General features: G+C 39.0%; 1 protein-coding gene across 1 annotated transcript; it reads left to right on the top strand.

The window, feature by feature from the left end:
• Nucleotides 1-33,630: 33,630 nt before the first annotated feature.
• Nucleotides 33,631-128,447, top strand: ltb4r2b (leukotriene B4 receptor 2b). The gene is made up of 3 exons (XM_028793591.2): nt 33,631-33,812; nt 111,835-112,609; nt 125,710-128,447. The coding sequence occupies exons 2-3, from the start codon at nt 111,854-111,856 to the stop codon at nt 126,028-126,030; spliced, it is 1,077 nt and encodes a 358-aa protein (XP_028649424.1). The 5' UTR covers nt 33,631-33,812; nt 111,835-111,853; the 3' UTR covers nt 126,031-128,447.
• The last annotated feature ends 15,732 nt before the right edge of the window (nt 128,448-144,179 follow it).

The raw sequence follows: 144,179 nt of genomic DNA, 5'->3' as shown, positions 1-144,179 counted from the left end.
GGCAACTAACCCTGCCCCTTCTGGCCAGAGAGCTATAAGAATCCAATGCCCCCGAATATCGGCGTCTCATTTGAACCCAGACAGTATTGGGAATGGAGCTCCAACACCATAACCTGCTAATAAAAGCTACTTTAAACAACACCAAAAGGCTATTAATGTTATATATCTGTGCCCACAGGCACCTGTTTCGTTCATTGCTTGCCACTCCAATTAAAAGGGGTAACCCTTTTTTTTGTGTATATGTAATGTGCTGTAAAAGATTTCATAATATTTTTCTTTAAAAGTATTAGCAATCATTTAGTAATGTGTACACTATACTGTATATCTGACTAGCAGTAATGCTAAACAAAGTTAAACATACACATGGTCCTGTAGATTCTCAAAAAACAGGTGAACGCCATCTTTATTTCTTATGTTTTCTTGAGTTACTTATTTGAAAGTTTCTAACACATTCTGAGGTAAGTGCTTTTGTAAAACAATGTTGGAATAAGCAGGCCAGACTGGCCTATTAACGTACTTTTCTTGATTGCATAACATAAAACTAGTTTAGTTACTCATTGTTACACTTGCAACATCCTAGATATTATCAAATAGTTGTGTAATAAAAACTGATAAAACAACTAATTCAGAGTGTTCTGTCACGGAATGGTGGGCCACAATTGTTCTGCCAGTGGATACAGAAATGTCAGGTCAGGAGACCAGAAGGGTGAATTAGAAAAGAAATCAGAGAAAAGCCAAGCAAAATGACACCTTTTATTGGCTAACTAAAAAGATTACAATATGCAAGCTTTCGAGGCAAACGTTGATTACATCTTGCCTGAAGAAAGGGCCTGAGTTGCCTCGAAACTTGCATATTGTAATCTTTTTAGTTAGCCAATTAAAGGTGTCATTTTGCTTGGCTTTTCTCTACATTCATAATGGCTAACACGGTACAACACCCTAGTACAAAGGAAATCAGGAATTAACCAAAAGTTGAGAAGCCAAGCCAAAAGTTGTAACCAATTAGCAAAGAAAACGTAATGTCTAACCCAAATGAAATTCAAAACCAACAATGCTGTTTGCATGTATTAGCCACATACCAAGTTTAGAGTCGCAACAATAAAACTTGCACTAGTCCTTTTAATCACACTTTCTTTTTTAGCTTGTAAAAACAATATTGGAGTCTTTCAAAGAACAAACAACAAAAACAATTTATTTTTTGCACAGCCCAAACTCACACAAGGAGTGCCTCAGTGGGCTTTTGTTTTTTGACATCCCCCCCAGCCCTGACTCCCTAAGAAGGCAAGAAAAAAACTCTTCAAAAAAAAATGAAGAAATCTTGGGAAGGGCAATTCAGAGAGAGACCCCCTTCCAGGTAGGTTGGGCGTGCAATGGGTGTCAAAAAATGTGGTAAATACAATATGATACACAGAACAGAACACAAGTAAAACAGTAAAACAACAAACATAATAAATTTCAAGACATGTTTGACTCCAGTACTCCTACTAAAATTAAAAAAGCCTAACGCAGGCAGTGTGGCATAATAGTTTAGGCTTTGGACTTCAATCCCTGCAGTTGTGGGTTCAAATCCCCCCAGTGACACTGTGTGACCCTGAACAAGTCACTTCACCTGCGTGTGCTCCAACTGGAAGAAGAAATGTAACCAATTGTATCTTAAATGTGGTAAGTCACCTTGGATAAAGGTGTCATCCAAATAAGTAAATGTAAATCTTCAGTGTTATTGATGTCATTTTTAAGTGCCTCACACCAGCATTTTAGAATCTTTACAAGTGGATAATGGGCAGTGGCGTAGCTAGGGGCGGGCGGAGGGGGAAGTCCACCCTGGGCGGCACATTGTTGGGGGTGGTATTATTGGCCAAAATGCTCAGAACACTTCACGTGTAAGCAGCAGGGTTCGGAAAAATATCACTCATTAATGAATTCTCTGATTTTCATCCACAAATGCTTCAAAAATCATTTTCAGACGGTCCTTCTGTGACGGCATCAAACACGGCAGTTGAAATTTATGAGGCAATAACATAACAGAAACATTAGATAGATAGATAGATAGATAGATAGATAGATAGATAGATAGATAGATAGATAGATAGATAGATAGATAGATAGATAGATAGATAGATAGATAGATAGATAGATAGATAGATAGATACTTTATTAATCCCAAGGGGAAATTCACAAATTCATAACACCGATAATAATTTCTAGGAAGATAAACAACTAATTCACAATGTATAATTTCGTTTTGTTAACAATCCAAATGTGTTCTTGCTCATCCCCACCTATCACTTGTACACCACACTGGTTCTGGTTTTTGCAGCATAATTATATTAAACTAATAGTCAGAACATGGCTTATCAGTGCGTCCATACTATATTCTTGTCTAGTTGATGCTTATAAATAATTATATGTGAAAAAAATATTGCTGTTTCTCTATATATAAATAAATCTATGCAAAATGTATCTTAAGTTTTCTGTATACGTCATTTTAATTTGCTATTTAAATAGGTTAACATATTCAGATACGTTGGAGGGTGGCAAATTTAAGCCCCGCCCAGAGTGGCGTGAACTCGAGCTACGACCACTGATATTGGGTTGCTATCAGGTCTTGCCTGGGTGCTAGGGACCTCCTCCAAAAGGGATATGGCAAAAGGGTCGAGAGCCAAATGTAACGAAACAACAAATCAAAACCAAGAGACCAAACTAATACAACAAGAAGCAACACAAACTTCTTTGAAGATCCCTAATGTTCTATGTGCAAGCCTGGTGAGGCAAATATGAACGGGAAGGCTTTGAATGTAACACAGTCAGTAACATCCTGTGTCTTTGTTTCCCTTGAATGGAGAAGAAAAGACCCCAGACACAGGAGGTCACTTCCACTCAGTTATTGGAAGCCCCAGCCCTTTCTGTCCAACTCTTATATAAGAACATGGATAGCTGAAAGTCACCATTCATTCTGGACCCTCCTTCCAATGAGAGAAGTTCTCCCACATAAACAACCTTAATTTGCAGAGGAACTCTTTTGGCAAAATAGTCTTGAATTCACAATCCTGATTTCTTTTGTTCTGTTATTTTTGTTAGTTCTACCCCAGCACGTTGACATGAGGTCCCTCTGCTGTTTCCACATTGTATACTCAGATTTGGAACTGGAACTGTGTGATGGTGACCTTTATCCCATTACTGCATTGTCACTTCTGATTGTTAAGCTTTGTAACATCTTAGTAACTGTAAAACAAAAATGGTGCCATTTTTATAAAAGCAAGGTTGCATCAAAAAATTAAAAAAGAAATGTTCATATAAACAAACAAGCCACTGAATTCCCTGATCTTAGAAACTCTCAAAAGGATAAAGTAACAATATTTTTGAGACCAAGAATTAGATAGATAGATAGATAGATAGATAGATAGATAGATAGATAGATAGATAGATAGATAGATAGATAGATAGATAGATAGATAGTAAAGGCACTATATAATAGATAGATAGATAGATAGATAGATAGATAGATAGATAGATAGATAGATAGATAGATAGATAGATAGATAGATAGATAGATAGATAGATAGATAGATAGATAGATAGATAGATAGTGTGGTGTGTGGCCGGCTAAATATTCCGGCCCTCACCCCCAGACCGCTAGGTGGAGCTCTCTCAACAGTGTGGACGTTCCCCGAATTCCAGCAGGGCCTCATGGACTATGTAGTTTATATGCACAGCCGTGCTGGATACCTTGGGGACCACCAGGAGTCGCTGTGGGGAGGCTGCCGGACTCTTACTTGCCCTATAACCCAGAGGTGCGTCATGTTCACATGACAAGAGGCAACGACGTGCTTCCGGGTTGAAGAAAGGAGCTTTTTAACCGACCTGGAAGTGTTCATGATCACATGGACAGAAGGGAGAAACACTTCCGGGTCAGGGACTATATAAAGGACTCTGGGAAACCAGTACGCTGAGCTGAGCTGGGAGGAAGGGTGGCTAAGTGTCTGGGAGTGTGGAGGATTGATTATTGTATTGTTTATTGATTAGTTATATGAGTATTGTGGAGTGGAGGGTGCTTTGTGCACTGTACATTGTCCAAATAAATATTACTATTGGACTTTTACCTGGTGTCTGGAGTGGTCGAAGGGTTCAAGAGGACGACAGTGACCTTAATCTGCGACAATAGATAGAACTTTTTTTGTGCCCATGGGGAAATTTGGCTGTTTAGAGAAACAAATACATACATATGCATATATACATACTATAGTTTGAACACACACATACACACACACATTTTGGTTTGTCAATCAGTGAGGTATTATGAAGGTGTATTTCTGTTTATATAAAGGACCCCCGTAGCATTTCTTGACACACTTCTGCCGAATGCTTTGTTGGCTTAAAGTCCTCCCTGTTGGTGTGTCAGAGAGAGGATGCGCAGCATTGTTCATAACGGCACTCAGATTTGTTTTGACTCTCTCCATTGCTACGACCTCCAGGGTGTCCAGAGTGCATCCCATAACTGAGCTTGCCCTTTTGATTAGCTTGTTAATTAGATGGGCTTTTCTTGAAGTGATGCTACCAGACCAGCACACCACAGTGTAGAAACTTACACTGACCATCAGAGAGTTGTAGAGGATGTCAATTCCCATATTAAAGGAAGGCAGTCTCCTAAGGAGAAAGAGCCTGCTCTGTGTTCCGAGACCAGTCCAACCTGTCTTTGATGTTGATCCACAAGTAATTGTAGGAGTGGACCACCTCTACATCCACTCCCTGAATAGTGACTGTACATAGTGTAGAGGCTTTTTGGTGCTGTGAAAGTCAGTAACCTGTTCTTTGGTTTTGCTGATATTAAGATGCAGACAATTCTCTTTGCACCAAGAAACAAAGTTCTCCACCTGACTCCTATACTCTGCCTCATCCCCTTTATCAATATACCCCATATGTATAGAATCATATGAGAATTTCTAAAAGTGACATTACCTCCTGTTGCAGCATATTTTTATTCTGAGGTGTACACAGTAAAGAGAAAAGGGGACATGACTGTCCCTTTAGGTGCTCCAATGTTGCTCACATCCATATCAGAAACACAGTCCTTGAGTCTCAAAAATTGCAATCTGCATGACAGGAAATCAATTGTTCAGGACACCATAGACTCATCCACCTGCATACCTCTGAGTTTATACCTTAATGGGGATGGCTGGATGGTACTGAAAGTGCTGGAAAAATCAAAAAACATAATTAGAGTGCTTCCAATTGTGTCCAGGTGAGAATAAGCCTTGTGGAGCAAACAGATAATTGCATCCTCCACCCCAATCTTTGTGGAGGCAAACTGCAGTGGGTCCAGGTAGATGCATATAGTCCAGGATTAGTCTCTCAAAGGTTTTCATGATGTGTGACATAAGTGCCACTGGTCTGTAGTCATTAGATGAAGAGGTGCCTGCCTTCTTTAGAGGACCATGCAGGATGTATTCCACAGCAGTGACACTTTCTGAAGCCTTAGGGACAAACTAAACAGGTGACAGAGGACAACACACAGTTGATCAGCACAGGCATTAAGAACTGACTGAACTGACTCTATCCTGTTCTGCGGCTTTTCCTTTGTGTAGCTTCCTCAGTCGTCTTCTTACTTGGTCTTCAGTTATGGACAGTCCATGCTGAGGTGGACTCATCACTGGCCATTCCAGCTGTTTTACCCACAAAAAATTAAAATCGAGTCAAATCCTGACATCAATGACCTGAGTAAGAACAAGCAGTAGCTTCATGTCTTTGTTAGGTGTTGTGTAAGAGTATGTGCTCCACCTGGCCTTGTTTTATAGTCTGCATTTGGATTTACAGTAATTAACAGGTTTAGTTTCTTTCTTGTGTTTCTAATTATGCAATGAATACCAGCAGAATGTGAAAAAATGTTTTGTATGTGTCATATGATGTGTGCTTTAACTTTTTATCTTTTGAATCACTTTTACAAATCTTTACATGTTTTTACAATTATCCATATTTAAATATTTTTTATAGTTTTATATCTTTTGTTTTTTTGCACTGATAGGTTGTCATTCAGTTTTGTTGTATACGTTTAATGACAATATAGATATTCATTCATTCATTCATTCATTTACAATTAGATGGTGATTAGGCTATGGCACTTTGAATTTCTATTACAAAGTAGTTAGAGTTTTTATTGAGCATTTCTTACATTGGAATTATTTTTCTTGTTTTAGTTTAGTTATTCTATTTTGTATTAATAAGTTATTCTTATGTAATTCTTGCTTATTGATTATCTACTTGTCTTAATTTTTGAATTTTGATTTTTCTTTTGACTAATACATCATACAATTCAGTTAATAATTATTGTTTTGTTTGATTGTTGGGAATGTTAAAGTGTGGTCTGCCATTATTTTGTCAGGTAGTTCTAGTATTTTTGGGTGGCCTATAAGAGGAAATTTTGACATACATGTCCAGCTCTCCTGCCAACTCCAACTTCAATGGCCTTCAATGCCTGAGAGTTCATTTCAAGCCCTAGCTTGTAAGTCACTTCCAATTCCTGCAGAAACACTTCTGGGATTTAGAAAGAGTAAAGACCCCTTCACTTTGAAGGCTTTATTGTGTTATAGATTTAATTTTATATGTATATATTTCCCCATCAATCTACACTTCACAACGTATAATGACTTAATGACATAATCAAAACAGGAAACCTGTTTTTGAAAGGCTTGCAAATTCATCTAAAATCAAATATTGAAATCTCTCATTCACATCAGTAATCAGATCCTTAATGTGGTTCTTTGTGGTAGCTCCTTTGGCAGCAGTTCCAGCTGCAAGTGTCCATGGGTTTGTCATTATAAGTTTTGCACACCTGGATTTGGGGAGTTTATCCTGTTCCTCCTGGCATATCCTTGTAAGCTTCGTTAGATTGGATGGGAAGAGTCCGTAAACTGCCATCTTCAGATCTCTCCACAGATGTTCTATGTGGTTTAAGTCTGAACTTTTCCTGAGCCATACAAGGACAGTCTAAGACTTATCTCAAAGTCACTCCCAACATTGTCATGCTGAAAAGTGAATTGTCACCCCATTATGAGATCACCTGACACGCTAGAGGAAGTCTTCTTCAAGGACCTCTCTGTATTTGGCTGCATTCATCCTTCCCACAATTCTGAGCACTCTCCCTACACTTGATCACAAGAAAGATGCCCATAGCATGATGCTGCCCCACCTTGTTTCCCAATGGGGATGGAATTATGGAGGTGATAAGCAGTTCCTGGTTTTCACCAAACAGAGTACATGAAGTTCTGCCCAAACAGTTCAATTTTTATCTCATCAGACCAGAGAATCTTTTTCCTCATGTCCTCAGAGTCCTTGCATCTGCCATATGCCTTTCACCCAAATATAGGTGTCCTCTTTGTCCAAAATGCTACAGCAAGAGTTATTACAACAAGAAGAAAGTACAAACACATAACTCTGGTTCTCAAGTTCTCATACTGGATCGCAGTTAAGTTTAGGACTGATTTCAAAATCCTCCTTTTAACTTATCATTACTTACAAACCAGAGCGGTCATTGACATCTCAAGATGCCGGCCTATGTATGATTCCAAGGATTCATAAAATAACAGTGGGAGGTCGAGCTTTTACTGACAGGGTCCCTAAACTGTGGAATGGTCTGCCTGCTACTACCGTATAAGAGGTGCCCCTTCAGTCTAATCTTTCAAATCCAGGCCTAAGACTCACAACTTTTAACATACCCTGAAAAAAGCTGCTGATTAGATGTGCCATACTGCATCTCTGCCTTTTTTGTTATTTGTACAGACATACAACCCCAATTCCAATGAAGTTGGGACGTTGTGTAAAACGTAAATAAAAACAGAATACAATGATTTGCAAATTCTTTTCAACCTATATTCAATTGAATACACTACAAAGACAAGATATTGAATGTTCAAACTGATAAACTTTATTGTTGTTTTGCAAATCTTCACTCATTTTGAATTTGATGCCTGCAACACGTTCCAAAAAAGCTGGGACAGAGGCATGTTTACCACTGTGTTATATCACCTTTCCTTTTAACAACACTCAATAAGCGTTTGGGAACTGAGGACACTAATTGTTGAAGCTGTGTAGGTGGAATTCATTCCCATTCTTGCTTGATGTACAACTTCAGTTGCTCAACAGTCCGGGGTCTCCGTTGTCGTATTTTGCGCTTCATAATGAGCCACACATTTTCAATGGGAGACAGGTCTGGACTGCAGGCAGGCCAGTCTAGTACCCGCACTCTTTTACTACGAAACCACGCTGTTGTAACACATGCAGAATGTGGCTTCGCATTGTCCTGCTGAAATAAGCATGGACGTCCCTGAAAAAGACGTCGCTTGGATGGCAGCATATGTTGCTCCAAAACCTGTATGTACTTTTCAGCATTAATGGTGCCTTCACAGATGTGCAAGTTACCCATGCCATGGGCACTAACACACCCCCATACCATCACAGATGCTGGCTTTTGAACATTGCGCTGATAACAATCCGGATGGTCCTTTTCCTCTTTGGCACGGAGGACACGACGTCCATGATTTCCAAAAACAATTTGAAATGTGGACTCGTCAGACCACAGCACATTTTTCTACTTTGCGTCAGTCCATCTCAGATGAGCTCGGGCCCAGAGAAGCCGGCGGCGTTTCTGGGTGTTGTTGATATATGGCTTTCGCTTTGCATGGTAGAGTTTTAACTTGCACTAAGTAGATGTAGCGACAAACTGTGTTAACTGACAATGGTTTTCTGAAGTATTCCTGAGCCCACGTGGTAATATCCTTTACAGAGTGATGTCGGTTTTTAATGCAGTGCCACCTGAGGGATCGAAGGTCACGGGCATCCAGTGTTGGTATTCGGCCTTGCCGCTTACATGCAGAGATTTCTCCAGATTCTCTGAATCTTTTGATGATATTATGGACAGTAGATGATGAAATCCCTAGATTCCTTGCAATTGTACGTTGAGAAACGTTGTTCTTAAACTGCTGGACTATTTGCCCACGCAGTTGTTCACAAAGTGGTGAACCTCGTCCCATCCTTGCTTGTGAAGGACTGAGCCTTTTGGGGATGCTCCTTTTATACCCAATCATGACAAACACCTCTTTCCAATTAACCTGTTCACCTGTGGAATGTTCAAAACAGGTGTTTTTTGAACATTCCTCAACTTTCCCAGTCTTTTGCTGCCCCTGTCCCAGCTTTTTTGGAACGTGTTGCAGGCATCAAATTTAAAATGAGTGAAGATTTGCAAAATAACAATAAAGTTTATCAGTTTGAACATTCGATATCTTGTCTTTGTAGTGTATTCAATTGAATATAGGCTGAAAAGGATTTGCAAATCATTGTATTCTGTTTTTATTTACCTTTTACACAACGTCCCAACTTTGTATATACTACTTATACTATTATATAAGTAATACAATATTTTTAAACCATTACTAACCCTCCTCTATTCTGTAATGTGGCACTTAGTGTCACTGCTCTACTACCAGGCTGCTCTCCTACATATGGAAAAGTCAGTAGAACACTAGAATCATTGGATGGAAAGATTCTCTCATTATATTTTTTTCTTTCACTTTCCTACTTTATTTCTTTCTCATTTACAGTTTTAATCAACTGCCCGTAGTTTATCAATTAATTGATGGTGTGATATTTGCCCGGACACCATCAGACCGAGACCACATCTTTATCAAAGATATGCTTTTATTTTCTTATCCACACAACACAAACTCCCTTTTCCTGAGCCTTCTCTCTCACTTGTCCCTGGGCCATCTGTCTCCTCTCTCCAGGAGCTTTGTCCTGCTCCTGCTCCCGACTCCAGCTCAATGACATGAGGGAGGCGGCCCCATTTATCCTCACCTGGATGAGCTCCAGGTGCTCTACCTGACGTCACGTCCTGGTGTGGCAGAAGCATCATGAGAGCACCCGGAAGCACTCCGGGTGTCCCTGGAAGGATCGTCCTCCATGGTTGTGGCGGAAGTAAATAAGTACCGGGCTCCATGAGGCTCAGGGCGCCCCCTGGTGGTGACCAGAGGCCCCAACGGTCTTGAGCCTCCGTGCTCCCCTTCCGTGGGCCTCTTCTACTCCAGGGCGGTTGCCCCCTCGTGGCCCGGAGGACAAATATGCCACAACCTAGTCCTTCCAGGCGTCCCGGCCGGGTCTGATCCCCAGCCGTGTACCACAATGGACAGATAATTGTTGATTTCAATTTGTGTTTAACCAGTCTCCACCTTGTTCTTTGTATGTTTTAACAAGTCTACACATTTTTTTTTGCTCTTTATTTTGCCTTATACAATTTCTTGTAGATTATTATTATTATTATCCATTCATCCATCCATTTTCCAACCCGCTGAATCCGAACACAGGGTCACGGGGGTCTGCTGGAGCCAATCCCAGCCAACACAGGGCACAAGGCAGGAACCAATCCTGGGCAGGGTGCCAACCCACCGCAGTAGTATTATTATTGTATTAGGAATTTGTTAGTTTTTGCATACCCCTTGGGGACAGAGCGCAGGGTCAGCCATTGTACAGTGCCCCTGGAGCAATTACAGGTTAAGGGTCTTGCTCAAGGGCCCAGCAGAGTAGGATCTCTTTTGGCAGTGACGGGGATTCGAACTGGCAACCTTCTGGATACCAGCACAGATCCTTAGCCTCAGAGCCACCACTCTGCCCGTTACATTTATAGGTATACCAGTTTTGTATTTAGTAACTAGTATAATACATACTTGTATTTTAACTGAGGACACTCACAGCACTCTGTGCCTGCACTCAGTGAAGAGTGCTATACGAAAATAAGTTGTATTGTAAGATGTCTAACCACTCTACCATAAACACCTGCTGAATGGAGTGCTTTTGAAAAAGCTGTCCTTCTGACGGTTTCTCTCGTCTCAGACTTTTGAAGCTCTGTTAGAGTGACCATAGGTTTCTTGGTTACATCCCTAATCGAGACCCTTCTTGGTCAGTTACTAAGTTTGGCCAGACTGATGACGCTAGGAAGAGTCCTGGTGGTTCCATACTTCTTCCATTTCATAATTATTGAGCCCAATGTGCTTCTAGGAACATTCAAAACTTTAGAAGTGCTTTAATCCCCTTACCCCGAACTATACTTTACCACAATTCGATCATGGTGGTTTACTTGGACTTCATGACTTGGTTTTGTCCTAATATGCAGTGTGAATTGTAAGACCTTATGTACACAGCTGTGTCCCTTTATAAATGATGTGCAGTCAATTGCGTTTGGCACAACTGGACTCCAATCAAGTTCTATACACATTTCTAGGAGCCATAGCAAGGGTCTGAATACTTCTGTTAATGACAGATTTCAGGTTTTGATTTTTAATAAATTTGCAAACCTTCCCGAAAATATGTTTTCACTTTGTCAGTATGAGCTATTGAGTGTAGACCGATGGATAAAATTAGCAAATGTATCCATTTAGAAATAAATCTACAACACAGTGAAGTGTGCAGAAAGTAAACGGGTCTGAATACTTTTTGAACAGACTCCATCTGTAAAACCTTTGCAAGCATAATGCATAACACGCTGAAGTTTTTAGTGATTGATTGTACTGACTATACATTCTGTTCACTACATTGCCCTCACCCCTGGCAGACTCTGGCCACCTGGGCACACCCTCACAATTGTATTCTGTAGGTTACTTGTTCTCTGTTCAGACAGAATCATTCTGTAGCACAATGTTCCTTTTTGGGTGCTTTCCGTTGCCAAATAAGGCAAAGCAAGTCAGAAGAATAAGAGAAAATCCTTTTAACTTTATAAAGGGCTTAACATACAAGGAATCTCAGAGTTCACACATCAGTCTGTTATGGCGCCATCTCCTCACCACACAAAACTTTGGCATGTTTCTTCAAAGCCAGCTAGAGATTTTTATATAGCTATGTACTTTGCTATTTTTGGATTCTGGATGAAATTTTTGTTAGCCTTCTTGATTATTTTAATGGTGTGTGAATTTTCAGTATAATTACAAACTACATCCCACTGCTTTTTACTGGAAAAGTAAGTTAGAAAATTTACAGATGAAGAGCAAACTACAGGAGAGGCAACTGAGAGACATGAATCTTTTTTTTTTTAAAAAAAGTATATATTTAACTGAGTGTCATAGTAATGCATTTTACTTTCTCTGTCTGTTTTTCTATCATAACAACACTGGTTGTGGCAGTCTTGGAAAAAACGTTTAAAAAAGGACAGTTTTAATTGTGAATGTCAGTGTCTGGGTGAGTGGATTTTATGATGAACTGTTGCCCTACCCATACTTTTCTCCTTCCATACATCCAATGCTGCCAGGATAGGGTGCCTCTTGCAATCCTGAACTGGATTAAGTGGGGCTGAATATATTCTTCTTCTTCTTCTTTCAGCTGCTACTGTTAGGGGTTGCCACAGCGGATCATCTTCTTCCATATCTTTCTGTCCTCTGCATCTTGTTCTGTTATGGGGCTGAATATATTAGATTGTATTATTATGCCCAAAATCTACTGGTAAATTATAATAAAAAAATAAATAAAAACATCACTCACTGGTTAAAAGTCTTTATAATTCTGTTGATTACCCTGAAAAAGGAAGCTAACTACACTTACTGTTCGTCCATTCCTGTGACGTTCTAAATCTGGCCTGTCCTAAACTCCCCACCTCCCATTTCCTAGTTTAAACAGTCCTCGACTAGCTTCCACAAAACATTGGTGCCCCTCCATTTCAAATGTAACCCATCTGTTCCAAAAGGAGTCCCAATCTACTATCAATAAAACATTCGAGTCTGTGTGTCCAGTTTCTCTGAGCCATTTGATTGTTCAGTTTGGCTTAGGTGTGATTGGTCAGTTTGGCTTTGGTGATGCAACAAAATAGGAATTGCAAATGCAAAGTAGTAAAAGCACATGAACCACACTGAGAAAAATGGGGAGTGTAAAACCAGACAGGAGATGAGAAAGCTGCCTCGAAAATAATGATGGAGTCTGAGAAGCAGGCTTTACACGAATGTGCTCAAGAGATGGAGAGCCATTGAAGAACACACACATGAATGCAGAGAACAGGCACTGAAGGTACATGTAAGGCAAGATATAGCAAACATTCTTTAATTATTCTGCCTCCTGTATTCGACAGGCATCATGACTAGTGTTCCATAAATCTATACCCCTTCTATCCTACATCAGGATTTGAGCCATCTGATTTCCTTGATCTTACATGGACTGACACGTGGCATAAGTAGAACTTCAGAGAAGACTACATTGTCAGTTCTACCCATCAGATTGGCACTTACAGTAACTATTTAAATTTCGACTGAAGAACTGACAGCCTACTCTTATGTAAGTCATTTTTCCAAACATGAATAATGACAAATAAATTGACCCCCACTCTGGTCAAGGGCCTATCCACCTTTCCAGGGGGGTCTCCCACCTGGAAATCAACACACTGTATGAAACTCTCTGTGTCTGGGGCAAATGTGCATTTAAATTCCATCTAATGTTTGAGTCCCCCAATATTACAATCCTTCTCCTTCTGGGGACTAGTTTTGCGGTGGCCTGTTGTGGCCATCCGACTCCGACCAACCTATTTCTCTGGTCTTGAGTCTCCTTCTGGGCCAGCTTAGGGGTATACACCATCTCAATAAAGGACACCCAGGTTAGGTCTGTCGTAATACAGCTTTGGACACAGGCCAATTTGCTGATGTTGATGCTACCTCAGATTTTTTTTTAATTTCCAGAATGTATCATGTCATAAGCTTTTGATTAAGATGAAGATCAAGGTTCTAGCCCAGTAGTTTGCAAGTAGTCAAATGATAGATGGACAGACCTTAGCATTTTATATATTACAAAGCTAGGGTTGCACAAGAGTCAGGAAGATGAGCTCAGGTTTCCAAAGAACAATAACTTTATTGCTGAGCAGGCAGGAACAGAATCAAGACATTATTCAAGATAGGTGTTTGTCTTCAGCACACAAGCACACAGGTTATAAGCAGCTACGCAAACAATCGTCCTGCTCTACTGTAGTTCCCTTCTTCAGATTAAAAGAATACAAAGTCTTCTTCCTTGAGCAGGTTCAGTGGCTTGGAAGCAGCAGCTGGGGCAGACGCAGAGGAGAGAAGAAATAAGATTGAACAACTGGGCTCGTTGCGGCTCTCTGTCTTTTAAATTTTCTAGACATCGCGTGACAAGCATGTTATGCGGTAAATCTGCAAACCTGCAGCTGATCCTGCAGAGAGTTAAGAGTGTTCTTGTTTCCCATTGAAATGCTGTTTAAGAGGGAGTTTTTTGAAGGGCAGATGCGCTTCTTTGCCATCGGTTTACTGTTTAACAGAGAGTCAGCGTGCAGCTAACAGAATTTCAGTGCGGGGCTACTAACTTACTCAGTAGAAATTTTCAGCAGACCAGCTATCAAGCCATGTTTTGCACCACTGCTGCCACCGTCAGAGACAGCGAATTGGCGGTGTCATGTGGAACTAGCGTTGCTACCCATCTAAGACAGGTTTCTGTTGAAGTAACCAATGTAGACCTCAATGTTAATGCTTTCAGTGCACCATCTATTGGAATGTATTTTGTAATTTATATAGTAATAAAATGCATTGCATTTGTCATTCCAACAGATGGTGCATCTGTTATATGCCATTTGGTATAGGAAATGTAAAAGCAATGGTAATGTTTGTGTTGGATAACAGAGACATGGCAACTAGACAGACTTGTACTTTTATTGAAGTGGATGACAAATTAAGTAATAATGCTGCGCTTTAAATGACAAAATGCAAATAACTAATTTGAACTAAATCACACCACAGAATGTTGACCTTATGCTTTGGAATTTTACAGTGTTTGAAAATTTTACAATACACTTAAGAAATTGAAAAAAGCATAATGGTGACACGTCTTGTCTCTGCTAAGGAATTGATCAGAGTGTCGTTTCCACACCCAGCAGCTACAGTCTCTGAGATGGCCTGCATATGACATTGAAAAATACAAACAAGGTTGTACTGCTCACCTAAACAGCCAGATGACAATCTACAGTAGCTGTTTTGCTCTGATGGAGCTTATCACACTGCATGCACAGCCAATTACGTTACATGACATGTGCCAATGAAAGCACAAAATGATTGAAAATGGTGGCACAGTATGTGTAGCTGCATTTGACAAAGGCTTCCTAATGGTTCAAAACAGTTCAAATGCAGCTATCAGATAGACATTCCTGCACTAGTATGCCCCATTGTGCAAAAAATACTTCACAGTCCAAGTGTCTTTGCTTTTAAAGAATTTAGTGAAATTCAAAGCAAGCAGTTAACACAAAAAATAAAAGGAAAAAGCGGAACTTAAGATATCCTGCTTAAATATCCAGGTTACATTTCTTAAGGTTTCTATATACTGTATTGTTCTATGTAGCAGATGGTCAGAAAACTGTATGCCTTTAATATCTATATGAACATTCATATTTCTTCCTAGCTGTTGTCACACACGCGTGTTTAGGAGACAGCTAAAGGGCTTGAATACATGTAATTCCACGCTGGACCAGGAGTGCAAAGTGCACTAATTTGCCCTCTTGATCTTTTGGAGACCATTCTAGGGAAATCCCACCCGACTCTAGGGCAGCCAACAACGTCACTCCTGATGACATCACTTCCCCTACTGGCCTTTAAAGCTGACATCTTGTGGATAATAAGATAGTTCTGTTTTGGACTCGATTGTGTGAACATGTAAATGTATTTGCAACAGTTTTGCAGCCGGGAAAAATTATGCGGGTGGCTGCCCCAAACCTTCGCAATGTCTGAGGGTCATTCTTCTTACACTGTCTAAATTCAAACTATGGGCTAATCTACTGTCACACAGAGTTAAGATTATTTATAAAATAATAATTTTCCATTTTCTATAACTTATAGGAGGGATAAAGTGAATTTTCCAAAATCTATGTTAATAGATAGATAGATAGATAGATAGATAGATAGATAGATAGATAGATAGATAGATAGATAGATAGATAGATAGATACTGAAAGTAACTTTATAATAGATAGATAGATAGATAGATAGATAGATAGATAGATAGATAGATAGATAGATAGATAGATAGATAGATAGATAGATAGATAGATAGATAGATAGATAGATAGATAGATAGATAGATAGATAGATACTTGATTAATCCCAAGGGGAAATTCACATACTCCAGCAGCAGCATACTAATAAAAAACAATATTAAATTAAAGAGTGATAACAATGCAGGTATACAGACAGACAATAACTTTATATAATGTTAATGTCACCCCCCCCCCACCCCCCCGGGTGGAATTGGAGAGTCGCATAGTGTGGGGGAGCAACGATCTCCTCAGTCTGTCAGTGGAGCAGGACGGTGACAGCAGTCTGTCGCTGAAGCTGCTCCTCTGTCTGGAGATGATCCTGTTCAGTGGATGCAGTGGATTCTCCATTATTGACAGGATTATTTATTAAAATGTATTATTATTGTCAAATTCAAGATAAAGCAGACTAAAGAAATTTTACCACTAACATTAACTTAAAAGATTTTGTTCTTACAGTATTTACTGTACTATATTGCGTATTAGTGTTAGTATCACCTGCTATGTATTCATGTGTCAAAACTGGTGTGCTTAATGTGTAAGTAAAAAATTCAAGTTAGTGGACGAAAATGAGGTGAAATTAAGTAGAAAAGAATATTTTTTGTTTTTTATGTGCTTGCTTATAACCCTGGAGGAGGTGTTGGTGAGATCATCAGGGGGTGCTTACCCTGTGGTCCATGTGTAGATCCCAATTCCCCAGTGCAGTGAAGGGGACAGTGTGGTGTAAAAATGCATTGGATCAGATGTAAAGTTGAGGTCCTGAGTCTCTGCTGTCATAAAGGATCTCTGGGTATCTTTTGAAAAGAATAGGGTGTACCCCAATGTCTTAGCTAAACTGCCCACCATGGCCTGGTCTTTCTGGCAACCAAATCATCCCCTGTCTCTAACTGGCTAACTACCTCTCTCACTCCTTCACTTCCTAATACATAATTTGTGGTACCTCTACATGTGTAAGAATGGCAGCCATCACTCCATCCAACAGCGTAATCATTTTTTTCAAAAGCACATTTTCATACAAAAGATGTAGCTTAATGTGCTTTTCAAGATGTCAAAGAAGTAATTATATACAAAGAAAAGCAAATTAAAATTAGATAAGAAAAATAATTCATATATAGTACACAAAAGATGCATATGTACATAAGACAGATACTGTATATAATTATGAGCAATAGAGTCCATAAATATAGAATTGTATTTTTTTGTTAAGTCTCTAAATGGCAGATGATAAGGTCATTTGGCTAGGGCAGACAGTGTCACGCAGGTGTGCATGGGAGGCAGCTGAAAGATCCAAAAGAAGGTAATCCCACACCAAACCAGGGAGTGGCGGGGTGCAGTAAACCTCTCTCTTTTATTCCTGCAGACCAAACACGGGAAAGTCTGCCTGGACCCGGTGGTGTTGGTTCCAGCCTCGATGACGTCACTACCTGTTCCAGCCTTGATTATGTCATTTCAGGTTTCCAGCCATAATGACATCACTTCCTGTTCTGGCATTGATTACATCACTCCCAGTTCTGGCCACGATGACATCACTTCCTGTTCTGGCCCCTCTGACATCACTTCCGCCAACCTGTCAACTTCTGCTTGTGAACTCAGCTCTGTTTTGGACTCAGCCTGTCCATAACTGTACTATCAATTTTCATTTCTTTGCAGCCTTATTCAAGTATACGGGTAGCTGCTTCAAAGATTTATCCAGTGTCAAGGCGTTTCCTTTCACAACAGAAAAAGAATCTGCAGGTTTTCCAAGCCTAAAGACCACAGTCAACACTGGGCATTCTGCCAAACATACAGTAAATGTTTTTGTCACTCTTTACTGCTTTTGTTTTTGTTAAATCTTCATCTGAGAGGATTTGACACAGTGGGTCTCATGACAAGCTGGGGCATTTGGTTGCATTCAAACATTCAACCATCACAGGTAGCTGAACATGACTGATCATATATAGAACCCTAATGTAGAAGAGTTAGAAAATCAAACAGAGAAATGTAAAGTTTAACAAGGATTGCAGATTCATAAAAAACATGATAATTCAATGCATTATCTAGTTTATTAAGGGTAAAACTAAATTGTAGTTATGAGAAAGCCAAATTTAAAAAAAGGGTTTTTAGAAGTGTTAGCCTGCCACCTCACCACTTCTCTTCTGCTTGGCTCATGGAGTAATAAGCAGACAGCTATTAGAAGATCTAAGGTTGAGTTTTGGAGTGTAGGGGGATAGGCATTCTAAAACATAATAAAAACATAATAAAGAGCTATATATACCATCAGTAGTATTTTAAAAAGCTAAACTTCTAAAAGACGTGGCCAACCAATGTAATGATGTACTGATGCTAAAACTTCACGTGTTCTTTTTCTGGCTAGGATTTTTGCAAGTGCATTCTGAACTTACTGCCACTGATGTCTTTCTTCTGTATATCAGTTAGGAGTGCATTACAGTAATCTAGCTGACTAAAAACAAAAGAGTGAATTAATTTCTCAGCATCTTGCAATGTTATAAAAGGTTTAACTTTTGCAATGTTCCTATAAATGGAAAATTACAGTTTTAGTAATATAGTTAATATGTGATTTAAAGTCTAAGTCCATGATTACACCTAAATTCTTTACTTCCACTGACTTTTAATTGCAAGTTTATTTCTAATACATTCATTATTTCCATTTTTATTAAAGACTAAGATTTTTTTATGGTTATTCAGAAATACAAGGTGTTATTGCTGGGTCAGAGAGTGTTAGGATCATTGGGTACTAAAGATAAGTAAAGCTGCAGGTCATCTGCATAGCTGTGATAATTTTGAAATAATCATGGGAGCATGTGGAGTGAAAATAACAGTGGGCCCAGAACTGATCCTTGTGAAATGCAGTATGCAATTTCACGGATCCCTGAACTACAATCACCACAACTAACAAAGAATTTTATGTCTGTTATATAAGACTGAAACAAGTTTAGGACACTACCCCAGAGGCCACCCATTAACTAAGATGATTTATAAGAATAGTCAGGTCAGGTTTAGTAGAACATTAGTAGGTCTGTCTGAGTTAACCCGTAAATTATTTACTTCTATATTTTTACCCAGGTGGAGACTATATATTGGTGGTGGTTGAAGTGACTGTCCACTGTCTATGTAAAATGCTTTAAGTAGGTTAGAAAAATGCCAAAAAAATGCAATTAATCAATTAGTTATTAATAGACATGTCTGTACTTAAATGAGAAATTCAAAGAGTCAAATTTGGACTCTAAATCTAAACTCCAAAATACAGTGGAACCTCGGTTTGTAGGCATAATTTGTTCCGGAAACGTGCTCGCAGTCCAAAGCACTCGTGTATCAAAGCGAATTTCCCCATAAGAAATAATGGAAACTCAGATGATTCGTTCCACAATCCAAAACTATTCATATAAAAATGATTAATACAAAATATAAAGTAAAAATACATAAAACAAATTAACCTGCACTTTACCTTTAAAAAGAATCATGGCTGGTGTGAATGAGTTTCTAAACTCTTGTGGGATTGCACCCAATGGGACGACACGCGGAAGAGCATCCCGAATCAATCGCAGTCTCCCAGTGCTGTAGCAGTTTGCCATAAAAGTGAATCCGAAAAGATTGCGGACATGCTATAAGCACCTGCCGTTGATGGGTGATACAAGGAACAAGGAACATTAAAAATGCGCAGGGCATCGTATTATTTGGCCACGACCCTGCCTGACTGCTGTGTCTGTGTATAGGAGAGTGGCAGATCCTGCTACAATAAATAACTGAGCTATTGCTAAAGTACTGAGACTAAGCTTCGTGTTTTGGGGTGCAAGACGGGGACTCGCAAATCACAGCGCAAACACACACAGACACAATGCTGTAGTAAACAGTATACGCTCGTACAGATGTTGACTACATGACTGAGGCAGGCCAACTAAGATGGAGAATAGGAGACAATTGCCCACAATCCCGCAGCGAGAGAGAGAGAGAAGAACCATCAGCTCAGTTGTGATCACATGACGCTCAGCAGACAAAGCGTATACATACTACTCGTATTGCAAGACCTCGCTCGTTTATCAAGTCAAACTTTATTAAAAATTTTAGCTCGTCTTGCAAAACACTCGTAAACCAAGTTACTCACAAACCGAAGTTCCACTGTATTGTAATAATTCAAGATTGGAACCTACAACATCACAAGACATACGACAAGGCTATAAATATAAAACTAAAATCAAGACCAGGGATTCAAACTTGAAACCTAGAAACTACAGACTTGAGTAGAATCAAGAGAAGGGCGACTGGCAAGCTAGAACACACACAATGTTTATTGAGGTTTGAGCTAGTCCTTTTAGTAGGCCTCAGTTGGCTGCCATAAACAACAGCAATATTTTTTTTTTTTTGTTCTTTATTTCGCCTTATACAATTTCTTGTATTAGGAATTTGGTAGTTTTCACATACCCCTTGGGGTCAGAGCGCAGGGTCAGCCATTGTACAGCACCCCTGGAGCAATTACAAGTTAAGGGCCTTGCTCAAGGGCCCAGCAGAGCAGTGACCTTTTTTTGGCAGTGACGGGGATTTGAACCGGCAACCTTCGGGATGCCAACGCAGATCCTTAGCCTCAGAGCCACCACTCCGCCCAATATCAGAGTAATTAAGCATAATGGGAGCCCCTTTAGGCTTTTGAAGGGGGGAGCAATTGCCCTTATAAAAAAACTAAAGGGAAAAAAACAAAAAATAAAAGAAGGGCCTGAGAAAACGAGTCAGGGAAAGAGGTTCGGTGTTAGTTCCATTCCATTGTGCTACTATGAAAACATCTGGCTTCGAGAAAGAAAACCATACAATGTCTGAGAATGGCAGCTGCTGCCGATGTGGGGTAAAGCTACTTTTTTTATTTCTGATGAAATTACTCAAGCATAATATACAGTAGTTCTTTGGCTTTTCCAGCTGCTATCTTCATTTTCTGTAACCTAACATTAGAGCATGTATTAATGCCAAGATATAAAAAGCTACAAACAGAATGTAGTCTCTTCCCATGCTTTCCTTGCAATTCTGTGGAAATCAAAAGTGTGGATTCCATGTGAAGGAAGGTCACTCCTGTCACCAACAAATATTAATATTAGAACTTCTCCTACTCCAAAGACTTTGCATTAGAAAAGGGTAAATAAAACAGACAATAAACAAATTATACACAACACTATAAAATATCAATATATACAATAACAATATTAATGTGCATTATATTAATAAAATATAACTAAATATTATGTATGACTCTAAGATATATACAGTTTGTACAAGTGTACAAATTAGCAAGCAGTGTGTACCTGTACAGTATTCACAAGTACATATATATATACCATATAATAAATAATACACTGAATAATAGGAAGAGTAATGTATATGTAAATGTAAGAGCCCTTCACGCATTCTACATGACATTACAGGTGGTAATCAGAGAAAGTGATCTTATTACAAAAGTAAAAATGTGTAAACATGTGACGACAAAATTCAGTCATTGTAACTCTCTTAGCGTCAGTGTACTAAGTTTTATCCTTGACCAAATGGCAACATGTAGTCCTAAACACTGTCCTCAATCAAGATGTGAATGGGCTGCGGACAGAGGCTCCTCGCCAGTCTCTCTGAACTGGATCTTAGGCAGTGGTAACATTTTCTTGACCACAGCACAGAGAAGAGGCCATTATTGGGATGGCTGGTATCTCTGACAATTTCATTTGTCCTGGCCCAAAATCGCTTGGTGCCGATGTCCTGGAAGTTAGGGAGAGAGCACACCCAGTGATGTATTAAAACTGACCGCACCACTCTCTGCATGCCTTCTGCATGCTGTTTCCAAAGCAGGTGGTAATACTTCCTGTTAGGATGCTTTTGATGGTGTAAGTGTAAAATTTCTTTAATATCTCAGGGGTAGCCTAACATCCCTAAAGTGCCTGAGTTGGTAAAGGTGTTGCTGTGCCTTCTTCACCAAGGTTTCAATGCTTGGACCAGGTCAGGTTCTCCTCTGTGATGTGGACACCGAGGTATCTGAAACTATCCACTCTCTTCACCTGTGTGATGTTAAAACTGAGGGGGTGAAGGCACCTCTACTGTGTCCTCCCAAAGTCCACAGTCATCTCCTTTGTCTTCCTGACATTCACCAGTAGACTCTTGCCATGACACCAGTGTGACAGACACTCCACTTCATCCAGAGGAGCCTGTTCATTGTTACTACAGATCAGGCCTACCACAGCTGTGTCATCAGCATGTTGACTATGAAGTTACAGAGGGAGTTATAACTGAACACAGCTCTGTGGACCCCGGTGTTGAGGATGAGTGATTATGAGGTGTAGCCACCCACTCAAACCACCTGGGGTTTGCCTGGCAAGATGTTAAAATCCCAGCTGCACAGTGAAGTGTTCAGATGCAGGTCCCTGAGCTTGGTGATGAGCTAAGAGTGGTTTATTGTGTTAAATGCTGAACTACAGTCTATAAACAGCATTCACATATAATTCCCTTACCTGTTGTCAAGGTGGGCCAGTACTGTATTTAGGATAAAACTGAAGCTATCATATGTGGATCTACTGGAGCGATATGCAAACTGTAATAGGCAGTGAAGAGCGTATGTAATTCTTGACTGGCCTTTCAAAACACTTCACTGCTATAGAGCAATAATCATTCAGAAAGGTTAAATGTGGTTTCTTAAGTACAGGCACAACAGTGTTCTTTTAAAGAATATAAGTACAATGACAGGGTTAAAGAGTAATAAAATATTAACATGAAAATTAGTTGAAGTTGGTGCAACAGATTCTAAAAGTACATGCAGGACTGCCGTCTGAACCTGCTGCCTTCCTGAAGGATCTCCTTGTGCCATGTTCCGACAGACTGAGCACTGTTTTCTCCATGGGTGGTGCTCCCACTGCCAATGTGTTGTACCTCTGGCTGGCATTAGCGCTCATTACGCTCATCTACAAGAGGTGCTGGCACCCACCGTGGTGGCAGTTGTCACTTTATAGTCTGTTGTAGTTCATAAACCCTGCCACCTACTCCTGGAATTGAACTGTTCAAATTCTGTTTTCACTTTTATTTTTAGTGAAATCTATATTCAAGTTATTAAGACAAGGAGTTTCTGTTACAGAACTTCAGAACCCAACATGATGCCATAGTGAGATTAAAGTATAAACAAAAGTGTTTTATTCAGAAAAGCAACATAAGACAAGGGATATGCAAAAAGAGTTTTGAAAACCCAACCAGAACTAAATGAAAATCTTACAGTCACTCTGGGACCTGCTGAAATGGGTCTAACAATTATGAGAGAAGTGGAGTGGTGGGTTCTCATCCACCCCAACAACAACACAAACACTCATCCCATCTCATTTGCTTAATTGTTTTTCTGGTGAGGGTCACAGTGCCCGTAGTCATTTCCAGGGCAATTTCTATGAGTGCATAGAGGACCAATATGATACTCAGAAAACCCAGAGAACTGCCGTCCCATAGATTCTCTTAGGTTTATGGATGTCCAGTAAAAATGAGTCCCAAATGCCATTTAAAAAAAACAGGTAATGCCCAGACAGCCCACCCCCTCAATACAGAGCAGGGATTCACACCTCTGTTTTAATTAATCAAAATTTTAAACTATTTTTAAATTAAATTAATATTTGTTCTCTGTGGCCATTCTTTGGGAATTTTCATCTGGAATAGCAACTACCAGGTTACTTTAAATGCTCTACCACAACTTGTTAATATTCCACCCTTGGCTTTTGCAAACTAATGGCATTTCATATTGCATTTCTTTAATTTTTCAGGATCTCATTAGGTGTAGTGTGCCAGTCCCTTTGCCCCAAATTTCCAAATTTAACCAGAAACCTCTCTGCACATTAAATCAAAGTTGTTAGTTGTGATAACAAAATTTGGACCTAAGGGCATCATAAATTATTCATTTAGTTCAGTAGAGAATTCATAGATATTTAGTACTCATCATGATTCCAGTTATCTGGTATGGTGACTTCAATATTTTAAACAAGTTAGGAATTACCAGGCCATATAATTCAGTATCCAAGTTTCAACACTGCTTTATCTATGACAAAGAAAGGAGACAGATTTTTTGTGAAGCCCTATTGCATGTGCGTGCATGGATGAGTGTGAGATAACAGAATCATTGTGACTATTACAGCATACATGCTATGCCTGACATAAACCAATGTTCTGATTACTCATGTTTCCAGATCACCCTGCATAATTCCAAAGGTGGCACCTTCTTATTAAGCAGAGCATCAGCTACCACTTTTAAATGACACTCAGACTGCTCTGTGATGTACGAGCCCTACTCCCTCCAGAGCACAAACTTTGTCTACGTTGAAAGCAGTGGCTTTCATAGCTCTGAACTCATCGGTGTACCAGGGACAGGAGCGGGAGGCTGGAACCTGCCTAGTCCTTAAGGGAGCAAAGTTATCTAACAGTTGGGAAACACAGCTGTTATAAAGGGAAACCATGTTTTCAGGAGAGGGAAAACTATGCAATTCAGAAAGAGATGAAGACAGAAGAGAAGCAGGAAACAAATCAGAATTAACAGATCTTATGTTGCGATAGGAGACAGACTTTTTCTTGACAGATGTAGTGGTAATAATGCTAAAGTTACATTCAATAATCTTATGATCAGAAATACCAGAGTGTGAACCTGAGACAGAGACATTATTCAAGCCATTTGAACAAAGCAAGTGAAGAATATGACCCCAAGTATGAGTGGGGAAATCCACATGCTGTGTCAAGTCAAAACAATCCAAAGTTGAGATAAATTCAGCTGTAAGAGAGCAGTTGATATCAACATGAATATTAAAATTACCAAGTAAAATTACAGCAGGGCAAAGAGATGAGATTACAGTGAGAAGTTCATTAAATTCAGACGGAAAGTTCACCACAGATTTGGGAGGGTGATAAACTAACAACAGCAGCACAGGAAGGGTGGAAACCATTTTAACAGCAATATATTCAAAAGATGTGACTTCAAAAAAGGAGAGTTCCTTCATTGTCAAGGTAGATCTATAAACCACAGCCAGGCCACCCCGTTTTCCTGTTAACCTGGGTTTAGATATGTGGCTATAGCCTGGGGAGACAGCAAGTTTAAATTTAAATAGTCACCAGGTTGTTGCCAAGTTTCTGAAAGAAGAAACATGTCCACTTCCTTCTGGGAGATGAGATCATTAATCAGCGAGGTCTTGTTAATGATGGAGCGAGCATTCAATAGGGTGAGCCTAAAGTTGGAACAGCTGGGAGAGTAGGTCGCAGACACTTCCTGAAGAGGACAAAGATGGCCCATGTTTATTCCTCGGACAGCCCTAGCGTTACGCCAGTGAACACAGTGAGATGTCAATATACTTGGAATCAACGCGTCCGAGCCATAGATCCACGAGGGGCCTCTTTTAGACTGGTGAATATAGCGAGGACGCTGAGTAATTCAAGTGACTGGCAAAAACTATAAGTCAGGGAGACCAATCGTGGATGACATTCAAGATTTTTAAGTTCATATGGAGAATATGAGCTGCATTGCCAAAAAAGTAGAAATGACAACACACAGCACAACTCCAAAGCAGATACAGAACAGGATAAGAATATCCAGACACCAGTGGACACCGCCAAGAGCAAACACAACACCATGCTAACTCCAGCTACACATGTTAGCCAACCCAAATCTCACTGCATAACCAGCTAGAAAAGGAAAAGCACAGCGGGCAGGCTGCACATTCGCAGTTCAGACTGGCGACTGCAAACAAAGCAAGAGTAGATTCATACTCACCGCCAAGGCAGTAACAAGAGAGAAGGAAGAGAGCTCGCGCAGGACTGTAGCAGGTGATGATATAGGTAATTGCCAGTGGCATTCGTAAATAAAATTCGAAAAGAGCAGGCAAGTCCGACGGGACAAAACAAAACAAATGCAACGACACTGGTGAGAAGCGGCAGCCAAATGCGCACAGCGTACTCTCAACCGTAAAATGTGAGTGTATGCGTGTTCAGTGTATGTGTGTTCAATGCATGTGTGTGTGTGTTAGAATCAGGGTCCTTTGCTACAATTAAATGTGAACTAGATATCTACTGATTTTCAGCATATCACTGTACCCCTGCTCAGCAAGGCACAGCACTTTCTCGCAAGCCTACTGAATCGTTTAGATATTCACTGGCAAACTTACGACGGCCCTGCACATGCGCCTTCTTGAGACCTTGCGGGTGCTGCAAGATTTCAATCCATTATGGTGTAGTGTGTTACCAATGGTCTTCTTGGTGACTGTGGTCCCAACTGCATTCAGATCATTAACAGCTTCCACCCATGTAGTTTTGGGATGATCCCTCACCTTTCTCATGATCATCCTCACCTCATGAGGCAAGATCTTACATGGAGCTCCAGACCGAGGGCGATTGATGGTTATTTTATATTTCTTCCATTTTCCGAATAATCACACCAACAGTTGCCACCTTCTCACTGAGCTTCAATGGTCTTGCAGCTCATTCCAGCCTTGTCCCTGACGTCCTTTGACAGCTCTTTGGTTTTGCCCATCATGGTGGAGAGATTGGAATTTGAAGAAATTGATTTAGTGGACAGGTGTGCTTTATACACATAACTAGTTGAGATCAGGATTATCTGTAATTGATTGATTGATTGATTGATTGTAATCTGTGTGCCACTTGAGCACATAGCCAATGTGTGGGAGCCAGAATTCTAGCTGGGTTGTAGGGGATCAAATAGGTATTTCTCTCAATGACATGCAAATCAATTTATAACTTTTATGTAATGTGTTTTTTTTCTGGATTTTTGGTTGATATTCTGTCTCTCTCCATTAAAATGAAACTACCATAAAAATTAGAGACTGTTCATTTCTTTGTAAGTGAGCAAACTTAAAAAATTAGCAGGGGATCAAATAATTATTTCCCCCACTGTAGCTGATGTCTTAACAGCCCTACTAGCAGACCAGGTTTCTCTCTTTGAACTTAAAAAAAAGAAAATTATTATTTCTATCATTAGTTTAGCAGATGCCAATGTATCCAAGGTGGCTTACAAAGCAAGTTAAGTACATAGAAGAATGAAAGTGCAAGCATCAAAAGTAACACAGAGCAAGATAAAAAGTGAACCTAAAGAAATAAGAACAACCACATAACTATACCTGTAGCTAACATGTCACAAAAATCAGCACCATAAACTGTTTGTCAGTGTAACAGCAGCTAACTTGTAAGAGAGAATGTAAGCAGTTACAAAATATTTAATAAAAATATGTGTTTTCAAAAGATGCCTAAACACAAGTAAATTGGGAGACATTTGAATATTAGAAATCTGGAAAACTCTACATGGGAACAAGTCATTCACAAAGCTCACCAGTCCTATCCATTTAATTCTTGTAAATTAACATCAAGTCGAGTTTTGGAATTCCCTAAAGTCCTACTGTCTACCACACCACTTGGTAGCTTATTCCATGCATCTTTAGTTCAATATGTCAAGAAAAATGTCTCAATGTTTGTGTGAAATTTATTCTTAACACATTCCCAACTGTGTCCCTGTGTTCGTGATGAACTCATTTTAAAATAATAGATAAACATAAAGGAAAATCATTCCACAGCTTTTAAGCAAAAATAGGGGAGCATTTTGGGCACATCTTGCAAGAAGAGGGATGGTCAGCAGATAGGCAGAGGCAGAACAGAAACTTCTTGATGGGATGTAAGGAGAGACCAAGGATTGGAGATATTGAACAGCAGAACCATTCAGAGATATGGAGAACAAGACAAGAGTTTTGATCTGGAACCTCTCCAGTAACAAGAAGCCAGTGGAGTGACTAAAGGAGAGGAGCAGTAGGAGTGAAGCGAGGAGCACAGAATACCAGTCATGCAACTACATTCTGGTGGAGCTGGACAGGTCTGATTGTAGCAAAAGGAAGTCCAGCCAGGGGAGAGTTGTAATGATCCTCACAGGTGGTGCAGTGGTAGTGCTGCTGCTTTGCAGTAAGGAGACTGTGGAAGATTGTGGGTTCGCTTCCCAGTTCCTCCCTGTGTGGATAGCACTGTGAGTACTGAGAAAAGCGCTATATATGTGTAATGAATTATTATTATCCAGCCAAGAGAGAACCAGTGCCTGAACAAGGTGTTGCATGGCACGATTAGGCCTCTGAATATTATGGTGAAAGAAACAACAGGACTGGGTCATTGAAGTTATATGTATGATGCATGAAAGAGAGGAGTCCAGAGTTATGCCTAGATTCCTGACCAAGACTGATGGTGAAAAATCATGTTGAACTGAATAACCTCACCAGACATAAGGTCAGACTCTATTAATTGTGAAAGAATGTGCATCTAAAATATCCTGGACCTTAAATAGACAGGCAATGTTGGCTAGTGGCTAACAATCTGATTTGTAAACCACTATGCTCCTGATTCAATCTCAATTGTATGACCCTTAGTGAGTCATGTATTGCACTAGGGCTTGCTTGCCTTGTAAAACGACTGAAACAACAATAAGTTAAACTGTGGGTTGTCAGTCAAACCTGTAAATATAAATGAAAAAGAATGACAGTGTTGTGATCCATTGCGGAGCATTTTGAAAGTGGCGATAGGAACAGCGTTGATGCCATGGATGATTGTTTTTGACTTTTTATTTAAATGAAAGCTAGGATCGATAATGCAACAGTTCCAATGAACATCTTTTTATTACAACAGATCTGAGGGAGCATAGCATACAAACACCCATACTGAACAAATCTGGGGGAGTTTTAGCTTATAAAACCTAAGATAATTCATTTACCATAGCTTTAAAACAAATATTTTATTTACATCCCTCAAAATAAGAAAAACAACATAGCCTATCTAAAATGCTGTTTTTTGCATAGATAGAAAGGTACCAAAATACCTAGAAAGATCAGAAATCATTCGAAAAACAGCTTATTATTAAATAGGAACTTCATGTATACTAATATTACAGTTAATGATCTCATCGTCTCCATAGTAAATGTGCTGGTAAAGACGGGCACATTAAGTCTTGGTTACGCATTAATGGACACAGAAAATTGCCCTTACAGTGATACAGGCAGTTGATTAGAACACTTCACCTGCATCTTCTACAGTGAGGAGTAAAGTTTATTGTTGAACTTGTATTGCTGCACTGTTGAAATCCTCCTAAAAGAATGCACCATAGTATCAGTTGGCAATCTATATGTCAAGAATGTAAATCTTTTTCTGGGTGCAGTAAAAATGGTATCACAAAAGAATCTGTGCTGACCTTCCACAGATTCAGATCATCCACTCCACCTAATGTCAAAGGAAGGCTTAGTCAGTCGGCTCACGCCTTCTTCACGTCCGACCTTCTGGCAAATGCTATCAGAGTATCACTTCCTGCAACACACATTTAAGAGATTTTTCTCCCCAGGCTATTAACTACAGTAGGTGATACATGCATATATCAGACACATTTTATTGCCTACATCTTCTCCTCCATTGCACTGTATATAATGAGAATGTTTTCCATAGCCAGATGTTGAATTTACTTTATTTTATAATACACATTATAACACTGTTTGTTTTGTATCACCACTACCTCTTCCAGCCCTCATGCTTGTTACATGTTTATGTACAGTACAGGCTGCTTACACCATATCATATGTATTTTATATACTCTTTCCTCTTCTATAGCCACATGTACATCTGTATGTAGTGTCATCCATGTTATCATTAGATGTGTTTCACAGGCTCTTCTGAAGAGAAACAGGAGGGCAAATTTAGTCGCTAACTACATGTCCATTTCCAACCTTAGAGTGGAGAAGTAGCTGCTAGAAGATGTCTGATGTCACTTCAGTGCCCTTGTGATAACAGTTTTTAAACCAAGAACGTACCAGAAGCTGATGTTCACTACTGGACCAGCCAGTCAAGCTTTACTTTACATGAGGTACGAGCAAATCCAAAGACGCTTACAATCCCGCACATACCTGAGTGCAGAAACGCCTTACCACTATCAGCCTTTGGACCTGAAGCTGTGCCGGAGGAGAAGATACAATGGTTAAAGTTGTGTAATTTTGGGTGAGTAGATTTCTCGTTTTTTTTTTGTGTAAATATTTTTGAGGATCCTTTTACTTTTTCTTGATTTTTGGGTGAGAAGTGAAGAAGGAAAATTTAGATTTTTGTACATATTTGTTTCTGTTGTCTGTTTAGGGGTGTCATTGGAACTGAGTTTTTTGATTTATGTTATTTTTGACACTCTAATTTGGTCTGTGTCTCTACCAGTGGTCCCCAATCATGAAGTATTAGATGTCTAGGGTTCAAAGTCATGCCCAGGATTGTATTGGCATGGGGCATCACAGACCCTCTCACTTCCCCAACTTTCCTATGTCACTTAGTATGTTTATTATATATGAGCATGCAGTTTACAAAATCACTATTTTCCCTATATTCATATAAGAATAAAAACCTGAACCTGTATTTGACTGGGGTATATTGCCCTGTGGCACAGGAAATCCATAAAACTATAGTCATTTCTCAATACAAGTTTGCAGGTCCTGAAACAGAGGTTAGAAATTAACTAATCAAAATATTGTTCTGCTCTGGCCCTGTGACACTCTATTGGTGTTATAATTTCTATAATAATAATAATAATAATAATAATAATAATACATTTTATTTCTATAAATTGTACATTATCCAATGTACCCAATATAGTGTGTCAAGTGAAATCAAAACAGCATAAATGTGTGAGGCCTCTAAAAGACCCACAAAACCAGTCCAGAGTCTTCATTAACGATAGGCCTCATCCTAGGCAGTTTATCCCCAAACTTTCCTAGCAGGCTTCAGCCCATCCAGGCCCCCAGAACGAACAACATGCATTTTTTTTTTTTAAATACTCTAAATATCCCAATATATCCAAAAATCTCTCTAATGAACATAGGAAAACGGTAAAACCTTTGGCTTGAGAAACAAATCTACTTAGGATCTTTAAAAAAATTACTTATTTAAATTTAATCAAAAGAAAAAAAAATAGCACAAAGGCAAAAAAGTAATGAAGCAAAAAGGTGCACCTAACAAGGCAACACAAAGCAATAAATCCTGATCCAAAACTTAAAAGTCAAAGAGAGAAGAAAAAAATTTGCAAACTTCTGTATAATACTGATGGGAAGGCTCTCTTTAGGAGACAAACAACCACTGAAGGACTCCGACAAAAAAAAAAAAATGAGGGTGGTCCTTCAGCGGTGATGTCAGGGTAGCCCAGCCTCTTGGAGTTTCATCCACAAAACTTATGAGAACACATCAAACATTGGAAATAATAAAACAAAACTAACAAACAATATTAAGAAAATGTACAGATTCAACAAAAATGCATAAGAAAAAATACACCAGAAAACACAAAGATGACAAAAGAAATAAAAATAAACACAAGCCAGGAAACATACTCTGGCTGTAACTGTATCTGGCCAACTCGAAAACTTTTTCTTAACTCCACATTTCAATCTGGACGAAGGTTAGCTGTCATTATTAGTCCAGATTAGCAGTGTTATTTTCCAGTTACTTAATTAAAGAATTCCACTCAATTCTGCTTATTTTATTTAGGGCTATAGAGTAATAATTTATATAGTGTTGGTTTAACTGCTCTCATTTACCTGTCTCTCTGTCTGTCTCTTTCTTGTTTCATTCAACACATCACATTGTTTGAATATGCTAACGAGGGCACAATTTACTAATAATCAGAGCGATCATTACATTGTACATGCAATATCTGAAATAAACCTTTGTTCTGATTACACTTGACAATACATTTTTTCAGAAATTTTGCGTTATAAAAAATTGTTGGTAGTTATAACAGAGAGCTTCAAGATGAACACAAATATTATATGTATTATATTATCGTTTCAGGTTGACTGTATCATGTAGGAATATTGAAGATAATTTTTATTGAAATTAGGGGTGTTTATTCACTTAATGATTCTGAAACATTGCATTAGTTCATTTGAGCAAAAATATTTCGCTACTTATTTCTGCTCATCATCTGATTTTTCTCGTTTCAGTTTCCAACAATAATTATCCAGCATTGATGGATTATACTTGCGCTTTTCTATTGCTGCAATGTCGTAATGAAACTATTCACTATGTTCATCACTGACTGCATCAAAATTAGCAGAGAAGTCCAAGTGAGAATGCAGAAATGAATCTTTAGCGACAAGTTGAACTTAATGGTTTTGTACGCTTGAAGCATGTTGTCAATTAGCTGGCTGTAGTTTGGTATTCTGTAGTGGCCAACAAAACTGTCAACAACATCCTTGAATGCCTCACATGTGGTTTCCTCAGACTGCACTTGCAGATTTTCAAACCATACGTCATTTGATGCCATATCTAATTTGTGGACCAACCAAAATGCCTTCCTTAATCTTGACTTCAGGCATTTATGGAAATGTCTCAAATATTGAAATCCTTCATCCTCCTTGTTTATTGCTTTCAGTAAATTTTTTCAGTCCAAGTTTTATGTGAAAAGGAGGCAAAAATATCTTTGTCAGGTCGACAAGTGTTTCTTTGGGCCACGCATTTCTGCCCTGAAACCAAATGCTTATACAGGTTCCAGTTCTTTTCCTAATGTAATGAGACTCTTCGACACAGAAAAAGGACAACAGTATTTGGCCTATCCGAGCTGCATTCCTAATAGCGGTAGATCACCACAGATAGGAGATTGCAGTAACAAAGTGAAAGGACAATGCAAAAGTGGTTTTTGTCATCAGCAATCCAGACAATACACCCTAAAGTCTCCAGGAAGCAAAATCTTTGCTGTGCAGTGTTACTAATGTTTCCAGATTACTGTTCATAATTCTAAAGATAGAAGCTTCCTAATAAACATGCATCACTTATCCCTTTTTAAAGACATGTAGAAAGCCCTGTGACGTATCCCTACTCCCTCCAGGGCGCATACCTTTTCTAACATTGGAAACACCCTTAATAATTAGTTTGTGAGAATGCCTTTCCTTAAAGATTTTATTAGCCCTTTCTAATGGCAGTCTAGTGTCACTAAAAACACCACGAGAGTTGTCATTTGCAATGCACTATTTAATACTATTGCATAACATCACATGTTCTGTATGGCATTTTGCTGACTGTGGCCTCAGTCACTTCCCAGTCCCCCATCATACAATATAAAACTCCTCATTTCAAATTTTGAATTTGAAAGTCCCAAAGTGTGTTTGAAAGACTTAAAATGTCAGTTTGAATTATTCACATGGCTCTGGCTGATAGGAGAGTCCTGAAACTGGCATGTTAATTCACATTGTGATGAGATCCATAATCAGATTTGGCCACAGATACGGTGATAAGTGCACCTTTAGCATGTGCTGCTGTATGGTCGCCCAGTTAATGGTATGATGTAGTACCTGCAGAAAATCTGAATTCTCATCATACCTTCACCATGTTAATGTGGTGCCTGTGGGTCCTTTTTCCAGGAGCTTCAGAGTTAATTATTGACGCCTTCCATCACCTTATCACTTTTTCCACCTGGCAGCCCCTCCCTTCCTTCCATATGATTTTGCTTCTGAATAATTTAAATTCCAAGCCCCCCTGCAGAAAGGTGTGGCCTTGAGGTGAATCAACATGTCCCAGCTTGGCAAGTGTGTGGTAAAAACATAAGTAGGTGATTAAAAGCACACCCATGTGCTTGAGGAGAGACACCGGCGCAGTACTAGTTGTCCGCTGTCTGCAGTTATTACAACACAGCCATAGTGGATGAAAGTAAAAGCAAACATTCTGTTGAAAGAAAGGAGCACGACGAAGATGAAGCTGGATGATAATTTTTTGGAAGAACACACATTTTAATCTTGAGGTAGGCCGGGAATATTTATTATATTAATCTAAACTTTTGTGCTGATAATGTCACTGATATTTCCTACTCTCCTGAATAATCAAAACATTGTAAAAAAACATGGATCGGTGTACAGAGATTAATATAATTATTAGAAGCAGATATTTATCACATTCTCACTTGGTTTTCTAGATACAGTATGCCATGCTGCAAGCCTGTCTCTCAATCAAATTCCTCTGCCTTGTTGTTAAATAAATAGTCAGGAACCAGAAGTCAAATAAAGATAAAATGAGATAATCTCTTTAAGTGATATGTTTTTAAGTCCATGCGCCTTTACCTGTATATATTTGTTTTGGTGGGAAAACTGAGGAAGGGAAAGAGGGCTGTGATGTGGCTGGAGGGATGAGCAATGAAGGAATGATAAAACAGTGTTGGATCTGACCTACAAAGGGTTTTACTTGTCACCCTAACTCAGTGTGGCAAAGAAGTGCAGTGGTTACACCTATTGCTTTAGAGATCCAGGTTCTTGAGTTTGAACCCTGTGTGCTTGGCCATTATCAGTGTGGAGTTGGAATGTTTTTACTGCATCTGTGTGGGTTTTCTTTCCTCATTTGCAAAGATGTGCAGGTTAGGTTAATTGCTGTTTGTAAAATGTGGGAGAGTAGGCACTGTGATATAACTGGGGTACTGTCCAGGTCTGTTTCCTGGCATGCATCGGCTGCTGCTATGATAGGCACTTGCCCAAAACCCAACCATGACACTAACTTGGGTTAAGCAGGTTTGGGAATGTTATTTTATAAATCCTGTCAGCACTAATATATGTGTTATAACATTCACAAAGCTTTATATGGTGCTCTAGTAGAACTTTCTCTCTTGACTGTGTAACCACTCCTCTGTAGCTGACTTGATCCGTTCACAACTGATATACCACATTTCATAAAGGTAGTTCCTCAGACTGGGGGAAATGTAGAGGTCAGATGGGACAAAGTCTAGAGATCAAGGTGGGTGAGACATCTCTTCAAGCTAACAGGCTTGCAGATCAGCTTTAGCAACCTGTGCAGAGTCATTAAGTAGAAGAGGGATGGTCGACAGGTTTCCTTGCTGCTTGTTCTTGAGCAACTATTGCAAACACCAAAGCAAATCGGTGTAATCGATACGAACTACACACTTACCATCGTAAGAAACTGTGCTCATTTACTTGTCGATAGGAGCTTGGATCCAGAACTTCACTGGTACCATAAGCTAAGCTTCCATTGTTAGGACTTTCGGTCACAGTGATGTATCGAGGTGTTATCCGCAGTCATGAAACTTATCTTAAAATTTCTTTTTTGAACTACTAATGCTTCATATCAAGTGTAAACATTCTGGTTTCCCAACATCTAACCATTCATAAAAAATAGATCCACTTGTCTCATTAATCACCCATATAGTATGTACTGTCTTAAACACAATCACTCTTTGATTCTTCTTTACAAATTAATGAACTTGGGAAACAATTTCTTTTGTTGATGATATTGAAAGCCAAAATTCCTCAAATAGTCTTTATTTTAGCATATGGAGGTGAGTGGTCTTAGTGCACATTGATTAGCCGAGAATGACTCCTCCTTTTGTTCTCTGAAATTCAATTATATCTTGACACTTGATTCCGCATTGACTTAGTCTTGAACCGAGAATCCCACACTATAAAAAATAAAAGCTAGAAATGTGTATAGTAGTTCATGTTTTACCACACAGGGGATAATCTTTAGTGACTTACAAAATCAGTACCTTAGAATAGTCCTTCCAGGTTCAGGCTCAAACATTTAGATCTCCACTCTAAATTGCTCACCCCACATGGCAGAGACCTACAGAGGTAGATGTGTTCCTGACTGTGCTTGAGTTTGCTCTCTCAAACATCCCCCATTGGTGTTTTGTGTCACAAAACACAAAAATAAATGATGTTTCACAATGAGTGACATTCATGACATTACTACATACGTTTTCATCTCACCTTCAGCCTTTTATCTTCTTGTTCAAAAACACAGCACAATTGATTCTGGTGTAGAACGTGGAAAGGGGGCAAAGATAGAGAGCAGGTACCTGCAAGCACTGTGGAGATGCTTCTTCTCTGTTTAAATCCACTGGCCTAGGTGTGTGACCACTGGCAAATCTTCAGAAGCAAACTGGCTTAAATAAGCTTATCGAGTCGAGGAAAGTAAAAGCAAATTGTGTTCCCTTTGACCCAAGTGTGAATGTGCAGTCAGGCTGTGCACAAGGCAGACAAGAATATGTGTCAACTCAAAGTAGAAGCCCAGGAGGACTGGGGTAGTGGTAACAGCATTGCAGGATGACTGAGGAAGACAGAAGTTTTGGCTGTGGAATATCCCCTCGCTTCCCACCACAAACATCAAAAACCTAATTTTAGTGAGTTTCACAAAATCTCATGCCAAATGAACTTTAGATGCAACTTTGTGTATCTGTATGTGAAACAAAACTCCACTGTTTTACTCATCACTAGTGTCGATAGTCGACATTCACTAAAGCATTTTTGCAGTGAATCTGCTGTGTCTGCTAGTGACCTTGTTTGTCAAGTATTTTTCTGGAAATTTACTTTTTTCCCCAGATAATACCTTATGATACTTTGTGAGGTCAGTGTGACATTACAGAGCTGTAGCAGCCAATGTTGGATGGGAAAGCTCCCCGATTATATAACACTGAACCTAATACAAATTAGCAGAAAACGTGTGAATACTTTTAAACGCCAAATGTACAAACAGAATGAAACTGAAAATATGTATTCTTGTCTTAAAAGTAATGTCTTCTTGTATGGACTTGTATTTGACCTGTGTGCTATACATGAGCCTTACCCAGTGTGCAGTGCGGTTGATTCAAGCAGGAAGAAATGAAGAATCCACATGCTTTAGTGTTGCATTTATTTGGTAGCAGTGGCAGCGAAAAAGCAAAAGCATCAGGGAAAAACACAACTGTACTTTTCGTTTCCAGAGAGGCAAGTATTTGCTATCGAATATGTGTGTGGCAAGAAGACTTAGTGAATTCATGCTTTCTGTCTGTCACTGTCTTCAAGAAATTATACCGTTTTGATATTTAAATCTATTCATCTTATCTCAGAGAGGTGCAGTAGCACAGTGGTTAGCATTGTTGCCTCACAGCTCAGGTCACATTTATGGCCACAATAATTGATCCAGGATAGTTGGTAGACTATTCTGGACCATTTCCCTAGCTGTCAGGGATGCTTAAAAGAACATCACACCATGATAATCCATTCAAATCTAGTTCAGTTTGTTCTTCACTCTTGGCTTCAACGCATTTCACTGAGTTTAGAGAAGTTCCGAACATATTTGTGATTTCAACAAACTTAAGGTGGAGAAAATTCAGTGAGGTTCATCACTAGTGCAATGTGGCAATGCAGTGTAGAGGCTAATGCTTTGTACCTTAAACCATAAGGTTGCCTCTTCAATTCCTGCTATAGACTTTTATTGTCCGACTTTAAACAAGTCAACTAACCTTCCTGTGTACGTGTTACAAAAATGGACGTGAATAACATAATGTCAACTGATATTGTAGTAAAGGTGTTGGCCAAATATGCAGTAATAATAATGGTAATGATAATGAGGAGCAGCAACGAGAGAGAAATATTAAGTACCTTTGAGTTTTAATCTTGTGACTGTTGCATTATTTTCTATTGGTATTTCTATATTTTTTGAAAATTACCTCTGGGTTACTTGATGTCAGATTTAACAGTTTAACTGAGTTTCTTTTCTTTTAATTTAATTTTTTTTTTGTTCATGATGTTTTGTTTCTGATGATCTCTCATTATGTCATAGTATTTAGAATAGCGATGTTATCTTAATGTCACATGATGAGTATAATCATATTGTTCAATGGAGATGGCTGATGGTATCGATGTCTGTTGTCACGGTGGCCATTTTCCATTTAAAATGAGGACTGCTTTTGTTAGTAAGGAGCATTGTTATACTTTGATATACTTTTATGATTTATTTCAGTCAGTTCTTGTTCGTATATTTTGCACTTTCATTCTTTTATTGTTTTTTGCACTTTGTTTTCACTCTCATTCCACTTTTGCACCCTTGAGTAGCTAGTTAGTTTAGGCAGGCACTTAACTTTGGTTACATGGAGCCAGTTTGAGAGAAGAAATCCCTAACAAGCTTCCAGGATTGTGCAAATAATTTCCATTTTTGTTTTGAATTTATTGATAATTTTCCCATTACTTTGCTAACACATTTTCATTATCATTTAGTAAGATAATTTTTTTCATGGGAGTTGACACTCAACACATTTGTTTGTATGAATGCCACAATTTAGTATTTCTTGTTTTAATTGGTGCCACCATTTTGTGTCTCTCGTCACTATGATACAACATAGTTGCCTGGCACGTGATGCACTTGCCATATGGCCCGTGATATCATTGCAACCATGCTATAAATGATAGCCATATGTATTAAACAGTCCCTGCAAAAAAGTAAGAACTTTTTGAGAAAATTTAATTTGTTCATGTTAGCATTTTCTGATTACGAATTGAGTTTTTGTTACAATTTTGAATATTGCCAGCTAGCTAAACTTTGATGCACAAACTATTGACTTTTAGTGTTACTGATTCCGTGAACTTCCTAAGTTCCTGCCACTCCATTAATCATTTCAGTCTACCTAGACATTGTGGAGAGCTACCAGCAGTCAAGACATAGGCATGAAGGTAACACCTTCATTTTAGCTGCATTCCCTGGGCACATATTGAGTTCCCGTTGAATTGTCTTGGACTTCAACTACTTTAGTCTCCTTGTTACGTTAAGTTTCTTGTTGACTCAGAGGGATATTACTGTTCAAGCGGCATTGCTCTGATTTATTTTAGTTGTCTCGTTTATTAACATTTCCCACCCTTATTTGCTTATTTTAGTTTTAAACATTCACTGTTGTAATTGTTCCTTAACAGTAATAAGATGCAAAAAACAAAGGAACCAGCAGTCCTCCATCTAACATATTCCCATTTATACCTGTGTGTATTCATCATGAGCTATCTGGTTTAATAAAATATTTGGAAGAGACAAAAGTGAAGAACTGAGAATTACTCATTCATTTTAGACTTCAAGTCATTTGGATGATATCCTTGGAAAGAAAAAGTCTAGGATGAAAGACTGACTTACATTGCAGAGTTAAAACACTAAAAAGCCATTGATCTGTTATTGGCAAGGATTGGTTTCTAATTAAGCAACTGGGTTGGAACAAAAACCTGCAGCCACTGTGGCCCTCGAGGACTGATGTTGTTCACTCCAGATCTAACCAAAAAAGATCAATCGATTGTATGCTCTCCTCTCATTTAACCAACGTATGGTATTCGGAGGAAGGTTTCATGCATTCCAAATGATTAAATATTTTACTTTTTCCTGCTGGCTGGGTTACACATAATAGATCCATTTTGTCTAAACATAAGTTATGCTCAATTCTATCTGCCTTGTAATAATGCCATAAGTACTGTACTATTACATAAAGTCCTCCAGACTCAGACAACCTGAGGACTAATGTTAAATAAATGTGGGTGTGTAAGCGGGTTGACCGACAGCTTAACAGAAAGGTTTCAAAAGTCTGGTTAATTCAGAACACCTTCCTCAGAAAAGTATGTAGTGATTTGTATGCAATAAGGTGCAGATACAGAATATTGTACACAGTAGATGCTAGGAGGTCATCAGGAAGATATTTACTGTGCCCGTTCTACTCTGACCTTTTGAAGTGGACTCTTACAGAACAGTTAGGGTGTAGAGGTTATACATGTCTGACTGTTTGCTTAGTATCAGAGTCCTTTGGAGGACAGATACTGTTCTTTCCTGATTCTCAACAGGTAGAAGGTGGTCACATTACTGATTATTATTTTATTTTCAGAGATGTATTATTTTGTATGACTGTGTGCAGTATTGTGTTACTGACTGAACGCAGGGTAGAGGGAAACAGAACATAAAAATCTGAGAAACGAGAGCAGCTCATTTGTATGATGACTGTTCATTTTCCTGTAAACTTTAAAATAATTTAACAATGTCTAACTGTTGCTCAAAGTTCCCTATGTATTTGTTTATGAAAAGCTCAGTGAACCTTGCAACTAACAGGATGAGCAGACACAGAAAATTGGTCTGAGAGGTCTATGATTCTTCTCGCATAGATTCACAATGACAATAGGGAATAAGGGATGAGAAGTGTGAGCCAAGAAAGACAATCCAGTCTTTTTGAAATGTAGCTAAAGGGAATTGGTATATGGTACAAGCATATACAGTATGCATCACAAGGAATGTGGGGGCTTCCACATTGTCAACTCCTGAAATGTTCTAAGTAATGAACTTCATTCATTCTTGTAGCTGGACAGGGAATCATTTTCTCTGTGCCTTCTGCACTGCACTGAACCTCCCACCTGTAAATTGAAAGTCATTTTATTCCAAGATTGAAAGATAATGTTAATGTGACAATATTGTGGTTTATTTATTTTTTAACAGGTAGTGTTGAAAGGAATTACTCCTAGTCATACTGAACACCATTTACTCATCTTTCAAATAAAATAACGTTAAATCTAATTTCATTTCCAAGTAAGATTCTTTTTTTTTTTAATAACGCTACTACTATTACTACTACTAATTATAATAATAAAAAAGAAGGAATATAGCTGGTCAGACCAAGCCATCCTATCCTAAATAACTTGACCAGCTCCTCCTAAGGAATTCTCAGATGCACATAGGGCTGGTTGACAGGACTAGATCTCCGTCATGTCCTGGGACTGCTTTTGGGACTTTTGCTCCAGGGTCATGTCTTGAACACCCTCCATAGGAAGCACCCGGGGGGGGGGGCAACCTAACTTCATGCTCATACCATCTCAACTGGCTTGTGTTGGTCCGAAGAGACAGCATTTATACTTAGAGGCCATTCTGTGTTGCTGAGCTTCTCACCACTGATTGCCCTGCAGCCCTATGCAGGAGCCTCATTTTGTCTGTTTGTACCTGTTGTTATTATACTTTCTTGTGTTCTGCAGCTAGGATTTTATTTTTCAAAAATTTGTATGTGCAAGTTTTTGTGTTTTCAGTTATCGAATTTTAAGTTACTACTGCTGGTCAGGTGTTAGGCATCACCAGTGTGTCATATGAAGTGCTGCTGTTGAAACATTGTGGTCTGAATGGTTTGCTGCCCTAGTTTTAACTGAAAAAGACAAAAAAAGACATATTTGTATTTTCAGAGAAAGAGTTAAGAATCCTTACCTAGTGTTTTGACTCCTGTTTTGTTGCTTTGACTTCAAATCCTCCTTTGCATACGGGGATTTGTTAATGATTTTTTTCCTTAGCTTTTCTATGTACAGTGGAACCTCGGTTCACGACCATAATTTGTTCCAAAACTCTGGTCGTAATAAACCGATTTGGTCATGAACCGAAGCAATTTCCCCCATAGGATTGTATATAAATATAATTAATCCATTCCAGACCATACGAACTGTATGTAAATATATATTTTTTTTACGTTTTTAAGCACAAATATAGTTAATTAAACCATAGAATGCACAGCGTAATAGTAAACTAAATGTAAAAACATTGAATAACACTGAGAAAACCTTGAACAAAAGAAAAAACTAACACTGCAATAGTTCGCGCTATAGCGCTACCAACCACTGGCTAAAAACACTTTTTTTTAATGAGTTTTAAGCACAGGGTAAAAAATGAACATTTGAAAAAATCCATAATTTTAATAAACCACCAAGAAAAGTAACATTGCAACAATGCACGCTACAGAAGTGAAAACAAAATCAAGCCCAGTGCATTCTTTAACTGCCTTCCTACCTTATGCGTCCAGCTCTTTCTCTGGCGATGCCTGTGTGTGTGCGACTGTCTCTCTCTCTCACGCTGCCTGTGTGTGTGTGTGTGTGTTTGTCACGCTCTCTCTCTTTTTGTCACTGCACAGGAAATGCACAGGGAGAGACTGAACATGTACAAACCGAAAGGAAAACTGACTTGTTCGTATACCGAGTGTGTGGTCGTGAACCGAGGCAAAAGTTTGGCAAACTTTTTGGTTGTAAACCAATTTGTACGTGTACCGAGACGTTCGTGAACCGAGGTTCCACTGTACTGATCCTCTCCCGGTCCCTTAAGTACCCCTCTGAACATTATTCATCTCCTGGTAGTATTTTTAGAACAAAGAAGCTTCAATGGAAACATCTCTACAGGTATGTCCTTTGCTCAGTCACTACCCAGAATGTGTGACCATAGGTGAGGATTGAGCTCTGAGCAGACAGTGAAACTGAGGGCTCCACTTGGGGATTGGCTGCTTCACCAAATCCAACATGCGCACAACATTTACTGCTCTACCAATTCATCTGCAATTCATTAACCTCACTTGGTAGCAAGACACCAAGGAAGCTGAACTTCTCAACTTAGGGAAAATAATTATCACTACCTGCAGGAAACAAATCACTTTAATTACTATTATTATTATAGGTGGATCTCAGATAACAGCAGTCTTAACTTAAGCAACTTCCGCAAATATGATAAACATAAAACTCAAAAATGTTCCTTGCAATTAATTGTCATCAAGCAATTTCCATTTTACTTACTAACAAACAAAACTTAGTGGTTTTGATCCAGATGAATACATGGCAGTTGCTACTAACACTGAAAAATAGTACAGTACTGTATTTACACCATTTTCAATTATTTTATTCTTTTGTCAATGTTAATTTGTTTATAGAGCACTTTTAAAACAATATCAGTAATGCTGTAGCCAAAGTGTTTTACATTAAAACATACAACAAATATAAATAAAATAAATAGAATAAAATACAGTAAAACACAATACAACCAGCAGTAAACTGAAAACAAACAAATGACTAAGAGGAGGAAACCATCAATATCACTGAAGATCATAGAAAGCTGGAGAATAGAAATGTGTCTTTAGTCGAGTTTTAAACAATTCAATTGAAGGTGTGTGTGCTTATGTCATCGACCATGTCGGCGACTTCACCACAGGTAACTAGATTGGCAGAAGCCACAGCTTAAAACTCCTCCTGTTCTAAGTATGCCTTGCAATCAAGTCGTCACAGCAAACACAGATACTAGAAGAAGGAGGTAACACTCTCACAGCCGTGCTGCTAAAAGATCAATCGTCAGTTACTGCTGGATTTTCATACCATCATTATGGCTTTTACAGCTCTTTCAGGTACTGTATCATCAGACAAAGTCTATGCTGAGGTGCATTATTACAGACTATCAGGAGGAGCTGAGTGAGAAGTCAAGCAGTATGACACCTTTTATTGGCTAACTAAAAAGATTACAATATGCAAGCTTTCGAGGCAACTCAGGCCCCTTCTTCAGGCAAGATGTAATCAGGAAAGAATAGTCATGGAATTCATTCACGTTACAGGATACATTCCAGTCCAATATATGCCAAGAACATGACAGTTCAACTTAAAATATTACTTTTTCACATACATTTTTTCTAAAATTGCTTGAAATATCCTTAAGGCAAGATCCAACCTGTGAGTGATGTCATGAAGTGCCTACATGGCTAGGTCACATGTTTTGGGAATGTTCTAAACCACAACCATTTTGCTGAAATGGAACAATCTCAGTCCATCTTTTATAACACATTTGTAAGGCAATGCGCTATATAATCTTAAATTGAAAAAAAAATCAAACTACACAAACTTGTGGTAATAAGTTAAAGAAACTAATTACTGGTGCATTTTCCAAAATAAGGATCTTATACTGGGTATCAAGTAAGAAGCTTGAAAATTCAGGAAGACCCCAGAGTGGAGCCATTACTGGTCTTTATTAATAGAAGCTCATGTAGGTGGCTTCCATCCTGGGTGCATCCCTTGGTAGGTGAAACATATCTGCTCCATAGGAGCAGACTGATGAGACAATGGTGGGATTACATCACTCATCTGTACAGGGAAGACCCTGCAGTTACAAAGGAGGAGATGCACACTTTTTCTGAACAAATAAGCAGACCACTGATACACCTAAACAGAAAACGGAGACACAGAAAAGAAGATCAGATTACATCTCAACATATTGCTACCCTGGCTTCCTTTCCAGTAGAACATGAACCTACAGAATATTTTATAAAAGTTCAAATAGACAATTTATTATTCGTGCTTTCTGGCACTTTAAGTCTGGAGAAGCAATTTTAGACAAATAAAGTTGTTTGTTATTTTTAAAGAATTTCATGGAAGAATTACAGTAGCCTCATGGCAAGATCCTTAAATACTGTATTTAACTTCTAGCTATCCAAAAACAAAATGCAGCAGCTTTTAAACCCAATGGGACAATTAAAAAGCCCAGAAGGCTGTAAGTCCACTTGGCAGGCCACACTTGATGGCAGTGCTTTGAATTTAATAAAATAGTGTTTTTACTGCAAACCCTTTCAATGTCTGTGTTTAATCATCCAACCCACAGAGGTCTGCTGGAGCCAATCCGAGCCAACACAGGGAACAAACCCCGGGCAGAGCACCAGCCCACACACACACGGGCCAATTTAGAATCGCCAATGCACCTAACCTGCATGTCTTTGGACTGTGGGGGGAAACCAGAGCACCCAGAGGAAGCCTACACAGACACGGGGAGAACATGCAAACTCCACGCAGGGAGGACCCGGGAAGCGAACCCGGGTCTCCGAACTGCAAGGCAGCAATGCTACCCACTGCCCCACCGTGCCGCCCGTGTTTAATCATAGAACTGGAAATCTACCCATAATGTAACTCAATGGCTGATCCTTAATCAGCATACACCACACAGCCACAATTTTATGAAAATATTCTGTATGATTATGACAATAATTGAAACATTAAACATATCCAGATGAGTCTAATGGACTGAATGGCCTCCTGTGGCTTGTCATACTTCTTACACTCTTAAATTCAAAAATGGGGCTTAGAGAGGTTGAAGTCATTTCAGAAATCAGAAAAAAATCTCAGGATGTAATCATGGATTGATTAAAATAACATGGTGCATGTTTTATCACTTTTTTCATATATAATATTAAAACAAAGCGTATTTTGAAAGCCATTTTGTATTCAGCAGGAACATTTGCTCCCAGGGAAAGTGTCTTTTTACAGCTGCAGCTCATACTTTGAACTTGTACATGTCCCTTCCCAGTAAACACAGCAGAGATTTTAAAACAAGAGAAATATGATACAAAAGAAAGGAAATTTTTGACTTGCTTTAAAGTGCAGCTTTCACTCTGTGATGCCGGATGGCCTGAAGCCTTGACATCTTCTTCATTGATGGTCATGACCAGGATAGTCTAGTGCAATGAGGACACATAACAAAAAGATGTGTAAATTGTATAATGCAGTTTTATTCCCAAAATAACATCCAAATAAATAAGTATAGTGCAAGTACTTTTATAAATAAACTAGACAAAGAGCCCGTTTCGACAACGTAAGATGAAACGGGCACGAGTTTGTGTCAGCAGTGTATGAAGAACAAATGATAAGTAACGAAGAAGTTGTTTTGTAATGATTGTAGTCTGCTTTACTCATTACCGTACAGGCTTGTACTGTTAGTTGATGAATTTTCCAGGCCTATAGTATAATATTGAATGATGAATGTTCCAGTACAATATGGAATAGTAATAAGTATAAGCACCACAAACCTGATATAGGTGTATTGAATGAATGCGTAATTGAATCAGAATGCGTAATTAGGCCTCGAGCTGTAGTCAAAATCACCTTTCAGGCCTCTAGAGCTTTAATCAAAGTCGCCTTTCTCCTTGAATTTTTGCAGCCGTAAATCTGCCACCTGTTGGGGTTGGATGTCGGTCCTGTAAGGTTTTTCGGGCAGCTTCGGACATGCGCAGAAGGCGACTGCGCATTCGGCTTTGGACGGACATGAGTGAGTGAGTGAGTGAGGAGGCAGACGAATTATGTATTAAGATAAATAAATAAATAAATAAATTGTATTAAGATAAATAAATAAATAAATAAATAAATAGGCCATACAATCACTGCTCATTTGTGGAAATTGAAATCAATCAACCAATAAATAAATAAATCCATAGCAGGATTAAAGTCAAGTCTAAAATCTTGGAGTTAAAATCATGTCCCCCTCTTCTGTTTCATTTCCGAGCTCACTGCTTCTCTCTTCCTCGCTTCTCCCACTCACCCATTGGGTCTCCACAGCAGGGCCAAGACACCAGCATGCATGGTCATCCATTAAATGGCTTGCACCCCAGCCCCTTCAGCCTGTCACCACTAGGGACGTCCAAAGCCTGGCTCTGTTGTCTCTTCACCTTCCAATAGGACAACCCTCAAAGCCCTTTGGACACTCCAGGTCCCTGGATGCTCAGCAGGAGTGACCCACCCATGGAGTGCCATTCCTCTCACTCCCTGCAGGACCTCTTCTCGAACACCTTACCTTTAGTCCTCCACACTGGCTCACTGTTTATTTATGTTAATATATATTTTTTTATTTTATTATGTACTATGCCTTGGTTATATTCCATGTATTGTGTGGTTGGTCTCCAAGATGCAGGGCCACCTATCAATCACTGCCAAAAACTGGCTTATGCCCATGAATTCTGGAGAGTTCTTCCATAGCTCCTGGTGGTTCATTGTGAATTTACTCTTGGAATTTTGGCGAGTTCTTGAGCTTTTTCTATGCTTAGGTATTTATTGGAATGTTGAGCTTCTTGCTCTGTGTTTGACTATGGTCCTGGATCACCAGATTGGGGCTTTGTGTGCATTCCATTGCCTTAGTATTTTTGGCCATTTCATTTGATTCTTGGGCTCCACAGAGCTTCATTATATTAAAGAGTATTTTGTGAAAAATAAATCTTTTATTTTATAAAGATTCTTCAAGGCTTGTTTGTATCTAGCTAGGGATTTTGATAGAGTGTCCCCGTCCCCCGTCCCCCCCCTACACACAAACAAATGGGCATTACTGGAAGTGCTTTTGAAACTTTTGGGCCTTATGTGCTAAGTTCACAACAGAATCAATCTTCAGGAAACCTTAGCTGTTGCCTTTCATGTTTTCTACTGTCAAATACCAAATTTTTCTTCATGAGATTGGAATTTTTCTCAATATCAATAAAAGAACTGAACAGGATATTTGATGATGATTTGGAATAGAGCAGAATGGGAACTTTTAGAGACTCTGCAAATGGTACTGTAATATTATAGCTTCACTCAACCGGAGTAAGTAACATCAGTCCTGAAGCATCAAAGTGATTGCAGGTTTTCTTTGATCCTAAATTTCTTAATCCCTGGCTAACAAACCCCTTGCTTGATTAACTTACTCCTCAAGCCATTTCTGTATTCAAATGACAGCATTCAAAATCTGGAGCATGTCCCTAATTTCACTGAATAAAACCTACACTAAAACTTTATTGTCTGTGATATGTTTATTTCAAAATGCTATAACTCTAAATTATTTTTTTCTGAAGTGATATTGTATATTAGAAAATAGATCTTGAGAAAAAATAAAATGAAATATGTTGTTTACAAAAAATGTTATATATTTGCAGCAATAGCAGCTTTACGTCTTTTGGGGGTTATATAGAGCATATCTCAGCCTTTCATACTGTTAGCGGGTGATTTTAACCCATTCTACAAAGCAGATATCTTCCAGCTTGCTTTGGTTAACCAGATGACACATTTGCACTGTTGATTTAAAATAACACCAGATATTCTTTGATCAGATTGAGTTTAGGGATTTCACTGGTCCATTGTAGGATATTCACCTTTTTGTCTTTAAGCAATTCAAGCTTCAGCTTTGTATCAGACTGAAACAGGTTCTCTTGCAAAATTTGCTTGTATTTCTCACCATCCATTACTCTTTCTCTTTTTATTGGATGCCCAGACCATGCTGATTAAAAGCAGTTACACAGTATAATGCTACCACCACCATTCTTCACTGTAGGTGTGGTGCTTGTTTTCTGAAGTGTCGACAGTGTTACATTTGCTCCACGCAGATCTTTGAACTTCATCCTAAAATCTTTATCTTGGTCTCATCTGACCTCAAAACCTTTTTCCATATCTCAACTGTGTCACTCTCACACTTTCAGTTAAACTCCAAATCTTCTTTCATGTCCTTCTTTTTGAGTAATTACTTCTTTTTTCTGCCTTTCCTTATAGGCGCTTGATGTGGTTGACTGGTATTGATTTGCTCCACCCTCAGTTACTGAGCTCTGTGGCTCTTCAAGTGACTGTTAGTCTCTTCTGTCTCTCAAGTTTCCTTCTTGCTTTCACAGATAGTTTTTCCTTTTCTAGGTAGCATCTCAGCATTATCTTGTAGATTTCACTTCCTGATAATTGAACCAACAGTACCCACTAATGACATCTCAAAAACTTTGTCTTTACATGATTCCTAATTTATGCACTTGTATTATTTGGCCTCAGACTTCTTCTGAATGCACTTTAGTCTTCATTTTCAATAATGACTGATTACACTGGGCATCAAATATTTTGCTTAACAAACAGTTCTGGGTGTGTCTTATTGATTTTAGCCTTCTGTTCACAAAACCCACCTTTAAATTTTCCTATCACATGCTGTTTAATTGCATTTGAGTATTTGTGTGATTTCCTATCATAAGCATACACATACAGCGGGAGCAATGTGGTCATCTAAAAATAATGGCACTGCTTTAAGGAGTGCACCTCAGATATACCAAGAATAGTCATGCTCAGATTTGTAGCCGACCAAGTTGTGGCAATTCATACTTGCGGCTGAAGGCCACTGGAAAACAATAGGGCAATAATGTTTTAGAAATTTCCAATACCAGCCACAGTAACTAATCTTTCATGATCAACAATCATAAAAACACATATTCAGACGCCACTGTGATCATTTTGGGAGATTTTAACCACTGCAATCTCCAGTAACATCAGAAACGCCTTTTCAGCTGAACCAAAACCTCATTTTGGAAAGTCTGATCACCTGGCGATCCGGCTTAAACCAGTTTATAACAAAAGGCTCAAGACAAAACCAGTCACAACCAGGACCGTCAACATCTGGACTGATGATGCAAAAGCTAGTCTGCAGGGCTGCTTAGAGGCCACAGACTGGAGCATTTTTGAAAAGGCCACTAACGATATTCATGAATATACAGAGACTGTGGGTGACTACATTAGCTGGTGCACGTCCATATGTGCCCCTCCCAGGACCGTGCATATGCTCCCCAACCAAACACCTTGGTTTAATGGGGATATAAAACAGAAAATCAGGAAGCGGCAGGAGGCCTTCAGTCAGAAGATCAAGTGGAGTATAAGAGAGCCCGATATGAGCTGCAGAAGTCCATCAGAGCAGCAAAAAGGCCTCACTCACAAAAACTTGAAGGCTATTACCTTAACCACAACACACACAGCATGTGGCGGGGAATTCAATCTGTCACAAACTACAGGAGAACCACAACAACTACAGATCTCTGAGATGTCAACCTTCCAGACAGCCTAAACATCTTCTATGCCAGGTTCGACAGGCTGAATACAGACACAACCTCAAAGGCCCCCTGTGACTCTACAGACACTGCCTTTCAGGTGACACACACATAGGTCCTGAAAGCCCTGAAGAAGGTGAACCCCCACAAGGCGGTGGGACCCGATGGAGTTCCTCCCAGAGTTTTGAGGGACTGTAGAGACCAATTAGCTGGTGTGTATGCTGATATCTTCAATCTGTCATTATCCCATGCAGTAGTGCCCCGTATTTTTAAATCCTCCACCATTTTACCAGTCCCCAAAAGATCGGATACACCAGTCACTATGAAATGTCTAGAAAAACTGGTTCTCACGCACATCAACCATATGGTCGTGGACACTGTTGACCCCCTCCAGTTTGCCTACCGCCCCAATCGATTAGTGGATGATGCGGTAGCAATAGCCCTACATCACATTCTGCAACACCTGGAAAGTAGCAGATCGTATACCAGGATGCTTTTCCAGGACTACAGTTCTGCTTTCAATACTATCCGCCCGAGAAAACTGATCAAGAAGCTGACAGACCTCGGCGTCCCAACTCCCACCTGCAACTGGATCCTGGACTTCTTGACAGATAGACCACAGGTGGTGAGAATGGGAGGACAGCTGTCTGCTGAGCTCACAGTTAGCACAGGATCCCCAGAGGGCTGTTGCCTTATCCCCAGACTTTTCTCTCTGTACACTTATGACTGTGTCTCCACCCGGGACAACACCATTGTCATTAAATACGCTGATGATACCACCATCTTGGGACTCATCAAGGGTGGGGGGGGGGGACGAGTCAGGGTACAGGACCATGATAAACAACATTCTTGTCTACGGAGAGGAGAATGACCTCATCCTCAACATAGATAAGACCAAAGAAATAATATTGGACTTCAGGAAGAATCCAACCGCCTCGGATCATCAAAGGGACTGAGGTGGAGAGGGCCGACTGCCACAGATTCCTGGGATTGCAGGTATGGGAACACCACACAGGCAGAGAGGAAGGCTTTGCAAAGAGTCCTAAAAACTGCGGAGAGCATCATAGGGACAAAACTTCCTTCCATGGACTTTATGTATGCACATCGCTGTCGGAAAAGAGCAGAGGGAATTATTAGGGACTCACTCCATCCAGCTCACTCTCTGTTCAGACACAAAAACTGTACGTACAATCTGAGACACAGCAGAGCGGACAGCGTCATCACTCACAGAACAAAGTTTTTCAATATCGTGTAAATGACGAGTGAAAAATGTGCAATATTTTAACTGGGCAATATAGACATATACTGTATTTTTTTTTTGAGTAGATATTACCACCTTTCTGTATAGTGCTGGTATAATCTACATTATTTATTATTTTGTTTTACTGTTTTTTTATCTTTTTTTAAATGTTTTACTATGACTCGGACAGAGCTCTGCACAAGAATTCCAATGTGCTTTAACTGTTGGTTTTATGCACAAATAGCAAATAAAAGAACCTTGAACCTTGTTATTATTAGTATTATTTCACAGGGTCTTATATGTTTTCTGACTTTTGGAGTGCCTTTTCTGTTTTTTTTTTTGATCGGTGCTGATCAACATGGGTAATTGTTATTTATTTGGTCCCGTTACATCTTCCTTACACCAGTGTTTCTGATCTTTTATGGTCCCTTGACCGAAGTTTGCCTTTTTTTAAATTCACTGACAATGCACCAGCAGCAATTGCAAGCTGCCTTCTTGGTGAAACAAGGAAACATATCTCGCAAGGCTACCGATTGCTTAGCCAACCCACTGTGACTCACTCACAAACCAACAACAGCAATCTGCAGCCCACCAACAGTAACCTGCTTAGGCAACCCACTGTGATCCACTCACAAACTACAGATGGCTACCCACAACCAACCAGTGATAATCTGGGTCACAACCCAGTGGCTGAGAAACACTGGCTTAGGAGACCCACCATAACCCACTTGCAAACCAACGACAACAAACTGTGATCCATTGACTGTGAGATTCAGTGGTTTGATTAACACTACCTTACACAGACCAAGCGTGCACCATTGAAATGTGAAGATTGGGTTGTGCTAGTCCTTACTGGCAGTTAAAGTATGCGTACATGAAATGAAACTTTAAGTCAGTGCATGACTACTGAAAATGGGACAGCTGTGCTAAAAGGTCTCATTACTTTCAAAAGAACTGCCTGCTCTGTAAGTATTTGGTTCCTGGGCAGAAAAGTGTAACACATAAACCACTTCTCAACCCAACAAAGATATTTTTGCACCCTTTTCATATAAAACTTAGACTGATGAAAGATTTTGTGAAAGCAACAAAGATGTTTTCAACAAATAACTGATTTATTTTATTAACTGCATTTTTGTTGGTCCACAAATCAGACATGTCAGAAATGACAAGTAGCTCAAATATCTCCTTGTGGTGCCAGGGGAAATCACATGGAAGGCATTCAAGAATGCTGTTGAGAATTTCCTTGGAAACTACAGAGCACCAAAATACTGTCAGTTGGTTGGCAATGGGTTTCAAGTATAAAAAACAATGAAGTGCAACATATTGCTAAAGAGTCATTTTCTACATTCACACCCGGACTTCTTCCCTACTAATCCTTATGCAATTAGTGACGAACATGGTGAAAGGTTTCAGCAGGACAGTGCAATGATTAAAAAAGTGTAATCCATCAATGCTTTCCGACTATTTTTGGACACAGGAACGAGACACATCAGATGATGAGTATAAATGAAAATCAGCAGGAAAACAGTTTAGCTCAGTTGAACTAATACAATGTGTTAGCACCATTAAGTGGTTAAACACACTAAATTCAGTAAAAGTTAATTTCATGTTTCTGAAAATTCCTACAAGATATACAGTAATCCCTCGCTATATCGCGCTTCGCCTTTCGCGGCTTCACTCCATTGCGGATTTTATATGTAAGCATATTTAAATATATATCGCAGATTTTTCGCTGCTTCGCGGGTTTCTGCGGACAATGGGTCTTTTAATTTCTGGTACATGCTTCCTCAGTTGGTTTGCCCAGTTGATTTCATACAAGGGACGCTATTGGCAGATGGCTGAGAAGCTACCCAGCTTACTTTTCTCTTTCTCTTGCGCTGACTTTCTGTGATCCTGACGTAGGGGGATTGAGCAGGGGGGCTGTTCGCACACCTAGACGATACGGACGCTCGTCTAAAAATGCTGAAAGATTATCTTCACGTTGCTATCTTTTGTGCAGCTGCATGGTGCTTCGCATACTTAAAAGCTCGAAGGGCACGTATTGATTTTTGCTTGAAAAACAAACTCTGTCTCTCTCTATCTCTCTCTCTCTCTCTTTGTCTGCTCCTGACGGAGGGGGTGTGAGCTGCCGCCTTCAACAGCTTTGTGCCCCGGTGCTTCGCATACTTAAGCCAAACAGCCCTATTGATTTGTTTGCCAGAGATTGTTTTCTCTGTCTATGTGACATTCTGTGCTCCTGACACGCACTCCTTTGAAAAGGAAGATATGTTTGCATTCTTTTAATTGTGAGACGGAACTGTCATCTCTGTCTTGTCATGGAGCACAGTTTAAACTTTTGAAAAAGAGACAAATGTTTGTTTGCAGTGTTTGAATAACGTTCCTGTCTCTCTACAACCTCTTGTGTTTCTGCGCAAATCTGTGACCCAAGCATGACAATATAAAAATAACCATATAAACATATGGTTTCTACTTCGCGGATTTTCTTATTTCGCGGGTGGCTCTGGAACGCAACCCCCGCGATGGAGGAGGGATTACTGTAATCAATCTGAGGTTATTTGTTTTAAAATTGAAACTGTGTGTCATAATCATTATTCATTTCAGGAAGTAAACCTCTTGAAAAAATATGTTTCCCCAGTGTTTCCCAACTTCAGTCCTGGGGACCCACTGTGGCTGCACCTGATAGCACTGATCTCATTTAATTAGCTGGGATTATTTTTCTTTTATTCTACATTCAGAAAAGCACAGCAGCATGATTTTTACATTTATAAGACATTTAGAAATATTTCTGCTTTTGCTATAGATTTAAACGCTTAACTCTGTTTTGTTGATTTCATTATATTTTGTCCTTTCTCTGTGCAGTTTTCCCCTTCGTTGTATCTTATTAATGACAATTAAAAATGAGGAGAGTAGACACCCTGGCAAACAACACTGCATAATCAAAGGCTGCAACTACTTTAGCATCAGACCCACTAATTAGTAAATAATGGATTAATTAAACAAGTAGAACACCTAGAAAAGTAGAATGAAAATCAAGATGAAAATATTGTTAAAAGAAAAAAAATACATTATTCCCATATAACTACGTGGTACATTTTAATATACAGCCATTTGAAAAAGTTTGAGAACCCCTCTCTGCCTGCATAATAATTGACTCTACTGTCAACAAAAAAGATAACAGTGGTATGTCTTTCATTTTCTAGGAACATCCGAGTACTGCGGTGTTTCCTGAACAAAGATTTTTAGTGAAGCAGTATTTAGTTGTATGAAATTAAATCAAATGTGAAAAACTGGCTGTGCAAAAATGTGGGTCCCCTTGTAATTTTGCTGATTTGAATGCATGTAACTGCTCAATGCTGATTACTTGTAACACCAAATTGGTTGGATGAGCTTGTTAAGCCTTGAACTTCATAGACAAGTGTGTCCAATCATGAGATATAAAGGTATTTAAGGTGGTCAGTTGCAAATTGTGCTTCCCTTTGACTCTCCTCTGAAGAGTGACAGCATGGGATCCTCAAAGCAATTCTCAAAGGAAGGCTACAAAAGCTATCTCAGCTTTTAAACTGTCAGTTTCAACTGTAAGGAATGGAATCAGGAAATGGAAGGCCACAGGCACAGTTGCTGTTAAACCCAGCAGGTCTGGCAGGCCAAGAAAACTACAGGAGCGGCATATGAGCAGGATTGTGAGAATGGTGACAGACAACCTCCAAAGACCTACAAGAACATCTTGCTCCAGATGGTGTATCTGTACATCGTTCTACAATTCAGCAGAATTTGTACAAAGAACATCTGTATGGCAGGGTGATGAGAAAGAAACCCTTTCTGCACTCAGGCCACAAACAGAGTCGCTTGTTGTATGCAAATGCTCATTTAGATAAGCCAGATTCATTTTAGAACAAAGTGCTTTGGACTGATGAGACAAAAATTGAGTTATTTGGTCATAACAAAAAATGCTTTGCATGGTGGAAGAAGAACACTGCATTCCAAGAAAAACACCAGCTACCTACTGTCAAATTTGGTGGAGTTTCCATCATGCTGTGGGGCTGTGTGGCTAGTTCAGGGACTGGGACCCTTGTTAAAGTCGAGGGTCAGATGAATTCAACCCAATATCAAATTCTTCAGGATAATGTTCAAGCATCAGTCACAAAGTTGAACTTACGCAGGGGTTAGATATTCTAACAAGACAATGACCCAAAACACAGTTCGAAATCTACAAAGGCATTCATTCAGAGGGAGAAGTACAATGTTCTGGAATGGCCGTCACAGTCCCCTGACTTGAATATCATCAAAAATCTGTGGGATGATTTGAAGCAGGCTGTCCATGCTCGGCAGCCATCAAATTTAATTGAACTGGAGAGATTTTGTATGGAAGAATGGTCAAAAATACCTCCATCCAGAATCCAGACACTCATCAAAGGCTATAGGAGGCGTCTAGAGGCTGTTAAGACTTGCAAAAGGAGGCTCAACTAAGTATTGATGTCATATCTCTGTTGGATGCCCAAATTTATGCACCTGTCTAATTTTGTTATGATGCATATTGCATATTTTCTGTTAATCCAATAAACTTTATGTCAGTGCTGAAATCCTACTGTTTCCATAAGGCATGCCATATATTAAAAGGAAGTTGCTACTTTGAAAGCTCAGCCAATGATAAACAAAAATCCAAAAAATTAAGAAGGGTTCCCAATCTTTTTCATATGACTGTATGTATGTATGTGTATACTGTATATATATATATATATATATATATATATATATATATATATATACAGTATATATAGATATAATTTTTTTTAACAAACTTAATTTTCTAATTTCTATATTGCTCCCAAAACACAGAACTTGGGAAATAACACATCACTTAACTAGCCCAGGAGTTCAATTAAAAACAGAATGCTGGTTGGAACAAAAACCTGCAGCCACAGTGAGCCCCCAGGACCGAGGTTGGGAAACACTGTGTTACCCAGTGTTAATGATTAAAATTTTTACCCAGAAAATGTGTCAGTGTTTTAAATGATTTGCTGGTGAAGGGTAAATTGTAAGAAAACTGTGCCCCCATTAGGCAACTTGAGAAATTGAGAGTTTCCACATCATAGAGCTTGAATATGTCTGCAGCATACCTCCATTTTTTCTTTGTAAGATTTTATTTTCTAATGGAAGACAATGTCTCAATTACAAATTAATGTTGACTTTTGGTGACTTTAAATAAATATATCGCAGAGTTTGAAATTTCGGAGCAGGTTTTGCTATTCAATAAAATTAGAGGATTGGGCAAAGATTTGTAAGAAACAAGATTCAAAGTCAGTCCCATTAAAGTAATTGAGAAGAAATGCAATAATAAAAATCTTCAAAATGAAACAATAATGTCAATTACAGTAAAAGACAATAGGAAAGAAAGATTAATCCTGAGAGAATGAAACTTAGTGCAACAGTTTGTTCAAGGATCATTACCTAGTAGTGTAACAAAAGCACACGGATGATGAGATCAGTTTAGTTGTTGTGGTCACGGGGAGCTGCTCATCAAACACAAAGACAGGACACCAGTGCTGTGGTTTCAACCCAGCCATGCTAGGAATATTCGTTCAATAAGGCTTAAAAGTTTACTCCTAAAAATCAAACTTAACTTGCAAAAGGGTGCCAGTCTTTATTCTCCAGCTGGAATACCCAGAGCATCCTCTTATTTAGAACTGTTTTCCAGTTGATAATGGCCTACTTCGTCTTCACTTGAGTCTGCCTTTGCAGGCCTCCAACAAAAACTTAAATGGGAAGACCTGCTTTAAGATTTGACTTTGGCTCCTCTTGGGTGGTGACATCTAGACAATGTTTTTCAGGATCCATTAACAGGAGAGAGAAATCAGGCTTTCAGACATTGTAGTTTTGGTCAAGGTGCCATGACATTTGTAGCTATCCAGAGAATAACAGGCCGAGAGCACATTGTGAAGAGGTCAGTCTTCCATATCAGTAAACAGGGAGTACTTTGGATGGTTAGATGAGGCCTGTTCCTGTGGACACTGGTCCCCTGCCATTATAGTACCTGGTTAGTTGAAAATGAGTAAGTAAAACTGACAATAGCTTTAAATATTTAATGAAATGGCTCTTGAGCCATGGACCGGGAGCATTTATCCCAATACTTTTCAATGCCAGTATGGTATTTCCCATTAAACCTGCCAGAAATGGTGCAGGTTAAGAGCCAACCCTGTGTGTGATGCTAGTACAATTCAGGTCCCACTTACTGATACTCATAGCCAGTTCACTTGACTGCATGTTTATTGGTGGGGTGTATGGAAGTGGAGTAAATGGAGGGAACCCACAGGAACACAGGGAGAGCACACATCCTCAACACTGATGGCATCCAAGCCTGGGAATGAAACTGAAGTTCTCCCAGTGCTGCACCACTCAAGGCAACACACACACATCTGGACTTACAGGGTGGTGTTCTGACCTGTACAGCCCCTTATAGTCATATTTTTCTAGTAATCTGGCTGCAGTTTATCTCTCTTATTTCTTCTTGTTCTTTTAATGCCATCAGGGAAGGGCTCTCTGACTGTAACATCCTGTTTAGTACCCAAACAAACGTCACAAAACTTGAAGGCAGATTAGCAAAATGGTAAAATGGCAATCAACAAGTAATTTTAAATGAAGTAAAGTTCAAATCAGGGGACATGCAAAGATCAAATTGCAGTAAAAGCAACAAAGGGGCTTACAGGGTTGAGAAAGGTTGGCTGCATCAGCAGTTTTTCCTTGCAGGTCATGAGAAGAAAGAGGAACATTGCTACTTCTTCATTTCTTGCTTAGTTGTTTGCAATTCACCCCAGCTACAGCATGGCAATGCTGGGGGCTCACAAACAAATAAATGAATCTTAGCAATTTTTATTTCAGTATTTATTTTTTCCTTGCAATCCTTTCTGTGATGATCAGCACTGATGTTAATTATTTACGTCTCATTTTCTTTCTCATTTTCCTGCAACAAGGTAGGGTACTCTGGGCTATTTGTGTATACTTTCCTAGTTTTGTATTGCCTTTCATTCTCTCTTTTTTTAACTTTTTATTTAAGAAACAAAACAATAAAACAACACACAACCCAATCAAGTGCAAATCACTCAAGAGTATACCCCTCTTTGGCACTCAGCCCCATCTAAAATGTTTCTTTATATACAGTAGTATCCAACAGCAAATAACAGAAATAAACAACACAAGCCTGCCATACTTACATTAGAATTACATTTATAAACTCCTTCCAAGTTCTGAAACAATTCTGAACAGATCTTCATAAAGAGAAGATGTGTGAAAATATGGAATATTTATAACCCACTGAGTTAGAGAAAGCAGATTGCGATTCTTCCTCCTGAGCAGAATGAGCCTTCATGAAAGGGCTGTGTTGTAGGATATTACAACTTTTATCACTGCACATTTTTATTCCATCTGGTGTTGTCTCAAATACTGTTGTTAAAGCAGTACGATTATTTTTAATCCAACAGACCAGGATTTGCATCCCAGGTCCTCCCTGGGTTCTTCTGCCATTTTTCTCTGGAGATCCTTTCAAGCTCTCTTAGGTTGGATGGAGACTATCAGTTGGCAGCTATTTTCAGGTCTCTACTGAGATCCTACAGGTCTCTATATAGATTCCTTAAATGATTCCAAAAATAAATAAATAAATAACTCTTACAATCTGAAAATTTCTCCAATTATAACCATTATCGTACATACTTGAATCAACTTTTATATGATGTGTCCCCAGGTGGAGCCACTTTGTGTACTGCCTGACAATCAATGGCAGCAATTCAACGATTGTTTGGAAGGTGCGTCATTTCACGTAATGGTGATATTCCATGGCCTCGAGATCCCCAGATCTCACTGTTTCAGATTTTTTTTTCTGTGGGGTCACCTTAAAAGCCAAGTGTACCGCACACGTCCTTCAATCATTGCTGAACTTAAAAAGAAGGATTGAAGAGGAAATCGCTGCCCTCGTCTTGACATGTTACGTCAAGCAATGCAGAATTTCCACCACAGGCTGTCCGAATGTGTACGGAGAAATGATCAACACATAAACATAAAATGAATATTGAGTGAACATTACCATCTTTAATTACATATCCTGTACAATATATTTCATTATTAAATGTATTTTATAATGTGTTTATTTATGCATTGAATGTCAATTGAAAATTTTCCGTTTCTCTGTGCCACCCTGTAAAATCCATAGATGCTGCCTAAATCTTCACCAACATCACCTTAGATACAAGTAAAGATGAAGGACGAGGAATGTTAAGTAGGATGTTCTCATTTCTACATGAAAAAAAATAGTATGTTGCTGGAAATTTAAAGTTAGAGCATAATAGTTCAAATGTTTATTTTCAAATCTGTTAGAAACTCACTGAAAGCAGAAAGTGCCTGGCGTCCCAGGAGTTCATCGCAGGGCACATTGATGCACACGGCCATATTAAACTAAAGTACACATCTTTGGGGATGTTGGGAAGAAAATCACAGTACCCAGAAGAAAACCAATGCAGATATGTAAAGAATGTGCAAACTCCAAATAGATAATGGCTGGATGTAGGCTTCAAATGTACAGTAGGATGCTGATCCTCAAGGCAGCAGCATTATCCACTGTGACACTACACTGTCCTATTTAAAGTATATTCAACAAAAATAGGAGGCCCACCTTGGATTGTTGGCACTCTGCCCTGAGCTGCCCCCCTGCCTTGAACCCACTCTCACTGGAATTAAGTGATTTTAAAATTTGACAGATGGGTTTTTACGGGGGCCTTTCCTTGCTGCAAGAAATACTGTGTTAGCTTTACAGCTATGAACATTATTTAACATAAAAAATGCTCACAGTATTGTTCAATAAAATCATTTTTTACTACTCTGCCAATAAAGCAATGCTATGTATTTAAATATTACTCATAAACAAATTTATACTAAGTGTTCTGCACATGAAGAAAAGATTCTTGTGTTAGGAGACATATTTGTACTGAAAGGGCTGCTGTAAAAATACAGTTGTACAAACAGAAACATTTCAGAATACTAAAGGGCACAGATGTTTTGTAGTCAAAGTCAGCAGATCCTTATATGATCTGATAATTTCCGACTGAAGCTTCCTTGATTTATGGCTAGAAGAAGAATGTGATAAAGGGATTAGAGATTATTGTGTGATGTGAATGGGGAGCGGTCGACAGTCTCATCTGACGTAGTGAGTCTGACTTAGAAATAGGGTCTCCTGCCAGTAATTGTCCTTTGTGTTTCTCTCTTTTAAAGAATGGCCAGCAGCTGCTAAAATATAGCATTATACAGGGGTCATTTCCTGCTTCATTTACAATAAAGCTTAATTTAAGGAATTTTGAAACAGAAATACAGTTCATAAATCAAAGCTGTAGTGCAGATGCACTTTGGAGCAATTCTGGGAAACACTTTATCTTATTGGTGGTCAGTAATTTCCTGCATACCAAGACTACTATTTAGGACTGAGATCCAGTACGCTTTATTAGGTCTACTTGTTTTGGGTTGGTCCTGTTTTTGCCTCTGGAATACCACAAATTCTTCGAAGAATGGCCTTGCTGACCTGAAAGGTATCACACCTTTGTTTGGGGAACCCACTTGAGATGATTAGTGCTTTGTGACATGGTGCATCATCCTGCTAGAAGTATCCATTTGAAAAAGGTGGTCCTATGAGGTACATTAGGGCATTCAGGCAATTCTCAACTGATATAAAGAGGCATACTATGTTCCAAAAAAACATTTTCAACATTGTTACACAACCACCAGCAACCTGTACTGTTTACACATACCAAGATGGATTCATGGATTCATTATATTTATTCCAAATTTACATGTCACAGTTGAAACTGCATGAGATTCATTAGACCAAGTAAATGTTTTCCAGAATTCAATAATTCAGTTTTGGTGATAACGTCCCAATTGTAGCTTCACCTTTGATTGTTAGGTGACAGTAAGTGAACATGCCGTGGCCTTCAGCAGCTGTCGAATTTTTGCTTCAGTAACCAGTTGTATTTAGCCTATGCCCACACTACTATGTTTTCTTTTTAAAATGTTTTTAAATAAAAATGGCCTCTATCCACACTAGAGTTGTCACATACTTTACAAAGTATCTTTGTCCACATTAAAACACCCAAAAACTTCTATGACATAGACTTTTGCCTACACTGGGCATTCATGCATTGGCAGAAAATTCCTAGAAGGGGTTGTGTAGTGAGAAATTCAGAACTCCATGAAGATCAGATTACCTTTCAAAAGTATCAGCATGTGCAGGACTCTGTTAGTGTGTTCACAGCATTGAAAAACAAAAAGAATTCATTACGCAGCCGCCGCAAATTGCCCCCGTGTCACAATACTAACAAAGCTGGCAACAGTAGTTTTGTTATTAAATAAAAACTCTTCTAATGTTAAAGTGACACCTAAAAAAAGAAAGTGAAAGGTTTTATGTGCATTTGTGAGAGGAATGATTACAAGTAGTCCACAAAGATCAAAGTGCATCTTGTACCATGCAACATTTCTAAACATAAATAAATAATTTTGCAATTGTATGCGTGTGTATATCTTCACTTTACTGCATTGTGCTTTTGTGTGACTGTCTGTGATATCCCAAGCTTGGCTCCATTCTACACTCATCCACTTCGTTAAGCGCTTTGTTATTAATTGTTTGTCTGAATTGCTCCTCTTTATTGAATGGATCATGTCTGAGTAATAAATATTGCTAGGAGGCTGTCAGCTGTTTTATTTATATTAGGATCTGTAAATATTCACTATAATGGTAACACCACTAGCGACGGGATTTATCACAAAACTGTACTTACCTTTAAATTAGTTGCCTTTTGTGCATTCAAACTGCACAAATGCAATTTAGATGCCTACAGGCAAGCAGCAGGGCAAGAACCATGGAAAGCAAGTCTTCTATTCATACTATGCTGAAAAATATGTTTGTTTTTTTTTTTCCTTAAGACTGACCAATCAAGGAATGAGATGTAGTGAGCAGGACCCAATCAGGGAAGAGCCACGTAATAAGCGTGAACACGTTGTTGTTATCTGTCCACACTGAAATGCCATGCTGTCTTGTTCAAAACCCTCCGGCATTTTCTGAAATATTCACTTTTGGCACTTGAAAACACTGGAAAACTGTGAATGAAAGGTGATAACTGAGACAAATGGCTGTGTTTTTAAACATCAAAAGTAGTAGTGTAAACAGGGCCTTAGATTCACACTCCTCTAAATGAGGGACACTATGACAAAATGGCTAGAGATAAACATAATAAAAACATGATAGCACAGTGGTGCATCAGTACCTCGAAATTCACAAGTCCTGAGTTTGAATCCCCAGCCTATTCACCATCTGTAAGAAGCTTGATCTGAAAGGCCAACTGTATTTACATGACATATCTGGAAGTCTTGGGACAGCAGGATAATTATGACAATAATTCAGCCCAATAAGCTTGTCAGTCCTCTCCAGAATGAAATCAAGGCAAGTTTTGAAGGTGCCCATGTTTCTATAGCTATATGTGTAAATGTAACAGAATGTAAATTTCAACAAGTGAGCATTAAGTGTCAGGGCAAGCAGGTGTATGCTTACCATGACTGATGACTCCGTCTGTCCACTGGTAAATGCTGAGGGTGTCATTTGTATAGTCTCAATCATTTCCGATGCCACTTTGTGGGTGATGTTCCAGCCGTAAGTATGCATTTGACAGTGTAGGACAGAATAGGATATATGCAAACTCTCTTCCAGATTCTGCACCAGCCAACTACTGCACTTCCAGCTGTGATATCAAAACAGACTGGCTGTCGCATTTTTCACCCGATCACTTCATGATGTGCCCAGACTTAACAGTAAATGATGTAAGTCGCATTATTCAAACATTGTGCCCAACATCAAGAGCTAAAGAGGAGAAGGACTTCAAACTATTTTTTTAATTACGAAGGTAAGATCAGGACATATTAAAAACTTGTGTCTACTATGAACTTACATGAGGCCAATGTGTGATTACGTCTGACGTCTTTAAAAAATCAGAATTTCAATAATTAGCCATTAAACTTTATTGAAGTGCTAAAGGAAAAATGTATGTAACCTTAAAACTGCAACGGCACTGTACAAGATATATCAGCTAGGCATAAGTCACCAAAAGAATGAACTGGCATTACATCATCAATAGCAGGAGCACCTATAAAAATGACAACTTTGCACAGTCGCACGCGCTTTTTCCAACTAGTGTGCCAAAAGGCAAGCAGTATTGTTAAGTACAGCGAGCTACCTCAAAGAGCCATGTAAAGAGCAGAGAATCCATCCACTGCGGTGCTCGGTGCCGATGTTACAATACATAATACAGTGCATCCAGAAAGTATTCACAGCGCATCACTTTTTCCACATTTTGTTATGTTACAGCCTTATTCCAAAATGGATTAAATTCATTTTTTCCTCAGAATTCCACACACAACACCCCATAATGACAACGTGAAAAAGTTTACTTGAGGTTTTTGCAAATTCCATGTACATAAGTATTCACAGCCTTTGCTCAATACTTTGTTGATGCACCTTTGGCAGCAATTACGGCCTCAAGTCTTTTTGAATATGATGCCACAAGCTTGGCACACCTATCCTTGGCCAGTTTCGCCCATTCCTCTTTGCAGCACCTCTCAAGCTCCATCAGGCTGGACGAGAAGCGTCGGTGCACAGCCATTTTAAGATCTCTCCAGAGATGTTTAATTGGAATCAAGTCTGGGCTCTGGCTGGGCCACTCAAGGACATTCACAGAGTTGTCCTGAAGTCACTCCTTTGATATGTTGGCTGTGGTGCTTAGGGTCATTGTCCTGCTGAAAGATGAACTGTCGCCCCAGTCTGAGGTCAAGAGCGCTCCGGAGCAGGTTTTCATCCAGGATGTCTCTGTATATTGCTGCAGTCATCTTTCCCTTTATCCTGACTAGTCTCCCAGTTCCTGCCGCTGAAAAATATCCCCACAGCATGATCTGCCACCACCATGCTTCACTGTAGGGATGGTGCCAGGTTTTCCCCAAATGTGACTCCTGGCATTCACACCAAAGAGTTTAATCTTTGTCTCATCAGACCAGAATATCTTCTTTCTCATGGTCTGAGAGTCCTTCAGGTGCCTTTTGGCAAACTCCAGGCGGGCTGCCATGTGCCTTTTACTAAGGAGTGGCTTCCGTCTGGCCACTCTACCATACAGGCCTGATTGGTGGATTGCTGCAGAGATGGTTGTCCTTCTGGAAGGTTCTCCTCTCTCCACAGAGGACCTCTGGAGCTCTGACAGAGTGACCATCGGGTTCTTGGTCACCTCCCTGACTAAGGCCCTTCTCCCCCGATCGCTCAGTTTAGATGGCTGGCCAGCTCTAGGAAGAGTCCTTGTGGTTTCAAACTTCTTCCACTTACGGATGATGGAGGCCACTGTGCTCATTGGGACCTTCAAAGCAGCAGACATTTTTCTGTAACCTTCCCCAGATTTGTGCCTCGAGGCAATCCTGTCTCGGAGGTCTACAGACAATTCCTTTGACTTCATGCTTGGTTTGTGCTCTGACATGAACTGTCAACTGTGGGACCTTATATAGACAGGTGTGTGCCTTTCCAAATCATGTCCAATCAACTGAATTTACCACAGGTAGACTCCAATTAAGCTGCAGGAACATCTCAAGGATGATCAGGGGAAACAGGATGCACCTGAGCTCAATTTTGAGCTTCACAGCAAAGGCTGTGAATACTTATGTAGATGTGCTTTCTCAATTTTTTTATTTTTAATAAATTTGCAAAAACCTCAAGTAAACTTTTTTCACGTTGTCATTATAGGGTGTTGTGTGTAGAATTCTGAGGAAAAAAAGAATTTAATCCATTTTGGAATAAGGCTGTAACATAACAAAATGTGGAAAAAGTGATGCGCTGTGAATACTTTCCGGATGCACTGTAACATGATTCTGCTGGACATCTTGCCTTGTAAAAAAGTGAATTTCTGTTTCTGAGCCAGCAAAATTATAAATACCAAATGTCTTCATTGTAAGGGTCTCAATTTGTTTCCTCAACTAGAGCAACATGTTTTCATCAAGTGCTAGGTCGACATTTGCTGGATCTGGAGCGTAGTCGTGGTCCTCGAGGATTTTATCATCTTCCTCCTTGCGTGATGTGTCATCACTCGTAGATCGTTAACTTCTCTCCCAAACCCCCGGTCTTGAAAGTGGAATGGACAAATTGTTCAGGAACTGTTCCCTTCTTTAATAGTCATCACCCTGTCTCAGACCCTGTCTCATGAAAATCCTCATGTAAAACTCTCCCTCCAGATGGCGATGATCCATTTAGATCAGGTTTCCGCATTGGAGGGAGATGTATGAAAACTAAGTAGCTTGTTGTACTTACTGGAAGCTACACATAAAGGAACACAACATGTTCAGCTGTAGAGCTATAACTGTACGCTGAAACATAAAATTCTTTTTCTCGGATATTCTTGCCACTAAACAAAAAAACACAATTGCAGTATTGACAACAGAAGTGACTGAGTTGGCTGAGATTTCACCCGAAGTACATCAGTACTACTGTGTGCATATAGCTTATTCTCGCTCTTAGGCCAGGTTTATACTTCACGCGACGTGACATGTGCTCCAGTGGATGCTACTGCTACGCAAACATTTTACTGTTTATACTTGTGAACGTACTTTATGTAAATCTGGAAGACTCCACCAGGTGGCAGTATGAGATATTATCACAGTGAGAACAGGTTTGGCTTCGCTGTGTTGTGAATTGCCTGGAACACCCATTAAATTCTGACAACACCTTACCGCAATATCTCTGAAAAGGATGTTTAATGATTAAATCCATCAATCCAGGAATGTGCCCATTCCAGCTAGCATTGAACATGAGGCAGAAACAATACCTAGATGGGGTATCAGCTCATCGCAACGTGAACACAAAGACTCACATACACTAGTGTCATTTTAGTGTCACCAAATCTGTATATCTTTGGAAGGAAACCAGAGCACACTGAGGAAACCCAGCAGGAAAACATGGAAACTCCAGGCAGGGAACACCAGCAACGTGTCTCCCTGCTACTTCTCCGCCACCGTGTCACCCCTATGTGTGTAATTATTAACAGTATTCATTATTTAAACAAAGTTAACAATTTATGTGTAAAATGTAACATACATACTTTATTGCATTTCATTATGAAAGTGATATTAAGTATAAATCTAAGGATTGTAAATGTGTAGAGAGTTGGAATATCATACATTTAATGTGTTCTGTGTGGTGATCTACTGCTGCTTGCCGCTGCTGTCAGGTCAGGAAGAAGCCCCAGAAGCTTGTAGCGATTAACAACTGGGAGAGACATTTATGATGGTCTGCTTTAATGATAAAGAAAACTACGAGGTTAAAGTGGACATTTCGAGATTAAAGCCAAAATTTCCACTTTAATCACAAAATACACCTTTTCACCATGTCCTTAAATTTTTTTCTCTGTGACTCAACTACAGCGTTGTACATTATGCTGTTGTTGTGAAGTTGCAAAAAAAAAAAAGATGGCACAAAAGATGGTATGTGAGACTTTTAAAATGTATCGTGTATGCAATGCTTGAATTTAAAGGCACCACGAATGCATTTGTATGTCGGCATCTGTGGTGTCTTGTCTGCAGTTACTGATGGATAAGTACACCAGGGTATTGACAGTAAAGAAAAACGTTGTAAAGTTTGTGTGAACTCTGTGCTTAACAAGTTTCCAGCCATGTCCATGTGTTCATGTTGAAAAATGTATTTCAAAATAGATAGATAGATAGATAGATAGATAGATAGATAGATAGATAGATAGATAGATAGATAGATAGATAGATAGATAGATAGATAGATAGATAGATAGATAGATACTTTCCATCCATCCATTTTCCAACCCGCTGACTCCGAACACAGGGTCACGGGGGTCTGCTGGAGCCAATCCCAGCCAACACAGGGCGCAAGGCAGGAACCAATCCCGGGCAGAGTGCCAACCCACCGCAGTAGATAGATACTTTATTAATCCCAATAATAGCCAGGACTCACCATACTAATTTGTATCGTGAATTTAAACAGTTCATTCCACCTTTTTAATTTCTATTTGCTTAAACTAAGAGGGTTTAGCTTCTTCACTTTTTTCCCATACCTGGCAGTCCTGGAATTAATGTAGTCACCCCTTCCTTTACCTTCTCTAGCGCTGCTAAGTCATATTTATCATATTTAAACCCAAACTGCACCATATTAAAGATGATACCTCACTAGTGTAAATATAGTCTTCCACCATCTTTAAATCATATTAAAAACTCCTTCTTTCTCTATTTCTTTTTCATGATTAAAAAAATCATATTGATAATCTACTTTGACATCAGGCTGTATAACTTGGCATGCTATGAGTCTTCTTAATAGCTTCTGTAAGTTACCTGGATGCCGAAAGTAACAAATCCACCTGTACTTTGAAGTCTCAAACCTCCCTTTCTGTAATCAAATCTAACATGTACTCACTAACATCCTTAGGGTAAATGATATTCATATTACTCAGAATCTCCTTAATTGTCCCGTTAACAGCTGGGAATTTATGGACTTTTTCACAAATGAATTTTTGGATCTTCTTTTGCCTTTTCCTCAACATTTCTCTCTAAATCTTTTTAGCTTTATGAATAAACCTTTTTAGCCATTGCTCTCATTCTCTTATTATCCCTAGTAGTTATAATCCTGGAGTAATTAATCTTACATGACATTTGCAGCTGTTTTTTTTTCCTTTGCAGCTTCTGCTTTTGCTCTTTATTTGTTGACTGCAGAATTCACTTTAAATTTTTACTGCTTCTAAATTTTGTGATGAACTTGCTTTGCATTGTTGGTAAAACACTTTTAAATTTAACAGTTTAACTTTTTGAATATATGTGCTACTGAAAGCCATGAACTGCATCATAATATGGTCATTACTCCATGATTCTATCCTGATTATTACAATATATTAAATCAAGACAATCTTTTCTTGCTATTAGTGCTTTGCGATACTGTGTAAAGAAAACAAGGGTATTGGTTACTTGTATGCAATCCTGGTATTGTGCTCCACTATCTGTAAGGTTATTTCAATTAATATTTGGGCAAATGAAATACCTATGACTATTATTTAATATTATTAAAAAGACGTGCATTTGAAACTATAGTATGAATTTGGGGTTTACAATATCAATATCAGGCCTCAGTCCCCTACTGTTTTGTTCCTCACCAAGTTATCACTCATCACATAGTTGCAGCAAGCATGCATTCAGATCCTCTGTTAAATAAATGTCAACTCTCCCACATTTTCGAGTTTACCTGTCTTTATTAAATAACTAGCAGGGGTATCCGGCACCACCCGGGCAGGGGCACAAACTCAATTTTGTAAAGAAATATCATCTATGGTGTTTACCCTGTACAAAAGGGGAATCTGTGGATAATCTGACAGACATGCAGTGGGTTGGACAGTTTAGATTTGCACAATGAACAAACTCTCACCTACACATTCCATTTATGTATTAGATTATGCCTTACAGTAAAATGAAAAGTAATCTGTAACTCATCCTACTAAATAATTAATTGGGCAGCATTGTAGCAACAGTGGGTGGCATTGTCACTTCATAGATTTAGCGTCATTGTCTGTGTGGAGTCTGCCACTCAAACTTCATTTTTGAAAGCTGATGCTCACTAATATGAAAGAATACTTCATACAAAATTAAATAAACAAATGAATAAACAATGAGTTATTTATGCACACACATCATTGTTTTTATATATTTTTTGTTACATTTCACAATACATTACACTTCTGATTTTGATTATTTATTTGTATACTTATTTAAATATTTCAGTAACACCACACAACACATGAAATATATATATATATATATATATATATATATATATATATATATATATATATATACAGTATATATATATATATATATATATATATATATTATATATATATATATATATATATATATATATATATATATATATATATATATATATAAAAGTCAATGTGTGCATGTATGTATGTATGTTCCAGCATCACTTCCGAACGGCTGGAGTGATTTTCATGAAACTTGGTACACATGTTTCTCATTAGTTGACTAAAAATACTGTACCATGAAATCAATCCTAACCCACCCCCTTCTGGCTAAGGGTGGGGGGTGATCGTTGCGGTCTTGTATGCATGTTATCATCCAGTTGACACTCAGAATGACCACCAGAGGGGCAACTGGAGGCGACTGCCAGCATTCTTTATGTTTGAAGACCACTGCGCCCCTGTTGCTTCTGAAATTAAATTGAGTTGGCCAGTTCTGAGCATCAACTGGATTATGACATACATACAAGACCGCAAGACAAACATATTAAAGTTGTGTTTTTTTTAATTATATTTTTCTCAAACAATTAAAAAATAGTGTATATACTCGAGTGTGTGTGTGTCTCTCTCTCTCTCGCGTGTGTGATCTGTCTCGTGCTCTCTCTCTCTCGCTCTCTTAGCAGGGAATGCACAGGGACAAACTGAACATGTGCAGAGATCATCGGCGTGCACAAACCGAAAGGGAAACTGGCTTGTTCGTATACCGGGGGGCAGCGGGACCTGACTCGAATATAAGCCGAGTGTGACGTTTCTCAGCACATTTTGGGTGCTGAAAAACTCAGCTTATATTCGAGTATATACGGTAAACATTTTATTTTCCTCCCGCGCAACACTGGGTATTTCAGCTAGTATAGAATAAAATGAAAATTGCCATCTTCACCCATCAAAGTTGAGAGGATGGGCTCTAGAATGTGCTGTTTTGATTAGTGAATCATCCCTCACAGTCAATATTTCTCTTTATCTGGGGGCTGGTTTTGAGGTGAAGAGTTGGGGCTGCTTATCCGTGTCTACAGAAGTATAAAAGTCCCCCCCAGTTCTGTGAGGTCTTGAAAAACTGATGGACACCTCAAACTCTGGAGTGATGCCCCTAGACCAACGATTGTCAAACTTTATTCCTCAAAAGTCCTCCAGTGTACTACAAGAAAAGTGTACCACAAAAATATATGAGGACCCCGCAACACTTTTTTCCCTATTGTACTTTGGCATCAGTCTTGTGTCCTTAATTTTAATTCTACATTTATTGATAAAAGCATATTTTTTGCTACTACTATTACACTTCCAGTGTTTTTAAGACATAAAATAAAACTAAAAGGCTATTTAGAAAACAGACACGTTTGTATTGAATAAAAGTTGTTTTTTTTTTTCTGGAGCTCATGAAATTCTTAATCACAACATAAAATGAGTTGCCGTTTTTTAGGGATTAATAAAAAAACAGTAATTACCAAAATAAAAAAGCATTACTTTTTTATCCTGAATTTTAAAATGATTATTTCTGAAAATTCAAATAAATAAGTAAATAATTTTTAAAATGGAGAATTATTTGCTGCAAACATTTTTTTCCTAACTCAATTACAAATGTAAAGAATTATTATCATTATTATTACTTGATTGTCCTTTGGATCCAGCACTAGATCCTTTTCACCAGCAATGGCCACATGTAATACATGAGGTAATGTGAATTAAATTTCTCTCTACATGAAACAATCAAGTCAGGAAAATAAAGCATCATGGGGGTGATCCAGCAGTCAGCTAAACTGCACAAGGGTGGCCATCTCTGAGTCTGATGCTGCTTAAAAAGAGAGTGGAATGGTGGCAGCAGCCTATGTGAAGTGGACCCACCACATCCTTCATGAGATTGTCACATCTTTGCCATTATGTTAAAATACTGAAGTTCTTTCAAGCATTATGGTATGTCACCTTCTTGTTGGGTCATTACAAGCAGACTGTTCCCATTCTAACTATAGTCTAGTAGCTACAGTGCACTGTGATGTGCAGATAAGAGCGAGTGACCACTAAATTCTGAATCGCTGTGTGCAGGTGAGAAGTCCATCCAATCTCTATCTGGACATGATGCAGATGCTAGAGACACATTTTAAAGGCAGATGTAGATGTAATCCAGCTAAATTATACAGCATAAGAATACAATCTACAGCTAGATCCATAAATATTTGGACAGAGACAACTTTTTTTCTAATTTTGGTTCTGTACATTACCACAATGAATTTTAAACAACTCAGATGCAGTTGAAATGCAGACTTTCAGCTTTAGTTCAGTGGGGTGAACAAAACGATTGCATAAAAATGTGAGGCAACTAAAGCATTTTTTAACACAATCCCTTCATTTCAGGGGCTCAAAAGTAATTGGACAAATTAAATAACTGGAAAATAAAAATGTTCATTTCTAATACTTGGTTGAAAACCCTTTGCTGGCAATGACAGCCTGAAGTCTTGAACTCATGGACATCACCAGATGTTGGGTTTCCTCCTTTTTAATGCTCTGCCAGGCCTTTACTGCAGCGGGTTTCAGTTGCTGTTTGTTTGTGGGCCTTTTTGTCTGAAGTTTAGTCTTCAACAAGTGAAATGCCTGCTCAGTTGGGTTAAGATCAGGTGACTGACTTGGCCATTCAAGAATTTTCCACTTCTTTGCTTTAATAAACTCCTGGGTTGCTTTGGCTGAATGTTTTGGGTCATTGTCCATCTGTATCATGAAACACCGCCCAATCAATTGACTGCATTTAGCTGGATTTGAGCAGACAGTATGTCTCTGAACACCTCAGAATTCATTTGGCTGCTTCTGTCCCCTGTGTCACATCATCAATAAACACTAGTGTCCCCAGTGCCACTGGCAGCCATGCACGCCCAAAGCCATCACACTGTCTCCACCGGTGTTTTTACAGATGATGTGGTATGCTTTGGATGATGAGCTGTTCCACGCCTTCTCCATACTTTTTTCTTGCCATCAATCTGGTAGAGGTTGATCTTGGTTTCATTTGTCCAAAGAATGTTTTTCCAGAACTTTTCTGGCTTTTTTAGATGTTCTTTAGCAAAGTCCAATCTAGCCTTTCTATTCTTGAGGCTTATGAGTGGCTTACACCTTGCAGTGCACCTTCTGTATTTACTTTCATGCAGTCTTCTCTTTATGGTAGACTTGGATATCGATATGCCTTCCCCCTGGAGAGTGTTGTTCACTTGGTTGGCTGTTGTGAAGTGGTTTCTCTTCACCATGGAAATGATTCTGCGATCATCCACCACTGTTGTCTTCCGTGGACATCCAGGTCTTTTTGCATTGCTGAGTTCACCAGTGCTTGCTTTCTTTCTCAGGATGTACCAAACTGAAGATTTTGCCACTCGTAATATTGTAGCAATTTCTCGGATGGGTTTTTTCTGTTTTCGCAGCTTAAGGATGGCTTCTTTCACCTGCATGAGACCTCCTTTGACCGCATGTTGTCTGTTCACAGCAAAATCTTCCACATGCAAGCACCACACCTCAATCAACTCCAGGCCTTTTATCTGCTTATTTGATAATGACATAACGACGGACTTGCCCACACCTGCCCATGAAATAGCCTTTGAGTCAATTGTCCAATTACTTTTGAGCCCCTGAAATGAAGGGATTGTGTTCAAAAAATGCTTTAGTTGCCTCACATTTTTATGCAATTGTTTTGTTCACCCCACTGAATTAAGAGCTGAAAGTCTGCACTTCAACTGCATCTGAGTTGTTTCATTTAAAATTTATTGTGGTAATGTACAGAACCAAAATTAGAAAAAAGTTGTCTGTCCAAATATTTATGGACCTAACTGTATACACATTTAAAGGGGGGTCTTAGATAAAACTAACAATCAGTGCAGTCTGTTTACAGCATGTTTTGAATATTGATGAAGTTGGGTTGTTTTAACTATAACCAGGATGGATTTTGTTCGTGATCCTTAATTTTGATATCCCTACTGTAGCTTGATTTTCAGTGATTTAAATAGTTTGTTTCTATTTTATAACTATTTTCAGTCATATTGTAGCTCCAAAGAAGTATACTGGGGTCCCCTATTGAACTGCAGCCCCACGGGTTGAGAACCACTCCAACCATGACCCATGTGTTACTACCGTTCTGGTTTGAAATCTTCTCCCACTCCACTTTGTGGCTGCACAATTTATTCTATAGGACGGCTGGACAAGATCTGCCAGTTCTGAACTGGAAATTTTTGGATTAGGTGGCATGTCCCACCTATTTAGGTGTCCTGGAAAGAAGGCCTCATCTAAGCAAGCTAGTGAAAGGTCCAGTATCAAACAAGAACATACCTGGTATTCCCTCACACGCCTTCTTTCTGTGGCTCTTCACTTATTCTACACCAGTTGCTAAATATGTCTTTAGACAGAACATTCCTTCACTGCTGTCTGCTTCCCTAGATGACCTTCTCTTTCTTTCTTCCTTTTATAGCCCAATGCCATTGTCTTGCCATTACTTGTTTAACTACATCTCCTTTAGATGGTGCTCTTTACACTGCCATTCTTTTAGCTTGTGCCTGCTGTTAACTGGACTGAATGAGGTTTCTTTTTTCTATCCTTTAATTTTTTCCTCTCTGCTAACTTGTTTAATCATTTAGCTTTAACATCAATAACACTGGTTAAATATTTACTTAATGTCTAATAGCTAATGTTTAATTCAGCTTGTGCTTCTCCTGCCCTGGTCTACTGTACAGCAGCCTCCCTCCTGAGCTTCTGGCATTGCTGATCGCTCCTGTTTCACGTGTGAAACAACAGTAAAATAAAGTGTAAAAAAATATGTTATAACCCGCTTAGAGACAAACAAAACAAACTTTTCGTAGCAAACAATATGAATTTAATTAAACTTTCACTATAAATCGCACAGAAACAGCACACAAGTCTCAGCTCAGCACTTTGTCCAAAAAGGAATGACATCAACTTGTCAGCAGACTTTCTGGAGAACTGGCAATAAAAGAGGGATGTTGACAAATTTATTGGCCATCATGACTAATGCAATGAGTATCTTGTCCCTGATGTATTGTCCCATTAGGCTTATTCCATCATGGATTTGTAAAAGGCACTACTGAGGATCATTTTTTTCCCCCACAGACATCAAACTTTTCAGTGCCTCCTTTTCTTCCACTCATCTTCATTGTAGCCCGTTCTGATCGACACATTGGCATAGAGACAATATTCCTCCAATTTTTATTATACTGTGTGCATAAGGTCTTGCCCTTATGTAACAGCTGGTACTTTATTTTGACTGTTTGCAAACTGCTTAGTACTTTTTTTGCAATCACATTTTTATTGACATGATATAGCAACAAAGATATAAATGCAATTTATCATTAAAAAAAAATCTTTCAAAATTAAGAACACCCCCTCCCCCCCCAAACCCACCAAAAATATTAGCATTCGCCCTGTAAATAAACTTCACAAAACAGAACCTGAGACAACCAGGAGGAGGACCATCATGCCCAGCAAGCTCTCCAAGAAGAAGTTAAAGAAAAATATCAAACAGGAAAAGTTCAGCATCCAATCTTTAACCAGTTTCACTAGTGATTTCCATTTCAGAGTTTGTGGGCCAGATGACCCTTTAACCAGTGCAGTAGAGAGTTCAAGATGAAGTAAATTGTAGAAGACAGATTTATACCAAGTAAAAGGAAGAGAATAAGCAGATCTCCACTGAGGGACTCATGTGGATCTTTCAACAATTATGCTAGAAAGAAGTAAGGTGAAGAGATGAAAAATATTAAATAAGGAATATTTGAGGTAGAAGGTGTACACTAGAAGAGAGAGGATAGAGGATAGAAAGCTAACAAAAAACATAAAACATTTGGAGTGGGTGGTCCCAGAATAAATGCATGAATGTGCCAGGTAATATGACAGTAAAACTTCATAGCTAGAGTAATGGCATAGCATTTTAGAAGCATGACATATGAACAGTGTACATATTAAAACTGGACATGCTGAAATGCTGAACATGTGGATTTTCAAGGAAAAAGGTTTTAAAAACTGATTTCCAAGAAACAAGGGGAATAATGGCAGTGATGCTTTAAAAAGAACTGCAAAAAAGGTTAACACTGATTTCCGAGTAGGGGAAAGTAAATGAGATAAGTGATAATGATAAGTTTTAAGTTATAATAATACTTCCACAAGATAAGATTGTATCGGACAGAGAATGCAGCACAACTGTCCAGGGTTTGGCCTTGTCAGATATGTTATATGGGTTAGAGATGGTGGCACTGACCAGAAAGCAGGAGACAAAGCTGGAGGTGGCAGAGTTAAAGATGTTAAGATTTGTATTGGGTGTGACGAAGATGGACAGGATTAGGAATGAGTACATTAGAGGGTCAGCTCAGGTTGGACAGTTGGGAGACAAAGTCAGAGAGGTGAGATTGCGTTGGTTTGGACATGTGCTGAGAAGAGATGATGGGTATATTGGGAAAAGGACGTTAAGGATAGAGCTGCCTGGCAAGAGGAAAACAGGAAGGACTAAGAGAAGGTTTATGGATGTGCTGAGAGAGGACATGCAGGTGATGGGTGTAACAAAACAAGATGCAGAAGACAGGACGGTATGGAAGAAGAGGATCTGCTGTGGCAACCCCTAACGGGAGCAGCCGAAAAAAGAAGACAAAGAAGAAGATCTGGACTTTTGCAACTCTCTGCTGGCAGGAGTACCAGCATACTGTATGACACGTCGTAGTTTCAATCATCTGAGCTGGGCACATATCACTTCTCCTTTCAGATCAATACTTTCACTCCCTATAGCATCTTGTATTAAGTTAAAATCTTTAATGCTTGCCTACAGAGAAGTCAATGGGTTAGCACCTACATATGTGAAGATACTTGCACAGTCCTAGGTTCCTGCTCGACCACTCAGGTTTGCTAATGAATAGCGTTGGATGATGCCACCTCTGAGTAGCATCAAATCTCAATTCACACTTTTTTCATCTATAGCTCCTATCTGGTGAAACCAGCTGCCCACCTTCGTTCCCTCGATGTGTTTAACACTAGAATTACCAGAGCCTACGAAAAAACTCGTAGATCCGGCCCACCTTAAATCACTTCTTAAAACCGTTCTCACCTCTCCGCCAGCGTCTTTTGTCATCTAAATGTACTGATAAAGACAAGCTGCCAGCAGCCGGCTATTCCATCCCCCCAACGACTTAGAACGTAAACGAGCTTTTCCCAGCTCATGCCTTGATTGATTATCTGGGAGTGAAGTGGAGTTTTAGAGTAGAAATAATAGATTGTTATTTGGAACACACGCATTTCATATGTGTTGCATTTCTACAGTAATCTGTGTAAACACATTGTAAAAACAGAAATGTTTTATATATTCTAGTAGCAAATGCTGGGAAAACTTAGTGAACGTTCTGCGACGGTGAGGGATGGAATAGCCTGCTGCTCGCTGCTCCTCTTAATCGGCACATTTAGAAGACAAAAGAGAGGTGAGAACGGTTTTAAGGTGGGCCGGATCTACGAGTTTTTTCGTAGACTCTGGTAATTCTAGCGTTAAGAAGCAGTTGAAGACTCTCTTGTTTGGTGAATTTCTGTCTAACTGATATTAGCTGTCGGATTTTGTAATCTAGGAATTGTAACTCACTTGTGTTTTGTTCTGAGCTCATCATTTGTGATAATGATTTTGTAGCCTTGTCCTGTGACATCTATTCCCAAACAGTTCCCCAGACTTATGTTTGTATGTTGACCTCTTTTGTAAGTCACTTTGGAAAAAAGTGTCTGCTAAGCAAATAAATTTAAATGTAAATGCAAATAATGAGTGGGAGAGGAGCAAAGAGGAAAATGGAGGTCGAGTTGTATTAAGAACAGATCTAAATGGAAGGTAGAAGCAAAAGCATGAAGGGGGAAGAGTAAATGAGGCTCTCAATTACTGGAAAGTTAATAGCCCAGTGTTATCAAGAGCATCCTGTAGGAACTGAATAGCTTGACATGACTAAGCAGGAAAAGTAATGGATTTTTTATCATTTCATAGGGCCAGATTGTGAAAGACATGTGTGGGTGTGTAAAACTGGATATGGGCCTACAAGCTTTTTGATCTAATGCCAAGTTTGCAGAGCTGATGAGATAATGGGCTTTATATTTTAATTTAATGACAGAAAAATAAAGATTTGAAAGTTGCGACATTGGATTCAATGGAAGTGAAAGAATGGGACTGAGGGGAAAATCAAGCCAAGTCCAAGCCAGGCAAAGTGTAAATGTTTAGTGATATAGCTCTAAATCTGGTAGAGAGACACCAACCTCTGATCTGTCATGACCCAAAGTTGAATGTTTAATGGATAGTCTGTCATTGTTCCATTGAAAGCGAGAGAAAAGGACGTAATCTCAGCCCAGTATTTGACTACTCTACTTTAGGTTCTAAACTGATGGTGAATCAAATGAATTTCCTTTCATGGTTCAATAAAATTCTATCTATCTATCTATCTATCTATCTATCTATCTATCTATCTATCTATCTATCTATCTATCTATCTATCTATCTATCTATCTATCTATCTATCTATCTATCATTTAAAAAAGAAGTTGCAAAGGAAAAAAACTGCTTTATAAGGCATATAAGACTAATGACTGCAAAGTGAATCGTAGAGCGTATGAGAACATGAGGGCAACCATTAAGAAGGATATCAGGGAGGCTAAAAGACAGTTGGAGAGGAATATAGCAGATAAGGCAGAAGAAGACCCTAAGGCAGGGGTGGGCAAAGTCAATCCTGGAGGGCCGCAGTGGCTGCAGGTTTTTGTTCCAACCCAATTGCTTAATAAGAAGCACGTATTGCTCTAGAAACACTTCTGCTTCATTTTAGTTATCTCCCTCGTTAAGATGTTGAACCCTTATTGCTTATTTAAGTCTTAAACAGCTGCATTCTTGGTTTTTAATTGCTCCTTATTAGCAATAAGATACAAATGACAAAAGAAACCAGCAGTTATCCATTTTGCTTGTTACCCTTTACACCTGTGTGTATTTATCATGCACTGTTTGGTTTAATTAAATACTTGGAAGGAAAGAGAATAGAAAAAAGTGAAGGATTGAGAATTACCCATCCGTTTTACACTTCAAAGTATTTGGATGATATCCTTAGAATGGAAAAAAAAAAATCTAGGATATGAGAATGACTTGACATAGCAGAGTTAAAGCTCTAGCAAGCCATGAAATGTAATTATTGGCAAGGATTGTTTTCTAATTAAGCAACTGGGTTGGAACAAAAACCCGTGGCCACTGCGGCCCTCCAGGAATGACTTTGCCCACCCCTGCCCTAAGAGATTCTTTCAGTATTTTAGTAGTAAAAGAACAGTCAAGGAGGAGGTGAAATGCATCAGAAATAGTAAAGGGGAATTAAAAGATACAGACAATGAAATAGCAGATGCCCTAAACTTACATTTTTCTGAAGTGTTCACAAGTAAGCAAGTGGATAACCTCACAGAGGTAAATGCGACTACTAAGGAGGTACTGAGGGATTTGGAAATTGTAGAGGGAGAAGTGCTGCTCAGATTAAATAAGCTGAAATCAAACAAATCACCAGGACCAGATAATACTTACACTTGAGTTCTTAAGGAGGCTAGTGAATACAGATATAAACCCTTGACACATTTTTGTTAGGAAGTCATTGTGCACTGGAGAGATTCCAAAGGACTGGAAAATGGCAAATATCATCCCATTTTATAAAAGGGTGACCGGGCAGATCCAAGCAACTATAGGCCAGTAAGCTTAACATGCATCAGGATAAGATTGAGCAACACCTGGCAAGGACAGGCGTTATTAGGAACAGTCAGCATGGGTTCAGAAGAGGGAGGTCATGTTTTACTAACATGCTGGAATTCTATGAGGAGGCAACAAAAGGATACAATCAAAGGGGTGCATATGATATTATTTATCTTGACTTTCAGAAAGCATTTGATAAGGTGCCACATGAGAGGTTGGGCATCAAACTAAAAGAAGTGGGAGTTCAGGGTGATGTTTTTAGATGGGTGCAGAATTGGTTCAGACACAGGAAGCAGAGGGTGATGGTGCGAGGAACCTCATCAGAACTGGCCGATGTTAAGAGTGGTGTTCCACAGGGGTCAGTGCTAGGGCCGCTGCTATTTTTAACATATATAAATGATTTAGATAGGAATATAAGTAACAAGATGGTTAAGTTTGCAGATGATACCAAGATAAGTGGATTAGCAGATAATTTGGAATCCATTATATCATTACAGAAGGACTTGGACAGCATACAGGCTTGGGCAGATTTGTGGCAGATGAAATTTAATGTTAGTAAATGTAAAATGTTAGGTTTGAGTACACAATGGGCGGTTGGAAAATCGAGAATACAACTTATGAGAAGGATTTAGGAGAAACAGTGGACTCTGAGCTATCGACTTCCCGACAGTGTTTAGAAGCCATTAAGAAGGCTAACAGAATATTAGGTTATATAACATGATGTGTGGAGTACAAGTCCAAGGAGGTTCTGCTCAACCTTTATAATGCACTGGTGAGGCCTCATCTGGAGTACTGCATGCAGTTTTGGTCTCCAGGCTACAAAAAGGACATAGCAGCACTAGAAAAGGTCCAGAGAAGAGCGACTAGGCCGATTCCAGGGGTATAGGGGTTGAATTATGAGGAAAGATTAAAAGAGCTGAGCCTTTACAGTTTAAACAAAAGAAGATTAAGAGGTGACATGATTGAAGTGTTTAAAATTATGAAGGGAATCAGTACAGTGGATCGAGACTGTTATTTTAAAATGAGTTCAGCAAGAACATGGGGACACAGTTGGTAACTTGTTGAGGGCAAATTTCACACAAACTTTAGGAAGTTTTTTCTTTACACAAAGAACGATAGACACTTGGAATAAGCTACCAAGTAGTGTGGTAGACAGTAAGACATTAGGGACTTTCAAAACTTGACTTGAAGTTTTTTTGGAAGAAATAAGTGGATTGGACTGGCGAGCTTTGTTGTGCTGAATGGCCTGTTCTCGTCTAGAGTGTTCTAATGTTCTAAAATAGTGCCATTCCTATCTATCTATCTATGTAGGCACTTTTCCAGGTACTCAGGTTTTTCTTTTCCATCTCAATCATGCATGAGGCAGATGAATTGGCAACTCAAAACAGTGTTGTTGCATGTGTTAATATGCCTTTTAATGAAAAGACTCCCCATCTTGGCTTTGTTCCTTCACCCAATACTGCTGAAAAAAGCTCTAAGCCTTGTGACCTTAACATTGATTAAGAGGGTTCAAAAATGAATGGTCCAGTGAGTGAATTGTGCCTCCTTATTAGGCATTTTTATAGCTCACCGGATTCTGAGCAGCACACAGTAGGGATGTGTTCCTCCTGTGAGGTTACACCTTTAACCTTACACAAAGACGTCAGTGCCAAAAGCATTACAACGGTTATTAATGACAGTTTGATCATACTTAATAGCTAGATGATGTGCAACACACATGCTGCTTGAAGGCTCTATCTGGACCCTCAATCAAAGTTAAACACAAAGAGAGGTTTGTGCAATCAAAAGCTGGCTGGTAAGAAAGTGGAAAACAGAAGCAGCAGATGTTGGATGATGACTGAATCTGAGCAGACAGATCAGAATCTTTGTCATCCTTAACTTGAGCATAATATTATGTGAACTCCAAACTTTATGCATGAGCCATTTATCATCTTCTGCCTAGAATCAAGAGGCCTGGTGGTTACTAAGGTTGTCGGTCATTGTGTTGTGGGTCTCATCAAGTGTTACTATGGAGTCATTGCTCTTACCTCAGTGACTGATCAGATTGAATCATTTTCATCTTTCATGTTCTTTGTGAACTGCATTTTCAGTGTAGATGCCAGTTCATCTTTACTTGTTTCATAAAATCACATCCGTTACAGCACACGTTTTATGGCCATGTCTAGAAAGACTCAGGGCTGACTCTATTTCAGACATGCATCATTCACTAGGTACCTGCCTCATCTTGCTTTCTCTTTGTTTCTCAGTTACCAGAAAATGCAAAAATATGCCATCTGTTTTTAAATGTGATATGCTAATCAGACCTGACTTGGAAACCTTGATGGAAGGAGGTAGACACATTTAATAATTCATTAATTGATTGTTTGTTTGAATGTTACGCTGTTACTTCAGGTGTGCCCCATTATTTACCTCCTTGCCCTTGGCAATATCTCATCCCACCACTGTTACTTCCCCTTGGTAATATTTTTCGTAAATATAACATTAGCTTCCACTGTTATGCTGATGACACCCAGCTCTATCTCACCAGCAAACCAACTGCTTCCTTTCCACCCTCCTCGCTTATTGATTGCATAGCAGAAATCAAATCCTGGTTTTCTCTCAAATTTTCTTAAATAGTGACAAAACTGAGGTTCTCCTCATTGGTACAAAATCAACATTATCCAAAACTGATCATTTTTCATTTGTTATTTATAATTCCTCTGTCTCCCCTTCCCCACAGGTTAAGAGTCTGGGTGTCATCCTTGACAGTTCTTCATCCTTTCAGTCCCACATCAATAACATCTCCCTGTCTGCATATTTCCACTTGCGTAACATTAATTGTATTCGCCCCTCCCTCACTCCCCACACCACTACTATCCTCGTTCATATCCTTGTCACTTCTCGTCTGGATTATTGCAATTCCCTTTTCTTTGGTCTTTCTCGCAGATCTCTTTATAAGCTTCAACTGGTCCAGAATTCAGCTTCCCACATCATTACTAGAACCCCGTCTATTCACCATATCACTCCCATCTTGCAGCAGCTTCACTGGCTTCATTTAAGTTCCGCATTCAATTCAAAATTCTTCTGTTAACTGTTAAGGCTCTCCACAGCCTTGCCCTTCCATATCTGTCTAACCTCCTCCATGTTGCCATTCCCTCCCGCACCCTTAGATCCTCTTCCTCCATCCACTTGACTGTCCCCTTCGTCCATCTTACCACCATGGGGAGCAGAGCATTCAATTGAGTCCTTGAGTGTTTAGAAAGGTGCCTACAAATAAATAAAATGTATTATTTTTATTATTATTAATTAGTAACTTTTCCAGTTTGAAGAATGCCTCTGGTATAGGTTGCAGTTCTTGCTGACTCTTACACAAAGTACTGGGTTTAGAAAAGTAATGGATGGTAGTTAGGGATTACATACTGGCACAGGGGTTAGTGCTGGTACTCAATACTCAGGCTTCATTCAGGCCCCATATTATTTTCTGTTGGTCCTCACATCCTATAGACCAGGGATCCCCAACTCCAGTTCCAAAGGACCATGGTGGCTGCAGGTTTTCATTATAACCGTTTTCTTAATTAGTGACCTGTTTTTGCTAATTAACTTCTTTTGAATTAAATTTAATTGACCTGCTCTTGAAAACTCAAGTAGCAGCCAAACAATAATGAGATACAAAATAAGCCAAAACATGACCAGCAAACTGTGACCATCATGTAATATCTGAAAATAAAGAAAGATGAAGGTCTCAGAAATGTTGATCTGCTCAGGTCAACAAAACATTTTGACAGCGCTCTTAGAAAAGAGAAAATCAACAATTTGGGAAATGTCTGCTATTACACAGTGAGAGCAGCAACAAGCCATCGAATTAAAGAACGGGTTTAATTAACATCAAGAATCAGAGCCTAATTAAGCAACTGCTTGGAGAGAAATTGGTTGGAGTTTGAGGCTCTGACTTAGGTCTTCTGTTGGCTCACTCACTTCACCTTTCATTTCTGTTTGGGTGCCATTTATGGAAAGAAATAAAGCAATTCAGAGAAACGATGAAGAGAACAAATCTTAAAAAACAAGCCAATTAAAATGAAAGGAAAAGGAGTTAATTAGCAGCAAAAACTGGTCACCAATTAAGAAAAAGGGTTAGAATGAAAACCTGTTGGGACTGCGGTCCTCTACGACTGGAGTTGGGGACCCCTGCTATAGACCAGGGGTTTTCAAACTCAGTCCTGGGGACCCACTGTGGCTACTGGGTTTTGTTCCAACCAGCTTCTGGGCTAAATAAGTGATGTGTTATTTCCCAGATTTTGTGTTTTGGGAACAATATAGAAATTAGAAAACTAAATTTGGTAAAAACAAATATTAAAATGTACTTAGCAGTTATATGGAGATAATGTATTTATTTTTTTCTTTTTAACAATATTTTCATCTTGATTTTCATTCTACTTTTCTAAGGTGTTCTAATTGTTTAATTAATCCATTATTAGTGGGGCTGACTCTAATGTAGTTGCAGCCTTTCACGATTCAGTGTTGTTTGCCTGGGTATCTGCTCTGCTCATTTTTATTTGTCAGTAGACAAAGAGCCTGTTTCGACAACGTAAGATGAAATGGGCACGAGTGGAATAGTATAATATATAATAAGTATAAGCACCGCAAACCTGATATAGGTGTATCGAATGAATGTGTAATTAGGCTTCGAGCTGTAGTCGAAATCGCCTTTCAGGCCTCTAGAGCTTTAATCGAAGTCGCCTTTCTCTTTGAATTTTCGCGGCCGTAGTCGCCTTTCTCTTTGAATTTTCGCGCCCGTAAATCCGCCGCCTGCCATGATGTCGGCCTCGTAAGGTTTTTCGGGCAGAAGGCGACTGCGCATTCGGCTTCGGACATGCGCAGAATGCAACGTGTGCAGAAGGCGACTGCGCATTCGGCTTCGGACGGGCGTGAGTGAGTGAGTGAGTGAGTGAGGAGACTGGCGAATTATGTATTAAGATTATTAAGATACAATGAAGGGAGCAAATGGCACAGAGAAAGGGCGAAATATAATGAAATCAACAAAAGAGAGTTAAGCATTTAAATCTATAGCAAAAGTAGAAATATTTCTAAATGTCTTATGAATGTAAAAATCACGATGATGTGCTTTTCTGAATGTAGAATAAGAGAAGAGGAAAAAAGAAATCCCAGCTATTTAAATGAGCTCAGTGTTATCAGTTGTTGTCACTGATTAGGAATCTGGCTGGAACAAAAACCTGCAGCCACAGTGGGTCCCCAGGACCGAGTTTGGAAACTCCTGCTATAGACCAAGGGGTGGCCAACTTCGACCCTGGAGAGCCACAGTGGCGCCAGGTTTTTGTTCCAACCCAGTTGCTTAATTAGAAGCCAATACAAAACCCCCAATATCAGATCTTATTCAATATCATAGCTTGTTAGTGTTTTAACTTTACCATGTCAGCTCATTTTTAAATCACAGATTGTTTTTCCTTTCTAATGATAGAGGTATCATCCAAGTGATGTGAAGCCTAAAATGGATGAGTAATTTTCAGTTCTTCTTCAGTTTCCTTCTGAGTACTCAGTTAAACCAAATAGAGAATGATAAATACACACGGTGGAAATGGAGACAAGCTAAATGGAGATCTTCTGGTTCCTTTGTCATCTGCATCTTATTGCTAATAAGGTTCAGTTAAAACAATGACTACAGCTGTTTAAGGTTAAAATAAGCAATCAAGGGTTCTAAAATGAAGAAGAAAATGTCACTTGAGCAATAAGTACGTCATCAGCAATGAATGATCTCTCATGAAGCAATTGAGCTGGGACGAAAACCTGAAGCCACTGCAGCCCTCCAGGACCGACGTTGCTCAGGTCTGATTTAAAGGGTCTGAGTTTTAAATAGCAAATACATCAAATTAAATTATTTACTAACAAAAACAAGTCACTAATTAAGAAACGGTTAGAATCAAAGCCTATAGCCACTGTGGCTGTCCAAGATCAGAGTTAGTGACCTCTGCTATTGACCAAGGATGTCAAACTCAGCTCCTGGTGGGCAGCAGTGGCTGCATGTTTTTATTCCAGCCACTTTTTTTTATTATGGACCAATTATCAATATTGCCTTTATTTTAAATGAATTGCATTTTAGTAGTTCCATTTTTTCTTTAACAAGCAGCTAGATAATAATGAGACGTGCAGCAAGCCAACAGCTAGCAAGTTACCTGTGTCTTTCATATGCTATCTCTGTTAATAAAATATTTAAAAAGGAAGAAAGGAAGGTCTGAGAAATACTATTACACAAATTATTTGGATGATGATCTCAGTAAAAAGAAAACAGATTCTGGAAATGACTGGTCTGGCAGAATGAGTGCGCTAATAGGCCATAGAATTAAATAACAGGCATCATTAACAGCTAAATAGGGGACTGGTTGAAATAAAAATTGCGACCTAAAAAATGATTTGAGACCTTTAACCTTTAACTACTCATGCTGTTGTATTTTGCACACCAATCTCAGTTATTTTTGTCCAACGTCCTTTTACTTGAACCTACCAGCAGCATCCGCCATCTGTCCTCAGCTTGATTTACTACAAGTACAGTGCCGCAATGGTTTCCCTCCAGTGTGCCTCCAGCCGGTTTTATGAGTGGACGCACAGTTGCAAGTTCCATATGGTACATTTGACACACCGCACAGGTACATACTTATGTGTGACAACGATGAGATGTTCTTCTTGCACTGACTTTGTCTGCAAAGAACATTCAACAACTGAAGTGAAATGTGAAACGTGCTGATTCTGCAGTGGGTGAAAGTGTCATCGGTGATGAATGAGCACTGGAGAAGTGGATCAGGTTTATTATCAGATAGTCCTTGACTGTGTCATACTATTCAGTAATATGGTATTTGTAGCTACATTTTCCCAAAGTTACCAAAGTTCAGCAGCTCTAACTTAAACAATGGGATTCAACAAAGACCTGATGCGCAGAAATGATTCCACAGACAAAATATCTTCGTTTTTCAGTGTTTAGTTAAGTTTCAAAATAAAACAGTTCACACAAAAAAGAAAATTAATATAGCAAAAGAGGGAAAAATTTATAATAGGAAAAGTTCAATTCTAAGCTTAGTCTTGTTACATCTTAAATCATTACTATTCACTTATCATTTCTGAACCATTTCAAAGCGGTCAGAAAACTGTATGCTTATCCCATTTCTAACTTGAAAATGGGTCTTTCAAGTCCCTGTTTACTGGAACCTGTTCTAAACACAACTAGATCTAATATCACACTGTTTCTCAGTTATAGCAAGAAGATTCTATCTCTAACTTATAGGGGGAAAAGACTATACCATTATCTATGACTATAGAAGAAATTATATTCTATTCAAATTAAGCAAACTTTAATATGAGTTTAACTCAAAACTTTAACTTTCTAGGATTGGCTCTTACAGTTTTAAATTACATTAAAAACATGTACAATTTAAAGTTATTGCAATATTTTATATTCCAACCTCACAGCGTGCATATAAGTAGCCAATTTAACACGGGTGCATAAAGTACACCACACAAGTACTTATGAGATAAGAAATGGTTCGAGTAGTTAAGGGTTAAGCAATGTAGTTTACTACATGAATTTGAATTACTGAATGAAGTGACCTCCAGTACTAGCAGCCAACTGCCTCCTAGCCTTCATAAGATCAGGGTCTTTCAAGCTGAGTCCTGGGGACCCCGTGTGGCCTTAAGTTTTTATTCCAACTGAAGTTTGTTTTTAATCGGACTGCCAGCCTCATTAAGCAAGCTGTTATGTCCCTGTTTGTATGTTTAGGGTCAGTATAGAAATTAGAAAACTATATTTAGAAAATTTATATTAGAATTTATTAAGCATTTACATATACTACATGAAGACACTTTTGCGTTCATTTATTTTTAACTTGCCTTTAAAGATTTTCATCATCATCATCATCATGATTTTCATTCTGATTTTCCAGAAACGTTGGTTATTTAATCATTATTTTCTATTGATCACATTAGTGGGTCTGACGCTGAAGTAGTTGCAGCCTTTCAGTATTCAATGTTGTCTGCTGAGGTGTCTGCCCCACTCTTTGTTAATTATCACTTATAGGATACAATTAAGGGAACAAGCAACACAGAAACAGGGCAAATTAATAAAAAAAAACAAAAAAGAAAATGAATCCTTTAAAGGTATAGCAATATTTCTAAATGTCTTATACATTTTAAAACCACAGTTCTTTTCTGAAAAAGAGAAGAAGAGATATATCCAGCATCGTAGCTTTATTGCTGATGCCTTACTGCCGGAATTATCCGGCACATTTGCCTGTGGTTATGTGAATGCCTGGCGCGTAGTATAACTGACAGTTTGGCGTGGGTATTATTACTATTATTGGGTATTTCGACAACTATTACTATTACTATTACTGGGTATTTCGACAACTCTGCGCTTGTATTGGCCGATCACGTGATGTGATTCGAAAGTGAAAGCTGTGAATATGGCGAAACATAAACTGACTTCAAGTGAGGTTTTGCAGGCGATTTTGGACAATAATTCTGATCATGATTGTAGCAGTTCTGAAGAAGATTTTAGCGACAATGATGATCAGCAACGTGCGCTGCATGATACTGTGAATGACGACGCATCGGATGATGGCGATGAGTGGGTGTATCCCCAGCATCTCAACTGGACTGCTGCCCGTTATCTGAGCCAGATATGAAAGATCCAAACCGTGACCGCTTGTTCAAGCTACGTCCATTGATTGACCATTTATTTGAAACATTTCAGCAGGTATTTCAGCAGGTAAATACTGCTTGAATAAATGTAAAGTAAAAAAACGAAAATTGTTCAGATTTCTCCTGGCATGGGGAATATTTAGGGAGTTGGCGGTTAAAAGGTTAAATGAGGTCAGTTAAATGAAAAATGTCTGACTGATTGAGAAGCTGGCTGAAGCCACAGGACTGAGTCCTTGAACATTACACGATGTTCATATTACAAGCCTTATTGCTCAATTCCAAGTTTTGCTCAGATCAGATGTGCCTATCTTGACGGTTCACATTCATAAGTGCAAGTGACCAGCATCTGACTAATGTGAATCCTCCAAAATGGCCCGCATGCCATGTCAATGTGATAATTCAGCTCTATATTTTTAATACATTTCTAAAATCCTGTTTTGTCATTCTGGGATATTGAGTGTTGCTTGATGTGGGGAAAAATTAATTTAAACAATTTTAGCACAAGGCTGTGACATAACAAAATGTGCAAAAAGAGAAAGGGTCTGAATATGTTCAGAATCCACTGCGGTGCGTACACTGATTGCTGTGGAGGAAAATCTAATGGAGTAGTTTTTCTCAATCCTTGGAGATTTCTACCATTTTTCCAGGTTTCATTAAGATTGAATGATCTTTCTTTGAGTTATTAAGTCCATAATGTCACATCCTAACATCGAGAGATATCACTCTAAAAGTGGTGAAATGGTGCTCACAGATGCCTTATAAATATCATAATACTTACTGTAGCTCTGTTAAATGCCTGAGGCCCTACAGAGGCAATAATTAAACCTTTTAATCACACATTTCTTCCCAAACTAAAGCAAAGGAGGGAAAATGCTTTTTTTTTCAACTTGAATCTTTTAGCTTATTTAATATAATAAAATGCGAGCCTAAGGTATTTTAGTTACATTCTGGACACATCAGATTTACAATATTCTTTATTATTACGCTGTTTATTCTGTTTTTACCTAGGCTGACACGGTATGCTTCTGCTATTATTGTGCTTTTCAGCATTGTGAGTTTGCACATTTTATTGAAATTCTTCATGGATGACAAATTTTTGCCCTGTCCTTCACTGCGGTGGATGCTTTGCTCTTTAAATCCATGCCATGGGAGAAACCCGTCAATTGCCACTTATTCAGAGACCTGCATCTCCTGCCTGCTGCTTCCTGAACAGGAACGCCTTTAAAACATCACTTCTTGATTTGGGAAAGTCGTGTCATTGAACATATGAACAAAGGCAGCACAAAATGAATGATGTTGTTCTGGCAGCTGAAGATAGCAACGTTTCCTGCTGGTTTCTTCTGAAGGTCTCTTTCTATTGTTTCTAGTTAACAGCTCTTATAGTCAAGGCCAAACTGAAAATTATAAAAAACAAATGAGAAGTGATAGCATGAAATCGTTATAGAAATCAGATGCCAACTCTCAAGTCTTTAAAAAAAAAAAAGAATTATTTTGCTTTTATCTAACACCTTTCTCTAATGCAACTTACAAGATGAGGATACTGTATTTATTACAGTTCGATCAACTAGGTAAAGTGACTTGCTAACAGTCACTGAGTGTGCAATGAGGTTGGTGGAAAATTAGAAAAATATTCCCCAAAGAACAAGTTCCTTTTTTTAAATGAATGAAAGAGCGAAAGGAACACCAAAGAGTAAAATACAATTATTTATGATGAATGCTTATAACCCTGATAACACCAATTATCATGGGGAAACATTGCAGCAAATGTCAATAGTTTCAAAACATTCAAAAATAACAACAGTCAATCAAATAGTATGCTAGTTACCATACTTACAAGTGATATCAAAACAAAGCAAAACATATATATGTGAAAAATAAAAGAAATAAAATGAAACAATCGATTCTGCTAGCACCCTCTGACATTGAGTTCAACATTCAAGGTTAAAATATAACATTACCAGCAGAAACTCAGAAAACTAAGACAAACAAAATAACAATAGCATAAAATGCAATGCAGCATCTGACAAGTTAAAAGTAGTATGTCAACTATTTAAAGAAATTAAAAAACCCTTTTAAAACATCTCTCTATTATATAAAAAATTCCTGGGATGAGACGTGACTTTTTCAGAGAGATACTTTCACGTCCCATGAGACAAGACTTTGTGCCAAGAGATTTAACCACACCTGGGGCCTAAAAGACACAGAGTAGATGACAAAGTAGAATGTCGTAAAGAGGTTTAAAAACATTGGCGCGATACACATGCAGAGCAGGTTAGAGATAATCCATCCATCCATCCATTTTCCAACCCGCTGAATCCGAACAGGGTCACGGGGGTCTGCTGGAGCCAAACCCAGCCAACACAGGGCACAAGGCAGGAAACAATCCTGGGCAGGGTGCCAACCCACCGCAGGACACACACAAACCAAGCACACACTAGGGCCAATGTAGAATCGCCAATCCACCTAACCTGCATGTCTTTGGACTGTGGGAGGAAACCGGAGCCCCCGGAGGAAACCCACGCAGACACGGGGAGAACATGCAAACTCCACGCAGGGAGGACCCGAACCCAGGTCCCCAGATCACCCAACTGCGAGGCAGCAGCACTACCCACTGCGCCACCGTGCCGCCCGTTAGAGATAATGAAAGTACTAAAATTTGAAAGTCTCAAAAAAATGATAGTAAAGATTGCATTAGCACAAAATAACAGAAATTATTACTCCGTGAATAAACTTTAAGTCGGAGACTTGTAGATCGTCTAATTCATGTTGCCATCAGGGAAAAGTAGTGTTTGTTCCCAATGAAGAGGCTTTTCCACACAAATTAAAGATTTGTTGTTTGGTGAAAGTGAAATCCACATACGTGAGCGGCAGAAATACGAAGTGACTGGCGCGTAGGTCAGGATGGGGGGGTTGACGAGCAAAGATTTTTACAAAATGCCCAGGTTACAGACTCTTATCTCTTCTCCACTACTGCTGGTCTTATACTCACCCTTAATTGTTAGGAATTAGTCTTACTTAACTCCAGCGACATCCCGCCTGTTACAAGTGAATTGAAGGAGGAGACTGAAGTAACAACTTTCAGGTAAAGTCTACCGACTTAACCACTAAACCACACTGCCTGCTAGACATTCTAATAAGACAGTGATTCTTAACCTTTTTTGAGTCACGGACCCTTTTAAGAATTTGATGAAAGCTATGGACCCCGTTCCCCAGAAATATTCACATAAACACAACTTTGCATGCAATGAATATAATGTACTTTATTTATCGAGATTTGATTGACTCATACATATATGACATACACAAAGTATTATTAAATTTTAAAGTAAACGATCTAAAAAAACACTCCTTTTTATGCAAAAAGTAATGGCCACTTATTGTAATTATGAAATAAAGATCTACTACTACTACGTGTTCTACTACCATTACTACTACTACTACTACATCAACATTACTGGGCTTTATAGTGAATATAAATGTTAATTTTTATTTCACCCTCACGGACCCCTTGAAACCCATACATGGATCCCCCCATGGACCTCAGGTTAAGAACCCTTGTAATAAGATATGCCAGTAAACCCCACAGTAGTTTTTGTGAGTTCTTAAAATATTTAGCAAGAAAATATAATTTCATTACTTCAGCAGAAAAAATATATTCTGCCATCCATGCATTTTCTGAATTAATTGATTTCTATATGCTGTTACAGTGACTGCCCCTGCAGTGTTGGGGGCAAGGCAGGAGGTCTGGATGGGACACCATTCCATCATATTCTCTCACTCTGGCATAATCACTCCTATGGACTAATTTAGGGTTGACAAGCATCCCCGTACACTCCCATTGTATTATGGAAGAAAATTCACAATAAAAAAGGGAGAACATAAACATTCCACACAAACCAGTCTTTAAACTGGAATCCAAACCTCTGCACTGCTAACTATTTGAGCCACTGTACCTGTTATGAAATGGAGTCAAACCCACAGCTAGGAAGGGTGTGAGGCCTTCTAGAGGTTCCACAAGCCAGACCATGTCTCTCCCCAAACAGTCTAACACCATCTGTACTGGCCTGCTTCAGCCAGACAGGCCCCAAAACGGCTTTTAAATGTATGTATTTGGCTGACACTTTTGCCTTAGACAACGTGCAACATTTGAGATACAACTGGTCACATTTTTTTGTTTTATCCAATTGGAACACAGGCAGATAAGGTGATTTGCTCTCACAGTGTCAGTAGCTGGATTTGAACTTACCACCTCTGGGTTTGAAGTTCACAGCCTTTACTACTATGTATCACTGCCTACTTTGTTCTTTAAAATGACTTTAAATGTCCCAAAAATCATAAGGTACCTCCAAAGGGAAAGGAAACCATAAAAAAATCTTTGGCATGAAGAGACCATCAACAAATGAATCTTCCTAAATCAAAATATTTATGAACAAAAAGGAAAAAAAATAATGAAATAAATACTCAAGGAGTTCCCTAAAAGGTGATCCTAAGTAAACAAGTCAAAATACATAATCCAAAAGTATAATCCAAGAAACAGAGCAGAAAAATCCACAAAACCAGTAAATCCAATAAAAAACACAATAACCACTAAGATACCCACATGCAACATCAAACTTCAATGCACCACAACTGAGCTCTCTCTGCTCGGACTTAAATAGCCAGAAAAAGGCTCATGAGTGGTGATGACAGGTTGGCCCCACCTGTCAGGGTGCTACGCACAAAATACAAGGGACATACAAGAATATAATATTACAACATAAAAGCATAATACTAACCAAGTAGTACATAATTAACATAACATAAATAGCTACAATAAAACACAAAAAACACTGTAAAGTACGACGGAAAAAAGTTACATGAACAGAGTCCAGGTAACAAACCCTGGCTGATCCAACCAGTCAGCTATTTTGGTCTGCAGAGTTTTCCCCTCATTAATGTATTATTGGTAAAAGTAGACACTTGGTACTCCCAGTGGGGCCCAACCACATCTGAATCTGGACACTCAAAACTGCAACTTGAATTGAATGCAACTAAATCTGTATGATCAAAACTCCAAGGGAGTATCCCTCCTGCTCTCAGATGTAATGCTACTAAATCTAGATGGTCAAAACTGCAAGGGCCACCCCCCAACTCTCCAATCCGATGCTACTTAACCCTTAAACTGCCACATACTTGGGGGTTAATGCACCCCTGGACGCCAAACACTCTTTTGCTACACTTTTTAAGTAAGCATCACAATTCACCAAGAAAAAGTGAAATTTTAATGGAACACATTTTTTTTCATGCAAAGAGCATCACAATTACTGCATCACTGATCATTTAACACACTGCCAATGAACTGTAAAAACTATATAAAAAAAAAAACTACTGGAAATTCGGTAAATCACTGAACTGCGCTTGAACTGGCTGCATGCAGGCACACAGAGGTAAACGCTGATGCTTGCAGGCTCATCTAGTGCAGCGGCTGAATCCCAGGGACAGTGATGCTGCAGTGCTGCGGGGGGCAGCGGTGGTCATGAGCTGAGTGCTCAACAAATGCATGGCACTGACTGATGAGCTCCAGTGTGATGGCAAATTGCACTGGGAACCAACTTTAGCCAGTTGCGGAGTTCAAAGAATGTACGTCACCGAATATAGTCGGCTCCAGCGTACTGGCAATTTGCATTGGGAACCAACTATAGCGGGTTCCGGCGGTTTAAGGGTTAATTTGGATGCTCAAAACCTCAAGAGGGACCTACCCGCTCTAAGAGTTTCTTGTACTTAAACCAGTGCACAAGTCAAAAAGACTGAAAACCTTTTACAGTACAGTTTATCAGACATTATCCACTAATTTTCATTCCGGCCTCATCTCGCTCAGGTTGGTGGGTAGTTGGAATGCAGACACAAAGAAGAAATCAGTCCTGCAGCGAGTACATGGTTACAAAACTAAAGGGAACGATGATCAAATTGAGAGCTCAATAAATAGACCAAAAATGAAGCCATATTTCCCTGCTGTGCCTGAATAAGAATGGAGTATTCTCTAAATGACCCTGTGGTCTCCATTTACTCCAATTCAAAGCACCACTTTTGCTTTCAAACTCTGCTGTTTTACTCCCTCCAGTGTGACTTTATCCCATTTCAGCTTCCTACGTCAGTGTCCTTCACTGGTCTTTAAGACTAAACAAGAGTCAATTCAGGTCATCGAAGAAATAGCTTACAGATTTGGGGGCAGCCGTTAAACTCGAGAGTTGCTAGTGCTCTCCAAAGGATTTATATAAATGTAACGTGGGAACAGACAGTAGCTCTTAATCAGTAGCAGCAACTAATTTCGAAACCCACATATTGTCTTAATAAGAAAATGACTTGAACTTGGGAAATGAAGATACATCACTTGTAGAAATGAAATCACAAGACAGCTGGGAACAATTTAACAACTGAAAATGATGTCAAAAACCTGAGAAAAGTCAAAACAAAGTGCCTGAAAAATCCAAAGCAGAAAAGCTAGACCAATGATTCTCAAACTCAGTCCTGGGGACGCCACAGTTTCTGTTACAACCAAGATCTGCTGTTAATTGGACTCCAAAAGTGGTTAAACAAGCTGGACATGTTAATGTGCTAGCGCATTATTGTGAACACAAAAATACCAGGAGACAATTAACAAAATCAAAAACGTTGTCAGAGGATAGCCAGAAGTCAAAATTGAGAAATTAATTAAGAAGCGGCAACCAAGCCAGAAGGTCAAGACAAACTTGAATGTCAATGTCAGAATGAAGTTTAAACTTGTTACGCCTTAGGAGGAAAGGCAGGAATAATTTTATTGTAAACGGGGATTGGATATGAAACGAAATTCAGAAGCCAAGAAAAGGTTCATAGCCAAAGAATCACTCCTATCTAACAGAAATCAAAATTTAGAGTGAGAAAACAAAAGAAGAGTCTCAATACTGAAGATCAAAAGACGAAAAAGCACAACACATGAAAAGCATTTTTATCCAAATTTCAAGAGTGCATGGTATTGATAGTGATGCGTATTGCACACTCCTGGTCAGAAGCCAGACAACTACGAAGTTCACAAAATGATGATGCGTTACAAAAGCGAGAGGACGTTGAAATAAGACATGAAAATAAATAAGCATTTTTAAATATGTTTCAGAAATATTTTTAAAGTGAAGAACTGGATGATTCCATATCCTTACAATTACAAAGAAACTTCAAAAAATTTGCATGTTGAGGTCAGAAAAAATTTAAAAAGAAACTAAGAAGCTTTACCAAAACACACAAACCTATCGTTAGAGTGCACTTGATAGTAAATGTAACTATCAGCAAGGAATTGCTGAAAGGGTATTTTATCCACCAAGGGATAATAAATGGTACTAATACTGCGATATTTATATTCCTGGTTCTGTGACATCAGCAGCATAACAGTCACAATCACGTAACGACTCCAGAATGCAAAAAAAGAAGGCGGTTATGAAATTTAATTTATTAATTCAATTACAGTATAAACATAGTATACACATCAGAATTAGAATCCTTATTTATCACAAAAATTACATCAAAATATTGAAAAAAGGCGCTATATATGCGCCCGACCCGACACAGATTCACACTGGAGGCACACGTATAAAATAAATAATCTTTTATTTTCTTCAGCTGGAGGGCACAGTCCCAAAGCACCAATGCAGCAATACCAAACGCTCTCTCTCTGCACCACCACTCCTCCCAGGCAACCTTGTCCTCCTCCACCCGACTCTGGCTGCTGAGTGGTGGTTGCTGGCTCCTTTTATTGGGCACCAGGACATGCTCCAGGTGTTTGATTGCCAACATTCGACTGCACTTCTGGGTGTGGCGATTATGCTGCCCAGACTGGCTCAGGAGTCCCAGCTGCAGCACCCCCTGGCGGCACCTGCGGACCCCAACAGGACTGCACAAAACTCCAACCCCCATGAAGCCCTGGGGGAGTCCGAGGCACTGCTGCAACCCAGAGAGGCTGCCATCTAGCATCCAGGGGAGATACTGGGTTTCCCATCCTTGCTCCCACGGAAGATATGCTGCAGGGGTGTCCCGGCCGGGCATGGGCCCACGGCTGCCTGCCACAATATATTGATATTCCAGCTGTTATTTCCAAGTTTCTATGCTGTGGGGTCAATGTAGAAATTGCAAAACTAAATTTGCCACATTTTTGTTAGATTAGATTAGGTAAACATTACTAATGCCAAGGGGCAATTTAAATGTATACAGCAGCAAAAACATCAAAAACAAAGATACAGACTCACAGGACAAATAATGTAATCACCAGAACACTTGAACATTACAACAATCCAGACATGAACAGGCCATTCAGCCCAACAAAGCTCACCAGTCCAATTCACTTCTTTCAAATTAACATCAAGTCGAGGGTTGAAGGTGTCCTACCGTCCGCCTGTCTACCACACTACTTGGTATCTCATTCTATGTGTCTATAGTTCTCTGTGTGAAGAAATACGTCCTAATGTTTTTGTGAAATTAACCCTTAAAACGTTTCCATCTGTGTCCCTGTGTTATTTTAAAGTACCCGTCTCAATCCATTGGAATAATTACTTCCATCCATCCATTTTCCAACCCGCTGAATCCGAATACAGGGTCACGGGGGTCTGCTGGAGCCAATCCCAGCCAGCACAGGGCACAAGGCAGGAACCAATCCCGGGCAGGGTGCCAACCCACCGCAGGGAATAATTACTTTCATAAGCTTAAACACTTCAGTCATGTCTCTTCTTAATCTTCTTTTGTTTAAACTGAAAAGGTTCAGCTCTTTTGATCTTTACCTTATAATTCATCCCCTGTAGCCTTGGAATCTCTGGACTTTTTCAGTGCTGCTATATCTGTTTTTTAGATCAGATTCCAAAACTGCACACAGGACTCCAGATGAGGCCTCACCAGTGCATTATAAAGATTGATCACAACCTCCTTAGACTTGTACTCCACACATCAGGGCGCTATATAAACTATAACATTCTGTTAGCCTCCTTAATGGATTCTTAACACTCTCTGGCAGATGACAGTGTTAAGTTCACTACGACTCCTGAATCCTTCTCATGAGATGTACTTTCCATTTTCAGACATCCCATTGTGTATTGAAATCTTAACATTTTTACTTCCTACATGTAATGCTTTGCATTTACTTACATTAAATTCCATCTGCCACAAACCTGCTAAGGCCTGTATGCTGCCCAAGTCACTCTGTAGTGATTCAACAGATTCTAGATCATCTGCTATTCCACCTAGTTTGGTATATAATCTGCAGACTTAACCAGCTTGTTATTTATATTCATTTCCAATCAACACACATATAAATAAATAAACAAATAAATAATACATTAATTTTTTGCAGAAACAGCAAAATGAATACAAGCGTATTTAGAAATTATGGGTATTTAATCTGGAACGTTGGGAGGAAGCATTAAATTGCTTGCTACCAGTAACCAGAAAAGATCCCCACAGACGCTTCTTAGCACACCATGGAGGAATATGCTTGTGGCTAAAAGTGCTCCATGATGTCCTCTTGGAGGGGATGGAGGAAATTTTTCAGGATGGTATCCAATTTTGGTACCATGCTCTTTTTCACAACAACTTCCAGTGTGTCCAGGATTAGCCCTCTGATAGAGCAGACTTTCCTGATAAGTTTGTCAGGCATTTTGTGTCATTTGAACTCCATTGCTTTCACCACAGACTACGGAGTAGAACAATACATCGCCTACTATGGACTGGTGAAACATTTCCAGCAGCATACTGCACATGTTAAAAGATCCTCACAAAGTACTCCCTACACCAATATTTATGTGTTTAACATGTGTTTTTTAATTTGGTTTTTAAGATTTTTATCATCATGCTTTTCATTCTGCTTTTCTAGGAATTCTGGGTGCTTAATCCATTATTTAGTGATAAGTGCATGTGCTGGTCTGATGCTGAAGTAGTTACAGCCTTTCAGCATTCAGTGTCAGATGTCTGCACTGCTCCTTATTAGTTGTCTTTATTATGATACAATTAATTGAGCAAAATACACAGAGAAAAAGCAATTAGTAGGAAAAAAGAGAGTAAAGCAATTGAAGCTGAAGCAAAAATACAAATACAGTATTTTTAAATGTGTTATAAATATACAAGTGACACTGCTATGATTTTCTGAATAAAGAAAAGGAGAAGAGAAAAAAGATCAGCTAAAATAATGAGATTAATTAGAGGGAAATGACTGATTGTGAAACTGGTTGAAACATAAACCTGCAGCCACAGGGGGTTCCCTGGACTGTGTTTGAGAACAATTGGGCAAGCAAGAAAGAAGTCAAAAAGTGCATCAGAGTGCTCCAGAAGAGTTCAAAGTCTACTGAAACCCACCTCATCCTATGGCTGCTTTACTTTTAATTGCAAATTGGTAGAATGGATGAGATGAGATGCCACAGTGGTGTTCATGTTGCCAGCCCGTATCTTCTACACTCTTTGTTAGGCTTCTCTGCTGCCTGTCTTTCTTGTCCTAGTTTCACTCACAAATACTTTCTAGGACAACCTTTGCACACCCCTACTGACCCAAATTTAGATCAGATTAGATTAGATCAGATCAGATCAGATCAGATCAGATCAGATCAGATCAGATTAGATTAGATTAGATTAGATTAGATTAGATTAGATTAGATTAGATTAGATTAGATTAGATTAGAACTACTTTTATTCCCAAGGACACCTGATTAAGCAACTGGTTGGAGTAAAAGTGACTGGAATTTGAGGCCCTGACTTGGTTGGCTCATTCACTTCATATTTCATTTCTTTTTGGGTGCCATTTAAGGAAAGAAATTAAGTAATTCAGAGGAACGATGAAGAGATTCAGGGAAACAAATCTTCAAAAACAAATCCATTAAAATGCAAGGAAAAGAAGTTAATTAGCAGCAAAAATGGGTCACCAATTAAGAAAAGCATTAGAATGAAAACCTGCATCCACTGAGGCCCTCCAGGACTGGACTTGGGGACCCCTGCTTTAGAATTTAAAAGGAATGGAGTGTAAATAATCTGTTAATCAGAGAAGTCAAAGGAGAGTGGCCAGCCATGGACAGGTTAACAAAAAGACCACAAACATTCAAATAACAGTTCTTTACAATAGTGATGTCGCTAACAATGAAGTGGTTGGGCTACAGCAGCAAAGGACCCCAATGGAGTTCCACTCCTGTTGGATGTGAACAGAAAGATGAGACTACAGAATAGAAAAGAGTCAAAATTGCGAACAATGTCACCAAGTCTAAAAAATCTGGATTTCTGCCATGACATACAGATGGCAGGTAGAGACTTTGCTGTGAACAGCATGAATCTGTAGAGCTATTCCGCCTTGTTTATAGTTTTATGGGATCATTATTGAAACCGAGTACAGGAACATTTTCACTTGTGTCAACAGTACAGGATTATTGTGCCAGCACAATGGTGTGGGGACATGTTAGCCTCCTGATATCAACTGAGTTGAATGCCAAATTGTGCTCAAGACATTGTTGCTGATCTTATGCGTTCCTTTATGGCCACAGTCTAGCACTGTTTTATTATGGATACTTCCAGCAGTTGTATATACAAAAATGGGCACCCTTTGTGCTACATACTGAAGGGACATGCACTTTGGACATCGAGGGGGACCCTGATCTATTAACACAGGTCTATTAACACTGACTACCTGCTATGGACAACAAGGGGTGACGTCCATCCATCCTGTTTAGTTTTCCAAATGGACTTTAACCAGCCCTGTTTGTATCTGTTCCTTTATGTGATATGAAGTAGCTAAGAACTTCCCACATCTTTACCACACAATTATAACAACTCAGTTTTGAACTCAAGATGGTGCTAATGAGCCATATGTTGACTTTTCGGCTAAAATAAGTAAAAAGAAAATCTATTCCTTTACTTGAGAGTTTTACTGCGTCGGGAAGTAAGTGTGTTCAATTCCTCTGTATCAATTACACACTATATATGTTCTGTATGCTAGCTTACTACTGCTTGGTATGCAGTTTAAGCCCTCAAACCCTGCTACTGACACTGTGTGACAATGAGCAGGTCGCTTCACATGCCTGTGCTCCAATTGTAAAAACTAAAGACGCACAGCCAATTGTATTTTAATATTGTAAGTTAACTCGGATAAAAGGCCTCAGCCAAGTAATGGCAATAGCAACGTTGTTTCAACTGATGCGTTCATGTGGAGCGAGCTCTGTTTGAGTAAATGTGTTATACATGCACATGTAAAAACGTGAATGTCAGTACAGAACAATTCCTTTGCATTAAATCAGCTTGGCTGACGTTAATGATGAGCACAACTCTAAAGCAGAGTAGTCACATAACAACAATACATTCTGGAAGAGGCAATAGTTTTTTCCAAAGTAACATTTACACTATTTTGGGTCCATGTCTGTTTGCGGTGTGTAATTCTTTGTAATTAGCTGACAGCTCTGCAATATAGGACTCTAGAATCAAAGTGCTTTATAAATGCTAGAGGCTTGACTAGCTTGTTGTAAAGTGCTGAATTCATTGTATGTTTTTGGTATTGCAGTGATGTCACTAGGGTGTGGGAGACACCAGAGTCCCACTGAATGGTGTACAATTAACAATGAATTTGTGCCTGAGCCCAGGATGGGAGAGCAGTCTATGGTAGGGCACGCTCACACTCACACACCCTTATAATCACTTGAGACACCAATGAACCTTCTTTCGCAAGTTAAATGAAAGTGGAATACCCAAAGAAACCCAACAATAACAATTGGGTTTTGAGTTGAACATTTTCTTCTGCTTACACTGTCTCTTTATTGAACTGTTTTTTTATTTCTGTTTAAAGACGTTTCCTGTTTGACATTTTGAAAGTTTGTGGTTAACATGTGTGATCTCTTTTTATCAAAAAACATCACCATTTTCTTTTCCCTGCCACTGTCACTTGCAAAATCTTTATGCCAAAGCGGAAGCCCGTCAGCAGATTTGCATTTGGCTTTCTGCCATCTGCCCGTTACTGTGGTAAGAGAGCCTGAATCAGCACAAAACTGAGTTATTACCACACGTGTGAAGCGGCTTGAGATGTAAATCGGCCAGTGTCCGTTCTGTATTCAGGTCTGACTTATTTGTTTTGGGACTATTGACTTTAATTTAATAGATCGTTCCTCCCCCAAACAATGTGACTCTTCAATTCCACCCGGTCGGGGAGGGGGTAAACGTTGACATTTAACATTATACAAAGTTATTGTCTGTTTTTTACCTGCATTATTATCAATCTTTAATTTAATATTGTTTATTGTATCAGTATGCTGCTGCTGGAGAATGTGAATTTCCCATTGGGATTAATAAAGTATCTATCTATCTATCTATCTATCTATCTATCTATCTATCTATCTATCTATCTATCTATCTATCTATCTATCTATCTATCTATCTATCTATCTATCTATCTATCTATCTATCTATCTATCTATCTATCTATCTATCTATCTATCTATCTATCTATCTAATTTAATTTAATTTTTCAACTTAATCAATGATACCAAATTAGCTCATAGTGGGACTGGTCTCGAGGACATGTGGCACCTCTAAATTGTCCCAGTGTTTCCCCTGCAATGGAATGGCCTCCAGTCTGGACGGCATTCATACCTTTGGTGGTGAATTGGATCACTCACATCCAAGCCTGGTAAATAGCAGTGTGCACTCTGTGAATTCTCCCTGGGCCTTTGAGGTTTTCAAATTGGCTTCTGTGAATAAGAAAAGCAGGTGCAGAAAATGGAAAGGTGGCTTGAAAGCTCAGTAAATGGATGGAAGGATTGGAATACAAGTATTTTTGTTAAGTAACTTCTATTCAAATCAATGCATGTGTGGGTTTTTCCTCCACATCCTGCTGATTTTCCTTCCATACCCCAAAAATGTGTGTTGCATCACGGTGTGAAACACAGGCCCCTGGTCTTTCCTGAATGAGGCACCATTTCCTCTTTCTACTTTAAATGTTTAAGAGATTTCTGTGTTAATTTAAATGGCACAACTCCAGTACATAAATATGTTGTAATATCATAATTCCCTCTTGGCTGTCTTTTGAATCTTTTGATGTTATTTTCCATTTTGCACACTAGGGAAATCAGACAGTGTCTTGTTTTTTTTTTGTTTGCTCGTCATATCGTGCAAAAAGAGCTGAATGATTTTCATGAAATGTTGGTAGACATTGGCCCAAGTTAAATGTAGGATTTATGGTGTTATGGGGTTATAATGGGGGGCACTCCTAAAACTGATTGTAATTCCAAATTGGATGAGTCGATCTTAATGAAATTTTACATGTATAATAAAGCGAGAGAAGCATTCAGAGAAACATAAAGGTTTTCACATGGTGTTCATTGATTTGGAGAAGGCTTATGACAGAGTGCCACATCAAGAGGTCTGCAGGTACATGAAGGAGAAAGGATCACCAGAGAAGTATGTGAGGATTGTCCAGGATATGAATGATGGAGCAAAGACTCAGGTTTAAAGAAGTGTTGGGGTAACAGACAAAGATCTCAATTAGAGAAGGTCTGCACCAGGGATCTTCTTTCAGTCCTTGCATCTTTGGTCTGGTTATGGATGTGTTAAGTCATGGGATATTTGACCTTTCCTTCTTGTGTAGGCTTTTTACTGATGACATTGTGTTGTGTAGCACCTGAAAAGAAGAAGTTGAGAGGACATTGGAATAATTTAGAAGGGCTTTGGAACATCAAAGCAAGTCAAGTCAAGTTGGGGAGCATGCAGTGGTACAGTGCGTTGCCGCACCCACAACACGACGAAACAGCTCGGGATCCCGGTTGGCAACCCCCCAGGCAGACCACCAGGCAGTCCAGTCCCACCATCTGAAAATGACCCTCTCTCTACCGTAGCCAGGTGTTACATGGTCGTCCCCTTGGCCTGGTCCAGCCACTCGGGTCCGCAACAATGAGGATCTTACGATCTGGATCACCCTCTTGGAAACGCACCACATGGCCGTAGTGCCGTAACTGATGCTCCCTCACAATGCAGGTAATGTGCCTCATTCGGGACTCCATGAGCAACCACTCATTCGACACAAAGTCAAATCAACGGTACCCAAGGATTTTCTGGGGGGACACAGTACCAAAGGAAATTATCTGAGGTTTAATGGTGATCAAGATTCAGAAGTTAGCCTGCAGGGAGAGCTATCGAAAAGAGTGGATACATTTAAATATCAAGAATCAGTGGTAGCCTAAGATGAAAAATTGGATGCAGAGATAACCCATAGAGTGCAGTGTGGATGGAACAATTTGAAGAAGGTATTAGAGGTACTGTGTGATAGAAGAACTAAGGTGAAGGTTAAAGGTCAGATTTTTAAGACAGCGGTAAGTGCAGCAATGATGTATGAGAGCTGAGACATGGGCAGTAAAGGGAGCACAGGAGAGTTGAGATGGATGTGTGGAATTATAAATGAGGACAGAATAAGAAATGAGACAATCAGAGGAACATAAAAAACATGAGGGATATCTAAGAAAGTACAGGAAAGTACATTATAGTGATATGAACATTTAATTAGGAGGGACAATGAATATGTGGGCAAACGAGTGATGGGAATGGAAGTACAGAGGAAGAGAAAGCGAGGGAGGACAAAGCAGAGATGAATGGTAAAGCAAAAGAAGATCTGAAGGAAAAAGGGACTCATTAGGGAGGAGGTGCAGGACCAAGCTGTTTGAAGAAAGTTGATCAAGCCCTTCAACCCCACATAGAAGTGGGAAAACATGAAGAGGAAGAAGATAAGAAAGCTGAATCAAATTATATTCCAGGCTAATAATAATTCATTACATTTATGTAGCACTTTTCTCAGTACTCAAAGTGCTATCCACACAGGGAGGAACCGAACCCACAATCTTCTACAGTCTCCTTACTGCAAAGCAGCAGCACTACCACTGTGCCACCTGTGAGAACCATATCCTTGCAAAAATTTCACTGGGATGGGTAGTTGTAATGTGCATCCCTCTGAAAGGCACAGTCAAAGTTAATGCAACTTACTGTTAATATAACTTAAAAATCTAAACCTTCAAATGTTCCATCAAGAAATGGGGTTGCAATGGAATCACTCAAAGCCAAACACTACTAACAGTGAAGGCTGCGTTACACCTAAGTGATTCAATGTAAATAACGGCAGGGAGGGTGGTTGTGGTGTGATGGGGGGTCAACTCAGAAATCGAGCATCACTGAAAAATGGCTATGTCTATTTGCACAAAATTTTGCATTTATATTAGGTTTCATATAATTTAAAATATAGCATTCATGGAGTTTTAAGAATTTCACTGTGGAGTCAAAAAGGAATGGTTTCATTGTGAATAGGGATTGAGTTGAAGAATCGATATTCAGCTTATATGCTATATCAATAATTCAGTTATTCGACATGCTATCCAATTTAATAAACATTATGTGAGAACAGACAAAAAAGATCATAAAGGTCTCGGGCATGTTTGTGATCCCCATATAATTCAAGATTAAAATAACCACTCAAAAAAAGAAGTAAATAAAAATAAACCCGAGTAGTCTTCTTAAATAAGAGTCATCAAAACAGACTGTCTCAAGATGGTAGAGGACTTGCTTTCAAGGGTTCAGGAGACCAGAAATTGGAAGTAATGCCACAGATGGTCGGCCTGTCAATCATTTCTTCTGCAGAGGGAGGAAGATGAGAGGTATTAAGTGACAGCACCAACCCCTGGTTTGGAGTTCTATTACAATCAGACGAACCCGGAAGGTGTTGTCTGTGTGCATGTGTGTGAAATCTATTTGTAAAACCACAGTAAATCAGGAAATTCAAAAAAGTAGCTTTTGTGGTTCCAACCCAGCAAGGAGTTACAGCAATAATGGACAGATTAGAAGTAGTGCAGATGACAGATAGACAGTCAGTAATGAAGAAAGGTTGAACATTTAAAAGACATAAATATTTGCTCTTCTACCTTAACTGATTATACAAATGGGTAACACTGGGTACTTCGATTAATATATCATACTTACATTGAAAACAAAGAACAGCAAGGCATTTGGCAAAACTCTTTGATCAAATATTAGAAGTTACAAGTTCTCAACTTTTAACATACTGTAAGTATTGAGAGAAATACTTTATTTTAGGTCTCCATTTATATCTGTCCCTGAAAGGAACAGTAGTCCGTGATGAATAATTCAAGGATTTCAGCAATTGGTTTGGACGTTGTGGCTTTACTGGTTTGCAGATTTTGATATATAACATCATAAACTGTGGAAAAACTGCCTGATCAGAGTTTGTTAGTATGTGAAAGCCTTTGTGCTGAAGTAAAATATATCATTTTAGAAAAATGAGTTTGATTAGTCAATATTTGATATATATATATTTTTTCAAAAAATGTAATTTAATAATTAAAGGTGTAATAAACACTGACTATTGTGTGTAACAAAGTTTCATTAAAGGGAACATTTCTGTTTAAGTTATACTGTGCATATGTTGGCTTTGAAGCTAATATGGTAGCAGCACTTTTATTAAGGTTTTCAGGTGAAAAGCACACATACTTAGAAGCTGACCTTTCAGCTTACAGCATATGAGCTCCTCAGACCTTACTTAGGAGATGTTAACCTTAGCTTGCCTGTCAGACTGTATACACTGACTACATAAAGTCTGCAGAAGAACAAATCAATGCTACTGTGACCACAGTCTGCCTGGGTTATAAACAAGGGTGGGAGAGATAGTTGAAAATGAGCAACCCATGGAGGTTCATCAAACATGGATGCACAGAGTCTTCAGGTATTTGAAATGACATGCATTTACAATAAATGAGAAGATTAACCCAGAAGTAAATGGGTAATGCCCTGCAAATGTAAATTAAAACAAAAATATATCACACAAAACAGGAACTGAGATCTCAGAGAAGGAGCCCCAAGAGAGGAAATTGAAGTTAACACTAACATGCTTCAAGAAATGGCAGTTTCATTCAGATCTCCCCTATCTTTCAGATCACAGCTTGCATTTTTTTCTGATGCCATCCTCTCCCCATTTCACTCTGTTTGTGTTGAGCTACCCTTGCTGACAACAACAATGCAGATCTTCTCTTCTCCTCTCCTGGCCATTCTGTTTGGTCCCCACATGTATGGTCATTAGTACTAACCCTTTTGAGAGTATTGTCTTCTGTCATACACTAGATTTTGTCTTCATCACCAGCTCTTATTCTTATGTCCTTTACCATGTTGCCTTTATCCTCTCGGCTACTCGATTGTCAGTGTTTGCTCCACCAGATATGCTTCATCTTCTGACCATACTAGCAATGTTGTGCTTGTTCCAGCTTTCTCTTGATTGACTACATACCCATGATCCTTATATGTACTTATTATCCATCTGCTCATGCAAGGTAACATCAAGTGACCATCTCAGCATTTCAGTCACATGCATTTGTTTGTTGTACTTTGCTTTTCTTGCCCAGCTTTAAGAATTGTGCATGAAGGTGTGCCTAGCAACTTCTTGTACACTTTGACATTCAATTATATTGAGAGTAAGAGTAATGACTCTGATATGATGAGTTAGACTCATACAACGTGGCTTGAAATGATAAAGATAAAGGTGTACAAGTAGAGAAGGGTGATGCAGGCAAAGTTCGATTTGTATACAATTTTGCAAAAAAACTGACACTGAAATTCATTTTACAAGCGTTGTTGCAATTGTGAAATGCTAAACTCACTAAAGAGTTTTTTGGGGTTTTAAAGGTTATTCCTAGGGTGGAAAATAAAGAAAAATGCTTCCTAAAGATTGTGCACACTTGCATGTGTTCTTTTCCATAGCTTTCTAAAACATGTAATCTGGAACGCATCAGTAAAATTGATTCAGTTTATGCCTGTCATTGACATTATTGCAGAGGAGTGCAGTATGTGTTTGAATAATGTGATATGCTGTACTGTATATTTTCTGAATGAAGACACACCGCAAAGCACCATCATCCATATTTCTGTGTTTACTTCACAGAATAGCAAACTACACAGAAAGTCACCATCACTTTAACTAAGTTAAGGATATACACACTGTTTTTTTTTTCACTAGAGATCTTTATATAAATCCTAAATGAGACACATACAGAATTAATGCATGAAAATGCTTACAGACAGGAGCTAAACATCTTTCTTTAGGTGTGAATGGCACAAATTTCACTGGAAGCGAAACATCATTTGTTTTGCTAGTTTTTTTTTTGTTTGTTTGTTTTTTTGTGAAATGAAACACTATATCTCTCACTATATCAAATTTAATTTCAGGCGAATCACTTCACTCATCATCATCCATGAGTATCTACTGACTGACAAGTGTCAGCAGGAGGACTGGCTGGTGGAAGATCTCAACAGTAGACTCAGCAGCAGCAGCATCCTGACCTCAGCTAGCGAGGTTATTATGGCTTAACCATAAACCTTTTTGCCATAAATACATAATTTGCTCTCTGTGTTATTCTTCTTCTTCTTGCGGCTGCTCCCATTAGGGGTTTCCACAGCGGATCATCTTCTTCCATATCTTTCTGTCCTCTGCATCTTATTCTGTTTCCTCCATCACCTGCATGTCCTCTCTCACCACATCCATAAACCTTCTCTTAGGCCTTCCTCTTTTTCTCTTCCCTGGCAATTCTATCCTTAGCATCCTTCTCCCAATATACTTAGCATCTCTCCTTTGCACATGTCCAAAACAACGCAATCTCGCCTCTCTGACTTTGTCTCCCAATCGTCCAACTTGAGCTGACCCTCTAATGTCCTCATTTCTAATCCTATCCATCCTCGTCACACCCAATGCAAATCTTAGCATCTTTAACTCTGCCACCTCCAGCTCTGTCTCCTGCTTTCTGGTCAGTGCCCCCATCTCCAACCCATATAACATAGCTGGTCTTACTACCCTACTGTAGACCTTCCCTTTCATTCTTGCTAATATCCGTCTGTCACAGATCACTCCTGACACTCTTCTCCACCCATTCCACCCTGCCTGCACTCTCTTTTTCACCTCTTTCTTCCACAATCCCCATTACTCTGTACTGTTGATCCCAAGTATTTAAACTCATCCACATTCGCCAGCTCCACTCCCTGCATACTCACCATTCCTCTGACCTCCCTCTCATTTACACACATGTATTCTGTCTTGTTCTTACTGACCTTCATTCCTCTCCTCTCTAGAGCATATCTCCACCTCTCCAGGGTCTCCTCAACCTGCTCCCTACTATCGCTACAGATCACAATGTCATCAGCAAACATGCCCTCTGTGTTATTATAATCGCTAATTCTGAATTGGCTCAGTAGAAGTGATGAGGGGTGTGAGCATGACTGTGCACTGCCATGAAGTGCTGCCCATAGTTTGCACCTGCTGTCCAGATAGGCAGTGGCCTCCCATAACTGTTTACAGGAATGAGCAAAACTGGAAAATACAATAATGGGTATTAAAACAAAGCATATGAGCTTTGAAGTATGGAATGACCTACTGAATCATGCAGTCATGTGGATTATTCTGTATCCACTATCAGTGTGTTTTATTTGTATATAAATATTTGCACATCAGATTTCCAACTCAGCTATCACATTTCCATTAATGCAATGACTTTGATCCTTCTAATATTTGCTATTAATTTCCCATTATCTAAAATGGTATCATCTGCTTGCCCTCACAACTTAACCATCTTATCTTTTATTTGCATTATCCTGTTTTCTAATTAAATAAAGTGCCTCCTAAAATTATTTGAATAAGTTCAATGAAACATCCATAAATTTCGCAAGACTTACAGGAGATCAAATGGCAATGATTAATGATTCCTGGGCTGGGAGTCAATGTTGTAAGACTTGCACAAGTTAGTGCATGCAGGAGGCACAGCTTAGAAGGTCCACTGAGTTTAGAGAATGTAAAGCAGGGGTGGCACAGTGGCTAGCATAGCTGCCACACCATATCAGAGACCTGGCACAGCTGCCTCTCACCGTTAGACATCGGGCATCTACTCCCATCCTGGTATTTCTCTGTAAGAATGTGCATATATGTGTACATTTTCCCCTGGATTATAGTTTAACTGACAAACAATGAAGGGGCGCCTCAAGTACAGGGAGTTTCTGATTTGTGGTCTCTGATTGCCTCAATAGGCCCTGTGGATGGATTTGAATTAGCAGGTTTAGAAAATGGATAGGTAAGCTTTAACTTTGTTGTTTAAAAAAGAAGTCTTTGCTTACCATTTTCTGCTTCTTTTTTTCCAACCCCAAATTAAAAAACTTCTTGCTGTGGATTGTGTTGCGGTTTGTGCTGCCCTCTTACATTGACAGTGTCATGGCTTCAGAAATTGTGCACAGTGTGCGTGATTTCTCCAGGTATTCTGGTTTTCCTCGACCATCAAAAGTATGTGAGTGAAAGATGGGCTGGTGACTCTAAATTATCTCCATTGTTAATGGTCGTTAACGTATGTGTGTGTGGAACCTTTGCACCCAGCAGATGGACCTCCCTGTTAATTAGTCTAAGAATATGTTATTGAACCCTGCAGACCATCCTGGAAACCTGCCGAACGAGAACACAGAACACACTGAATTTCTTAAATGCATGTCCAAAACTTCGATAATATAATATAATCTTGCCAGTTGACTTGTGTGTGGCAAGAACTGGTCTACCGTTTTGATGTTTGTCACGCTACACATGGTGCTCATGTTTAGTGCATGCAAACTCAAGGACCATAGGATCAAACTTTGAACTTTCCTCTATCCAGTGATATGCGGAATGTGTTACTGTCTTACACATTTTTATTTGAAATAAATTTTTGAAATCTGCTCTTTCATTTTGAATAGCCCTGTATAATATAATATAATATAATATAATATAATATAATATAATATAATATAATATAATATAATATAATATAATATAATATAATATAATATACCAGCAGGTAGCACTGTTTAATCGTGATGTTGAAAAAGGGAAAATAACAAGCACTTGTGGGTACAAAACTGCCATTAAGGCAAAATAGAAATATTAAAGGTGGAAGAAGCTCTCAGTCCTCTTGGTGCACTGGTTCTGGAATGAACTCTGATGTCTGGTGGCTTCTCGGTTTATATATTATCAACACTGGAAGAGGCAAGGCTTCTTGGTAGAAGAAGAATTAGGTAACCCATTTTCTGACCAACAAGCCTTGGAACTGTGGTTGGAAAAGGGAGAAGTGGTTAGTGACAACACTCCCTCTTTGCTCAGGGTGGAGTATTGATTACTTACTGAGAGCCCTAAAGATGTCCCCTGTTTGCTCATACTTGACAAAATGTAAATTGCCAGTTTAATGGCCATTTTCTGGGTTTATCCAGGATAGTCTGTTGTCCCTCAAATATTTTCTTCCACTCTTCACAGTCTTAGTAATCTTCCAGGTGAGACCCAATCATTTCATATCATCTAACAGTAATAATATAATATAATATAATATCCATCCATTTTCTAACCCGCTGAATCTGAACACAGGGTCACGGGCGTCTGCTGGAGCCAATCCCAGCCAACACAGGGCAGGAAACAATCCTGGGCAGGGTGCCAACCCACTGCAGGACACACACAAACACCAAGCACAAACTAGGGCCAATTTAGAATTGGCAATCCACCTAACCTGCATGTCTTTGGACTGTGGGAGGAAACTGGAGCGCCCAGAGGAAACCCACGCAGACAACATGCAAACTCCACGCAGGGAGGACCCGGGAAGCGAACCCGGGTCTCCTAACTGCGAGGCAGCAGCGCTACCACTGCGCCACCATGCCACCCATATAATATAATATGATAAATCCAAATCAGGATTGCTGTGAGTCAGAGTCTATCCTGACAGTAGTCTACACAATATAGGAAACAGTCACAGGGACAATTTGGAATTGATAAATTAAACTGACGTACATCTCTTTGGAAATGTGGGAAAGAAAAAAAAAATGTGTAACTACAGGAAGGCCCAAGGCAAACATAAACACAACACACAAACCATGACGAAACACAGAACTGAAGCCAAGGATGCTGAATCTATGAGACAACAGTGCTAACTACTGTACCATTTGTAGCTTAATATAATATAATATAATATAATATAATATAATATAATATAATATAATATAATATAATATAATATAATATAATATAATATACCCCCATGACCCTGTGTTTGGATTCAGCGGGTTGGAAAATGGATGGATGGATAATATAATATAATATAATATAATATAATATAATATAATATAATATAATATAATATAATATAATATAATATAATATAATATAATATAATATGTTTCTTTTTCAAATGTTCTTAATTCTTGGAGACAAAAAGCATAAGATTGTCCACACATCAATCCATTCTCTGATGCTGCTTGTTCAATTACAGGTTTGTAGTGAGACACCATTCATCTTAGTAACAAGTGGTAGAAGTAGTGATAAGTGAACGAAATTGCAATGAAACTTAGTGTTTCCCTTTAGAAAAACTTCTTGACATAAATTCGCTTCTGGTGAAATTCATGCCATTCACTCGAGAAGAAAGATGTTAAGTTCCAGTGTGGAAGCATTTCCACATACTGTATTAATTCCTGCCTGTCACTTAATATTTAAATAAAGATATATACTGAAAACACAGTACTGTGCTCAACGCTGCACTTTAGTGTGTCTTCTTTTGGAAAATAAACAGCATGTCACACTTTACAAAAACATGCTGCACTCCTTCATGGTAATGAATGATAAGCATAGTTCATCAAGGACATGGGGACACAGTTGGAAACTTGTTTTAACGGTAAATTTCACACAAACATTAGGAAGTTTTTCTTGACACAAAGAACTTTAGACACTTGAAATAAACTACCAAGTAGTGCAGTAGACAGTAGGACTTTAGGAATTTTGAAAACTCAACTTGATGTTATTTTGGAAGAATTAAGTGGATTGGACTGGCGAGCTTTGTTGGGCTGAAAGGCCTGTTCTCGTCTAGAGTGTTCTAATGTTGTAACAGAACAAAATGATTAAATATGTATAGTACAGATTACCGGAGAGAAGAAGACAGGTAAACAGGGAAGCATGAATGAGGCTTTAAGGAGCAACATTCTTTGTTTTCTACCCTAAAAACTATTTTGTGAGTTTCATGTTTTGCAATTATGAAATGGATTGCAAAACAAGTCTTACTGTTAGTGTCAGTAAACTGTATGCGAACTGAAGCATATTTTTTTTGCTCAGACAGTAAGAGCCAGCACAATCACATTAGTTGATCACTAATGTCCAAATCTGTACTAACTCACACTTCCAGCTTAGGGTCCTGTGGCACTATGTTACCCAATTAAAAAGTAATTTTTTTATAATATCTGGTAATTTAGGAAACCATTGAGAGCTTTTATAGAAAATGGTTGCTTGCTGTAAATCACAATTTCATATGTGTCAGAATCAGTTATATTGCTTCATACAGTTGTTATTTTTCTGGGAGTTTCTTCTTGTCTTTTTAGTGAGTCAAGGCTGGAGGGCTGTCAAAAAACAGGACCGGTTAAAGCCAATCAATGCATTACTTGTTTAATTATAGGCTATACAAGAAATAGAGTGTTGTTGTTGCTTTTCTTATCTTTAGACCTTCTTATGCAGCTCAAGTTCAAATGGATCTGATGTCTATTCCAGTAGTACAAGGCAGAAGCCAACTCTAGACCAGATGCCAATCCATTGCCAGGGACACTCATTTATGATAGCCCAGTTAAGAGTTTCCAATAGTAGAGAATACTATATCTCATGGGAAGAGTGTGCAGACACCACTTGTCCATGTCAAGACGCACCTGCAGGTATCTGGAGCTGTGAGACATTAACTGTTACACCATGAAAAATGTTTCTGATGTTATTATTCTGGTTGCATTACTTATGGAATGACATGATAATCTACTTAATGTATTTCAATAGCTTTTTATTTACTGCAAAACATTGGCACTAATCAGTAAATATTTTTTGTGGATATGACTCTGTGTTTCTCCAAAAACAGCCATTGAAAATTCACATGAATAGAATGATATTGAGATATGTGACATCTCACAAATGGTCACTAAGATAATCCCCACGGCACGTGAAGACAGTGAAGTCCTTTCCATCTGCTCTTTATTTAATTCTAGACTAGATCCAGTTACATTAAACTTACTGTTTTCTTGATCTAGAAGAGACTTATCACGCTTTTCTCTTTTCCTTTCTAGGCCCCTTCCAGAAGACTCAATGGCTCTTATGGCAACCAACCAAAGCAACGACACCGAGGAGTCTGAGAGTGTAGTTAGCAACAACTTGTCTACTGGGTTAGGCACTTTCATTCTTAGTTTAGTCTTCTTCATTGGAGTTCCAGGAAACCTTTTCATTGTTTGGAGTATTTTATTTCGAACTCGGAAACGCTCAGTCACTTGCTTGTTGATCCTTAATTTAGCCTTCGCAGATGGCGGCTTAATGTTATTGACACCCTTCTTCACCGTCTACCTGGCACTGAGGGACTGGATATTTGGAGAGTTCATGTGCAAATGTCTCTTTTACCTATGCTGTATGAACATGTATGCCAGTATATTTTTCATCACTCTTATGAGCCTCGATCGTCTTGTGGCTGTAGCCTGGCCTCATCAAGTGCCTTCCATTCGAAGGAAAAGAATAGTGGTTAAAATTTTGATTGTACTTTGGGTGGTCACATTCGTATTTGCAATTCCAGCTGTGATGTTTCGGCACGTCACTACTACGGACAACAGCACCCGAAGGCTGTGCAGTGCTCATCATCCTTCCCGCAAAGATGAAGTCTTTCAGTACAGCTTTGAGACAGTTTTCAGCTTTATAGTGCCTTTCACAATCATCCTGAGTAGCTATGGTTACATTTTATACCGTCTCCGGACTTCCAAGTTTCAGCGTAGACTGCGCAGTGAAAATCTGATCCTTGCAATCATTGGAGCTTTTGGTTTCTTCTGGTTACCTTACCATGTGGTCAACATCATACAGGTATGGTTTCTGCTGGCATTTTGGTCTTTTTAATATATATTAGCTGGGTGAAATACTGAATATTAGTCAAAACAAAATGGTAGTAATTTGTGGGGCAGACACACCATCTCACAGTTGTGTTGAATCAGAATAAGGATAATCATAAGTGTGTTTCAAAGTAATAAATATTGTGCTGCTACATCAGCCTGTGTTAATATTATTATTAGACTGTTTGGTGCATTCCTAACCCTCCCCACTTTTTAATTTAATATATATTGATATGTCCCCACCTCCCTTTTTCTTACTGGTGCTGCTGTAGTCATTGCTTAACCTTCCGCCACATTGTATTTTAGGTTAAGGAAATTATCACCCTTTTACCTTCAAGTTGTCAATGGTTTTCACATCCTAATACTTTGTATGACTTCTTGCCAGAAATTTACATTAACATATACAGATTCTCAGCCTTGACTTTCTTGGTGAGTAAAGCTATCTGTCCACATTCACTACAATCAACAGGGTGACTCACACTCTGTACGGACATGGGTCTTAGGATAGAAGCCTTGCTGATTCGGCGTTTGGGGACAGAATAAATATAATAATTTTAATTCTTTAGAATAATGTTAATAAGATTAATTCTGTCTAAATACGAGTTGTTTACAGAATCATCCATTATGTACTTTGCTGGCATCTTACCTTGCTCTCCAAGAGAGGCTAAGTGCTGCAGCATACTCCAGAAGCCCAGAGCTTCTTCCACAGCAGCAGCTGCTCCTACTAAATTAGCCCAGCCATCTTGTCCTGGTAGACCTTTCTGTTTTCAGTCTCCCTGTGCTGCTGTATCAGCAGCTGGCAGCTTCCGTAACTGAAGACTTATGAAGAAGACGTCATGATTGAATACTATTGAGGAAGCAACGACTTGCTGTGAAGCATCACTTATGAGTTGTTTTTGGCGTGGAAATTCTGTTGGGGCCATATTAAAATTTTTCAATTTGTATGCAGACTTCTCTAATGTAATCATTGACTGACCTAATAAATAATTAAGTATTTGACTCGCTTTTGCTAATGACTAGTGATATATGCAAGTCAGACACCCCTGACCTCAGAAACAAAATTAACAATAGGATACTGGCGCTTGGTCTGTCTCAGTTGGCATCAGATCATTGGGATACCCTCTGTGTAATGACTGTGCAGAAAGAAAGAGATTACAACAGAAAAGCAAACTAAGGTCGATGCCAGTGAGGAAGAAAATGAGCATTTTAAACTGTGCCCAAAATGTGAAGCAGGAATCTGGGTCAAAAAGAACACAGTGAGAGGGTCAGGGGCCAGAAAGTTGATTGATATTTATTAGCCAATATGAGAGACAAAAATCTAAGTCAAGAAACTAAAAACAAGACAAAACTAAGAAGTCAAACGTGACAGAACAAGGCGTTTCCAGTACAATGAAGAAACAAAATGCTGAGTTTTCTACAGCTAAAGGAAAAAAAAACACACAAGCATGGTCTTGAACTGCAAGTGTGACATGCATGCTTATATTCGGCCCTGATGAACTCACCATTTCCTACTACATGCTTTGCAGTTTTGTTTCTGGGTTGTACTGAAAACACTGATCTCTAGGTTTTGACTTGTTTTAGTTTCCTGACTTTGACTTTTGTCTCACCGTGTTTCATCATCCATAATAACACTGAACATGTGTTCATTTGAAGAAAGATCAGTCACAGCTTCAAGCTGTTAACCCCTTAACCGCCCTCTGCCGGATATATCCGGCATTGTAGCTTTATTGCTGACGCCTTACTGCCGGAATTATCCGGCACATTTGCCTGTGGTTATGTGAATGCCTGCCGCGTAGTATAACTGACAGTTTGGCGTGGGTATTATTACTACGTTGTATTTCGACAACTCTGCGCTTGTATTGGCCGATCACGTGATGTGTTTCGAAAGTGAAAGCTGTGAATATGGCGAAACATAAACTGACTTCAAGTGAGGTTTTGCAGGCGATTTTGGACAATAATTCTGATCATGATTGTAGCAGTTCTGAAGAAGATTTTAGCGACAATGATAATCAGCAACATGCGCTGCATGATACTGTGAATGACGACGCATCGGATGACGGCGATGAGTGGGTGTATCCCCAGCATCTCAACTGGACTGCTGCCCGAGGTGAACTACCTTTTCTGTATCCGTTTGAGGCAACGTGTGGCTTTACTGTTGATGTAAACAATTACACTGCTGAGCAGTTTTATGAGCTGTTTGTGTCACCTGATTTGATCAGACATTTTGTTCATCAGACAAATCTGTGTGCAGCACAGTTTATTGAGAAAAATCCCAATTTACCTCCACATTCCCGTGTTCGTGCTTGGGTAGACACTGATGAAAACGAAATGAAAAAATTCATTTGGAACTGAGCCAGATAAGAAAGATCCAAACCGCGACCGCTTGTTCAAGCTACGTCCTTTGATTGACCATTTATTTGAAGCATTTCAGTTGCCCTACATGCCAGGACCGTCAGTTACAGTTGATGAAAGTTTATTGTTGTGGAAGCCTGAGAAAAGGTAGATTTTGTGTTTTATTATGTGTTTGCCCATTTCTAGAACTTGCACAACATTTAGTGGTCAATACTGCTTGAATAAATGTAAAAAATGTAAAAAAATAAAAAAACGAAAATTGTTCAGATTTCGCCTGGCGTGGGGAATATTTAGGGAGCTGGCAGTTAAAGGGTTAATCTGTTAATCTGTGAAGATTCAATGGACATGGGTGACACTACATTGCCATTCCAGGAAGTACATTTTTACACACACACACACACACATATATATATATATATATATATATACACTGTGTATATATATATATATATATATATATATATATATATATATATATATATATATTGTAGCAGTTACGGCTTTTGTCCACCTCTCGAACCCTCAGGTACCACTCTGATGACCAGGTGAAAGTATAATAACTATTTATTTTGTTATTATAATGTACACAAAGCACTAAACACACCACACTATTCATAAATCAATAAACTATTCTCTCTATAATCAATCCTCCTCGCCCAGACACGTCGCCACCCTACCTCCCAGCTCAGCTCAGTGTTCTGGGCTTCCCACAATCCTTTTATAGCTCCTGACCCGGAAGTGGTTCCAAGCACAACTCACAAGTCAATTTCCTTCCGGGTCAGGGTAAACAGTCCTCTTCTTCATCCCGGGAGCACGTCGTTTCTTCCGGACACGTGATGCTGACGCACTCCTGGGTTATAGGGCATACAAGAGCCCACTAGCCCCCCTACAGCGACTCCTGGCGGCCCCCAAGGTATCCAGCAGGGCTGTGTCACAACACTGCAAAGTCCATGAGGCCCTGCTGGAACTCGGGGCACGAATATGCTGTCCGGAGGGCTCCTCCTAGCGGCCTGGGGGTGAGGGCCGGACTGGGAAGCCGGCAATCCTCCACAATATATATATATATATATATATATATATATATATATATATATATACTACTCAAAAAAGGAACACTGTTTAATCCTAGTATAGCATCAAGTCAATGAAATTTATGGGTTATTGATCTGGTCAGTTAAGTAGCAGAGGGGGTTGTTAATCAGTTTCAGCTGCTTTGGTGTTAATAAAATTAACAACAGGTGAACTAGAGGGGCAACAATGAGACGACCCCAAAACAGGAATAGTTTAACAGGTGGAGGCCACTGACATTTTTCCCTCTTCATCTTTTCTGAGTGTTTTTTCACTAGTTTTGCATTTGGCTATGGTCAGTGTCACTACTGGTACTACTGAGGCGATACCTGGACCCTACAGAGGTGGCACAGGTAGTCCAACATAAATACGTGCCATTGCCAGAAGGTTTGCTGTGTCTCCCAGCACAGTCTCAAGGGCGTGGAGGAGATTCCAGGAGACAGGCAGTTACTCTAGGGGAGCTGGACAGGGCCGTAGAAGGTCCTTAACCCTTCAGTAGGACCACTATCTGCTCCTTTGGGCAAGGAGGAACAGGATGACAGACATGAAAGGGTCTGGAGAAGCCGTGGAGAACGTTATGCTGCCTGTTACATCGTTTAACATGACCGGATTGGTGATGGGTCAGTGATGGTCTGGGGAGGCATATCCATGGAGGGACACACAGACCTCTACAGGCTAGACAACGGCACCTTGACTGCCATTAGGTATCAGGATGAAGTCCTTGGACCCATTGTCAGACCCTATGCTGGTGCAGTGGGTCCTGGGTTCCTCCCTGACCCCCACGCTCGCCTGACCTCAATCCAATAGAACATCTCTGGGACATTATGTTTCAGTCCATCTGATTCCGCCACGTTGCACCTCAGACTGTCCAGGAGCTCAGTGATGCCCTGGTCCAGATCTGGGAGGAGATCCCCCAGGACACCATCTGTCGTCTTATTAGGAGCATGTCCCCCTGATGTTGCCAGGCATGCATACAAGCGTGTGGGGGCCATACGAACTACTGAGTACGATTTGGAATTGCTGCAATGAAATTTCGGCAAAATAGACTAGCCTGCCACATCATTATTTTACTTTGATTTTTGGAGTGTCTTTGAATTCAGCCCTCTGTAGGTTGATAATTTTCATTTCATATATATATGTACTAAGGCCACTATATATCAAACCCCAGACACAACTGTCACATACACCTTTAGAACTTTAAACCCAGTTCTTATATTTAGCCACCAAAGTGTACCTTGTACAGGTTTCTTCCCCACACTACCGCAAAATGTTCTAACACCCAACCATGCAGCACAGCACTTTCTTCAGTCCTTTATTCTGACTGATCTCCTCCACTCCTCCCAGGTCAGTGTTGTCTGTCTCCTCTCTCCTACACAGACTCCCTAATTTTCTTTTAACTTTGGAGCCGGGAGTATGTCTGCCGCTTGATTTAATGCCTTCAGCAAACAGTTCTGGGTCAGGCTGAACCACAATGGTCCTTGTATCTTCACTATCCAAAAACTCCCTGGTGCACCCACAGAATCAGACAGAGCAGGTCCATGGTGCCACAACTCTCATGCTGCATTTGCCAGAGAGAATGCTGCCATCCAGTGTATTGGGGGATGTTATAACCATAGGAAGTCACCCACTGTGCAGTCCTTCCGGTTCCCAAGTTCATCCCAGGTGTCGTTCAGTGGCTGTTAGGACACTGGCCCAGATGTAGATTCTGTAATGTCCTTTCACATCAGGGTGTCCTGACAATATTGTCACTCCTCCCTGACCTTCCATTACCAAGGCCTCCTAAGCCAGGTAAGGGAGTATGGTCCGCACCGGCTGCACCGGATAGCACAGAAGACATAATTACTCAAAAAGAACCATCTGAAGCATGTTTGCAGTTTGCCAAAGTTATTTAGAGTAACCCAGTTGTCATCTGGGAAAAGATTTTGTGGTGAGATGAGACCAAGATAGAGCATTTAGGCCAGAGATCAAAGAGATACGTGTGGGGAGCACACCTACAGAAATGAGCAGTGGTGGGGCATTTTGCTGTGTGTCTGCTGTACTTCACAATGGATTAGGTATCTGGTTAAAATAGAAAGAAGAATGAATTATGAAAATGTAAGCAAAGAGAACTTGCTTGAATCTGCTAGAAAACTGAAGCTTCACCTTTCAGCAGGACATTGATCGCAAAACACAAGGCCGCAGTAACCTTGGAATGGCTCATAAAAAAGAAACTGTGAACGTGCTACAATGAATTAGTGAAAGCCTTGGTCTCAGTCTGATTAAGAATCCATGGCACTGTTTTGCAAAGTTCTAAGAATTAAGCAGTGCAAGGTGAATTTTGACTCACAGACTGAGTGTACCATTGATTCAACCAGAAATTAAAGGCAGAGATAGAAATCAACAATTGTCTGTGATCTTCTTTTCTATGGTAAAGCGGTACATAGTTTAACAACATTAACCGTAGATGGCGTGAATCACTCATGGCTTTCATATTCTGAGTGTTCATTTTTTTTAATTGCTAGGGGTTGTGAGAATCCCTTGCCCCAGCTAACAAATAACTGAACCACAAGTGCTGCTCTCTGTACTTTGATGCTATCACTTGAGAGATCATTTCAGTAACAATCTGGATGCAGACAAAAAGTGTTAACATTGGCTGCAAACTGGCATATAAGCACTTTAAATGAAAGAATTTAAAGTCATATTTATAAGTCATTTTAGCATTTTCAGTAAACCAGGAAAACACTCGACTTACTGAAACTGTCTTCTCTTGTATAAAGCCTTTGATTAAAAAAAATGTCACACTTTTAAATTAAGAAAGCTGACATGTTGGCACAGTGGTTAGTACTGCTTCTGCACAGCTCACGAAACTTGTAATTCAATACTTAAACAGTCAGCATCTGAGAGGAGCCTGCAGACTCTCCGTATATGTGAATGGCTTTTCTATAGCTATGCAGATTTCCTCCCAATTCCCAAAGATGTGAAGGCTCCGATGATCAAAGACTCCAAATTCTCCAAAGCCTTTCAGGAGTGAGTGGGCTCTGGAAAGAATTAATGTTCCATGATAGGTTGGCATCTGCCTTTCGCTCAAAGCTGCCAAGATCGACTTTAGCTCTCCATAACCTACAGTTACACATTTTTTTACCATTAAGGTCAAATACAAAAAATGATTTTTCCGTTTCTGTAACAAAGATGGTGGCCATCCCAACTAGGACCAGTCATTTGGAGCTTCTCATGGAGGCTTGCTTCAACTGCAGATTAATTGAACATGTAAAAAAATAACTTGCAGGGGGAATTTTATCACAAAAATGCAATTTCATCTCATTCTCTGAAACCATCTTTGCTTGTGAGGGCTGCAGTGACAGCAAACTAAGCCGGTCAGCCCAGGCTTCTCTTTGTACAGCTAGAAATTTCTTCTTATCACGGGGAATTCCACTTCCCACCTGTGAGATGTAATTCTTTCAGGTTGTCCTGAGTCTGTCGCAGGGTTTCTGCCCAGTGGGACATGCCTGGAGCAGCTTTAGTGGGAACCATCCAGGGGGGCATCCTGATGACATGCACAGAAGACCTCAACTGGTTCCTCTCAATCTGGAGGAGCAGCAGCTCAGCACTGAGGCTCTCCTGAATCACCCTATCACAGAGTGTTAGCCCAGCCACCCAGCAAAGAAAAATCAGTTGTACCACTATGGTTATTACCCACAGTTAAGAGGAATGTAGATAGACTGGTAAACTGAGGGTTTCTTCTATAGACTAAGCTCCCACTTTACCACCATGAAGTGGTACAGCACCAACAGAATAGCTGCTGCTGCTCCAATCCACTTGTTCATCTCATGTTCCTTTATCCATCACTCATGAACAAGATCTCTCCTCACCTGGTAATAGCAATCTTTTCCAAGATAGAACCATAACCTCAGGTTTGGAGGGGCTGGTCTTCATCCGTGCCACTTCACACTCCTCAATAAGTCGCATAAGTGCATACTAAAGGTCACAGTCAGATTTGGCAAAGTGGACAACATCATCTGCATAAGGCAATGATGCTACCCTAACCACCCCAACTTGACACCTTCACATCCTCAGCTGTGCAATGATATCCTGTCCATGAAAACCATAAACAGGAGACAAACATGATAGAGCCCAACACCCAAAGTGGGCAAATGCTACTTAATGCTGATTAACCAAGAGGCTCATTACAGGGGCAACGTATGTTATGATGGAACAGTTAGAAGGGAAGCCCAATTAAAGTATCCCGCCACTCCTGAGTGTGGCTACCCCATAAGCCCAACAACTTCTCAAGAGTCAAAACGGGCTTAAAACCATAAAGGCCATCTCACATGTCTAAGTTAAATGGACATTGTGATAAAAAGAGCATCAGACCTGATATGTGATGCGGAATAAACAATTTTAGAATAACTTTAACACATTGATTGCCACAAATATTCCCTCATTTCACTTTTACATTTAAAATGTATTAAGTAAAATCAGATTGTGATTCAGACTACGAATGCCATGAATGTAATTACCCCGATCTACATGCTGTCAAATGAATGAACCACACGCCGTAGTGCAGCGTTAGGAGCTTCGCCTCTGACATTCAAGGTTCGATTCCCGAGAGGGGATGCAATGAGTGTGTATGCCTGATGAGCCCAGAATTAGGGTGAAACACGTGTCGCGTACTCTTTGCATTATTTGACAGTAAAACTATTTCAACCATTCTATGATCTGCTTCTCGCAACTGAAAGAGGGCACCATGGCTGATGTTAGCCGACTTGCTGACCAATCACAAGCGTTACCTGGTAGGTAACCACCCATACAATCAGATTGTGATTCAGACTACGAATGCCATGAATATCCATCCATCCATCCATTTTCCAACCCGCTGAATCCGAACACAGGGTCACGGGGGTCTGCTGGAGCCAATCCCAGCCAACACAGGGCACAAGGCAGGAAACAATCCTGGGCAGGGTGCCAACCCACCACAGGACACACACAAACACACCCACACACCAAGCACACACTAGGGCCAATTTAGAATCGCCAATCCACCTAACCTGCATGTCTTTGGAATGTGGGAGGAAACCGGAGCGCCCGGAGGAAACCCACGCAGACACGGGGAGAACATGCAAACTCCACGCAGGGAGGACCCGGGAATCGAACCCAGGTCCCCAGATCTCCCAACTGCGAGGCAGCAGTGCTACCCACTGCGCCACCGTGCCGCCTGCCATGAATATATATATATATATATATATATATATTATGCATATGTTAATGTATATGTTAATTCTGTGTTTCATTTTTAAGATTTTATATGTAATTATTGTGTATCTCATCGAGCTCATAAATGGAAGTGTGTTTAAGAATAAATTAAATTGCATTGCATTGAATATTATATATCTGTATTAGATCAATTTCTATAAATATAATCACTTTTAAGCATTTTATAGGTTTGTAGGGTCATTATAGTCTCAAGTATAGAGTACAGTGAAATTCCTCCTTGCATGTACTAATCATCATGCAATTCATCACCACACTCCAGCGCCACCATTAGTTTTTGTTAAGTAAGAAAAGAATAATATGAAAACTTCTGGTAATGGAACCATCGCATCTCATGATGTAATCAACATGATGATCTTGGTCACTGACATATCCAGCCCCATAAGTCAACATACAGTACATGTACAGTATAAAAAATGTTAGTATTACCTAAGGAGTACATGAGATAAGATGATTTGTGTTATCTATTAATTTAAGATTGCATATTTAAGTAATTCTGGTTTATTGTGGGGCCAGAAAGTGTCAACATATTGCTTTTTGGATGGTCATTTACGTAAAACTTTCACTTGGCAGTACTGCTGCTACTGCTATTATTACTACTACTACTACTACAACAACCACTAATTTTTTTGTTGTATATCTGATAGCAGGAAATAACTACATATATGCAAATATATGCACATTTTATAATCTAAATATGTATAGATTTTCTACAATTTGTAAATCACAATTTAACAATTAGGTTTAATGCATAGTACTTCTACATTTCACATACATTTCAAGCAAAATCCGACTGTTCATCCATAATCCATCCAACCAAAAATTTCCAGATCTCGTCTCATGTTAAGACTCACTGTGGCGATAGGGTGAGCAGGTTGGCCAAGTTTCCCTTTCCCTTATCTGGGATTACATGCCAGCTTCATCGTCAGTCTAACTGATAGCACCAGGTAGCCATTTTGAGCTGTATCTGTCCATGGGTGGCTAACTCTCATAAAGGTCAGATTTGGATCACTGTTTTGCCTGTCTTCTTAGAAAGGCATCATTATTACTCAAGATAGACATGGATTATGGGTGCAGCAGATTAGGAAAAAGTAACAGGTCATGAGACAGGGCACAACTAGTCACATAGTCACCAAACTACAAACTGATATGCTCACTGCAAAAAAAAAAAAAAACTTAAATTTTACAAGTTCTTATTTACAGAAAATGTATGTCTGTCCGATGCTGCAGTCTATGCTGGCTAATAAGCATAATGCATGGTAGACTAGTTTATTCCTGGGTAATAATTCTCAGTCACACATTTAGATAATAAAGGATACTGTTTTCTAATTATTGAGTATGAAGTGGAACTAACATAATGAGTAAAATTAGAGCAGTCAGACAACAGACACTTTCAAAAACTGTTCTGCTGCTCTGGAGAATATAAAAAGACTACATTTCAGGAAGAAATACATTCTATTTAATACATTCTTGCTTATCATGGTGCCTGAGAGCTGGTCAGACATCACTGTACATGTGATGATGCTATATCTCTCTCAAATCTATAATGGAGAATAACCGAGTAAACAAACTAAGTAAGAAGTGGTTGTTGTACTCCAATTTCAGCAGCCCAGCACATAAAGAAATTTTTAACAAATAAATCAAAATCATACACTATTATTTATAGAGAAGGGATACATATTATGATGCTTTGTGAACAATCTGCAAAATGTTAAAGCAATTCATCAAGATTAAATGATGTTCATCCAACTATTAACTTAAATTATCCATACATCTACTTTGTGAATTACTGAAACCATGGAGTCAAGACAAGAACCAACTCTAATTCTTCTTAGACAGACACGTGTACAGTGCCATCTGAATAAAAAGGAATACTCTACCCAAAAATCATATTTTTATATGTTACTTACCTAATGTAGTTTGTAGTAGTGGCCAAGAAAAAATGTTAATCTCATGTTTTCAATCAGAATGAGAGGAAACAGTTTTTGATAATCTGGACTGTAATGGTGACCTGCTTTGCCCAACAGCAAACAATGTGAAAAATGTCAATGGAAACAAAAAGATTTAAAAATTCTCATGTAAATTGTGTCACATAATGTCCTTTATTCATTCGTATGATCAAAACATGCAAAATGCATGAATGTTTTTATGAAATATTATTGATACTTCCAGAAAACTCAAATTAAACAGGAAAGAGCTTCCTCTCCACCATGGTGCCCTGAAACTATTTGCATTGAGCAAATTTTCAATGAGTCAAGAATATTATGCTTTCTGGTTCATTTACTCTGCTTTTTAAATTTCTTGGAACAAAAAGTATGTTGCAACATTTTAAATGATTTACATATTTGACTGATGCCTTTATCCCACACAGCTTATAACATTTGAAATTTTATTGGTTGTATTTTGGTTGTTTCACCAGTTGGAGCGCAGGCAGACTTGCTCATGGTCACACTGTGTCAGTAGTAGGATTTGAACCACATTCGCAGCCCAAAGCCTTAACCAGTACACCACACAGGGTACCTGCTGCAGTGTTGGAGACACCTCATATTAAGAGGATATGTGTAAGTATGAGAAAGAAAGAAAGAAAGAAAGAAAGAAAGAAAGAAAGAAAGAAAGAAAGAAAGAAAGAAAGAAAGAAAGAAAGAAAGAAAGAAAGAAAGAAAGAAAGAAAGAAAGAAAGAAAGAAAGATGTAAAAAGCAGAATCTACTAGTCCCCCTCCTTTGCTTAAATTCATTTGCCTGGGTATACGGCCCACTAATTATTCCTGGAAATGATCCTGGCTGTAGATGTGTTACTTTTGACCCCAAGTGAGTGGAAAGAATGGTAAGAGGCAAAACAGGTAGTGTGAATGTGCAGGCAGTGAGAGATGTGCAATGTACTGTGTATTAGATCATCAGCACTGATAATTATAAAATGCCAGCCAAATAATAACATTAAAACATCAAACAAATCAACAAGTAATCAGTTAAACAAAACTATTTTTTTTAGATTTTTGAAATACAGAATTGCTAGGGTTAGAGAGGTCTTTCCTTAGGACAGATTACTGCCAGTGACACAACAATAACACTGAAAGTAATTCTTACACAAAATGTCAGCATCCATTACCCACAAAAAAGCATACTTAGAAAAGCAGCAAAAATAATATCAATGCAATATCATAATTAACTCTTTTAGGGCGGATGTCGACTTTTGTCGACAGGAGGGGTTGAGGGCGAATGTCGACAAAAGTCGACATCCTGCGATAGAGGGCGACAATCAGCTGTTAATGGCGACAAAACTCACTGTCACGTCGCAGGCATTCCCTCTGTGCTTGGAGGAATGCTAGACTCGTTGACTCGGCAACTAATCCTTGTGTGTGCATGAGTTACGAAATGTAAATAATGGCAAGATGGCATCGACATGTCACAAGGTAGCGAAGCGAGTGCAGAAAAGAAAACACTCGGCAGACAATGTTTTGCGCATTATCGCGGAGTCGGACTCTGATTTTTCAGAATCGGATTTTATTGACAGTGATCAGGAGATCGAACAAGAGAGTGAGAAGCCGGCATCAGCTGATCGGACACCAGCCGATGCCGCGCCAGCTGATCCACTGGCAGCTGAACGCATTCGCGCAGCCGATGCATCTACGGCAAGGTTCGCGTGGGAGGAATACACAGACATTGATCTGTGGGAGCCGGACTTCACAAGACGGCATGGCTTGCTGTTGGACACAACAGATCACCAGCTGCTGAACTACTTCAGGCTGCTCTCTCCTGATGCTGCTTTTCAGCTACTGTCAGACGAGACAAACAGGTAGGCAGAGAAATTTTTTGAATCGCGGGATGCGTTTGCTCTGTATTCTCGTTTTTCAAAGTGGAAACCCACAACAAAAGACAAGACCAGTGCAGCACGTATTGTAAGCAGTGCAACGTGGCAATGCATGCAATTGGCTGCTTTGAGCGATATCATACTTTGCAGTACGTGAAATCATATAGTATGCAGGCTCATACAACATGCAAAACGGTAACATTTGTCAAAAATAAATATTTTTTGTTGATTTGATATGTTAAACAATTGCTTTCTGTTCTTTTTTTAAAAAAGTTAGTATTTGGAAAAATATTCAGCCCTGGGAGAAAAGAAACAAAAAAAAAAATGAGCCCTAAAAGAGTTAATACAATGATTAAAAATTATAAACAAAATAATAGCAATACATTTAATTACATTTAATATGTGGGAGATGTCAGACATTTTAATTACACTGCTGCCCATGTCAGTAGTGTCAGATATTTCTTGAGAATTCCATTCCATTCTTTACCTTTGCAATGCCTTCTGTGTATTCATTCATTCTCTTTTCCATTTTCATTTCTACAAATGTGTCAAATTATATCTGATTTAATCACTCATCAATACATTTCTTTCCAATACAGGTGGCTGCAGGGCTGGCACCTCTTCCACTTCAGACCAAACTTGACCACATCTGGAAGACATGTCGCGTAGTGACATCCGCCTTGGCCTTCCTCAGCAGTTGTGCAAACCCAATTCTCTACACATTTGTTGGAAAAGACTACATAAAGACAGCTGGATTGAACTTCATGGCAAAATTATTTGAAGGCACTGCTCAAGATCTTACAAGCAAGAGGTTCAGGATTGGCAATACCTTGTCACGCCAACCAAGTAAGGACCCAGCATACCTTGAATCAGTGGACTTGAATAAGGATGGTGACAGTTCTACCACGGCTACTGGCTAATATCTGATTTGAGAAGACCACTGCAAAGCTGGGCAATCTTGTAAAGATATGGTTGAGTCTAATGACATAGATAACAGGTAAAACTTCTGAACTCAATCAGAATTGCATTAGAACAGATCATGACATTCTGCTGGGTAATCAAGTTAGTAAAAATGTATTCTGTAAAGAAAAAAATCATCAGTTCATTTACTTCTGGAATTTCTAGCAGAGAGTTAAAAATCTATTCTGGAAGGAAATAATCCTGTCTTGGAAATCAAAAAAATTGTAGAGGATCTGATGACGAAGCCTCTTTCATTCACAATAAGCCATGCGACGGTCAACAATTAACTCTAGACATGTTGTCTTTAATTGAGGAGTGTCAGAGTCTGGATCTCCTTTTATGTCCTGCATATATGTCATCAAATGAAACTTCAGATTTAATAACTGTAAATTGGTTTTGAGAAAATCATAAAGACTTTCAGCTATAAGTCATTCTTATAGATTTTATAAATGGAAATTTGTGATGTATGCCAAATGTTTTCCAGTTTATTTTATTTTTTTTCTCCTGGACTTTGTCTGATCCTTATGTGTGTATGTGAGTGTGTGTGTATATATACCATATATATATATATATTATAACAAGGTTTGGGGCACTGTGGTCAACCTCAAATAATTGGATGATAGCAAAAAACAAAAAGCAAAACAAAACGGGAATCAACAAGTGGATTGACTCAAAATGGTAGCCCAGGCAGGAAGGGGTGAGTCCAGGAGGGTGGACAATAGAAGTGACATCAGAGTTGGTGAAATCATCAATCTTCTGTCCTCCAGAGGAAGGAATATTGCACGGGGAGAATGTACATACAGTTTACATACATACAGTATACATATATATATAATATAAATATATGGCCGTAGGAAGAGAATTTAGGGAGGAAATGTAATCTCCAAAGAGTGAATTTATGTATATGCTGTTTTAATTCCTTCTGGTAATTTTATTGCTTTTTAATTTTTTTTATTTTAATTTAAGTTAACCTAGTGAGTCTGTATATGATGCAATTTGTATAATTCTGGTCATCATTCTTTCAACAAAAATATAGAGAAGATCAACCAAAACCACCCCTGGGCTAATAAGCATGTTCTGCACAGACTAAAGGATATCAGAGACCTAATCCGGGCCTTCAATGTCCTCAAAGAAATTGATCAAGCTGGTCCATCACAATTCTTTCAGTTAAATAGTATAATAGTATATTACTTGAAAATGAAATAGAAGTGGAGTCAATAGGAAGCAATTCTATCTAACAAAGATTTGCAAGTCTTAGAAAGGACTGGTTTTTAAGAAGGCTTGAATTGGGAAAACTTAGCTATTCATTAGCTAAATGGTCTTGACAGACTGCATGGTGTCCATATTTCTTACCTTCACAGGATAGCAGTATTAAACTATTGTTATAATTGTACTAAAGAAGAAGTATTGAATAAAGATTCAAATATAAAAAATGAAATTTTCTTTTGATCAAGATTCAAATGGAACACGAGAGCCGTACTTAATCCAAAATTAACAATACACAGTAGGACTGAACTGAAGGAATGACTCTAACAAAGAAATCTACAAAATAGCAAATGCTAGGCCTGATCTGGCACTGTACTACCGTATATTGGCAGCAGAAACACTACTTCAAAGCAATAAGCATTCCTTACTACCTCCTAATTCTTTTAGTAGAAACATCTGGCCTCTTTTTATCATCCTGTCTCACAAGCCTCCATCTGTGCTCCACTTCCAATTGTAAGCTTCTCTGACTGTGGAGAGGGAAGCCCTTATACATCTGGAATCAGGAGTGCCTGCAGCACCACTTCCATTTGATTGTATCTAACCCATGTAATACTGGACCCTGACATACACTAAATCTACCAAACTCCTTTGGAGGAGCCTGGACTACATCTGAAAAAGGCTGCTGATGCTAGATGCTAGGCTTTAGGGCTAAAAGTTCTTCACCAAATATTTCCAGCTGTCCCCCCATCATGTGTGCATTTTAACTGGCTAATGCATATCTGGACATCTCATTCAGGAGGAGAAAGTTGGTGCAGATCCTCCTATTATCATGTCTCCCTTCATACATTTAATATGGTAAACAGAAAGAGGTGCTTAATGGTAAAAACTGAATCATCAAACAGGAACACACTAAGCCAAACTAAAAAAAATCTGGAGGATCTTACACAACCAATTTAGCTATTAGCTAACAGAAATGTCTGATAAACTGAATAGTGGACACTCCTGTGAAATATCTTATATTTTTAAGAAGCTTTATTAATCTTTTTTAAACATATACTATGTCATAAAATGCTTTTATCTTTTATATTTCAGTGATTAAAAGATGTCTGATTCCTTTTTAAATAAAACATTGATTTCACTTGCCTAATTAAAACTTACGTTTCAAGTAAAACTCATTCATTGGTTGAATGTTTTAAAATTGCACTGAATGGTGATTTTCCAGTTATAACCATAATTATTCTGTAACTGGGTACATGTTTGAATGAAATAATTTCTTGGAAAATAAAAGGACTGCTGCTGAAGTGTTACGACTATGATGTTGTTTAATGGTCTGTCTACTGCTCCTGATGATAAAGAGCTGACTTCATGCACTCATTTTTGAAATGTAGGAAATCAATGGCCGTGCTTATCTTTTTTTGTTGTAATTTAACAATTGTTTTTGATGTTTCAACTTTTTTGTATTAGTTTTTTTCTAGTTACATTTTAAGTGCGTACAATATTATTCAAACAGTAGAAATTGCTTGACAGCAAATTACACTTACATGTCTTTTTATTTATTTATTTACATTAGAACATTACAACAGTCAAGGCGAGAACAGGCCATTCAGCCCAAGAAAACTCACAAGTTCTATCCTCTTAATTCTTCTAAAATAACATCAAATCTAGTTTTGAAAGTCTCTAAAGTCTTACTGTCTACCACACTACTTGGTAGCTTATTCCATGTGTTCATGGTTTTCTATGTTAATTTATCCTTAACATGTTTCAAACTGTGTCCCCATGTTCTTGATGAACTCATTTTAAAATAACAGTCTCGATCCACTGGAATAATTCCCTTTATAATTTTAAACACTTCAATCATGTCACAGTTTTAATCTTCTTTTGCTTAAACTGAAAAGTCTCGCAAGAAAGAAATGGAGGAGAGCCAACAGCAAGAGCAAATCTTTAAAAACAACAAAGAAAGGAAAATGCCCTTTTCCCCAATATAAATGCTTATTCTAAAATTAGATCTTGACATATTTTAAAAACGTTTTGAAGAGATCCTCTAAGTGAGAATTTGATGTTTTTCCAATTTCAAACAATACAGAACATCAGTTACCCATTGACTTATAACGGGTGGGCTGGAATTCTTCCAGTTGAGCAAGATAAGTCTACATGCTAGTAGTGCAGTAAAGGTAATTTGTCCTTCTCCATATTAAACCCATCTACGAGTTCACCAAACACAGACGTTAATGGGTTAGTAGTGACTGTGACACCAAGGCTGTTTGATAGGCATTCAAAGATTTTTGTCTAAAATTATGTTAATTTGGTGCAGGCCCAAAACATGTAGCCCAATGAGGCTGGAGCTAGACTCACAGGTTTAATCTTGACCTGGAAAAACTTTGGACAATTTTAAATGAGATAAATGTGATTGATAAAAGATTTTAAGTTGAATGACTGAATGCTTTGTGCATATGGAGCTGGAGTGTATTCTGTGCATGGCTGCCTTCCACTTCTTTTCTGAAATATTAAGTGAAAGATCCTTTCCCCACCATACACTTGGATCTTTGAAAGGAAGGTGCTTTAAAATGTTTTATATATTACTGAGATGCTGTCTGAGTCATCAAGACTGATCAGTATTTCTCCTGGAATAGAAATGGATGGGAAGTGTGTAAAATTGGGAAGGTTACTTTTAGCAAAGTTTCTGATTTGAAAGTAGTGGGAAATTTGTGTTGATGGAAAGTTAAATTTGAAGCGTAATTGTTCATAAGATGCAAACACGTTATCTATATACAATTCTCTAAGTGTTTTAATCCCAGTCGTTTTCCAAGCATTAAATAGCATGTAAGTCTGAGAGGGTAGAAAAAGGTGATTGTCATGTAGAGATGCAACAGGTAAATATAGTGGGCAATAAATTATTATCAGTAAAGAAATAATCAGTTTTTAAGTAACTATGAAGTAATTGGTGAGAAGAAGAAATATGCTCTTGAGTTTGGATTTAAGAATCTCTATAGGTCTGATAAGTTATGATCCATTACAAATGTGTGATTGTTATTGTGATATTAGATTTTATCATCACTGCATCTGGAGACCTATCTAGTTCTGGATTTAAAACACAGTCTACAGCCATTATGTTCATATTGTAGATGATGTCAGGAACAGTCTTTTTTGCTCTTTTTCTGCTTCTTCAGGAAAACTAAAGATGCAGAATTGTCATCAACAATTACTTTCAGTTTAGCAGGAAACAATCAGAATCAGAATATCTTTATTGTCATTGTAACAAATACAAAGAAATTAGGTGCAGTCCCTACGGTGTCAAAATATAAATAAATATAATTACAAAAGGATAAGAAATGATAAGAAGAAATAAGGTAGAACACAAACATTCAACATAAGACCTTAATTGCACATGAACACTATTGCACAAGATGTCATCTATTGCACTGCTGCATTGGAGGTGATTAGGTGGCATTCAGTGCCCTAATAGCAACAGGGTAGAAACTGTTATTCAGTCTCTTAGTCTTTGTTTTGATGCTCCTATATCTTTAACCTGATGGCAACAGTTGGAACATGTCATGAGTGGGGTGTGAGGAGTCTTTTAAGATATTTTCTGCCTTCCTGAGGCAGCGAGAGCTGTGCAGTTCATCCAGAGAAGGTAAAGAACAGCCGATGATCTGCTGGGCAGTCTTTACGATCCGCTGAAGTGTTTTCCCTTGCGCTATTGACCACATGCAGAGGCAGTAGCACAGGATACTCTCAATAGAGCAGCGATAGAAAGACACCAGCAATTTTTTGGGATGTTATTTTTCCTGAGGACTCTCAGGAAATAAAGTCTCTGCTGAGCCTTCATTGCCAGCTCAGCTGTGTTCACACCCCAGGACAGGTCTTCCATGATGTGGACTCCCAGGAAGCGGAAGTCTGACACCCTCCACACAGTCCCCTCTGATGTAGAGTGGTTTGATGTCCGTTTTCTTTTTCCTGAAGTCCACAATGAGCTCCTTGGTCTTAATTGTGTTTCGGTGCAGGTTGTTGTGAGTGCACCATGCTGTCAGACGCTCCACTTCATCCCTGTAGGCGGATTCATCCTTCCCAGAGATGAGGCCCACTACAGTGGTGTCATCTGCAGATTTGATGATGGTGTTGCTGTGTTGGGCTGGGGTGCAGTCATGTGTGTACAGCGTGAAGAGCAGTGGGCTCAGCACACACTCCTGAGGAGAGCTGGTGCTTTGAGTGCAGTCTGTCAAGAAGTCTTTAATCCATAGACAGGTGGAATATGGGAGTCCCAGGACTAGCAGCTTGCACACCAATCTGTGAGGGAGGATGGTGTTAAAAGCAGAGCTAAAATCAATAAAGAGGCTGTACCTGATTTCAACTCTGAGCATGCGCTGTTTAATGCTGTAGAATGGAGCTCATTTAGCAGCTGTTGAAGGATAGAAATCTGGGAAAATATGAATGCAGTAATTTTCTAATATAATCACCTATTTCTGTCTGCAAATCAACATCAAATTTTCTTGAACCGATAGTTTGTTGAATCAGGCAATTGATCCACGTATGCGATAAGCTGCTAAGATCTCGGTGTTCAATTTAAAGTCCTCTCCAAATATTTTCGAAAATAATTTAGCTATGGGTTCCAATAGATTTGGACTTTCACGGTTTTCAGGGAGACCTTCGATTCTGATGTTGTTCCTTCTATGTCTATCTTACAAAATAGCTCATTTCTAAACAACCAATTTCCATTCGGATTCTGCAGCAGTTGCTTGTTTGTCAGCGGCGCATGTCCATTATCATACTTCTTCAATACGAGTCAAACATTTGCATAACTTTTTAAAGGTGAGCACTAAATATTCATATTTTATTCTCAATTTTGATTATATATTCCAGTATTTTTTCATCAATTGTAGCTAGATTATTTTTAAGGTTTGCATCAAAGTTATTGTGTAAATGTACCTCCTGGTCTTTATATCCTGAAGCGGCTTGTCTATTCTGGTGTCTATTCTCTTGTGAATATCATTCTTTATAGCCTCCTTCATATTCTCCTTTGCATCATTTATTTTAACCCCGAGTGCAATAGTGAATGCCTTCAGCTCGGATAGCTCAGCTCCATCTTCTGTGTGCTACAAAGGCAGAGTTACGTATCCAGTTGCAGTTGATGCTATAGACTTACAGGTAGGGTTGGTAGTAGATGACAGAGGGGATAAAGAGTCCATGCTGAGTTCCAATAACCCGCCTGAGATTGATGAATTCTCATTGACCGCCTCACTCACAGTTTTGCTGCCACATTCGCTGTTGACTGTAGCTGATGCTACAGTGTGAGGTCCTGGCTGATCCATTCCTTCATCTATTCCTGCTTATCATGAACGTGAGACCAGCTTCGACTTTATCAAACTTTTCCTACTTTTTCCCTATCTTTCTGACCTCACTGTTTCCTGCTCATGCTTTTAATATACTTGTAATTAAATCCTCTTGGGTTGACTAAATGCAGGATATCTTGGATAGATAGCAGAAAAAAGCTAAACACTGCTGCCAGTGGAGCACTATCTCAGACGTCCATCTCACACAAGGGACAAGACCAAAATGGCTGCTTTTTAACAGCACTTGACATTGTCAGTTAAATAAAAGTAGAACACAAATAGCCTCAATTATAGAAGAAAATCACCTGAAATAAGTTTCCCTGTTTACAATAATAATGTGCTGGTGATGCTGCTGTGACGTAGTTTGTACTCTAACATAAATACTGAGGACATGTTGGTTTAATTTGTGTTTATAGTGTAATGCTTACAGAATTTCTTTCCTCTTCCATTCATTTCCAGGTAGATGAAGTGTGTGTATTTTTGTATGAGTGGCTCGATTGTGCGCCTCTGTTCTGGAGTTTTGACTAACTTGTACTGGGGATTTGAGTGGCTTTCAGATGCATAAAAGAAAACAATATGCAAAATATGGAAGCTGAAATAACCGCTCTCAAGGTTAAACTGAATGATGCTGTAGATTCTTAGTGATGGTTGAGGAGTCTAAAATGGCTTCTGAATAACAATTACCTGTTTATTCTTAAGTTAGTGTGATGCTTGACATTGTTTTTATGATGAGCGGTGAGTCTTCTTTCAAGTATCAAGATTAAAGGTGATTGTATCCATTTGTTTTTTAAACCTAATTCCCAACTGGCACAGACTGGAATTCTTTTTTTTACTTTAATTAGTGCTAAAAATATGAGAGACAACACTCATAATACCAGCGTTCACTACTTTTATTGCCCTTCAGTCTGTCTTCAGGTATTGTAGCACACACCAGAAGATTATATCTAGAAAACGCATCACACAATAGGAGATTTACATTCATGATTAGTATAACCCTGGACTCTTTCAGAATTTCTCTTCAATAAAAAAAAAAAGTGGACAAAAGGTCAAACTTCTACATTATGTGTGATTTTGTCCTTAAAATTGAAAAAAGACTAAAAATTAGTTTATCTCATTCAGAAGAAAGGAGCTCCCAGCCATTGTTGCCATGTTTATTTAAGATTTTACGCTCGTCTCTAATAGCCTGTTTGTCTTGTTACATATAAAAAACGTAGTGTTCCCTCCAAGCTGCAGGAATTGGAATCAGAAATATTAAATGCATCTGACATTTATGATTTCAAATAAGGATGACTCTAACTAGCTTTTGAATAATTCTGAGAGGTTAACTTTAATCACTTGTGGCATGCCGCTGGGGGTGGTACCCAGCCGGGACGCCCAGGAAGATCGGAGGAGGGCTTGTGCCTCCTCCAGACCACGAAGGGGTGACCGCCCTGGTTCCTTTGGGGGCCACGGGTACAGAGCTATGAAGCTCGACCCTGTAGGGGCCTGTGGTCTCCGCCAGGGGGCGCCCCAATGCCTGGAGAGCCCTGGACCTCAGCACTTCCGCCACACCAGGAAGTGCTGGGGGGAAGAAGAGCAGGGACACCCTGAGTGCTTCCGGGGATGCAGTCGGCACTTCCGTCACACTGGGGCGTGTCGGTGGGAGATTGCCAGGGCACACCTGGAGCACATCCGGGTGCTAATAAAAGGGGCAGCGTCCCTTCATACTAGAGTTGGGTGAGGAGAAAGATGAGGTCTGGAGGGAAGAGAAGGAGGCGGCCTGAAGAGTGAGGCATATTGTGGCGTTGGCCTGGACTTTGGGCGAGTTTGGGGGTTTGTGTGTGCACTTTAATTGTAAATAGAAACTGTAAATAAACATGTGGTAGTGTTCGAAACATGTCCTCTGTCTGTGTCCTGGGCTCGTTCCACACACTACAGACCTCACATTATAGGATAATCTGAGACAATACCCATTTAAGACCTGCAGAGGGAGATGCCCAGTCTCCACTGATGAGAAGAATGAACTGTTTATTCAGCTACTATATGGTCAGGGGTGTACTCTAAATTTTGGTCCAAAACTCCAATTTTGAGACAACTTGGGATGATGAGATTTTTCCTTAAAACTTAATTCTGTACTTTTGCGCCCATTACAGGCATGCACCAATTTATGGTCAACAGAACTGAGGACATTTGTGCTCACGGTGAAGTGCCTTAGGAAAGCAATAGTAATAATAAATAATAACAATAATAATAATTGCTAAACAGCGCGCACGTCAAACTGGTGTCTATGTGGCGCCAAATCCTAATCCCCAATAAGAAGGATGAAGCAAACGAGAATTAATGTAGGAATGACTCAATTAACTGCTGAACGTTGCAAAGGAAGGATTCATTGCAATGGCTTTATAAAGCTAAATATTTATTTGCAGATAAATGTGTGTGTGGTTTCTGAAACAGAAAAAACACAATAACATAAAATAACTGTCACAAAAATAAAAGCACACAGGATGCTAAAAACAGGTAATACCCAAAAAGGTCAGTAGATGGCAGCAGAAATTAACAGCGCGCTATGACGTGTCGTCGTTGGCAATGGCACTGAACAGAAGTTACCAAATGCGTTAGCACTGTACAGATTCAAACAAATCACTACTTAAGCAGCCATTACCAAGTCTGTTTTATAGAAGCTCTTATATATTAATAAAGAAATAACTTTTCTGAATGTACTTTACTGTATATAGTTTTAAACTTTAAACCAAGGGTCCTCAATCACTATCCTGGAGGGCCGCAGTGGCTGCAGGTTTTTGCTCCAACCCAACTGCTTAATATATATATATATATATATATATATATATATATATATATATATATATATATATATATATATATATATATATATATATATATGTATATATATATATACTAGCAAAATACCCGTGCTTCGCAGCGGAGAAGTAGTGTGTTAAAGAGGTTATGTAACCATATATATACATAAACATATATTCATATATACACATATCTACATATACACATATCTAGATATACATATATATATACATATACACATCCACATATACATATATATATATATACAAATTTACATATCTACATATATATATAGATATAAATATAGACATACATATATACATACATACATTCACATATATATATATATATACTGTATATATACATATCTACTTATTGGCTCCTGTATTTAAGATATAGCGGGTTGGATAATGGATGGATGGACATTTGTATGCATAGCCCTATTTGCCCGTTTTCGTTTTTTTTCTTTCGTCAGTAATATTTCAGCAAACCCGGAGCTTGTCAGTTCAAATCCTGGTACTGACACCACTGTGTGACCCTGAGGAAGTCACTTCACCTGCCTGTGCTGCAAAAAACAAAAGTAATGTAACAAATTGTACCTCAGATGTTGCAAGTTGCTGGAATAAAGGCATAAGTAAAATAAATAAATATGTATTATACACATAGGAACTATTAATTTATTTTCAGTTAAGTCATCTGCAACAAACCTTTATAAATGAGGGTTTCTCCTTTTTAGATAGTGGAAACTGTTTCTTCTTCATTGACGTTTTCTCTTGGAGAGCTTTTTTCATTTCATTGAAAATTAAAGCAGCAGCTGCCAAAATATGTAGCTTTCTTATTAATTTTTCAACATTGTGTAAAATAAATTTATAAAGTAACATAAAAGGTTTAAATACTGGTTATACTTTTACACTAAAATATTACTAAAGAGATACAAAAAAAAGTAAAATGCATATGTTCTTTTTCTTTAAGGAGATTAAATATTACTGAAGAAAGAAAAAAAAAAAACTAAAACAGCCAAATGGGGCTATGCATACGAACTTAAAAGGTTTAAATAAAACAGAAATATACACTTTTATTTTTACTTCCTTAACTTGTGGAGGGTGTATCCTGTAGCAAAGCCCTAACTTTTTTCGTGAAAGCCCATTTCAGTCAATAAGTCTTAAAAACAGGTGTAAAGATATTGACAATAAGCTACGCAAACCCACCAAGACATGGAATCGTTTAAATCAAGTATCATTACATCTTCCTTTCTTAAAGAGAAGTAAGGCAGTACTTATAAGCTTACATATATATATATATATATAGACATACATATATATATATATATATATATATATATATATATATATATATATATATATATATATCTATATCTATATATGTATATCTATATATATCTATATCTCTATATACATCTATATATATATATATATTTATCTAAATCCCCGCGAAGTACTGCTTTTAAATTTTTATTAAGAAGAAAAGAAAACCTTTTAAAATTGAGGGAAAATATACCAATAACAGTTTGTTAAGGATCTGTTTTTTTGTGAAGCTGCCTTCACTCGAGTGATCACTTCGAGCTGACTTGCTGGCCAACCATAAGCGTTACCTGGTAGGTAACCACCCATACAATCAGATTGTGAATCAGACTACGAATGCCGTGAATGTAATTACCCCGATCTACATGCTGTCAAATAAACGAACCACACGCCGTGGCGCAATTTTAGGGGCTTCGCCTGTAGCGCTGACGTCCGAGGTTCGATTCCCGTAAGGGAGTGAAGTGAGTGGGTGGTTACCTACCAGGTAACGCTTATGGTTGGCCAGCAAGTCAGGTAACATCAGCCACGGTGCCTTCAGTTGTGAGAAGCAGATCATAGAATGGATGAAAATAGTTTACTGTCAAATAATGCAAAGAGTACGCGACACGTCTTTCCCCCTTATTCTTGGCTCATCAGGCGTACACACTCACTGCACTCGCTTACGGTAATCGAACCTCGGACATCAGCGCTAGAGGGGCTTCGCAGTGGTGAAGTATTGCTTTTAAATTTTAATTAAGAAGAAAAGAAAACCTTTTTAAATTAAGTCTTAAAAAGAGGTGTAAAGATATTGACAATAAGCTACGCAAACCCACCAAGACATGCAATCGTTTAAATCAAGGCGTGAGTCGAAAAACACCATCCCATAATATTAGTTAACGATTAGCACATTTCTATATGTATTGTAAGCATACAATACAACTGATAATATGTTGCGCTTATTTATCTGGTGTACCGACATTTTTGCGCGTTTAACGGCTGAAATCTAACGTGGTTTGTGCCCTTCAGAATGAAAAGAGTTTGCATTTACCTTTTTAATAAAAGGTGAGCTTTTAAGCCTGAGAAATCACCCCGTAAATGCACACGTTTAATTGCACGTGTTAATATGTATGCTTAAACAGTATTAAAAGACACTCAACAATTAACGTCATTTACCTTCGTTCCCGCGTTTGACTTGTGCTGTAAATCTCTTCCTCATTTTCAGTTCACGTGATTACGTAGGAGGCATAATACGTGATGATGCGATACGTTACTCCGCCTCCTCCATTAGAGTATATGGACAAAAAACAGGATCCAGTTATGACCATTACGCGTAGAATTTCGAAATGAAACCTGCCTAACTTTTGTAAGTAAGCTGTAAGGAATGAGCCTGCCAAATTTCAGCCTTCTACCTACACGGGAAGTTGGAGAATTAGTGATGAGTGAGTCAGTCAGTCAGTCAGTGAGTCAGTGAGGGCTTTGCCTTTTATTAGTATAGATATATATATATATATATATATATATATATGTATTCAGTATATTCAGAAAATATTCAAACTCCTTCAATTTCTGCATGCTCTATTTACCCACTTTAAATTTAAAGTTGGTAAATTTGCCCATTTTTGGCTACTCCCATAATGACAAAGTGAAAACGTGTTTTCAGAAAGTTTTGCTAATTTTTAAAAAATAAACTGAAATAATTCATTCATATAAGTATTTAGAATTTGGTACTTTGTAGAAGCCCCTTTTGGCAGAACTTCCAGCTTTACGCCATCTTGAGTAAATCTCTACAAGCTTTGCACACTTGGATTTGAGCAGTTTATCCATTTCTTCCAGACAGATCCTTTCAAGCTCTATTACATTGCAAGCCAGTAATAAACTAATTCTTGTTTGACTACAATAAACAGTAAAGCCCTCTGGCTTTTCATATTTATCACACAGTCTGTTTGTTCCAGTTTCTGTCTCAAAAACTACAAGCATCTCCTGGTCTGTAGCTAATAACATCTAACAGTTGCTCTCTCTCTCATTTTGTCAGTGAACTATTCAAAGAGGATGGCTGGAAAGTAAAAGGCAGGTGGAGAGCGTATGTGCTGCAGTCCAGCTGAGTCACTTTAAGCACTCACATCTAGCATAACAGTGAGAGGCTGACTGGACTTGTGCAGAGTAACAGACAGGCCACAGTTGTGTCTCGATGCATGCTCAATAATCCAGGTAAGGAAATCCTATAAATTTGATTCTGTTCATCTGGACAAAGTTTTTAAGTGGGAGAAATATTTCGAAACTTATCCAAGTCTCTTCCTCAGTCTCAATTGACTGCAGGTTTCCCCAACCTTATAAACAGTACCTTTGCTTAATCACAGAGACTAGCACCATTGACAAAGGGCCAGTTGATCAGTGATATGCAAATTGTCCACTGATTAGTAGACGTGTGAACCATTCATAGAGGGTTGAGGAATGGCTGCAATCACCGCATTGTAAGATGGCAACAGATGTACCCTTAGGCCCCCTCCTCTGTTCAGAGATGGTCGTACCTTTTTCACGTAAATGGCCTCCTTGATTCCTCTCTCAAACCAGCGCTCCTCCCTGTCCAGGATGTGCACCTCTTCATCTTTAAAGGAGTGACCACTATCCTGTAGATGTAAATAGACTGCGGAGTCCTGGCCTGACGAGGAAGCTCTTCTGTGTTGTGACATGCGCTTAGCCAATGGCTGCTTTGTTTCCCCGATGTACAATTCACGGCACTCCTCCTGGCACTTAACTGCGTAAACTATGTTACTCTGTTTGTGCCGTGGGACCCGATCCTTGGGATGGACCAATCTTTGGCGTAGTGTGTTTTGGGGTTTGAAAGCCACTGAGACCTGGTGTTTCGAGAAAATGTGCCTCAGCTGTTCCGATACTCCTGACACATACGGGATCACTAAGGGTTTTCGCTTAGGCAGTGGATGTCCTTCCTCTCTCATGAATCGCTTGGAGCGTTCTTTAGGTGTCCTCCCTGCTTTGACAAAGGACCAGCTGCGATATCCACATTTACTCAGGGCCTTTTTGACGTGGTGTTCTTCTGCTTCCCTGGCCTCTGAGTCTGTGGGAATGGTGTTAGCTCTGTGTTGTAGAGTCCTAATGACACCTAGTTTGTGCTCTAGTGGATGGTGATAGTCAAACCTTAGATACTGGTCCGTATGTGTGGGTTTACGGTACACATCCACTTTCAAATGTCCCCCGTTGACGATGGAAATTTCACAGTCTAAGAAGGCTAGCTTGTTATTTTTCATATCCTCTCTGGTGAACTTGATGTCTTTGTGCACCCCGTTGATGTGGTCTGTGAACTGTGGTACCTCCTGAGATCTGATTTTCACCCAGTTGTCATCCACATATCTGAACCAATGGCTCGGTGGTGTTCCAGGATAGGATGATAGAGCCCAGATTTGTCCAGATGAACAGAATCAAATTTCTAGGCCACAGTTGTGACTTTTAAAGTACTATTTTTTTGTAAATAGCACTATCTATCTTTTTTGTAGTTCATTTCCCTCTGTTTATCTAGCGATCTGATGTAGTGCCTTTCTTCTTTTTAGCACAATATTCACTGGAGTAATATGACAACACTTCTCACTTCTAGTGATGATCCTTGCTGCAACATTTTGAATTAGCTATAGAATAATAAGTGAGCGATTTGAACAGCTTCATCATTAAGAATTACAGTAGCCTTTTGTTTATAAATGAGTGAACTAGCTTTTCAAGATCTGCCTTCTTAACTTTGAAAAGCAAGTTTTAGAAAGCAAATATATGTGATGAGTGAAAGTTAAATCCTTGTCAGAGATAATGCCGACATTTTAGATAGATTCATTTAAAGTTAAATTTCAGCCTTTTGAGTTAAGAGTAGCTAATACTGTAATGCCTTACTGTTCACAGTGTTATCACACAGTTAAAGAACTTCTATTTTTTTCTGAATTTAAACACAAGGAAAAGGGATAGTTTAGAAAATATTTGAGTATAACATTAATATACAGCGGAGCTGAATCTAGCAAATAAAAAATAAATTGCGATGACTTGATATTCTGTTGAAAAATATCTCATGGTCTTAATGTAACAAATGGAACTCTGCTATGATTTAAATGATGTTAGGAGCAGAGTTTATTTCTGTAAATATCTGGAACTCATCCATCAACAAATGTCATACTCTTAAAAGTCTGCTTACCAGCTGCTAAAACCTTTTCACCCCGACTATTGCCAAGATCAAATGAAGAAAGCACGTCCACACACACAGGGTTATGGGAATCCAGCGTTACTGTATCAGTTTGTAGGCACCCTAATGAGTTCAGGCTCCTTATATTTCTCATGTCATGTCATTTTCTAATGACACCTAACCCAATCAGTGTTGTGGGGGGTTAATGGAGACTATCCCAGCTAGCACAACCCCACTCATTAAACACACACTAAGGCCAATTCACCCCTACTCTTTCTGAAGGAAGCTCAGGGATTTTTAATGACCACAGAGAGTCAAGACCTTGGTTTCATGTCCCATCACCATATTTCCAGAACAGCAACCCCTGAGCATTGGGACCCGCACACAGTCCACGGGATAAGCGCCACCTCCTGTCCATACCAACACCTTTTCCAGTAGCACCCCATGCTTTTTCCTAGATGGTCCGGGCCCAAAACATGCATAGCTTCAGGTGGGTGACATTTCTGAAGCACAGGTGATATGGTTGCTGACAAATTGGTTTTGTCCAAAATTATGGATTTAATTTGTAAACAAGTGCAATTTAGTGATTTAAGTTCAGGCATTTTGGTTTACGATTTATAGATTTCTTCTCTCAACTCTATAATCTGTCTAAGAAATGTAATTCTCTAGTAAACACTCTTATCAAATCATGCCCAACTATGATAACAGACCTCTAATTTCCATAGAAAGTAACAGCCTTTTGAGAAACCTGTTATGTTTTCTATGTCTTTTGTTTAAAACAAAAAGCATACTTACTGGTCTGTTTCTATTTTCATTTTAGCAGCTGCTCACTCCATGTTTTTCTCTTCTTACCAGAAGAATAAAAAGGGATTGGCTTGAAACAAAAAGGCAGGCAGTTATCATCTCTGCTGCAGTCTAGCCGATCCACTTTAGGTTTTCATGACTGGTGTAACACCATAACACTGACTGCTGTTCCACTTCTGAAGAGTTGGAAGATGGGCTTCAGATGATCTAAACCAGGGGTCTCCAACCTTTTTTCTCCTGAGAGCTACTTTTACAAAATGAAAATGGCTGAGAACTACTCATGTTTTCTTACATTTATTCTTATAGCTTATTTCAACCCAAACAAACTAAATAAGCTTGTTTTGCCTGAACATTTACAAAATGTTGGTGTCCACAACTCACATTTTGCATTAAAACATCACAAAAAATATTTAGTTCACCTGCAAGTGCATTTTGTATGTCTGTATGCATTTTCTAGTGTATCTCACACTAACATAAATTCTAGTGTGGCGGAAGTGCCGCATGAGCACCCGGAAGCACTCTGGGCATTGCTGGAAGGTCCTTCCTCCACCTTCCCAGGTGTGGTGGAAGTGTCGATCTCCCAGGCTGTATGAGGTTTGGAGCGCCCCCTGGCGGTAGATACGGGCCCCCATGGGTTTGAACCTCCCTGCTACTTCCCTGTGGTCCCCTTGCTATCCAGGGCGGTTGCCCCCTCGTGGCCCTTTGGGGACGTATAGATCTCCTTCCAGGAGTTCCGGCTGGGTCTGCCCCCCAGCCTCCTGCCACAGAGTTTAAATATTTGACTGCTATTAAATGGAAATGTTAATGCATGAAAGTGTCGTAGTGTTTTCTGGGGTAACCTTCTATCCTGCTCTTGACTTGTTTCTCACTCTCACTACTATTGGCTTTTTAGGACCCCCGCCAACATTAGTTGATTATCCAAATGAATGAATGGCCTGCATTTCTAAATATTCCTTATCTCCATCTTTGAATATACTTCATCAAGTTAAGAGTCACAGCTTATCCTGTCAGCATCGGGTAAAAGGAAACCATAAAGCCAATTAATCTGGCATAGTCAGACTACACTGAATAAAGATCTAAAATGGAAAATAGATGCTTTCTAACAATGAAGAATTCTATGAATAAACTGGAAAAACAAAGGAACTAATGAAGAGATTTTTAGTGCTTCCTTTGGGTCATTTCCTGTGAGGAATAGTCTCATGCGGAAGCTCTAAGTGTCAGCTTATCACACTTTTTCTGTTTTTGTCAACTCTAAGATCCCACAGCAGATCTTTTCATACAACGGAGAACAGAGGTTTGTGAGTTTCTTTACATCGATGTAGAACTAAAGGCTTTGGAGGAACAGATACAGAAACTTTGCGCTTACTACAGGCACCTGAAAGCCCTAACCCAGCAGTGCCTGAAGCAAGCGAGTATCTGTCATACCTTTGTTCCCACTCAGGAAGCTCCAACGGAAAATGGGGCATCCACATGAAGAGCCCAGAGAAGTACTGATGTTGCATTTGACCAACCATTTTAAGGCTCTCAACTCTGCACCCTCTGCCAGCCAAAGTACTGGCATCATTTTGGTGGGACTCCATTGTACACACCCTGGATTTTGCACCTCCTGGCTGGGTTACTTTTTGTGTCCTGCTTTCTTGGACCGTATGTCCAGGACATTGTTAAAATAAAGCTCCATCTGTCTTCACAAAGCATATTATCAGTGTTGTGGTTTTCTACTTCTACTTCTACTTCTCTCAAGCAATATAGCTAAGGTAATCAATCAGCTTTGACTATTTGGAATCAATCTTAAGACTAATGTATCTTACAAATGCCAGCACAAAGGTCGCTTTAAATCCCGAAAGGCGTGGAGTGAACTACAAAACGATTCCTCAATAGATTGCCATTCTGCACCATCCAGTTTAATTAATTTAAGTATTTACACTTGTCTATTGGACAGTAAATAGTTACAACTAGAAAATGTTCCGACTAATATCGACTCAGTGATGCAGGCCTGTCACACAAGACCAGACTGGACCGAGTCTAAGGGGGATCAAAACCAAGTCCAAATGATATCAAGGCCGAGTCAAGTCTGAGACAGAAAAATCCAAACCTTCCACACTTCACTAGACTCCTAGACTCCTTGACTAGAATTCAACAGGCTTCAGCCCAGATTTGATCATTTTCTATTGCTGTCATTTCAGTTGTTGAGTGAGGACATATACTTTACATCAGAGGAACTAATAAATGCAAGTTTTTAAGTTACAATTTTTGAGTATTTTTATGGAGTCATAATTATGAGGAGCACTTTTCTGGCTCAGACAAGATTTGCAATACCCAACCAGGGCAAGAGAGGACACCACTTCTAACAATGCTGTCTCTTTTCTACTCTGTAGCTCTGAGAAGCCACCCAGTGAGGGCACCGAAGCCACACCCACCATCAGCTAAGCCCTGCCTCTTCTGGTTCACACAATATATATTCGAGGGGTCCCTGAAGATGACATCTCATTCTAACG

Source organism: Erpetoichthys calabaricus, chromosome 2 (assembly GCF_900747795.2).
Source record: "Erpetoichthys calabaricus chromosome 2, fErpCal1.3, whole genome shotgun sequence".
NCBI lineage: Eukaryota > Metazoa > Chordata > Cladistia > Polypteriformes > Polypteridae > Erpetoichthys > Erpetoichthys calabaricus.
The sequence above is the reverse complement of the archived record's forward strand: the minus strand, read 5'-3'. Positions and strand labels throughout refer to the sequence as shown.

What these genes read in the sequence shown, in the direction of transcription:
- ltb4r2b (XM_028793591.2), top strand. Translation starts at nt 111,854, where the DNA reads ATGGCTCTTATGGCAACCAACCAAAGCAACGACACCGAGGAGTCTGAG. An exon ending in ATGTGGTCAACATCATACAG is followed by an intron (nt 112,610 to 125,709) that starts GTATGGTTTCTG and finishes TTTCCAATACAG; the next exon opens with GTGGCTGCAGGGCTGGCACC.